The sequence below is a fragment of the Odocoileus virginianus genome, chromosome 14 (genome assembly GCF_023699985.2).
Source record: "Odocoileus virginianus isolate 20LAN1187 ecotype Illinois chromosome 14, Ovbor_1.2, whole genome shotgun sequence".
Taxonomy (NCBI): Eukaryota; Metazoa; Chordata; class Mammalia; order Artiodactyla; family Cervidae; genus Odocoileus; species Odocoileus virginianus.
Genome location: NC_069687.1, coordinates 60,581,118 through 60,725,296, shown reverse-complemented (window position 1 = coordinate 60,725,296; position 144,179 = coordinate 60,581,118). Strand labels below are relative to the sequence as shown.

The 144,179-nt window shown below is 44.2% G+C and overlaps 1 long non-coding RNA gene across 2 annotated transcripts; it reads left to right on the top strand.

Moving 5' to 3' along the window:
* Window positions 1–27,626: 27,626 nt before the first annotated feature.
* LOC139038204 (uncharacterized) lies at window positions 27,627–128,204 on the top strand. 2 transcript variants are annotated; one of them, XR_011491132.1, is made up of 4 exons: window positions 27,627–28,001; window positions 28,445–28,633; window positions 126,153–126,298; window positions 127,930–128,204. It is a non-coding gene; the product is annotated as an uncharacterized lncRNA (long non-coding RNA). The 2 variants fall into 2 exon arrangements; XR_011491131.1 differs by having other exon boundaries at window positions 126,153–126,312.
* The last annotated feature ends 15,975 nt before the right edge of the window (window positions 128,205–144,179 follow it).

Here is a 144,179-nt window from a genome sequence, read left to right as displayed (position 1 = left end):
GACATTTTTTTTCTTTATCGTTTTAAAAATCATTAACTGTAGCATGCACACAGAAAAGTGCACAAAATACAAATGTGCAGTGAATCAAAGAATAAACACCAAGTTACCAGGATCAATTTCAAGGAACGGAGCATCATCTGTACCCTAGAAGCCCTCACATGCTCCCCCAACCCAGACAACCTCTCATCTTCCTTGACTTTTATGGTGATCACAGCTGTCATTTTTCTTTATAGTTTGACAACCTATATATCCCTAGACATTATGGTTTAGTTGTGCCAGCTTTGGAAATTTATATGAAGAAAATCATAGAATAGATATAATTTTTCATCTTTGCTTCTTTCATGCTGCATTCATGAATGCAAGCGTCATTAATGTTCAGTACATCACTACTTTGTGGCAGTATCCTGTTGTATGAACACACCACAATTTACCTATTACTCCTGGCTATTTACCCAGTGCTGTAAATGTTTGGGTTTGTTTGTTTCCTGGTGTATAAGTTTCTCTAGGGTTTTTATCTAGAGGTGAGTTATGACTTAATGATAATATAATATTTAATCTTGAAGGATCAGGAGGAATTTATAAGTCTCCTGCGAGACAAAGGACATTCCAGGCAGAGGGAACAGGGTACATAAAAACGAGCTTTGTGTGTTATCATGAGACCAACCACATTTCCTGTAGATGAAATCGAACAATTTTTACTTTGAGTCTCTTTTTTAAACCAAAGTGATTTCAAGATTCTATCCCACAAGCTGAAATGGCACAGTGTGTCTGCCGCAAGCTGGGATGAGTCACTATTCTGGAAGTATCAATTTCCCTGGTATTAAAAAGAAAAGCCCTTGCTTTAATACAAGCAAGGCTTTGCCTCAGGTAGCCTAGGTTATGGGACACATATATATCAAATCATGTGACCAGGAAGAAACAGCTCTGTGTGTTAATATTATCAATGGATTATTTGTGTACCTATGGAAGAACAAAGGTGAGTTACCTTGTTAAACAGCCATCCTTTGCGTCTTGCCGAGCAGAGGCAGCCAGACCATGTGGACAAACTACAGTCACGTGCAACGTACACAGTAAACCTCCAGGACCTTTGACTTAATAGAGACAAGAAACTAGACATTTCTAATGCGATATGAGTACATGCAAGATTAGTGCCTGTTTGTGGTGGAAAAAAGACCACAAAGCACTTTAACACCGACATGGAGGCCTTAAATCCCTATAGACATCATTTTGTGTGTGTGTGTGTGTGTGTGAACTTGGATGGGTTCTTCACTGTCCTTAAGTCTCAGTTTTCTTATCTGTAAAATGAGAAAAGAACCTCACAGCATTGTTTAATGGGATCTCATCAAGGGAGATTACGTATGTGAAAGTGGTCTTTAAATTGTGTAGCAGTCTACAAAGATTAGGTGTTTTTATTATTATTCCCTCATAAGGCTATTGCAAGGTTCAAAAGAGATCATGTGTGCGAAATCACTTGGAAAAGTGCCTGGAAAAATCGGTCTGGAAAAGTACATATATAAGGTGGCAATTGAAGTAATAGTGCCAGAGCTTTTAGCTTTGGGTGGCCAGAGAGAGTATAAGAAGTATATGAAAGAGGGTATAAGAGCATTTATGGAAAAGCAAGGTTTAAAGCATTTTAAAAACAGGCAAGTGGTCAATTCAATAAAAATGGAAGATGAACCCTGGAATTTTCTGGAACAGAAGCATCAATGTCAGTGGAGCTGTGAACAGGAAATTATTGTTCAGACAAGTCCATGTGGCCTTTTACATTTAATAGGCATTTTTGATGATAAGAAAGAGAGACTGACTCATGTTACAATGAGAAAATGGAGATTCATTGATGGGTAGATGTAGGCAGAAATCTGTACCATTCCTTATGGGAAATTACAAAGACCTAAGTCTTATGGAGAAGGCAATGGCACCCTACTCTAGCGCTCTTGCCTGGAAAATCCCATGGACGGAGGAGCCTGGAAGGCTACAGTCCAAGGGGTCGCTAAGAGTCGGACACGACTGAGCGACTTCACTTTCACTTTTCACGTTCATGCATTGGAGAAGGAAATGGCAACCCACCCCAGTGTACTTGCCTGGAGAATCCCAGGGACGGGGGAGCCTGGTGGGCTGCCGTCTCTGGGGTCACACAGAGTAGGACACGACTGAAGTGACTTAGCAACAGCAGCAGCAGCATGTCTTATGGAAAATGGAAGAACCAGCAGAAACTGGAGGGTTATACAAAATCAAAAGCAACTTTAGGACCTCGATTATCTCGTTGCCCTAGAGCAACAAGGGTGTCTAATTTCCTACTGTTCAAGCCATTCCACAACCAATTAGCTCAGCCTCTCTCATGTGCATCACGTGGTCGCTAGTATCCCAGGCTCCTGTTACCCATGCTGCCCCTTGCCCTCAGCTCCTGCCCCTCTAGGTTTCCAATCTCTCTTTCTCTTTCTCTCCGATTTTCCATTCAGACTCTTCAGGAGAGAGGATCCAAGTGGTTCCATTTATCCTCATTGTCTTTGCCGGATTTGATGTTTGTGTCAGGCCAACTCAGAGACTGGCTGCTCATAGGTTAGGCTTCTACACCCTAACCAGATCCCTGGGACGAAGGGTTACATTACATGGACCTGGCAGTTTATGCATCAAGACCCTTAGTTGGGGCTGCGGGTGGGACCCTCTGGGAGCGGCATGGGGAGAGAGGGGTCTGTGGGTGGGTGTTCTTCAGCTTTGGTCCTGTGTGAGGACTGGGAGTTTCGTGGCTTAGTTCCTGTTCCTCAGTGAGGAGGAGCAGTGGCTTGAGCAAGGCACCCTCTGCGGAGGATGATGGTAAAGGAGATGAAGAAGGAAGAGGAGGAGAAGGAGAGAAAGAACCATGTAGGGATTTTGAAATACCTTCTCAAGCCACCATGAAAAGAGACATAAAATGCAAGCCTCAAAGGGTCAGGAACAGGGACTTCCCTGGTGGTCCAGTGCTTAAGATTCTGTATTTTCAATTCCAGGGGGTGGGTTTGATCCTTGGTTGGTAAACTAAGATCCCACATGCCACATGGCCAAAAATTGGAAAATTAATTAAAAAATTAGACTGTACAAATGGACAGGAATGTAATGCTTGGCCCAAAATGAGCACGGTTTTGGGTTCTGGTTATTAAAGTAAGTTGGAGAAGGGAATGGCAGCCTACTCAAGTATTTTTGCCTGAAGAATCCCATGGACAGAGGAGCCTGGAGGGCTACAGTCACAAAGAGTTGGACACAACTGAGCAACTATCACTACTACTAAGCTCAACTGCAGCCATGCAATTAAAAGATGCTTGCTTCTTGGAAGAAAAGCTATGACCAACCTAGACAGCATCTTAAAAAGCAGAGACATCACTTTGCTGACAACGGTCTGTCTAGTCAGAGCTATGGTTTTTCCAGCAGTCACATATGGATGTGAGAGTTGGACCATAAGAGAGGCTGAGTGCCGAAGAATTCATGCTTTTAAATTGTGTTATTGGAGAAGATGCCTAAGAGTCTTCTCTTGAGAAATTTTCCCTTGGACTGCAGGGAGATCAAGCCAGTCAATCCTAAAGGAAATTAGCCCTGAATATTCAATGGAAGGACTGATGCTGAAGGTGAAGCTCCAATATTTTGGCCACCTGATGCGAAAAACTGACTCATCGGAAAAGGCTCTGATGCTGGGAAAGATTGAGGGCAGGAGGAGAAGGGGCCGACAGAGAATGAGATGATTAGATAGCATCACTGACTCAATGGACATGAATTTGAGCAGTCCATGGGGTTACAAAGAGTCAGATACAGCAGAGTGACTGAACAGCAACAAAAGTTCAAAATAGCTTCTTCAACATGGTTAAGAATATCTGGATTTTGACATAGAAAGACACCTTGAAGTCACCCCCTCTTCACTTTGCATGGCCCAGCCCCTTCTTCTCAGAGAGGTAGGAGCAGGGCTCTCACAGGCAGTGAGTCCTCTGCCCTGTGATGTGGGATCGGGAGTGATCATGACAGAGCAGACACCCTGCCACGAAGCTGCTTGTTATGGTCAGTTGGCATCTGCTTGGGCACATGTGCAGGTGGAAACATGGTTGGCTTGAAGAGCTGCCCCTTCCATTTGGGGCAGCTGGAATTCTTGTCAGTCTTACCTTTATATGACTTTTCTATAGGGAGTGATGTATTTTCTAAGATTTGTCTTCAGCCCTCTAAGTTTTTACACTTTATCTCTCTGTGTCCCATTCAAACCCCCACTTGGCTCAGCCACAGGCTTGTGGCCCAAAGGCCGCCACAGGCTTGTGGCCCATAGGCCTCAAACTGCAAAAACCAAACAACAACATCAAAAGGCCCCATGCATCAAGGTCGATTCAGTCGTGTCCTACACTTTGCAACCCCATGGACTGTAGCCCACCAGGCTCCTCTGTCCATGGGATTCTCCAGGCAAGAATGCTGGAGTGGGTTGCCATTCCCTCCTCCAGGGGACCTTCCTGACTCAGGGATCAAACTCACATCTCTTAATTCTCCTTGATTGGGAGGCAGGTTCTTTACCAAGGCTTCCCATCAACTTAATCAACCTCCCAACCTGATCACACAACAGTGGCTGTCCTGGGAAAACCTTTGTACAAGTTTTGCATTCTGCCAACAAACAACCAAAAATATAGCCACTGAAGTTTTTTTTCTTTAAAAAAAAATTGCATGTATTGTGGAAGCACCTGAGATTCTCCTGGTTCTAAATTGACAAATAACAAACCCAAATATGAGTTGGATATCCGCTGTGTGATCTGGGGCAAATTACTCTGTCTCTGGGCTTCACTTTGCTTCTCCTCCATTTATTTTTCTTAGCCCTGTGCCTGGCTTTCAGGAAGTGTTTTAATAAGCATTACCTATTATTATAATATTATATACCATTTTATTTAGTCATCAGAAGAACTTTATGAAGCTCAGAGAAATCAAGTAATTTGCTCAAGTTCCAGGAAGCAGTAAGTGATGGAGTTTGAATAGGGAACCAATCTTCTGACTTGAGTGAGATGGTCTTTGTGCTCCAACAGACCTACTGACGACAGCTCTTGTAGCCAGGAGGATGTTTTGGAGAAGGTCTCAGTGATAGAAACTTTCTTCCTGATTCTCTTTCCTTCCCAAAGTGGGCTGGGAAAAGGGAACCCCAGTGCATATTCTGGATCTGAGTCTCCTCACTGCAGATTCAGGAACTCCCTGAAGCCCCTGTCTCCAGGGTCCTTTCCTTCTGGGCGGTCTCGTGAGGGTCAGCAGGATCCTAGACTCTGGAGGTGTTTGAGGAACATGCCCCTACTCCGCCCCTGCCCCAGGTTTGGACATTTGCCAATGCCTACAGGGCCTCAAGCTCAGACTCTAGGCTCCTTACCTTGGCAGGCAACCTCACGCTCATCAACTCTCACTTTCTTCATGCTAGGGTGGCTAATGTGCACACAATTACTCAGTAAGATTTATGGAAGGCCCTGCGTGAAACCTGACAGGTTTTATTTCATAGGTGATGAGAAAGGTGGCCCTTCCCAGTGAAAGGCCACCATTCCTGAACCAGTCTCACCGACTTGAGTTCTGGAGGGCCCAAGGGATGGCGCGGGCAGGATTTTATTGGCCTAGAAATAAGCAGCTTGGCGGTGCCTCGTTCTCTCCTTCACTCACAGACGTGATGGTGGAGCCTGTGCTCAGATGTCTGTCAGAGACCCATCTGACCACAGTGGGTACCCCAGGAGAGAGACGTCAAAACCTGGGGGAAAGAAATAGAATTCACTGAAACTAGGAAGAGCTGTGGAAAAAAAGACATTGGTGTAGGTTCATCTGGGACATGTGTTGCCTTAGGAAGTGTGCAGAGCAATGGCCTCAAGAAGAGAGTGAGGTGGGGTGGGGCAGGGAAGGGTCTGTGGGCCCAGAAATCCACCCCAGTGCGTACATGGCCAGATGCAAACACCTACCACAGATGTCTCCTTAGAGGCCCCCGTGAGTTTATTATTCAATCACTCAATTTGTTGGCTTGCTGGTGTTATTCAAGAAAAGATTTAGATGGTTTCCACCATCCTTCCATAGACCACGGCTAAATGACCACATGGGAAATAGTCTACTGCCTGAACTAACTGCCAAGCAGGCCATGAACCTTCCAGACAGAGCAGGATTTGTAGCAAAAGAGTTAGTATTATTCGCCTCCTCCACGCACCGCCCGCCGCCCCCCCAACAGAGAAGCAAAGACCTTTACCCTTCTTGACCTTGGCATTCCCTTGTTACGTGCTCCTCTTCCGCCACACCTAGGCTTGATATTATTTATCTTGGGTCTTCTAGTGAATATTAGTTGGATTTTAATTTGTATGAAGTACAACTCAGGAGACCCAGGCTTTGCAAGTTTCAGACCTCCTGAGGTGAGGCTAAGTGTGTGTTAAGGTAAAGCTCTTGGCTTGTCTCATGGCCGAAAGTTCTCTAGAAACCTCTGAGCTTAATCTGAGGAATTGAGTAGATTAGCCCCTATCTGATGGGTTTTTATCAAAATGTGATAAAACGGGGTCATGAAAAATGGTAGGCTGAGTCTGTTACGGTTCTGTGCTGGGGTCTGTACAGGTAAACCAGGCCATAACTCACTGCCTGTGACAGTTTTTATTAGTCTTTTTTCGTGCTGTTCTGAGGAGTGGGGGGAATTGCCCCAGACAACAGATGTGAGAGACTTTTTTTCTTCCTCCCTGTTCTGTGGACAGGCCTAAAGCTCCAGGCTGGTGACTCATTGTTGTGGTATTATATGCCTCAAGATTAAGTGTGTGCTGTGGGAAGTGTGGGGCAGGATTTATCAGGGAGAGTTCTTCCTTTGAAGTATCAGGGCAGGCTACTTTGCTGATGGTTTCTGGAACTTGGCCAAACCCCAATATGCTGTGAAAATCTCCGTCTTAGGTTTTCTTGGCACACGAGCACATGTGCACTTGATTCTCAGACCTCCACGGCTTTCTGATGTTTCTGAGGTGAGCGTTCTTGGGAACCAGGGCCCAGGGCCAGATTGTAACCCTGCCGGTGTGTGCCCCTTCACACGCCCCATCCAAACACGGTTTTGATGGCTCCAGATACGGCTGGGGACACCAACTTGAGTAGGCGTATCCTGGAGTTCCAGCATGCAGGCTGGCTTCGAATGGCTTTTAAGTGTTTATGTAAGAATTTCTCTAACCTGCATTTCCTGCTGCCCTACCTCCACTCGCATAATGTTGGTGCTCAAGGCTTTTCACGGCAGCAGTGCCTTCCACAACAATGCGTCTTTCCTTTCCAGCTTGAAGCTATCATTACATGTGTGGAGAAAAATCTCAGTGATGCCGTTATAACTCTACCAATAAACAAATTAAAAAAAAAACTATCTCTCTCTAGTGAAAAATCCATCATCAATTTGCCCGCACCTCCCTCCTCTCATGTCATAACAGTTATTAATTTTGAGAACAAAGGACATAAAATGCTAATTATGTTAAGTTCCCAGACACTCTTCCAGAGGTTAGTCTATCAGCCACACTTCTCATCACCCAGCTATGTGTCAGAAAGAGCTCCCTCGTAAATGCAGATTTCCCAATCCACTCCCCATTTCAGGTTTCCCTCCAGCCTGGGAACCAGACTCTGCCCTTCATGATTTAAATCTTGGCAACCTGTGTTGGAGAATCTGGATGTAACCTGACTGAGCATCTCTCTTTCTTTCAGCTTTCTGAGTGGGCAGACCCTTTAAAAAAAAAAGGCAACTTGGTATGACTGGACTTGAATCTTCGAGAAGGCTCAGGAAGCTGTCAGGCCCATGTTCACTGACCTCTTGGCGGAAAACATAGTTGAATACAGTTGCAGCTTGTGTGCTGTTAGGTACTGAATTGTGTCTCCTCCTCCATTTATATGTTTAAGTCTTTATGCTCAGGCCCCTAGAATGCAACCTTATCTGCAGATGGGGTCTCTGCAGAAGTTATCAAGAGAAAATGGGGCCACTAGGGTGGGCCCTAAACCAAGATGACTGTCCTTGTGAAAACGGGCAATTTGGAGACAGACCCACACACAGGAAGAATGTCATATGAACGTGAAATGGGCATCTGCAAGTCATAGAGGGAAGCATGGAACAGATCCTTCCCTCGCAACCCTCAGAAGGAACCAACCTTGCCATCACCTTGATTCTGGAATGTCTAGCCTCTAGAATCAAGAAAATAAATTTCTGTTTTTTAAGGTGCTCAGGCTGTGGTCTTTTATTACAGTAGCTCTAGAAAACTAATACAGGGACCTTGGGCAGAGATGAACATGAAGGAAGTCTGTAAGGGAGCACTCTTGGGGTAGGCGCCTGTGGAAGAGAAGAGAAAGAACCAGCCCAGGGAAGAGGGGGTTATGGAGAGCTGATGGCATCCCAGTGAAGGTCTCTGCTAACTCACTCCATGGGATGCACTGGATCTGGGATGGCCCTTCATGGCTGGGACATGGCTCTAACCCTCTGTATGCCCCTGTCAGTCCATCACTAGGTGAAGAGGTGTGACCTCGGGAGAGGCAGTTTTCTTCAGCCAAGGCAATTCCTGAAGAGGGCCAACAGTTAGAGATGATTTTCCATCCTTTACCCCCTTCTTGTGGCAGACCTGTGACACCTTCTCAGCTGGCCTTCTTCATCCATTGGCTTTTTTCAGGAAATACTTATTGGGCACCAGCCATGGACGAAGCCTCCCTGCTGAGAGAGTCCTCCTGCAATGCAGGAGACCCAGCTTCTATCCCTGGGTCTGGAAGATCCCCCAGAGAAGGGAATGGCAACCCCTTTCAGTATTCTTGCTTGGAGAATCTCATGGACAAGGAGGAGCCTTGTGGGCTACAGTCAATGGGGATGCAAGAGTCAGACACGACTGAGCGACTAATGCTTCACTTCAACCGTGGACAAGAGTTTGTAAAACATATTGTGGAGGGAATGTGCATGCATGCCCAGTCACTTCAGTCATGTCTGACTCTGCGACCCCATGCACTGTAGCCCACCAAGCTCCTCTATCCATGGGATTCTCCAGGCAAGACTACTTGAATGGGTTGTTATGCCCTTCTACAGGGAATCTTGCTGACCAGGGAACGAACCCACATCTCTTAGATCTCTTGCATTGGCAGGCATATTCTTTACCACTAGTGCCACCTAGAAAGCCCGGGGGAGGGAATACTGTGAAGCAAAAGAAACATCACTGCTGAGAATAAGTTTATCTCTACTAAGGACTCCACTTTTACAAATAGAAGTGAAGTGAAAGTCTCTCAGTCTTGTCCAATTCTTTGCGACCCCATGGAATCCTCCAAGCCAGAATACTGGAGTGGGCAGCTGTTCCCTTCTTCAGGGGATCTTCCCAACCCAGGGATCGAACCCAGGTCTCCCACATTGCAGGCAGATTCTTTACCAGCTGACCTACCAGGGAAGCCCACTTTTACAAATAAAGTAACTACATTGCAGGAAAAAAAAAATCTATCAAGACTTCAGATTGCAAACCTAAGCCATTTCGATAAACAGTCCCCTTCTTCTTGAATCCTGAGGTGACCCACTTGGTAGCATTCAACTCTAAGATTCAAGTTAAAGTCTTATTATTTGGAACATCATCTGACTCTAGGTTGAGAAGTGATTGGTGTAAGGTCGCTTGGAAGCAGCTGCATGTGTCCTCATGGGAGGTGACTGAACAGGCTTGGTGTCTTCCACATGGCTTGGCTTTTCAAATACAAAACAAGCAGTATGTTGCAGTCCTTCTGCTGAAGCATGTGGTTGGTATAATTTCTCCACAGACAGCTGAAGTCAACAGCCCATGCGTGGTGGTTCAGCACGGGCGAGGACAAAGCTGTGTTCAATAAAAGTTGTCATGAAAGACATCTAGGACTTCTCTCAGCTCTGCTCCTGGAGCCAGATCCTCAGATTACAGGGCAAACTCCAAGTTGTGGTCAAGTCTAAAATGCCAAATTCTTCTCACCTGGAAACTTTACCCACTGACCAGAACCCGTCAACTTAAGAGAACTTGTGAGAATCTTATCAAACCAAGACTGCAGTTAAGTGACTTGTAACAACCATCTTGCATATTATTCTAGCCATCTAATGATTTCTTCAAGTCATGGGCTCTTTAGGAATATTTCCCCAAATCATACTTCTGATTTCAAACTGTAAGCTGAACCCATTCCTTTTTCTTTTGCGCCATCACTTAGTTCCACAGAAGCACAAATGCTACCATGTTTTCCTTAGTGATGCATCTATTACAAAGGGGAGAGGGTGGTTGGAACAGGAGAAGAAGAAGGGGTCTGGGTCCTCTCCATCCCTAGAGGGCCAGCTAGACTCTACTGCTTTGCATCTGGGCTATCTTCCACCTGTGAGAGGGTGCCCTGGGGCCATAACAGCTTCCTTTGGCTCACTTCAAAATCTTGAAGGGTGTTCTATGCATTGGGCCTGTTCCCTTTTTAATTCTTAGAAAAGACAGCTAATTTTTTCCCCCAATACATCTGGAGAGTTTCCCTGAGAGAGCAAAAAAGAGAAGGCAGTTATGTGGTGCTGCAGTCATATATGGGCTTAATTTGAAACTATTAGTTTCATTAGCCTTGATATTCTAATTATATCTCTGCATTTCACCCCACTGCACTATTGCTCAAACAAGTTGGCTCAGAAAATAATTGCCATGTTCTTGCATAAAGAGTATGCAAAACAAAGGGTTATTGTGCCAGGGCTGGAAGGAGTGTTTCTGATTGTTTCTCATTCCCCGATGTGTTTTCAATAGAAGCCAACCCTGACTGTTCGGGAAGGCCTCCAAGGAATTGGGAGCCATCGAGGGTAGCCCTGCCAGGGTGTAGTCTTATCCGACAGGTTTCTGACTAGTCATGGCTCTGTCAGGACTTTAGGACAATGCATATTAAAATTCTCTTAGGCTGCTAGACAATCTGTTGTCTATTTCTCAGAGGTCCTTTCCTGGGCAGAGGTACCTCAATGTTGCCAAAAACTCCATGGACTGTGAAAGCCACCAGGAGATTTGACTTTCACTTTATATGTCAGAATAATGGGGCAACAAGGCAACACTTTATATTTGCAAGTTGATGGGATTTGACAGGGTAGTTAATCCCTGGGCTGCCAGGGAACCTCCATCAATTCCACTTTGAAATGAGAAAAATAGGATATGAAAAAGGAAGGTAAATTTCTTGGAATTTTCCCATCCAAGATTCCACGTTGACATAGAATTCCAGAATGATGCATTATTCCAGCGCATGTCAGGAATGTCTCAACACTGAGAAGAAAGATCCTAGAGGGGTACATGCCAATAAAGGCGCACTCTCTGCCTCGTGGGAGACCCCTGTGCTCTCGGAGGGTCAGCCTAGGGCGTCACTTTCCACAGTCATCAGATACACTCTTTAGATATATTAGGGTTCTGTAATCTCTCTAGTTTTGGACTTAGTGATGTTATGAAATCAAGAGACATAGAAGTCACGGTACCTAATCTTTCCATCCATCTCATTGGACAAGTAAGGATCATACAAATGGGTAAATTAAGGCATAATATCAGATAGAATATAAGCCTGTGCCAAGTGTCTAGGGATCAGAGTTTCTTCTCTTGTCACCAGAACAGAGAAAGGGCAGAGAACCCCAAGCCTCAGAGTAACCAGGGGAGGCTTCTTAAAGGAGGAAAGAATGAACCTATTGAGAAGAGAAGGAAGATCTAATAGATCCTTGATTTTTGTGAGCTCCCAGTTTCACCAGTTCCATGATGATATTTCATTTCTTTCATAAGCTACAGCCAAACACAAGGATTTTTTGCCTCTGCAGTGACAAGCAGGGAACCACGGGTCTGTGTTGAGATGCAGATGAGAACAGGCTCCCTTCTAACTGAGTGGCTCACATGTCTTCCCCTGGGTGCAGGGCTCAGATGGATGTCAGACATGCATAGGCCATGGACCTTCCAGGCTGCTCTCAGAATCAGGGTTCTACTGTATTTAAAGATGGGGAGATTTAGTGTGAGGCACAGAAGGGTGACTGATGGAGCACCTGGCTGGACTAAAGGTGAAAGCTTGTGTAAGAAAGCTACAGAGAACCAGGTTTGCCAGAAGGGTGGTAGTTTAGTGCTAAAGAGCATTGAGGTCAGGCACGATGCAATAATTCAGGGGTAATTATTAGGGCTTCCCAGGTGGCTCAGTGATAAAGAGTTTGCCCTCAATGCAGGAGACACAGGTTCAATCCCTGGGTCAGGAAGATCCCCTAGAGAAAGAAATGGCAACCCACTCCAGTATTCTTGCCTGGGAAACCCCATGGACAGAGGAGCCTGGAGGGCTACAATCCATGGAGTTGCAAAAGAGTCAGTTACAACTAAGCAACTCAACAACCACAAAATTATTTTTACTGGGTAGGCTAGTGACATGCACAAAGAGGTCTTGTAGAAATACTTGAATGGAAGTGGTACACTGCAAGAATTGGAGGGAAGAGAAAACTGGAGTCAGGTAGATGAGTTAGGATGCAGGTTGTATGAGAGGACAGAGGCAACAGAGATAGAAAAGAATGGGCAAATCAGCAAGATTTTGCAGATAATAGGCTTGGTGGCAAAAGGACCAAGACTGAAGAAGATGATGAAAATGAAGGAGGAGGAGAGAGGGTGATGGTTTGAGTAGGACCCTTCAGCTTCCCATTACTGAAAAATGGCTTTCCACCTTCACATGTGCTGGGTAATGTTTCATGGGCAACATACTCCATGATCTCATAAAAAATTTTTAATTTAAAAAATCGTGGTGAAATGCTCATAAAATTCAACTTACCATCTTAACTATCCCTTGAGTGTTCAGTTCAGTAGTGTTGAGGACATTCACATTAGTGTGCAAGTAATCTCCAGAATTCTTTTCATCTTGCAAATCTGAAACCCATTAAACAACTCCCCGTCTCTCTCTCACCAGCTCCTGTCAACCACTCTTCTACTTTCCATCTCTCTGAGTTTAACTATTCTCATACAGTATTTGCTTTTGTGATTGGCTTATTTCACTTAGCATAATGTCCCCAATGTTTATTCATTCATAGTCGGTGTCAGAATTCCCTTCCTTTTTAAGGCTGAATATAACATTCTATTGTATGTATATACCACATTTTCTTTACCCATTCATCTGTCTACCAATGGACAGTAGGGGTAAGCTTCTACCCTTTGACTATGGTAAATAATGCTGCTACTAACTTAGTGTGCAAAATATCTCTTCAAGACCCTGCTTTCTATTCTTTTGAATATACCAAGGAGTGAAATTATTGCATCATATGGTAATTCTACATTCAACTTTTGAGGCATCTCCATACTATTTTCCATAACAGTTGTACCATTTACATTTCCTCCAACAGCACAAAGGATTCCAATTTCTCCACATTCTTGCCAACACTTATTTCTTTAATTCTTTGTTTTTATTTATTTTTAATAGTAGCCATCTCAATTGGCAGGGATTGGCCCATGGTTGGATATTAAGGATGTGCTATTTCACTAGCTATAATTCTCTCTGCCATTTGGGAAAGCATTTTGGACTACATGGGCTTACGAGTGACTCTTGAAAGGGTGAGAGCTTTGGAAAAAGAAAGTGAAAATGTTAGTCACTTAGTCACGTCTGACTCATTGTGACCCCATGGATAGTGTTGAGTAGGCTCTAATTTGTAAAGGAACTCATTCCCACACTTTAGTATCCACTTACGAGCATCAGCTTATTTGTGACACTCATAAGTTATTGCAACATAGCAGTTTGAATTTAGTTTTCAATTCATAATGGATTTGTCTTACGCACCCAATGCAAACACACTCTCCCTTGAATTGGCATTGCAAAAAGGAAAGAAAAAAGCAAAAAGACAACAGAAAGCCCATCACGGAACAATATTTTATATTGTCCCAAGTGGTTCAATCAGTGACACTTATTAGAAACAATGTCCCTCTTCATCTACAGAAACTCTGCAGCCCAAGGTTTGGAAACCAGGCCAGAGCATCTATCATTCCTCTCTTATGTAGGTACTTAATGTTTATATCTTGAGAGTGATTCCGACTTGTCCAAGTTGGTCACACAGTAGCATCCAGGGAAGAAAAGTTATAGCCATGAAAATTTTTAATTTTTTCTGAGATTTCATTTACGTAAATAGGTTTGCTTGTTTTAAAGAAAATGTGTGTGTATTTTCCAGCAAGGAATTGATGTCTGAAGAACTGCTGTAGACCACTTAAATAGTATTCCAAGTGCTCAGTGGATCTTCAGGCCCCCAAGGACCATGGAAAGCTGAGGATGGATGCCAAATGCTGGACTCCTTGATGACGGAAGAGTAGCAGAAAGACAGGTCTTTGACCAGGGCATCTAGGGACAACTTTCTCCCAGCAATTTCTCTTCAAGACCAAGGGGAAGAAGACAAGGTTTTTAGGTAAGATGATGTCAAAAAGGCCAAGAATACTCCAGCGCAGTGGTCTCCAACCTTTTTTGAACCAGAGAGTGGTTTCTTGAAAGACAATTTCTCCATGGACTCAGGGGAGGGTGATGGTTTCAGAATGTTTCGAGGACGTTACATTTATTGTGCACTTTATTTCTAGTATTATTACACTGGATCCACCTCAGATCATCACTCTAGTTCCCTGGTGGCTCAGACGGTAAAGTGTCTGCCTACAATGCGGGAGACCCAGGTTCGATCCCTGGGTCAGGAAGATCCTCTGGAGAAGGCAATGGCAACCCACTGCAGTACTGTTGCCTGGAAAATCCCACGGACGGAGGAGCGTGGTAGGCTATAGTCCATGGGGTCGCAAAGAGTCGGACACGTCTGAGCGACTTCACTGTCCCTTTTTTCACTTTTCTCCACTCTACACGCCCTCGGGCCTGTGAGGGACCCTGTTGAGCCAGCACCACCTCACTCAACGTGCACAGCCCACGGGCAGGGTGCCATGGCAACTGTCCTCGCAAGCGGACACAGGTGGCCAGGTAAGGTGGTGACAACAGCCCTCAGACAGCCAGGCTCGCATACCCTGGTGCCCACTCCATCCGGGGGGCCCAGTCGGGGGAAGACCTGGACTGTTGAGCTGGGTCAGCTGAGACGCAGCCCCAGGGAACCACAGTGCTGGGAAGCAGAGGAGGACGGCAAAGCTCTCTGGGGGTTTCCAGGCTGGGTCAGTGCAGAAGCGTCTGGATGACTCAGACTTCTTGCTACAAACCAGGAGCAATGCTGGGGAAATCAGCCCTTGAGCAACCCTACGACAATCACGCCTTTCTGCAAGGTGGTGGCGGTGTTGCCAGCACAGCTGGGACACAAAGCTCGCGCTCACTTGCACAGTCTTGTTTGAAGGAGGGCTGGCTGGGGTTTGTTCTCCTTCTTGGTCTCTAATAAATTTAACTCTGCCCTCCATTTGGCCAGACAGCTTCTCTTTTTCCATTACTCCTCGCCCCTCCCCTTTGCCCTGCATTTAAGAATCAAGGAGATTGGATTCCTTGTTTGCACCCTGAGAATGCAAGCTGGCACCTGAAATACTGGATAGATATGATACATCTTCCTGAAGCTTCAGTTCAAGTTGCTGTTGTTGCTGTGTCTGACTCTTCGCGAGCCCATGGACTGCAGCACACCAGGCTTCCCTGTCCTTCACCATCTCCCATAGTTTGCTCAGGCTCATGTCTGTTGAGTCAATAATGCTATCAGTTCTAAGTACATAAGTGATAAAATATTATCTCTATGTTAAAATATGTGGACTTACTACAGCAAAGTGGGAGAGTTCCACAAGCTTTCAGGTGAAACTTTAGACTGAGGAAGCTATTCACCTGCTGAAGGCCTTTGGGCTGGACCCCTGGGTGATGTGTGACTCAACCTGTCCTTGGGAGATTTTGGTGAGAAAATCTGAGAGGTGCCCCTTGTGACTTGGTGATCCCTGATCTTGGCTGTCTCTACACCTGTTCTTCAAAGAGCAGGGATTTCTCGTGGACCACATGCCCAGCAAAATTGAGAGACGAGGATTTGGAGAAAAGCTGAACAGATCCCAGCCTGATACAACTTTGGATACGTAATTATGTCGTCATATTATTCTCACCACTGTGGTCAGTGTTGATTTGATTTAATGAAAGAAATACAGGTGGCACAGAGACAGCGGTGACATCAGCTTGTCTTTACTTTAAGAACCAGTCATCTTCAGTACGGTTCTATTGAATCACATAATTTTAATCTTCTGCACTTTCAGAGCATATAAACTCACAAGTGTGTGGATTTACATTTCAAAAATGTGTGTTCGTTTATGATTATATTCTGTCTGAATGTAGCTATACTGTACCAAGAACTTTCTAACATGTGGGAAAATTACCAAGAGGGCAAGTAAGAAGGTTGGCCCAGGGTACCAGGGAGCTGATAACTCTGGGAGGTTCACATACCACTGGAACGTTTTTTTGTTTTAGCAAGCTCTAGACACTTGTTTTGGCTATGCCTACTAGGCAGTTATGGGCTCCCCTGGTGGCTCAATGGTGAAGAACATGCCTGCCAGTGCAGGAAACATGGTTTTGATCCCTGTGTCAGGAAGCTCGTCTAGAGAAGGAAACAGCAACCTGCTGCAGTATTCTTGCCTGGGAAATCCCATGGATAGAGGAGCCTGGTGGACTACAGTCCACGGGATCGCAAAGAGTTGGACACGACTTCATAACTAAACAACAGCAACAGCAACTAGCCAGTTACGCCTTGAGGTTCGGTTGCAGATTTTCACTGAAGAGGAGGACACCATGCTGTCCCTCAGTTCTCAGTGACCAGGAGGACTGGCAGGCACTCCATTGATGAGCTGCACAAACACTGACTCGTTCACCTTCTGAAGACCTGGGGATTCTGCAGACTGGCTGCTGCTGCTACGGACCCTGCGCACAGAGGGGTCTCCTTCCTGGTTCTTGCCCCCCTCCCTGGCAAAGCTCTAGTCTTGGGGACGTGGCTCTTGGAGAGTGAAAGGATACATATTGAGCTTCCAACTTTTCAGTCATTTACCATTTAACTTGATCTAGGGAAGAAATTTAATTTTTTGGAGTATTATTTTGTTTATAGATACCATATATCTTAACAGACAATGATTTTCTTTTCGTTTTTTTCTTTAAATTGGGGTATAGTTGCTTTACAGTGTTAGTTTCTGCTGTACAATGAAGAGAATTGGCTCTAAGTACACACATACCCCCTCCCTCTTGAGCCTCTGCCCCACCACCTGTGATTGCCTTTAAATGAGATAATGCATATGTATCACCTGAGCACAGAGCCTTGTGCATATGTGCCTTAGCTGGTAAAGAATCCGCCTGCAATGCGGGAGACCTGGGTTTGATCCCTGGGTTGGGAAGATCCCCTGGAGAAGGGAAAGGCTGCCCACTCCAGTATTCTGGCCTGGAGAATTCCATAGACTGTATAGTCCATGGGGTGGCAAAGAATCGGACATGACTGAGTGGCTTTCACTTCACTTCACTTCACTTCAAACAATAGGTGAGCCAAAATCCTCTACCTAAAACTCCAGTCAACTAGCAGACTGAATTCCTGCATATTCTGAAGGCAGGAGAGAGCGTGTCATCTACAGACACCCTGGGCCTGGTCACCGCTCTTGTGCTTTATTAGTGAGACCCAGGGATGAGGCATTAGAGTAATCTCGTTCTAAAACTTCTGCTCAGCAAAAGTATAGCCATCTTTAAGTTGGTAAATAAGCTCAAAGGAATTTAATTTACCCTGTGAAGTGTGGATTGCACCAGTTTATCTTTTAGAGAAGGCATGCTGCCACCTCCATAGCATCAGTAACGAGGCCCTTACCGTCTGAGAGCGGCTCCCTCCTGATCGCAGGTGGAGCTGCGGGCCACACAGCCGTGATTCATCCTCCATTTAGTTATCTCAGCGGCTCCCTTGGTTGTTCATTGCTGTCTCAGAGAAGAGCAGCGGCAGAGAATAAGGGGTCGGAGGGGAGGGTAATAGGACGCTGGGCTCACTGCTGTGTTTTGTAAAAACCATTACTCTCTATTACCCCCATTTCTGCATAATATTTTCTACTCAATTAATTCCTGGAGACATCACCAGAAATTGATGTGTGCATACTGAATAAGCTTGGGATTTTTTTTTAATGTTGTTATTTGTCTAGATAACATTTTTTCAGACAGCAGTAATATGTTAATTGTTCATTTGGGACATAGAATAGCTGTCCTGAAGCTATCCTTTTCCGATTTGGTTCATCTGTTCTTATCACAAATGCCATAGGCAATGAGGATCAAGAGCTGAGGATCCCACTCCAACATATTTTTCTGCATTGAGTTTGGAGAGATTCACTCATCTTCTGGCTTCCAGTACTTTATATAAAACATAGGGATGAGAAGTGATCACTGGAGAAGACAAACTTTTGAGACCCCCGACGTGGTGTCACTATGGCAGATAAAACACAGTGGTGGGCACCCAAGACCTCGGCCTTGACTGGTTCAGATGGCATCGGGGCATTGATGTCTTTCCTTGGTTTCACTGCCCAGTGATGTAGGCTTCTGTAGGTTTGATAAGAATAAACTGTTGATTGCTGATATGAAATCCATTCTGCAGGTGTCGGAGGGGCAGACCAGGCACAGCTGGGCATCCCCATTCTCTCTGGAAAGTCAGAGGTGCAGACGGGTCATTCATTCACCCCCAGCCCCTGGGCGCAGTCCTTGGAGGTCTTCCCAATGGATCTCTGCGACAGCTGTTTGGAGGATCGAGCCACAGACATCAAAGCTGACACAAAGACCACCAACCTCCTCGCCAGTCATTCCTCAGTGATAGATTTTTGCTCTTTTGTCTCTTGCTCAGTTGCTAAAGTCAAGTCTTTCTTCCAGTTCTTGAAGGTTTCATCAGAGCCTGAGAAGTCCAGGGCAGTGTATTCACCCACGTCACCCTCTCCTTACGGGGCAGACTTCTCCTTTGAGTCAGGAAAGCAAGTAGGTTTTCTCTCAGAGATCCTCTCAGTGTCCTTCTGGGCTCTGTTAAGGTACTGGCTTAGATTTCAGAAGAATTGTTTCATCCTCTGAGCAGTTAGTACCTTTTAAAAATTCAGACATCTTTCAGACCCTGGCCTGCATAGCCCTCTGAAGTGCTTTTGTCAGGACAGTTTATCAGTCTTAGATCATGTTTTGCCAGCTGCTCAGGCCAGCAGCACAGAGAAAACACGGAGGCATCTGGTTCAGAGGCTCGCATTTTTATCTGAGTAAAATCTCTCTGAAAAGACCTCAGAATATAAAAAGCCAATCAGTGCATATGATGTCAGAATGTTTACTGTTTCTCTCTCCTGGGGACATTTTCTTGGCATCCCGGTCTGATCTTCTAGGTGTGTCTAATTGTTCTCAAGGCCCAGCTGTGTGAATTTGACTTGCCTGCAGAAAAAAACAAAAAACCATATCTTCCAATGTCAGGGAACAATCAAACTTTTCCTCTTAGTTCTCACCATTGAATTTTGTCGAGGCCCTCTGACTTTAAAACCTTTTAGCAACTAATAGGAAGCCACATTTTATCCTAGCCTCAGAGGCTGGCTTTTGCTATCTTTGAACTTGTCCTGAAGAACAAGGACCAAGCAGAACAGGCCTCATCACTTAGACTTTTAAGCACATTCCATTCATATCTCAGAGCTAAAAGGGAGGGGAAAAAAGAGAAGTAAAGAAATCTTTTCTGACTCTTCTCTTTGTGGATGCTCATGTGACCCGTTCCTGCAGACTTTCATAGTGGCGTTGTAGCCAAAGATAATTTCACCTCAGACAGCAATTTTGTTGAGACACAACAGACTCATTTTCCTGGAGCTGAAATAATTATTTCAGCATTGATGTTCAAGACGTCCTCTGAGACCAATCTCAGAGAGGGAGGAAGCTGCTATTTTTAGTTATGAAAAACATCAACATAAGATGAAGAGACTCAGATTGTGGCTAAGACTCTACTTTTTCTTCCAGATATTCAAGATCGGTAATGTCAAAGATACTCACTAAGCAACAGGAACAGCTCTCTGGGCAATGTTCTGACACCATCCAGTACTCAAGTGATGCAAGGATGCTTCCAAAGCCCAGCCAGGGTAGATGCTTTTATCAAGACCCTTCCTCCTGAGAGCTACCTTCCTGAGTCAGCAGACTACAGTCCCTCCCCCGCCCCTCATTCCCCGTGGAAAGCATTCAAGGTGTGTGAGGCAGGGGGACTCTGCTCCGAGCCTTGAGACTGCCTCCAGCTGGCAACTTTACCCCTCGATGCCTGCCCCATTCCTACTGCTTCCAGAGATGGCCTCTCCTCTGGCTTTGGAGATCATCAGCTCCAACACTGTTCGGACAGTGATTCAGACACCAATCTTCCCTTACCGACCTGATGAAACTGCTGGTAAAGCACTTACGAAGTATTGAGTTGGCCAAACAGTTTGTTTAGGTTTTTCCATTCCTCAGACACAAATAGCCCATTCTCAATCATCAGGACTTACACAAGGAAGCAAGGGCATAGGACAAAACTAGCAGCCAGCCAACTAGCAATCAATCCCCAAACCTTTTGCTTTTGAATAGCTGTTTTTTTTTTCATTGGCAGAGTAAGATCCTTTCTAACATCAGTGTGCATACATGCAACCCAACCTGTCCTTTCTCAGACTTTCCACTGGATATCATTTTCATTTTGGCAGTTGTTAAGAGTCAAAGAAGGCCCTTGGAAACATTTATCTCAGGAGTGCTGTGTCAGTTACAAGTAACAGAAAACTCAAAAAGGCTCAAGCAGGAGACGGAATCTCTTGATGAGAAGTAGTTAGGCCTTCAGGAATGATGGACTTTGAGGCTCTGATGATGTAATCGTGACTACTACTGTCGTCATCACATTTTGACTTCATCTTTCTGTTAATTTAAAACACTCAGTTCGTGTAATTGCTTGGAGTTAGCTTCGAATTTGATAAGCAAGAAGAGTGACTATCCCCCTGACAGACACCTCAGAAAAAATCTCCAAGTATCTCATTGGCCCTGATAGGCTCACATGCTCATCATCCTAAGCCAGTTAGTGAGGAAAGCAGTGATTTCTTTGGGTGGCCTGGGTCACATGTCACAATGAGCTTGGGGTAGAATCATCTCTCCTGTAACCACATGGACTGAAAATAGGAAGTGAATGAATTTCCAAATGAAAACGGGGACTGTTTCCACAGGCAGGGAAAGTGGAAACTGAGTGTGACAAAGGGCACGTGCATCCATCAGAGGCACAGATACCCCTAAGCAGCCATGCCTTCTCAAATGGTGCTGACTTCGTGGCAGACACTGGACTGAGTCTGGGTGTAAGGAGAGGAGAGGGGAGGAAGCGAGGCACGGAGGTGCGCACAGCAGAGTCTTTGCCACCAAGAAACTCGATGTCTGACGTTTTGCTTAGGCTGACACGTGTGTGTCCATGGCAGATGTCAAGATGTTATTAATGGGTCCTTCTTGTTGAGCCTGGAGATAGAGGCAGAATTCTTCCCATTACTGTACTCCGGGCAGCTGCTACAAATGAACAGTGACCACTATATGAGACTGATCGGTATTTGGTGATTTGGACCAAATAAACAATGTCTTTCAAGTGGGTTTAGGTAAATGGGCTGGATGTAAGTTGGAGGCTGAGATGACTGATCAGCAGGTGACCACCAGCCATTAGTCTGGAAACCCCTGAAGCTGGGAAACAGTAACTAGTTGGCTGTACTTCACAGCTTACAGACATTTGGCTTCTACTAAGTAGGTCAATGAGCACGTGACAATAATCTCTTTTCAAAGGATCTAAAATAATACTAGATGAGAATAACAGTGGGTAACTAGGTTTACTTTTGTGTTTTTGAAGTTTTGTTGGGTAATCTCTTTGTGCATATATATGCCAAGTCATTTCAATTGTGCCCAACTCTTTGTGACCCTGTGGACTGTAGCCAGCCAGGCTCCTTTGTCCATGGATATCTATGTGGGATGGGTCACAGAAAATTCTTATTTTTACACAACTGAAGCAGAAGTCATCTAGCTCTCTACTCTCAATGTTTAGAAATCATACTCAGTTCATTACTGGCAGAGTAAAACGCCCAATCTGCCACATACAGTGGTACATGAGGCCAGGAAGAAGGACATAGGGTACAAATCATGACAAGATGCACAAATATTTTGGAGACCTTTTCTCAAAACTCTGGGGCCAACCCTGAAGACATGTTAACTGAAAGAATATGATGGGATGAACTAAAATGGTCTTAAATGTTAGAAGTAACCACTTTTTACTCATCTAGTTAACAAATTCAATCAACAAACATTTACTGAGCTTCTATCATGTGTAAAATCTTCTTAAATATCTTGTGAGATATAAAGAGGATAAACTTGCCCCCTTTCAAAGAAGAGGTAAACAACCAAGTTGAAGATACAAGATTTACACAAATGAAAACTTAAATAACAATAAAGCACTTAACAATAGAAACCAATAATTATTGAGAGATGAGTAGTCAGTAAGTGGTTTATTGCCAATTGGAGCATATGAAGAATAATATGGGAGATTTTTTAGGAAGGTTCAATCAATTCAGACTGGAGGATGAAGAACCTCATCACTAAGGAAGGGGGAACTGACTTTTCAGGATTGGTTTTGGAAGCCAGTTTTGGTGGGGAAAGCAGCCTACAAAAAAAGCAAGATGAATGGAAGGAGCAAACTGTATTTGAACTGGAATGAGTAAATAAATTTGTCTAGAGTTGGCATTTTGTGTAGAGAAGTGGAGGGTAGAGGAGGTTTTAAAAATATTGAGTTGGTGTAAGACATTGTAGAAAAACCTGAATGAACATTTTAGCCAACCTGATATATTGAGGTCAGTGATGGCTAACAGGCTGAAAGTTTTAGATGTAACCCAGTAAGCAATGGGGAATTATGGAAGGTCTCTGAGTGGCAGGGTGGCATGGGTGAACTGTCTTGGGAATGGCTAATTTGACACAGGGGCGAGGATACAATGGAAGCAACAGATATTGGAACTAAGGAAACCATTAGGGGGCCTTCTCCAGTAATACTATGGAAGGTTAAAGGGCTCAGTTTAGCTTTTTGGCAGAACTATAATCTCTACAGAGAACTAGAAACAAGAGGTAATCACTAATGAGACATTTTTCAGAGAGGAGGAGGGAGACCTCAGTTTGAGATGTTAGTTCCAGGAGATTAGAATACTGGAGGGAACTGGAGAGGAGACAGTGTTCAGCTCCGATGGGAAATTTAGGCCTGGAAGTTGAGGTTTCGGTGAAGGCCCAGTGACTAGTGCAACATCCAGTTCCTCCCTGTGTTGATGGCTGGAGAAGTTTCAGCTCAAAGTTCAGGCATCCTCCATGTGGAAGAGATGTTCGAATTAATACTTACCACCCAGCTCAATAGTGATCAACACCTGACCCACCTCATTTCAATTGCTGCATCACTTCTGTCCTCTCCAGCACACATCGTCTTGGGCGGGGAAGTGTGCAGGCTGACTTTTCCTGTGTCTCACTGAGAGTCAGCACTTGTCCACCTAGCAAAGAGCATCTTGTTTGTGATAAAATTGATGGAGTGAGGTTTGAGGAAATAAGAAGCAATGTTTCTCTTTGGAATTTTCAGACCACTTGTTTATGACTACAACAAAATTAATTGGCCAATAGATCCTATTATTGGGCCTTAAGGCAGTATATGCATTTGTTGTAAGTGCTTTTTGAGAATCCCTCTGCTGAGTTCAGAGAGTCATCCAGCTTTCTCCATTAGCCCAGGCACAAAGCTATGACAGGTGTCTTTGAGCCCACTGTCACTCAGATCAGAACCCACTGCGGAAAATGAGTAGAAACACAGCTTTGGTCTCATGAGAGGTAGGAGGCAATGTTAACTGACCTCTGCTCTTCCCTCTTTCCCCTTTCTTAATCTGAGGTATCCAGAATCACCAAGGGAGAGATCTGTTCACAGGAAGTCACCAAGTACCCTCATCCCTTCCAATGATTATCCAACTTTCTATCTCAATACTTCCACCTTTTCTAGAATTCCACATGAATGACATCATCTGACACATAGACTTTATGTCTTTTTTTCTTTTAGCATAATTCTTTTGAGATTCACCCATGTTGTTGCAGGGATCAGTAGTTCATTCCTTTTTATTCTTGAGTGGTGTTCCATCGTAACCCAATTTGTTTATCCATTCCCCAGTTGAATGGTTTCCACTTTTTGACTATTATGAATAATGCTGCTAAGAACATTCATGTAAAACTTTTTGCATAGATCTGTATGTTCCTTTCATGAGAATAAATACCCAGGCATAAGAATGTCATTTGTATAATAAGTGTATGTTTAACTGTTGATGAAACTGTCCATCTGTTTTCCAAAGTGGCTGAATCATTTTACACTCCCAACAGCAAAGGATGAGGGTTCTAGTTCCCCATCTCACCAATACTTTATGTGGTTACTCTTCCTTATTTCAGACATCCTAGTGGGTTTGAGTAGTCTATTGTTGTGTTATTTTCATTTCCCTGATGAGCATGATGTTGAGCATCATTTCAGGTGCTCTTAGGCCATTTGCACATCTTCTATTGGTGAACTGTCTCTTAAATCTTTTGCCTGTTTATTTTTATCATTGTTTGTCTTATTATATAGTAAGAGTTCTTTTCATGTTATTGATGTGTTTTAGCAGACATATGTTCTGCAGTTATTTTTTCCAGTCTGTGACTCATCTTTTCATTTTCTTAACAGTCTTTCAAAGAGCAGAAATTTAAAATTTTCATGAAGTTCAGTTTATCAGTTTTTTTTAAATGGTTTGAAGTTTTTGTGTTCTAAGAATTTGCTTATGCCAAAGTCATATTTTCCATCATGCTTTCTTAAAGAATTTTATGTTGTTTTAGCTCTTACATCTAGGATTTATTTTGAGATAAAGATTTTATAGTATAAGGTGAAGGTTGAGGTTGCATTTATTTGCACATGGATACCCAGTTTTTTCCAGTGCCACTGGCTGAAGACTATCCTTGAATTACCTTGACATACTTGATACTTTTAAGGGTTGAAGGTTTTCTTTTTCTTTTTTTCAGTTATGCCAAAATGTCTCTTTCAAAAAGATGTAACAAAGTTCTGTGTACCATTTTTTAAAATTAGAAAATTGTTGAAAAGGTACCCAAAGATACAAGGAAGATTATACAAAATTATTTACAATAATAGGAAACAATCTAAATATATAGCAATAGGAAGCAAGTGAAATAAATTATAGCACATTCATGTAGTATAATATTGCATTCCCTAAGAGTCTGAATGTTGATCTACAAACACGGACAGGGGAAGATATTCATTGTAAGCATTAAGGGAACATGCAAAGGTCACAAATAGAATGTCAGATGATACATTTTTGCAGAAACAAAAGCAACAATGAAAATTACAATCACTTATGCATATAGAGATGGACTTCCCCGGTGGCTCAGACAGCAAAGAATCTGCCTGCAATGCAGGAGCCATGGGTTTGATTCTCGGGTCAGGAAGATCCCCTGGAGAAGGGAATGGCAATCCACTCCAGTATTTTTGCCTGGAGAATTCTATGGACAGAGGAGCCTGGTGGGCTGCAGTCCGTAGGGTCACAGAGAGTTGGACACAACTGAGTGATGAACACACATGCATACAGAGAAAAGAAGGATATAAAATCATATAGTGTTTATTTTTGGATGCTGAGATTCCAGACAATTAGTTTTTATATTTCTCTTCCAAAGAGTGTGGATTACCTTTAACACCAAGGAAAAACATTTCTTTGCTAAAAAGAGACAGGTACTCAGCATCAGTGTTTAAGGATTCCTTATATATATGTGGCTTAATGTAACACTATGTAATATTCTCACCTTAAATGCTCTTAGTGGTGTGAACTTTCTGGAGAATCAGATTCCAGCAGAAATCTGGTATGCTCAAGCTAGAGAGACCCACAAAAGACTTACTGAAGAGAATGAGGCATTTGAATCTTCATTTCCATTAAAATGCAAATTAGAATTAAAGTTTTCCATATGGTGATGCATCTAATTTTCTACCATGCTCCTTCTAACCCAAATAAGCGATAATTTCTGTTTCTAAATTCTTTAATGATGTAATTCCTCACAATTATAAGTCTATGTAATCTGCTCTATTTTTCCATCAATAGTGCAGATAGATGCCTCTGATCTCTCATGCAGCCATATGGTGTGATGAGCCACGAATCTACTTTTAAAAGTTTTATTTTCCCAGAATATATTCTGCCTCCAGCTACATTACATGCACCTCATTGCTCTGCTTTTCAGAGGTGGCTCTCGGAACTGTTACTAAATCCAGGACAGAGTTAGACTGGAATGTTCCAGGAAGGCAAGGATCTGTAGCCCCCGGCCCAGTGCCCTGGTCCCAGCAGACCCCCAGAAAGTGCCCGTGGAGAAAATGGGTTGAGAAGAACGTGGCTGCTCATTTAAGAACAAGGGTCATTTCATATTCGGATGATCAAAGAAAATGTTAGTCGCTCAGTCCTGTCCAACGCTTTTCTACTCCCGAACTGTAGCCTGCCAGGCACCTCTGACCATGTCATTCTCCGGGCAAGAATACCGGAGTGGGTTGCCAGAAGATTCCCTTCTCCAGGGGATCTTCCTGACCCAGGAATCAAACCTGCATCTCCTGCACTGCAGGCAGATTCTTTACCATCTGAGCCACCAGGGAAACCTGATCAAAGAAAAGATGTTTCTAACTTCAGCGGTCCTGGCTTACATCTTTTATAATGTGGAAATATTAGAATCCTTAGCATTGTCTTGTTTACCACATAACAAACTTTACTACTCTTGTTTTTTTCATGTGAGGAAATTGATACCCGGGTAGAATGTATCAGAGTCTGGATTCATCCCAGGTCTTCTGTTTAAAGACTTGTGCACACAGTTTCCTCCTCCTCCTCTTCCTTTCTGATAGCCCCAGGCATTCCTCACCTCCAAAAAACCAGCCAAGAAGGCTCTAAAGGAACAGAGGAGAAACTATGTGCGGACCAGCACCATGTAACTGAAACATTTCAATCCACCGTGGTTTGTCCATTTTTCTTTATGAAAGGTATAGGAAGACCACTGAACTAAGGGAAGTGATTCTGGCCACTGTGTATCTAAGGGCATGCTAGACAAAACTTAAAGTACTAATCAATTAACTAATTTAATGAATATTTATTGCATACATACTATGTAGCAGGCACATGGTAAAATATATGACATTATCATTTACACTAATACAACACAGAAATTTGGTTGTGGGAAACTATTTGGCGTAAACACATATTGAGTTATTTGATGACAAGAAACTTTTACGTGTAGATGAAAAAGCTTAAAGTTATTCATATAAAAATATATGTAAAAAAGTAATGTATTTATGTGATGCTTTATAATTTTCAAATAATTTATTTATCTGATTGGATCTACAAAAATACCTAGGATGAGAGAAACAGGTGTTACCCCATTTTCCAGAGAAGGAAAGTGAGGCTCAGTGGGCCAAAGACCGTCTCTAACTAGTAAGTATATGATCTTACATTTTCTGTAAGTCTTGGGTGTTCCTGAAATTTATTTTAATGCTTTGTTGGGACAAGCTCATTTTCTTAACTTAAGAGAGGTGGGACCATATCTGTTTGCCAAAACACACAGCCAGATTAATAACTAGCTTGGCAGAATCCCCCCTGCCAGACTACACGTAGCAAGCTGTAACACATGGTAGTCGAGGGGCCACAAGAAGACGGCTATCTTGTGATTGCCCCGGTCAGCACTGCTGGGGGAGAGGCAGACACTGGCACAGCACAGGGAATGCATTTTCTTAATTTAAACGCTGCATAAAGCAACCTAAGGAACTGTGTCCAATCTGATCTGTGCAAATGCATGCTCTGCTCCTGAGTAGAAAGAGAACCCAGATGCACCCACCCCTTCTGAGAACGCCTTTGGGAAAGTATCAGGGTGCCGTCATCCTTCAAGCCCGAGCAGCGGCTGCCAGAAGCGACCTGTCAGAACAGGTTCCGTGGCACTGACCTAACTCCACGGTACTGTGTTCAGTGCTGGAGGTCACAGTGGAGGGGGAAAGCCGAGTGAGGACATCGTTTGGGAGCCAGAAAGCTCAGAGCTGATGGCACCAGGTGGAAGTGCTTCTCAGACTCTGAGCCGTCTGGGTGAGTATGAGAATAGCTCGCTGGGGGTTGTTAAAAAAGATGGATATTGTTCCTGGAAAAGTGTTAACGTCAAGATATGATGGCTGGGAGTTAATGACATCACAACTGGAACCTCTGCCTCCCGCTAGTATTTTTTTTTAACTTTTTATTTTATTTTGGGGTACAGCCAGTTAGCAATGATGTGTTACTTTCAGGCGGACAGCCAAGGGACACAGCCACATCTGACATGTATCCTTTCTCCCCCCGACTCCCCTCGCATAACACGCCACACTGGGCAGAGTACCCTGTGCGCTACGGCAGGCCCTCACGGTTATCATCTTAAATACAGCAGAGTGTACATGTTGATCCCAAATTCTCCATCCCTTCCCTGCATTCTTCCCCCCTCGGCTGCTGTTTTCTTAATTTTTTTACTTTTATTTTTTTGCTATTTTCCTCCTCTCTAGAGCTTAAATATATTCTAGACTAGTGATTGACCGTGGCCAGTTGAAAGACCAACCCAGGTTTTCTAGAGTGAAATCAGGAGAAGCAGCTCTTCTGTGAGAATGGTTAATTCGGGGTATCAAGGCCTGCTTGTCTTCATGACTTCACTTGCAGTGTTCTGCATTTGCTCACCGACCTACACTGCGGGACAGGTACGTGCCAGGGGCTGTGCTGGGCACCAGGCGGGTAAAAGGCGAAGGAGAGCCAGCGGGGTGGCCCTCGGCGTGCCCACGCTGAGCAGGAGAGACGTGAGGACACGCACGTGACATGGCCCGTCGCGATGGGTCGGGGCTGAGCCCAGTGCCAAGGCTCCCCCTACAGCGAAGGAGGCAAGAAGGCTTGGCCGTGTGGCCCTTGAACTGAAATTTAGAGACAGGAAAATACAGAACAGTCTGAGGAATGGGGAGGCATTTTATTTCAGGGAGTGGTCAGAGGGGTGGGGCCTTTTCCCAGGAGCAGTAAGTTTTCCTGTTTGAATAGAGCAAAGGTCTAAGGAAGGAAAAAGCAGGACACAAGAGATTGGTAAGCTGGAGCCAAATTATTGATGGTTTCAGGTGTCAGGCTGAGGAACTTTCACCAGACAGTGGGGAGTTGATGAAGGACTTTTTGCTGAAGTCAGAGGCAGACAAGCCTGCATGCTAGAGTGATACATCTAACTGGTGTACTTGATGGATGAAAATAAAGAAATGCTATGATGGGAGATTTGGGGCTTCCCTGGTGGCTCAGAGGGTAAAGCAACTGCCTGCAATGTGGGACACCTGGGTTCAATCCCTGGGTCGGGAAGATCCCCTGGAGAAGGGAATGGCAACCCACTCCAGTATTCTTGCCTGGAGAATCCCATGAATGGAGGAGCCTGGTAGGCCATAGCCCATGGGGTCGCAAAGAGTCAGACACGACTGAGCAACTTTGCTTCGCTATGATGGGAGAGACCAATTGAGTGGGAGGCTATTGCCTTAAGACTGGATGAAATATCACGTGGGCCTGGGCTAAGCAAGGTGATGCCTAGGTCATGAGCTATTCAGAAATTAGAATCAGCAGCCTTGGAGACAGACTGGGTGGGTGATGAGGCAGAGGGTCAGTGGGAAGGGGATAAAATAGGAGGAGGTGCATGTTTCAGGAAAGACACAGCAATTAGAGCCTGGGACATGTATTAGTTTGCTAGGCTGCAAAATACCACCGACTGGATGGCTTAAACAACAGAGATGTATTTGCTAACAGTTCTGGAGGTTAGAAGTCAAAGATCAGGGTGTTGGGCAGGTTGGGTTTCTCCTGAGACCTTTCCCCACGGGCTGCCTGCCTGCTCCCTGATCCTCCCATGGTCTTGGTCCTGTGCAAGCATTCCTGGTATTTCTCTGTGTGTCCCAATTTCCTCAGCTTATAAGGACACTGGTCAGGTTGGATGGGGGCTCACCCTAACTGCCTCATTTAACTTAATCACCTCTAAAAGGCCTCTCTCCAAATACAGTCACGTTCTGAGGTAGGGCTTCAACATATGAATTTGGCGGTGGGTGGGAAAGAAATAGCTTTTAATAGGACACAGAATTTGAGATGCCTGTGGACATCCCAGAGAAGGTCTAGTAGGTGGTTTGCAGTGTAAGTTGGAGCTCAGGGGAGAGGTCAGGGCTGGGCATGGGGAACTGAGTGGCTGGAATCAAGTGCATGAGCTGAAGTCAGGAAAGAAGAGAAAAGGATGAGCTCACTCTAGAGGTTGTGATGATAAAGGTAATCATAAAATCATAAGAGCTTCCATGTATTGAGAACGTTTCTATGGTATTTGCACTGGTATGCTTGAAACAACTTGGAAAGAATGATTATTATTTTTATTACTGTTGTTATCATTTGATTTTGTTTTATAGAAGAGAAAGCTAAAGTCTAGAAAGGTTAAGCAATTTTCTAAGGTCTGAGTTTAAGGTCTGATAGCTCCCAAGTACCAGAACCAGAATGTAAAACTTAAGTCTGTCTGAACTGAAAGATTCATGCCTCTGCCCAGCACTGCACTAACCCACTGCAGTATTCTTGCCTGGAGAATCCCATGGACAGAGGAGTCTGGAGGGCTACAGTCCATCAGGTTGCAAAGAGCTGAAGTGACTTGGCACACACTGCACTGCACTGTCTCTAGGAGCAGCAAGTAGAAGAAAAAAGAGAAGAGGGGAAGGGGCAGGATCAAAAGAGGAGGGGGGAAGATGAGGAGGAGGAGCAGGGCAGAGGGACAGTGAAAAAATGGTCAGATGACAGAAGAACCAAGCAGAAATGGTGAGCTGGGAGCCAAAGGCATTGCCAGGGCATAGCTGAGAAGGTCAAACACGACAGCAAGATGAGAAATAAAAATACACCGGTGGGCTGGGGGAAAGGGAGGCTGCTGGCACCCTTTGGGCGAGCTGGTTTTCTGGAGGGTTGGAGGCAGATGACAGATGGTGTGTGTTGGGCAGAGGATGGGAAGTGGGAAGAGGAGGTGGCGAGCCTCGTCATCACCGGAAGAAGCAGGAGGGAGAGAGCTCTGGTGGAAGGGGAAGCAGAATCCAGGGAACTTATTTTTAGAATGAGCCAGAAAGATTGAAAAATGTTGGTAGGCAGATAGGGGAGACACAACTTCCAAAGACAGGAAAGGGGAAGTCATCGAAAGAGAAGTGGGGGTGGCAGGATGGGTCTTCAGCTGGAAGATGGCTTTAGAAAGGAACAGGAACTCTTCTTTTGACACAAGAGGGAGCAATTAAGGATGGGTGATGTCATGGACGAGCCAGGAGGTTGGCTGGCTTGGAACAGAGGAGAGTAGGCTTCCAACAAGAATAGAAGTGTCTGAAGAAAAGTTACCAGCCAGAATGTTGAGTTCCTGGCCCACAAGCTATCTCAATTCAGACATGGTCCATTTTTCTTGGGCTAAAGCTTGGGCTCGTCCTGAAATGGGAAGGCAAAGCAGAATCTGAGAATGGACCCAGATGGGTTCAATTGAAGAAATTATTGGGCTGTTTAGGGTCAATAAATATTTGTACACAGTGAGAAACATCCCCAATCAACTAATACTTACGGAAGGATCTTGAGGTGAAAAACATGGTAAATTCTTGGGTGACAGATTTTACAAAGGTTTCCCAACTCATCTTCACAGGTAAATGAATTCCATCTTTAGCCCCTGACATTAGGAGGAACCAATGTAGAAACTGGATGGGGAGTGGCTCTATGCTGGTCTCTGGCCTTCTCAACTTTGTCTATAGCTGTTTATGATTTGTTCAACTTGGCCTGAGTAACAAGCAAATCATCCAATAAAGAGACTCAGCTTCTAGCAATCTGACTTGGCAACAGGAGAGCCAATTAATTAGAAGGTAATTTAATAGCACTGCTTTTAAGTCATCCACATGCTGTAGCAGAGTATTCAGGGCTTTTTTAAGTGAAGGGTATTGTTTGCGATAATGCAGATGTGAGTATAGTTCACAGTGTGGGTGTGAGAAGGAGGCAGAACTCAGCTGTCATGTAAACCTCCCCCAAGTTCTCATGAGACTGGTCACTGCGGTCAGTCACTTGGGGATGCTTGCTCTGTGGGCAGTGGAATGGCTGGTTTCTTCCAGGGAGTCTCCTGTTGGTGGACAAAGAACCCAGATTACGTGCTCGGACCCAGCATGAAGTGGCCATGGAGGTGGTGGAAGCAGAAGGAGGTTTCTGCAGATGTTGCAAAGCCACATGGGCCACATCAAACCCAAAGAGAGCATGGCCAAGCTTGGCACCGTCTTTCCCATGGGCTGACAGTAGTTCACACCGGTGTGTGCCTCCTTGCAGACATCTGAGACTTGGCTTCTTGGGTATTCACGTGCAAATTAGTGCTGTAGAACTTGGCTACAGATCCCGGGGGCTGGAGTCCTAGCCTGGACCATGAGTTACATAGGGAAGCCTTCACAGCCAAAACCTAAGCTTCAGAGGCAGCAATACCCTCCCCTCCCCTTCAGTTCCACACATCTTGGGCATTTTAAAGTAGGAGTTTCCTTAAAGATGGCAAATGACACAGCAGGAATTTCAACAAAATTCAGCATGGATCCTCTGGGAGGCAGGGTGGGGAGTGCAGGTGTCTGGATAAACAGGCTCCAAAATCAGACCCTGCAACACTGGTTATGGAATAAAGCCTCCATAGTTTGGGGATTTTTTTTTAAGGGAAAAACCATATAGACAGAGGAGCTATTTTGAGGCCATTTAGTCTCTCCCCAGTGAAAAAGAAGAAGAAATCCATTGCACACTCCTATTACCCTTCATTCTAGCCCAGCCCTGGGCTGGGTTTGCTGAATGAATGAATGAAAAAATCTCTCATGGAGTTGCTTGTTTTGACTCCTTGGCAAACATCCTTGAAATGGCTTACCTTAAGAAACACAGTTTCGATATACTCTAAAGACATTTAAATGAAAAATAAAGCCCTGACATAAATAAATAAATAAATAAATAAATAAATAATAAAGTGTGGAATGGGGTGGTGGCATCAGAGGAATGATTATACCAGAAACTTAGACTAAAGGTTTCCCTGGTGGCTCAGATGGTAAAGAATCACCTGCAATGCAGGAGACCTGGATTCAATTCCTGGGTTGGGAAGATCCCCTGGAGGAGGGCATGGCAACCCACTCCAGTATTCTTGCCTGGAGAATCCCCATAGACAGAGTCTAGTGGGCTACAGTCCATGGGGTTGCAAAGAGTCAGACACTACTGAATGACTAAGCACAGCACAGCAGTAATAACTGAATGCCAAACACATCTCTGAGTTTCCCTTCAGTCAAAGCAAAAAAAGAAAGAAGACAGATTCATGAGCTCTTATTTTTAAAAAGCATGCAAAATAACAAAGAGAAATTTCTCAAGTTCAGAGAGGAGTTTGTTGTATGGGTTATTATATAACCACCAGCTATAAATATTGCTGTTTCTTACATTAATTCTTTCTTTTCCTAATGTTTTAATTAAAAAAAAATTTTTTTCCTAACATTTTTAATTTCCAATAATAAAGAAACCCCAATCAATCTGAGAGCTCCAAGATGGTGAGTGGTAAGTTTTTTCCATGCTGATTCTTAATAAAAATGCTGAACCTGATCTGAAGTCACAATGAGGTGAAGGAATTCTGCAGGGAACTTGGTGGGACTGTCTGGCTCTAGGAGTCTTTGGGGGACTGACTTGAAGGGATGACTGGCTGCCTTTCATTGGCATTTCTTCCTTCCTTCCCAGGATGCAGGGAGAACCCAAAGCCCTGTGATAAACAGAGCACAGTCAAGGATGCTCATTTCATTTCATGTGGGGGCAGGATGGGGCAGATGGTTGAGTAGTTCAACTGGTATCTTAAAATCCTCCATATTAAAACAAACATGGACATGTTATGGCATATAACTGAAAAGCCACAGCAAGGATTTTATGATGAAGTCTCTTTGAAGAAGTTTCTTTTCCTAGCAGGTCACTTCAGTCTGTACCCCCAGACCTTGAGATAAATTCATCCTTTCTCAGTGCTGACACTGGGAATGATTTGATAGAAAAATCTGAAAACCCTCTTGAATATGTTATTTCACCTGAGCTTTTAATAGGAGCTATGTGGTTGATAATTCTAAATTGGGGTCCCCAATAAGTATTTGAGGACAGATATTGTGGATTGAGATAGAATCTGTGCCCTTGTCCCAAGCAGACAGGCAGGGAAAATGAGATCTCATTGTTAAGTAGATGTGCCATTACTGCTTCTGAGCAAAGAAGCTTTTCCAGCCAACACGCAAATGCTGGCACACCTAGACAGGCCTTGACTGAGAAATACTTAAGCTGTGAGTTAGATTAGTCTAGTTAGAGTTTAAAATTGATGAGATTTGGTGAAGAGTTCCGCCTTTGCCTACAAAACTCTTTGCTGTCAACTTAATCTTCACATTAAAACTGAGCCTTTACAAATATCATATAATATCATTTATATGTGGAATCTAAAATATGGTACAAATGAACTTATTTACAAAGGAGAAATAGACTCACAAAGAAAATAAAGGGGAAAAAGGGGGAGGGATAAATTGGGAATTCAGGATTACCAGATACAAAATATAGGAAAATATATACAAAATAGGTGAAAAATAGGATCTGACTGTATAGCACAGGGAAATATATTCAATATCTTGTAATAACCTATAATGGAAAAGAATTTGAAAAGGAATTATATATAGAATATAATATATATAGAATGTAATATATAGGGAATGTAATATATATAGCATATATATATATAAATAACTGAATCATTTTGCTGTATACCTGAAACATTGTAAATCAACTACACCTAAAAGAAATGAAGTTACCCAACAAGGCCCTACTGATAGGACAGGGAACTATATTTTCTAATAATCTATAATGGAAGAGAATCTGAAGAATATGTGTATAACTGAATCACTATGCTCTACACTTGAAATTAACATGGTATTATAAGTCAACTGTACTTCAATCAATGTATTAAAAATCAATGAAATCACTTGGCCGACAAAGGCCTGTATTGTCAAAGATATGGTTTTTCTAGTACTCACGTACAGGTGTGAGTGTTGGACCATAAAGAAGACTGAGAGCCAAAGAATTGATGCTTTCAAATTGCAGAGGTAGAGAAGACTCCAGGTTTCCTTGGACAGCAAGGAGATCAAACCAGTCAATCCTAAAGGAAATCAACCCTGAATATTCATTGGAGGGACTGATGCTAAAGCTCAGGCTCCAATATTTTTTGGGTATCTGATGTTGAAGAGTCGATTTGTTGGAAAAGACCCTGATGCTGGGAATGATTGAAGGCAAAAGGAGAAAAGGGTGGTAGAAAATGAGATAGTTAGATAGCATCACTGACTCAATGGACATGAACTTGAGCAAACTTCGGGAGATAGTGGAGGACATGGAAGCCTGGTGTGCTGCAGTCCATGAGGTGGCATAGTTGGACAGATCTTAGTGACTAAATAGCAACAAACTTCAATCAAAAATATGTATGTATGTACAGACACACACATACACACTATATATATATATGTATAGTGCTCAGTTGCTCAGTCATGTCTGACTCTTTGCAGTCCCGTGGACTGTAGCTACTCTGTCCATGGAATTTTCTAGGCAGGAACACTGGAGTGGGTGGCCACTTCCTATTTCAGGAGATCTTCCTGACCCAGGGATTGAACCTGCATCTCTTGTGTCTCCTGCATTGGCAGGCAGATTCTTTACCACTAGCACCACCTAGGAAGCCATATGTATATATATACATGAACTTAAGGATAACTAAAGAAAAAAGCAGAGTCTGTCCATTTAATCCCTCTGAGCTGTTGCCGAGGTGGAAGAGCAGCACCGGGTGTCCAGCAGGCCAGAGGCTCCCTCTGTCAAGCTGGGGGAAACCTTCACGCACATCCAGGGATGTGAGGGAAAGCAGGCTCCGCTGCTTCATGCCTGCGGCCGCCCCGCAGTACCGCGTGGTCCAGAATCCCACTAGAGTGCCTGCCCGAGGCTTCCTGTCGGAGCGATGACGTTTGGAAAGTGTCCCTTCCGAATTCGCAGCTCTCCAATGGCTTCCCCTCACACGCCTGGACTAAATCCAGTCTTGAGCGCGGCTCGCAGGGCCCCTCGGTGTCTGGCTGGCAGCCACCTCCCCGCTCCCTCTGCCACCCACTTCTAGATGGCGCCCCTCCAGGCACGGTGCCAGCGGGCCCTCTGTGTGCCAAGCACACTGCCCCTCTGGCTCCCCTCTCCTGGGGCGCTCCTCCCCATCCATCAGCTCGTCTCAGCTCCTCACCCTCTAGGATCTACTCAATTTTCCTCTTCACTGCGCCTTGGGCTGACTGCCTTATCTCTCCAAACTCACCAAGCCTTTTTCCTTCTTCAAGGCACTTACCACTAACATATCATCTGTTGGATGGCTTGGTTTGTTGTCTCTTTTCCCACTTGAATGTAAACGCAGGGATTTATTTTTTCTTCTGTTCACTGTTATGTTCCCACCGTTTAGAACAGTATGTGCTCAATAATTGTTTTGGAAACAGTAAGTCAATACTTCATATCTTTGTTCATCTGTGGATGATAAAAGGTCCCAAAGAGGTCATTATATAAAGATGGGTTGTCAGTGGCTAATGCTATGTGACTAGGAAACTTGTGTGCTGAGGAGAGGCAAAGGAGAATGCTTTACTTTCCTCCTATGGGAGAAAATTCTGGAGAATCAGGAAGGAGGACAATAGAAATGTAAGGTGGCAGCATTAAAATTTCCTTAGGAAAAACTTTCTGGACTCTTCATTAACAAAGATCTCTTTTTAAATTTATTTCAGGACTTCCCTGGCAGTCCAGTGGTTAAGACTCTGTGCTTCTAATGCAGGGGATATGAGTTGAATTCCTGGTTGGGGGGAACTAAGATCCCACTTGCTATGCAGTGAGACAAAAATAAATGAGTAACAAATAAATAAAAAAATTTTCATGTATTTTGTTGGATGTTCCCACCAAAACCTTGTATGTTTCCAATTAATGACCCATTGATTTTCTCAGTTATATTAACTAAAGAGATATGTAATATCCATTAGAGCATCAGATTAAAATGAAAGTAACCAAGGGTCATTGTGTGACTCTGAGATAATTCCTTCTAGAAGCAAAGGCAGCAACTGTGCAAGCTCAGCTCCAACAATTAGATGATCTCCACTGGACTCTGAATTTTTGAAAATAGCTCAAGGGCCCCCACTAGCATCTAGAATACTGTGACTCACCCAAGATCATAGCAAGTTGTTGGCGACATCATTGGTGTCATGACTCCTGAATACTGTAGGTGCTCTGTTTATCTCCAAGTCATGCACGAACAATTTCCCATGGAGTCAAGTCACATGTTAGCTCTGCTCCGATTTTACTGAGAGCCCAAGAGTAACAATAGCTACTATTCATTAAACATAAACTATGTCTGTTTGGCTTATGGTTTTCCTAAATTTTTGGAAAAATTTAGAGTGGTTTTCCTAAATTTTCTATGACTCCAAATAGCCTTTATACCAAGTACCATTACTCTCAAGTTAGGAAAGAAAAAGTGTAGGGAGAGGTTATTAACTCACTCAAGAGCTCACAGCTAGTTGGGGCAGAGTCAGGATTTGAACCAGGTTTTCTGCCTCAAAGCCCAGGTTCTTTGTTACCCCTCGCTGCCACTACACCCAGCGCTGGGTTCTTACACATAATTCATCCTTTGTGAGATTCTGCCCTGGAGAGGCAATCCTATAAAATTATTTCAATGATGGAACACTTCCCCCCGAGTAGATTGGTCACAAAAAGCACCGCCTTTTTAATTCACTGTGTGCTGAACCCTAGAGAGGGCAGAAGACAATTATAGGAAAACCGTCTGGGAAAGTGGGTGGAGGTCCTTTAGAAGTGGATGACCTCTTCAACTCAAGTTGTTTCTATAATCACCCAAGTCTCTTAATTTTCCACAGCTTCTCTACCTACTTCCTTAGTTCTTCCTTATCTTATACACACACACACAAAATAAATTATTTGTGTCTTCATGACCTGGGAGTCTTTCTAACTGAGAATCCCTTTTCCTGGCTATTTTTGAGGACTGACTGGATAATCCTCCAATAGAAGATCGCCTCTCTGAGCATTGGCAGATGGAGAGCTTCTCAAGCAGTGGTCACAAATGTTTAGAAGCTCTAAAGGTCATGTCTCTTGCCTAATGGATATTTGATTTCTGATAATGGACTTGTGACAAACACCTATCATTTGAATACTAATTACTATGATTTATTCTGAATTCTCATTGGCTGCCTTAGAAGTTGATATTCCAGAAAGTCCCTGCTGGGTGAAAGACATGGAATCATGTCTGGCATTGAGACACTAAAAGGAAAACAGTACACTTTGTTCTTTTGGCACGCTCCCATTTAGCTGACAAATCTGTTGAGCTGGAGAAGCTTTGTTTAAGTAAGGAATAAGAAATGATTTAATTCATGTGACAGTCTAACTATGATATTTCCAAGATGGGCTAGGAGAGAGATGTCTGACCTTTTTTTCCTATAAAGAAGGGAAAATTGTAGCTTGGTGGGAAAACCATGAACTTTATAAGTAGAAAGACCTGGATTTTTAATTCCACTGTCACTGTTTGTTATTATTATTGCTATTGTAAGTAATAATAACAAAAAGAGTCTACTTGACTTTGTACATATAGGCAGTATCTTAGTTGCTTGCCTGGATTATCTTATTTAATCACTACAAAAAATCCTCTGAAGTTTTGTCATGAGGTATTACTAGTCATCTTTATTTTATAAATGAGAAGGTTGAGGCTTAGAGAATGAATCATTTAGGGTTCTGGCAACAAATAGAATTGAATGCAGATGGTTCCAATGTGCAGCCTTTCCTAACAGAGGTGGGGCAGGGATAAGGGACCCCACAAAGGATGCTGAGGCACTGAAGACTGCAGTCTTAAAGATTTACTACCAGCCTTAGTGCTGAAGGAACAAGAGAAGGAAGCAGATGCTAGCCTGTGGAGGACTGCTTGCCTGGTGGGAACCAGTGTCATGGAGTGGTGTGGGGTCAGGGTGGGGGGAGACTGCAACAGCCAGAAATGTGCCATCAGGTCAGGGAGGAAGTGGGAAGATCACCTCAACCTCTTTCTCTTCTCCTCTCAGATCTCCTGTTTATGCCTCTCATGATAGGGTTGAACACTCTGAAGAAACACATTGGATTCCACCCAGAATTCCATTTGGGTGTTGAGACTGGTGATGCCCCACATATACCAAAAGTGTATGAAGAGATTGAGCTCACATAATGAGGATTTCAGTGAGAGCATGGTGGCCCCCAAGCAGGTCCAAAAGCAGCTTGAGAGAGCAGAGAAAAGAGACTGAGTTGGTATGTTTATGGAGGTCAGAGGCTGGGATCAGAGTGAAGGTTTAAACTTCTGGCCAGCACCAAAGGAGAGAGTGCCCTGGTTTTCCAATTAGCTTGCCTAGTTGAGGGGCAGAAAGAAGAGGGAGGGGCAAGTCTTAAAAGCTCAGATCATTTATAATAAGATGTCAAATAGCGATGCTCCAGGAGAGAGGGTTCAGTGCTTTATTAAGTGATGGACTGGGTTTTCAACCCAAGTCAGCCTCTTAACCCAAGCTCATACTTTTTAAAAAAGCATTTTAATTGCAATATAGTTAGTTGATTTACAATGTTACATTAGTTTCCTTTGTACAGCAAAGTGACTTAGTTTTATACATGCATATGTATATATCTATATCTATATCTATATCTGTATATTCTTTACCATTATGGTTGGTTGTTCATGCATGCATGTGTTTGCTCAGTTGTGTTCAACTCTTTGTGACCCTTTGGACTGTAGCCTGCCAGGCTCTTCTGTTCATGGGATTTCTCCAGGCAAGAATACTGGAGTGGGTTGCCATTTCTTCCTCCAGGAGACCTTCCTGATCCAGGGGTTGAACCTGCACTTCCTGCAAAGGCAGGTTCTTTATCACTGAATCATTTGGGAAGCCCTATGGTTGGTCACAGAAAACTGAATATCAGTTCCCAGTGCTGTACAGTATGACCTTGTTGTTTATCCATCCTACTTATAATAGTTTGCTTCTGCTAATCCCAAACTTCCACTCAAACTCATGCTTTTAATTACCACATTAACTGGTTTTGTGACCTTGAATGAATTACTTAACCTTTTTGAGTTAAAACCTCAGTCTTCTCATCCGTAACATGGAAATCATGTCTCCCTGCCTGGCACATAGCAGGTGTTGTTTAATAGGGTTTATAATCATTGCCTTTTTGTTCCTGTTGGGGTTGTTATTGTTGGCATTAATTTCCTTCCCCATCTTGCCTGACTCCATCAGGGCTTCTGGATACCCTAGTGTTGTTCTAGTGTGTCTTAAAAAAGTCTTAAAAAATGGCATAGACTTTATTCCCATTTTCCCAAGGAACATATCCTTGAATACCATACTATTACCACTTTCTTGAGATAAGGTTGAAAAGACTCATCTTGCCAACTGAATTACCAATCTTACCATGTGTCTCCTTGGAGTGCTTCAGAAAGGAAGTCACAAGGCTTTCCATCAAGCAGACACCAGAGCCATGTGACCCAGGAGGTCAGAAGTGAAAGGGTGTCTCCCACTCTCCTTGGTTATCAGTTGTGGAAAATCTATCACCTTTTTAAGGTGCTCGGTTAGAAGAGGGGCGAGATGGGTATTTTTACCCCCAGTGATTCTTGAAGGTCATGTGGTTCCAGAATCTTCTATTTCTCCAATACTACTCCGTCTTACCCACTCTACAAGCTAAGAGGTGCTTTGTACGCAGTTTCTCCTTACCCCATCTTTGTTGAATTCAAGCTATCACATTCAAGACTGATTTTTGAGCCAGTGCGACACCAACTAAGTTACCAATACTTCATGAGTTTTTCTTTAAAAATGAGGCCAAAAAGATTAAGTATAAAAATAAGTACTGTTTCAGAACAAATTTTGCTAGTAGCCATCTTTGCACATGTGGGAACTGAAATCACTCCTGAAAAATTCTAGGGCCCCAGACAGCATGCATGTGAACTATGGATCCATCAGGTGATGATACCGACTCACAGCCTGGACCTGGGTAGGTCCTGAGCTTGCAAACGTCAGTTCTTTCAGCCAAGAAGCTGAGGATATAAAGGAACGATATGACTCAAATAGGAACTTTCCTGGGCATTTCAAGAATCATTATTGGAAAGAGAATCCTGGTGTGTGTCCTTCAGCTGGCTATCCTGTTGGGGATGGGAACAGATGCTACCCTGGCTACAGAGAAAGCATAACGTGAGTCTTTTTCTTTCTGCTTTTTAAACCAGAAAACACCATCTACTGCAGGCCATGGCAGAACAGGTGGCATCCATTCAAATTGGAAATGAGGTCCCCAGATGATAGACAGCGGGATCTGCCATGTCCGGCCCCGGGGACAGGCTCCCGGTCAGAGGCTCATTGTTCCTTTCCTTTAATGAGCAGACGCCCAGCACCCCATGGCACTTTGATTCCCTTAAGTTTATTAATTATCCTTTTGTGTGCTCCCCTTTGCACAATTTGCTTTTGATGAACCCCCAGCGTTCCTCGTGACCAGACAGGGTTGCCTCTTGAGACGTGGGCTTTGTGTGAAGCTGCGTGGGAAGACGTGGTTCGGGGTGGGATGTTTCCACAGAGCCTGTGTCCCCTCCTTGGCCCAGCCCCTAGGGTGTAGGAACCTTTAGAACCTGGGTGAGGTGGGATGGGGTAGAGAGTGGGGAGCAGAGTTAGAGCTCATAGATAAAGACAGCAGGAGACACTGTCCCCCAACTGGAAAAGGCAGGATTGAGGGGGTGGATAAGAGGGCCGAGGGGCAGTGGCTTTCTGACCCCTCCAGTGGTGTCCAACCTCCCCTCCCCTCCCCAGCACGGCATGACACCCGCAGCAGCCACCTGCTTCATGCAAGGTGGGGTGGGGGGAGTTGGAGGCTGGGGAACAAGACCCAGGTTTCAGATGTCCCGCCTTTCACACCATTTCTCATCTTTTCTCCCTGGTGGTTCAGATGGTAAAGAACCTGCCTGAAATGCATGAGACACGGGTTTGATCCCTGGGTAGGGACGTTCCCCTGGAGAAGGGCATGGCAACCCACTCTAGTATTCCTGCCTGGAGAATTCCATGGACAGAGGAGCCTGGCGAGCTACAGTCCATGGGGTGGCAAAGAGTCGGACATGACTGAGTGACTAACACTTCCACTTTTCATCTGTATATACACACTCCTCAACAACAATAAAATCCAAACTTAAGGGAACTCTGGGCTCAGAGAAGCCTCGCTCTGTTGGAGGGAAACTCTGAGTCTCAGCATTAATGCCTCCCAATGTTGTGGCCCATTTTCTTGCTAAATAAATACTGTGTTTGCTAGTTCCCCCAAATCTGTGTGCATGCGCTCAGTCACTTCAGTCATGTCTAACTCCATGGATGATAGCCCACCAGGCTCCTTGGTCCATGGGATTTCTCAGACAAGAGTACTGGAATGAGTTGCCATGCCCTCCTCCAGGGGATCTTCCCTACCCCGGGATCAAAGTCGCATCTCCTGCATTGCAGATAGATTCTTTACTACTGAGCCACTACTTTCCCCAAATCTGTGCATATAAGCAAAGCAGGGTGCAGTGGATTTCAGTTATCATGAAAGAGCTTGTTTTGAAACTACCTGGGAGCAGGGAGTGTCTTTCTATTTTTCAGAGCCTTTCAAAGGAAGCCTCAAGGATAGGCAGTGAGGCCCCGAGGAAGAATAAGGGGAGCTGATATGTACCGAGAGTCCCAGAGTTTTCATGCCTTTGGATGTAGACATCTATCCTAATGAGGACATACTCAGAAATGCAGACAAAGCCTTATGTGCAAAAATATTGATTATACTAGTGTTTCCCTAGCTGAGAGAATAATCTAAGAACTGGCAAATAATTCGTTTAAGAAAGAAAGCTATCTTGGGTTAGAGTCACAATTTATGGAGGTAGTTACGGTCAAGAAGATGAACAAGGCTCTCTAGTGAGGAATGGGAGCTGGATGCGGAGATAAGCAAACTGCTCACCTGTAATGCTTCTGGGAACGTGAGGGTTAGGAAGAGCTGACGACAGAAGAGTGGGAGAACGAACAGAGCACGTAAGAGGGAGAGCAGAGGAGCTGTATAGAAATGTCTGGGCTTACGGGTGAGTTGAAGGAGTGGGTAGTCTGCAGGAATCCGTCTGTTTCAGTTTATTTGAATGGGGGAAAAAGAAAAGGAAAGGAGGCAAGCTGGATAAGGGAGACAGAGTGGCACCCCCTGGTCCATGGGAAGAGTTCTGATGCCCAAGCAGAGACATTATTTTCACAGAGGAGCTCTGTTGTGGTTCAGTCACTAAGTTGTGTTTGACTCTTCATGACCCCAAGGACTGCAGCATGCCAGCCTTCCCTGTCATTCACCATCTCCCAGAGTTTGCTCAAACTCATGTCCAATGAGTCAGTGATGCTATCTAACCATCTCATCCTCTGCCACCCTCTTCTCCTCCTGCCTTCAATCTTTCCCAGTATCAGGGTCTTTTCCAATGTGTTAGCTCTTCGCATCAATACTAAAAACTGGGTGCTAGGACCAGTACCAAGGGAACATTTCATGCAAAGATGGGCTCAATAAAGGACAGAAATGGTATGGACCTAACAGAAGCAGAAGATATTAAGAAGAAGTGGCAAGAATACACAGAAGAACAAACAAAAAAGATCTTCACGATCCAGATAATCACAATGGTGTGATCACTCACCAAGAGCCAGACATCCTGTAATGTGAAGTCAATAGTGGAGGTGATGGAATTCCAGTTGAGCTATTTCAAATCCTAAAACATGAAGCTGTGAAAGTGCTGCACTCAATATGCCATCAAATTTGAAAAACTCAGTAGTCGCCACAGGACTGGAAAAGGTCAGTTTTCATTCCAATCCCAAAGAAAGGCAATGCCAAAGAATGTTCAAACTGTCGCACAATTGCACTCATCTCACACACTAGTAATGTTCAAAATTCTCCAAGTCAGGCTTCAACAGTACGTGAACCATGAACTTCCAGATGTCCAAGCTGGTTTTAGAAAAGGCAGAGGAACCAGATACCAAATTGCCAACATCCACTGGATCATCAAAAAAGCAAGAGAGTTCCAGAAAAACATCTATTTCTGCTTTATTGATTATGCCAAAGTTTTTGACTGTGTGGATCACAACAAACTGTGGAAAATTCTGAAAGAGATGGGAATACTAGACCACCTGACCTGCCTTTTGAGAAATCTGTATGCAGGTCAGGAAGCAACAGTTAGAATTGGATATGGAACAACTGACTGGTTCCAAATAGGAAAAGGAGTACATCAAGGCTGTATGTTGTCACCCTGCTTATTTAACTTATATGCAGAGTACATCGTGAGAAATGCTAGGCGGGAGGAAGCACAGGCTGGAATCAATATTGCCAGGAGAAATATCAATAACCTCAGATATGCAGATGACACTACCCTTATGGCAGAAAATGAAGAGGAACTAAAAAGCCTCTTGATGAAAGTGAAAGAGGAGAGTGAAAAAGTTGGCTTAAAGCTCAACATTCAGAAAACTAAGATCATGGCATCTGGAACCATCACTTCATGGCAAATAGATGGGGAAACAGTGGAAACAAGGGCTGACTTTATTTTTTTGGGGCTCACTGCAGATGGTGATTGCAGCCATGAAATTAAAAGATGCCTACTCTTTGGAAGGAAAGTTATGACCAACCTAGATAGCATATTAAAAAGCAGAGACATTACTTTGCCAACAAAGGTCCATCTAGTCAAGACTATGGCTTTTCCAGTAGTCATGTGTGGATGAGAGTTGGACTATAAAGAAAACTGAGTGCTGAAGAATTGATGCTTTTGAACTGTGGTGTTGGAGAAGACTCTTGAGAGTCCCTTGGACTGCAAGGAAATCCAACCAGTCCATCCTAAAAGAGATCAGCCTGGGTGTTCATTGGAAGGACTGATGCTGAAGCTGAAACTCCAATACTTTGGCCACCTGATATGAAGACCTAACACATTGGAAAAGACCCTGATGCTGGGAAAGGTTGAAGGCAGGAGGAGAAGGGAATGACAGAGGATGAGATGGTTGGATGGCATCATCAACTCAATGGACATGAGTTTGGGTAAACTCTGGGATTTGGTGATGGACAGGGCGGCCTGGTGTGCAGCAGTCCATGGGGTCACAAAGAGTCAGACATGACTGAGCAACTGAACTTAACTGAACTAGTACCAGCAGCATCAGCATCACCTGGGAGCATTTAGACCTCCCACCCTCTCCAGGACCTCATGAATCAAGCTCTGCATCGTCACAAGATGCCGGATGTGCACGTTTGTGTGCACACAGAAGCTTGGGAAGTGCCACCCTGGGAGAGCCAGCACATCCAAGTACATCTCAGAGAGTGAGGTGAGCAGCATCTGCCCACCTCTGCCTAGAGAGCTGCCCAGGGTAGGGACACAGCATACAGAAGGGAATCGAGTAGGGCTTTGAATTCTCATGGAAGAAGTGGCAGTTAGAGCATGATCCTCAAGTGATTTTTTTTCAGATGGTGGGAACCAGTGAAAAGGACTGAGAGAGAAAGGTGTGCTGGGATTATTTGGAGAACAAGCATAAGTTATATTTGAAGTTTCAAAACTAATACAGGTTTGAAGAAAGGGGAAAGGAGTCTTGTGTTACCCACAAACCCTCTTTGGGTTAGTATTATCAACAGGACCTTTTTGTAGCCAGAGGCTGGAAAGGCCTTGGGAAGACTTGATGGTGTGAGCAGCCAGCAGGATCTTTACTAGAAGCAAATATATCAAAAAGGGCATAGTGTATAGCTGGGCTTCCCAGGTGGTGCTAGTGGTGAAGAACCTGCCGGCCAATGGAGGAGACGCAAGAGGTGTGGATTTTATTCCTGGGTTGGGAAGAGGGCATGCCACCCCTGGACGAGGGCATGGCGACCCACTCCAATACTCTTGCCTGGAGAATCCCATGGATAGAGTAGCCTGGACTACTACAGTCCATAGAGTTGCAGAGATGGACATGACCGAAGCAACTCAGCACACATGCATAGTCAATAACGTTTTTTCTAATACACTTAGGAAAATAGATTAGAAAGAAATGGACCTCAGTTTATCTCTGTGTAATTTGGGGTTTTACTTTCATACATTTTTGTACTCTGCAAGTTTTCTGCAGGGATTGTAGGTAAATATAAGCAGAAAAATGCAGTGAGATGGAAATTATGCTCGTCTCCTTCACATTCTCCTGTATTTTCTAAAATTTCTCTGTAAACCAGATATTTACTTGTACTCAGGAGGGAAATAAGAAGATGCAGGGGATGTGGCCTCAGAAGAACTGTGTTCCAGAGGACCCCTGCCTGTCCTAGCTGTGTCTGCCATGGTGACCTGCCCTTATCTCACTCCTATGTGAAGGGTGATGGTGTCAGCCATCCCGGGGTGCAGGGAGACGGTGTGGGGGACCTGGGACCTACTTGCCACATGAGTTGGGGAGCTGAGGTGACCTCACAGGGCCAGGCAGAGTCCTTCCCCGGAGCTCATCCGTTGCTCCCCTTGGCCTGTCCAAGAGGTGGTCCCTGGAGAGTGTCTGCCTCAGGCTCCTTCCAGGGAAAGCTTCGAGTCTCTGAACAGGACTTTCCTCTCCACAAAAGAGAGGCTGTACTGGCCCAGAGTTCTTCTTCCCCTTTGGCCAATGTGACAGAGAGAATTCCTGAACTTCTCTTAACAGAGGCAGTCTGTCAGGCAAGAGCAGCATCTCTCATTTATGCAACTAGGCTCAGGCCATGCTGTTTTCTATTGAGTCCTCATCTCCCAGAATGACAGTGGCATCCTTGAGACAAGTTCTTTACGTTTCTATATGAAGAATGATGATCTGAGTTTCAGACAACGATAAAACCCGAAAGGATAGATTTCCGAGATCTGGAGTAGGTCTGACTAATGAATAAATCAGGTGGTCTAGAAGGCCAATAGATGGGAGACCCTTCTTTTTGCACTGACTGAAATGTTTTGCTGGAGAGCTTCATGTATGAAGCCCCTTGGTCCTGCAAGCTTGGTGCATAAGGCATAGCGGTGGCTGTGACCAGGAGCCACAGACTGGGGTGTGGCAAGCCGCTTTTTGACTTGCAGACTGGGGTGCCGTGATTCAAGACAGTCAGTGGACTGACCAGAGTCCCTGGCTTCTCCTATTACCAGTGCAGATGTGAGGTGGAAACCTGAAGGGTGCTGGCTGAGATGGGACTTTGCACATTGATCCCTCATCTGGAGATCTAATGTCTGATGACATAATGACAATGCAAGCAACCTTGTGAGATCAAAGCCCCACATTTACATTTTGCAGGGGAAAAAAAAATTGGAGAGCGAGAGACTCTAAGGCAGGATCGGATCTTCCAGGTTTAGGAAAATATCTCATTTTGCAGATATGGAATGTCAGGCCTTCTGTTGAGCTAGGACTATAAGCCTAGATCTCTGATTTATTTTCTAATAGCCTTGACCTTTATCAAATGCAAGCCAGGCCATTAGTTGGCTTCTCTGCCCTTGTTTGTGTCTTCGGTTTTGACAGACAGTAGTCAATGTGGTGGCCAACAAACAATGGCTGGGCCAGCTGTCCCTGGGGTCTGGCCAGGCGGTCCTCTTCCCTCTCTGTCTCCATGACTGTTCGTGGGGCTCAGCTGGGCAGAGATTCAGAGAGGCAGCTGGGGTGGAGGGGTCTGCTGGTTGGTGGGAAAGAAACCAGAGACCCTTGCTGGCACACAGACAGACTATAACTCCCTGCCTGTCCAAGCGAGGAGGGCAAGCCAGCCCTTCCCGCCTTCCCATGTCCTTGCCCATCAGGCTGCATGCCGCCCTGTCACCGCTGAGTCTCTCCTTCCAGGATGTAGTTCACTAGTTTGTGCTTGGTTAAAAAAAAAAAGGTAGTAGCTTCATGGTCAAGGGGGCACAGTGTATTTTGCCATGGACAGGGCTTGAAGGCTAAACTCTAGCCTTCTACAACTTGGGGAGAAAATTCTGGTGCACAAGAGAAGATCACACAAAAAAATATTCCTAGCTATATTTTAGCGACTTATTACTTTCTAAGGATTGATATGGGTGCTCTATATGTAAATATTTGAGAATCTAATGTAGCAGGGTATGCAAATATGACTACATTATTTATTTCCACTGCTTAGAAGAAGCAAGCTCTTCATTTCTGGGGGAAGGAAAGCCACTATGGCTCTTCTGATGACTGAGCCTTCCATCCCTGAGGAAAGATAAACCAGCTCTTTGATGGGCTATTGGCTTCATAAAGCATCCAGAGCTTCTCCCCTAGAGCCACTAAGCCTCTTTGTGAAACCAAAGCATAGTAAGATATGCTTTTTTCTTTTTAAGGGTTGGGAAACAGAGGCTGAAGGCAGAGAAGAATGGAGTGCTGCAGGAGTCAGGATAAGGAAGGAGGGGATAGTTAGTGCATTCGATGGTGACAAAATCTGAGCCCATATGTTCCCAGCACTCTAGAAGGTGCTGGAGTTTGGAGGGAGATGGCTCAGGGCTTCATGTGAGTTCTGGAATTCAAAAGCAATGAGCCCCCCAAGGTCAGCTAGGCCCAGAGGTAGTGCAGACACTGGTGGGACCGTCTGCCTTTGACAAAGCTGTGTGAGTGTGGCCAGACGCATCTTCAGAGGCCATCCCAGTAGGCTGGCAAGCTGAGACCTCCCCCTCCCCTTCCCTGATCTCCTTGATTGGGTTCCTGGATTACCAGGTCAAGGGGTCGGAAGCCATAACATGACAGATACCAGACTGCTCATGACATGGGTGAGTGGTGAGTGGAGCTTGGATTTGACGTGATTTAGGAAAAAAGGAAAACCACCACCACCATGGCAGTCCAAAACAGGCAAAAACAAGCTACATTTTGGAATCAACACACATATGGTAACATTATAGAGAAAAACAAAGGGATAATAATGAAATTCATATGGGGGGAGGTAGGGTAATGTGATGGGGAGTAGGTGTCTAAGTAGAATTGCAAGATAAAATACAGGACATTCAGTTGCATTTCAATTTCAGATAAGCAATAAAAGATATCTTAGTGAAAGTATTTCCAAATATTGCATGGGACAAACTTATGATTTAAAAGTCACTTATTTTTTATCTAAAATTCAATTCTTGTATTTTTATTTGGCAAATCTGATGTTCTGTTTCTTGACCATGGCTATTCTATTTTTTTACTGTGAAATGTATATATGTTTTATATATTCTTGTGTATGTTATTTTTCGTAATGAATTTTTGTGTAAGGATGCTCATGACTGTTGAGTAGCACCTGAGTTTGTCAGACCCCGAAGTCTGTAAAATGCCTGTGTTATGCAGCAAAAAACAATGTAGGTCAAAATCTTCTGGGGCTCATAGGAAACTTGTGAGGGATGGTCAAGTCAGCCTGACAGTGAGGTAATGAGTAAAAAGTTTTCTAGAAAAGACTAGAAGGAATCAACAGACACCATCCCTGGGATGTCACATCTGTTGCAATATCTGACAAGGATTTTAAAGCAGCCATTATATAAGTGCTATGACAAGCAATTATGCACGTTTGAAAGAAAGAAAAAAAAATTAAAAATCTCAGAAAAAAGAAGAAACAAGTGAAAATTTGAGCAGCCAAAAATACAGTAATAAAATAAAAAACTTAATGGGGCCCAACAGCAGAATGGAGAGGTCAAAGAAAGGGATCCATGAACTCGGGGGGAAAATAATAGAAATGATGAATCTGAACAATGGAGAAAAGAGAGACCATAAAAGAAAAAACGAGCAGAACTTTTCAGGGACCCATGAGATTATAACAAAGGATCTGACATTCTTGTCATCAGAATCTCAGAGAGGAGAAGATAGAAGGCTCTGAAAAAGTACTCAAAGAAATGATTGCTGAAAACTTCCCAAATTTGGCAAAAATTGGGAAACACACAGATTCAAGAAGCTGAGAGAATTTCAAATAGGCTATATCAAAAGAAATCTACACCATGACTCATTATGATCAAGCATCAGAAAACTAACGATAAATAATTTTGAAAACAATGAGAGAGAAATGCCACTTTTCCAAAGAGGAAAAACAGTTTCAAAGACAGTGGATCCTTCTCAGAAATCATGGAGGCCAGAATGAAGTAGCACATTTTTCAGGAGCTGAAAGAAAATAACTGTGCATTCTCCATCCTGTGAAGTAATCTTTCAGGAAGGGAAATTAAGACATTCTTAGATAAAGGAAAACTAAGAGATTTATCACCAGCAGACCTACCCGCACAAGAATGGCTCTCAGAAGTTCTTGAAACAGAAAGGAAATGATAAAAGAAGGAATCTTGGAACATTTGGAGGGAAAAAAGAACAATGAAAGGAGTAAAACATGAGTGAATATAATAGATTTTCTTTTTCTTAAGTTTTCTGAGTTACATTTGTCAATCCAAGCAAAAAGCATAACATTGTCTGATGTGGACTTCAATGTTTGTAGAGGAAATAACTGAAAACATTATAAATAATGGCTGGGGTGAGGATAACAAAGAGACTTAAAGGGAGATAAAGTTTCTACACTTCACTCAAACTGGTAAAATGTTGGCACTAGTAGATCCTTGTGCTGATCTGTACTTTGATTGTGATGGTGGTTACAGAAGTCTAAGCATGTGATATAATATAATAGAGTTATACATATACATTGTACTGATGTCAATTTCCTGGTTTTAATATTGTGTTATAGTTATGCAAGATGCAACCACTGGGGGAATTAGGTGAAGGGTACATGGGAACTCTGTCACATCATTGCAATTTCCTGTAAATCTGTAATTATTTCAAAATAAAAAGTTTAGAGATAGAGAATGAGCAGAGGATTATGGCTCTTGGTTTTTTTCTGGTGTAGTTTGACTTTAGGATGTGTAGAAAAATCCCAAGCGATTATAAGATGCCTGAATTAAGTTCTGGCTGGATAAAGACTCCACTGATTGAACGGAGGTGTCTGTGGGTCAGCCTGCAACAAGATGATTCTGTGTCTGAAACACATGCTGGTTTCCTGTGCCTTTCAAGGGAATCAATATATTGACTTTCATTTACCTAGCCATATGTGGTCAGGACAGTTTATATAGTCTCTATGCATCAAAAGACACTGCATTGAGGGGGCTAATTGAGAGGTCACAAATCCAGTTTTCCTAGGGAAGAACAGGTCACAAAATAGAATGTCTCTTTCTTTGGAATTACCTTCTCTTCCGTCTGACCTTCACCTTCTGTTTACATGGTTTGGTTTGTCCTGATAATGTACATACCATGGGCATCAGGCCCTCTGCGAGTCCTCTCAGCTCTACCTCCAAATCCTCTTTCAAAATTTCCAGCTCTTTTCTTGTCTATTGCCATTTTCCTTGTCTGAGCGCCCTCAAGGCCCACGTGTGTTGCTTCAATATCTTCTTGGTCTCCTTCTCCTGCCTTGCACCCTTCAAATGCGTTCTCCACCCGTCAGTCTGAGTGACATTCTAACAGTGTACCACAGCTCACGTGACATCCTCACCCAGCACCTCTGACAGCTCCCCTTGCATTTGGAATAAAATCTGCACCTGTTACCAGGGCCTTCAAGATCCTGCGTGACCTGGCCCCTGCCAATTTCTCTAACCTCATCTCAGCGATTCTTCTGGTCTTAGAGACATGGGCTGCTTTTCTGTTGCTTCCCCAGCCAAGCTGTTTCCCCCCCGAAGCTTCACCCCACTTCTTGGAACAAGCCTCTTGCTGCTCTCTGTGCATCTGGTTCTTGCTTGTCCTGATTACGACTGCAATGCCCCACATCCGAGGGGCCTTCTTTAACTCCCACCTCAGCAGCTCACATGTCATTGGCTGACTCCCCGTTACATCAGACTGTTGGTTTTCTCCGTAGTATATACACATTCTAATGACTCTAGTTGCTTTCTTGGTTATTGTTGGTCATGCTGCTAGAAATTAAGCTGTATGAGGGCAGGAACTTAGCATTCCTATTCACTGTGGCAGCCTCAACTCAATAAATATCCGTTGACCTCCTACACTATTGTGAGAATGTAAATTGGTGCAGTCACAATGGAGAAGAGTGTAGAGTTTCCTCGGAAAACTAAAGTTACTCTATGATCTTGCAATCCCACTCCTGGGCATACACCTGGAGGAAACTGCAAGTTGAAAACATACATGCATCCCAGCATTCGTGGCAGCACTATTCACAATAACCAAATACAGAAACAGCCTAGATGCCCATTGACAGATAAAGAAGATGTGGTGTTTATGTGTGTGAACACACACAGTAGAATATTACTCAGGCATAAAAAGAACGAAATAACGCCATTTGCAGCAACATGAAACAAACTAGAAATTTTCTACATCCTTGGAGTTTACAGAGCCTTTTGAATTGTGTGCCTCCTGGAAGAGATGAGAAGCAGCAAGCTCCTTCAGGGTCACCCTGCTGGCAGCAGGCAGGCTCTGGATGTCAGATCCAGGAGCCTGCAATCCAGACGGGACAGTTCAGCCTCTCAGCACACCAGCCTCTGGCAGAGCGCTTTGGAGCAGGTGTCACCATCTTCGCCTGCAGCTGGGTAGCTCTCACCGTTTAGCCAGAGGCAGGGGCTGCTGCCATTCTGTACCGGCTCTGCCACCTGAACTTCAAGAAGCAAAGGAGGGACTTCCCTGGTGGTCCAGCAGCTTATATTCTGCATTCCCAATGCAGGGGCCCAGGGTTGATCCTTGGTCAGAAAACTAGATCCCACGTGCCACAATTAAGATTTCCCGTGCCACCACTGACGCTTCGGCGTGCTGCGACTAAGACCCGGTGCTGCCAAATAAATAAATGATGTTTAAAAGTTCACCATTAAAATAGAACAAAAGAAGCAATGCAGACAGGACAATTCAAGGCAACGGAAGAGAAACAGGAGGCAGCAATGTAGATCGAAAGTGAATAAATGGAAGCGTCTTTTAGCAGAGTTGGCATCCTGGAGATGTCAGTTTGCCAAACTCCATCATGTTCCACTCCAGAGAGCGACCAGGCAGGGCCTGGCCCCTGCTTCCTGGAGAGTCTTTGGGCCTCTGTGGTCCCTCTGGGCGCTGTGTGCTCCGAAACCTGTCTGCCGCCTTGCTGGGCTGTATTTTCCAGTGCTGTTCTCTGTTTTGTCAGTCGTTTGGAAAAGGTTGAGATAATGATGGGAGAATTTCAAAGGCCACTCTTGGTAGTCACTCTCCTCTTGTTTCAAAAGAGTCGTGGTATTCAAGTGACTAACAATCTCAGTTTCCCAAAGCATCCATCGGAGTGAGAATGTTACCATAGAAATTCCACTTTCATCTACATTTAATCACGTGGCAAATTACCTTATTAACCACCAGGGAGTCTTGTCTTATTACTGAATTAAGCCATCTCTTTCTTTTCTTATTATTAAAACCACATGGGTTTTAACTTCTGTGTGGTTGTAGATTCTTTCCCCCTTCTTTGGGTGTCTGCAGAATAATAGCCGCATGAAAGAATTTCTGTTATTTTGTGTTGACGCGTAAGGGTTAGCAACATTAAATACAAGGGGTGGGAGGGAGCCTTGGTGGAGTCTGTCTGGACAGGCTCACTCTGGCCAGTGATGTAACGGCCACTTGGGTGGTATGGAACTCTGAGATGTGTACCCGTCACTTACTGCTTTCTCTCACCCAAACATCTGGAATACCAAATCCTGTCATTAGACAGCCCACATGTTAGAAAAACAAAAGGACAGAAAAAAAAAGAAAGAAAGAAAACCCAGTGCCCTCCAAATGGCTGGAGAAAGCCTCATTATTGCTGGTAGGAAATTAGACATGTAAGGTTATACTTCAAAGCAACTATTTTTATTACAAGAGGCTCAATGTTTTGATTTATTGGGCTTCAGAGCAAGATTGCAACAAATATTTCCACCTCAAAGAAAAGACGAATCAGGCCTCTGAGCAGTCTACTAAGTATGGACTGAGCAGCCTAGGAAGTAGCTGAAAAATCAAGTTTGTTGCACCAGGAGTTGGAATGATGAAAATTGCATGCATCTTCTCAAAGTCCCTGAAAAAGGGGCAGCTTCAGTACACATGCCTCAAAGAAATAATGTAATCATGTGGGAATTTTCTTCTCATCAAAGGTCAGTAGGAAAACTTTGTAAAATGAAAGAGCTGAAATTGTTAGAAAGTCTGTGTTACCTTTCTTAAAAGGTCAGCCTTAAGCAGGGCCTGAGTATAAACCTACATTTCAGTCTGAGGCACCATTCAAGAGGGATGCTAAGAATGTAGGGTGGGTTCTGAGGAATCTATAAAGATAATTACAGAATGAAACGTAGGGTCTGGAGACAAAGTTGAAAGAATTTAGAATATTCAGACATGTTGGGAAAAAAAAAAACAACAACTTAAGAGGGTTTAAGCTGACTCATTGGAAAGGACCCTGATGCTGGGAAAGATTGAGGGCAAGTGGAGAAGGGGGTGACAGAGAATAAGATGGTTGGATGGTATTACTGACTCGATGGATATGAATTTGAGCAAGCTCCGGAAGACAGTGATGGATAAAGAAGCCTGGCATGCTGCAGTCCATGGGATTAAAAAGAGTTGGAGACCACTTAGCAACTGAACAAGAGCATTAGGTTATCCTTGAGAGTTAGACTATTAACCATATTAGGGAGAAGAAGCATTAGGTTGCATTAAACGGTGACTCATCTTGACTCATCTCCATCTAGACATGAACTTTTTTTCTCTAATATGGACCATTCTGATTACAGTAAGTCAGAGGGAGGTTTCTGGGAGAATGTGCATTACTGAATTTGGAAATTGATTTTCTCAGATAGGTTGTAGTGTTGTCTTCTCTGCAGGTCTCCGAGTAAAGAAAAACTTATCCTCCCAGATGTGGGAACAGAAGTTAGTGGGAAGAGCAGAGGCTGTGATATGAGGCTCAGAGCTTGGGATGGAGTCTCAGCTCTGCTGCTCTGTGACTTTGGTCAAATCACTTGTTTGGGCCCCAGTTTCTCATCTATACAAAGAGATTGGACAAGATGATTGAAAAGAACTCATGCAGTGTATTTTGACTTAAAATGGAAAGCAGAATAACCCTAGGGGAGCAATGAGGTCCTTCTTATTTTTTTCTTATGACTGTACTGCTCAGGAGGAAAGTTTGAGTGTATGTGTGTAGGAATGTGTGTGCATGTGTGTTGGAGGGAGGGTAAGGGGACTCTACATGTACCATTGTTGTTGGTCAGTCACTAAGTCTTGTCCTACTCTTTGCAACCCCCTGGACTGCAGCATGCCAGGCTTCCCTGTCCTTTACTGTCTCCCAGAGCTTGCTCAAATTCACATCCACTGACTTGGTGATGCCATCCAACCATCCCACCTTCTGTCGCCCCCTTCTCCTCCTGCCCTCAATCTTTCCCGTCATCAGAGTCTTTTCCAATGAGTCAGCTCTAAGAATGTTCATAAGACTATAGGTGTAATTTGAAATTATATAAATGACTTTAGTCTTTAATTGCCATGCAAAGGAATTCTAAAGGTGAATGCTTTGTAAACTGAATAATTACTGCCACATGTATCTGTCTTGTAAGCACTCATTATCACTTGTTGGGGGCTTGCTGCAGTGCTGAATGCCATGCTGAGCTTCATAAATGTGTGCATGAATTCACAGCTAGAATCATGCAGCGTCGAGTGTCTCCACAGTTTAAACTAAGAACAGAGATAAGGAAGCTTCCACAAAAGGAGCCTGAAATGCTGCCGAACTCTGATAGGCTTTTTGCACCATGGAAGACAGGTAAACCTTGCCCAGGTAAATTTTTAAAATGTTCATAAAGATGCTTTACTGAGCATTAAATTTTTGAACAGTTAGGAAGCCCTCAATAAACTTCAATTGGGTGGTTGGACAGGATGGGGGAAAATCTCTCTGAACTAGAAACTTGGACTTAATAGAACATCCCAATCTCGAAAACTTCATGCCGCTGGCCCACTCTCTTATGTAACTGAGGGAAGCAGGAGAGTGCGTAGGAGAGAGCTCTGGAAACCACTGGACTGATGGCCAGGCAAGCAGCGCACATTGACCAAGCAGGCCCATGTCGTGGAGAAGCTTCTAGAGACATGGTCCTGGTGAGTGGGGAGAGAAGAGGAAAGCCAGGGTGTGCTATTGTGCCCTCCAATGCCCACCTCCCCAAACTCAGCAACTGACAGTCACTGGGGCTTCCAGTTCTGGACTTCAAAGCATTTGGAAAATGTTCATAAACATGTTCAGGATCCCATGGTGTTAGTAAAACATTTTTATAAGATTATAAAATAAAGAAAACTGGCACAGGTTTTGTTTGAACAAGTGTGCCGGTCATTCCTTTTCCTAACGTGAGAGACTCTTAAACAAGTCTTAGTAATTGCTCTGTGGGAATTTGGCCTCTTAATTTTTGAAAACACAATAAAATCAAAGCAAATCTCTAAACCCTGTAGATGAGAGACCCTAAACCTCAGACAAACGGGGAGAGAGTTTTGGATGAAAGACGGCTCTGCTCAGGCTATGGTGTGAGAAACAGAACTAAAAAGGAGATAATGGGATTCTCGCTTTGATCCTTGGTTATACCAGAAGATGAGCGTTTTGGAGGGTTTCTTCATCTAAAGAGCCCCTGCTGCTTCTCTAGACAGTCAGTAGACCTAACCATTCATAAACTAGTTGTTTCCACAGAAGCAAGGCATCAAACATCCTGGTTGAGGGGAATTCATTTACTCGCCTCTTTTAAAAACACTTCTTTTGTTTGAGTTTGGGCGCTGTTTGTTTGAGTGCGGCCTTCTCTCTGGTTGTGGTGAGTGGGGGCTCCTCTCTAGCTCTGCACGCAGGCTTCTCGTTGCCGAGCTCTGCCTCCAGGGTGCTTGGGCTTCGGTAGTTACAGCACTCGGGCTCAGTAGTTGCGGCTCCTGGGCCCTAGAGCACAGGCTCAGTAGTTGAGGCACATGGGCTTAGTTGTTCTGCAGCCTATGGGTCTTCCCAGATCAGGGATTGAACCCATGTCTCCTGTATTTCCAGGTGAATTTTTTTTTTTTTCCCAAACTTTGAGCCCCCAGAGCCACCCTAATTGTCACTTTTAATAGCTAAAAACTTAAGGGAAAGACAGGGTGGAAACACAATTACTTTTTTCATGACAAAATACAATATGCATTATACACAATTTCTTCCTCCTGGCCTTTAGGTAATTTTCTAAAGTCCCAGAAATCTCTGCCCTGCATCTGTTAGGATTTAAGCATGGATGGGGGATGCCAGGATGGAATTATTGCTTTAGGAAGTTGTGGCCAGAGACCCTCATCTTCCTGGCCGTTTTTTTTACTAGTTTCAAAGGCATGCCTCCCAATGGGCGTGTGTGTGGTCAGTCGTGTCCAACTCTTTGTGACCCAGTGGACTGTAGCCCACCAAGCTCCTCTGTCCATGGGGATTCTCCAGGCAAGAATATTGGAGTGGGTTGCCATTTCCTCCTCCAGGAGATCTTCTCAACTCAGGGATCAAACCTGTGTCTCTTGCGTCTCTTGCATTGGGGGGTGGGGGTGGGGGATTCTTTACTACTGAGCCACCTCGGAAGCCCTTAAAGAGGGTATCGGCTGAAGTAAATAGTCTTAAAATGAGCAGCTGAAGCTCCTCTCAGGGAAGTTGGAAGGACTGTGTTCTTCCTTCCAGGAAAAGAGAACAATGGGAGGAGATTTATTCAAGCAGTCAGTAAGTGGCTCTCTGATAAGAGGCAGCCATAGAGTCGGGTCCCTATGTTTCTAGTTAATGACCAGGCGCAAGGAGGGGCAACAAGATCAAAGTTTCTTTAGGGCAAAATTGCTGACATTCCTGAAAGAGCCCCAGATTCCTCACATCCCAGTAAACCAGAATCAAGTTCACTGGCCTGTGAAGAGGACCCATTACAGCCTCCAGTTCTTTTGTTACCTTGACTTTTAGCTCATTGTCCTGTCTGACCTCCTCTTAAACTGAAGAGTAATGACTGCTGATCTGACCATTGTTCTTTGCAACCCAAGATGGCAGGGGTCAAGATCTGCGGCTACAGAGAATCTGATTCTCAAGGAAGTCTTAATGAAGGCTCCATTCGTGTGGTTAAACATTTAGACACATAAAGACAGCTCGCATGTAAAAGTAATCTCTAAGGAAAATCAAAGGAAGTGAGACTCATAATTGTCCCATTAATGTTTTCAGGGGTTCCAGAGATGATAACACACATACAAACTTTAAAAACCAAGAACCTTCTCAGGGTCCTGGGTGTAGTATGTGCTACCTAGCAATAGTACCATTTGCCCTGCTGGGGCCACATATCCAGGCCCAGGGTCTTTTGATATGCTACCTTCCTATCTTTACTGTTGCTACCAGTTTTCGAGGTGTCAGAGGGAGTCAGGTTCCATGTTGCAATGAAGAGACTAATTTTCCTCTCCACTCAAGGACTCACGGCCTAAAACAGCAAGGTTGCTGCCCAGAGTCTCACAAAGTCCTTCAGTCGCTGTTCTAACCCACTCCCCTGGGAGCTTAGTTAACACCAGCCTAAGAGAAGGGCTGGAAATACAAGACAGGCTCTCCTCCTAGCGAGGGGTCTCTTGTGCTCTGTCAGGAATGGGAACTTTGAAAAACAAACACCAATGTACAACCTCTCAACTTTCTTTTCTGCATTTAGCCCCTAAAACAAAATTTTCCATGCCTATCAACTCAAGACACATATATGCTAGAAATAACAATAATCATTATTAATATTATTGAATGTTAATAATAGATGGGACTTCCCTGTTGGCTCAGATGGTAAAGAATCTGCCTGCAGTGCAGGAGACTCAGATTCCATCCCTGGGTTGGGAAGATTCCCTGGAGAAGGAAATGGCAACCCACTCCAGTATTCTTGCCTGGAGAATCCCATGGACAGAGGAGATGGCGGGCTACAGTTCATGGGGTTGCAAAGAGTTGGAAACGACTTAGAGAATAACATTTTCACTTTTTTTACTTTTAATAATAGATAGCCCAGCCTTTCAGTTCTGAATATTGATTGGCCATTTTGGAGCACAAATGGAATCCTGTGCTTATCATCTTACAGTAGTGAAAACCAAGACAGGAAGTGATTTTATCTGTGGTCATGTAACAACTAAGAGGAGGCTGGCTCAGATACCAAGCTCTTGAGGTCATCACGATACAAGCTCCCATAAATTGCTGATTCAGTGTTCATTCAGTTGAGGGAGGTAATCATCAGTCCATTCTAGTATTTGAAAAAAGCAAATAATAAACTCCATCTGAATTGTAATACTGGTGGCCCTCCATAGGCTGTATTAGAGGAGAAACACCACAAGGTTTCCAGACAGTATTTCTTACTAGTAATTTTATGGTTTCCAGTTAAGATTTTTTAGCAGGAGAGGCTGTCATGGAACACTGGGAGACTTCTCAAAAGGTATTTCAGGGTTGTGCCTGGGAAGGTTAATGAAAGTATGTGTCCAAAGGATTCTGCTGTGTGCAGTGAGGGGGTATGCAATCCATCAAACCAAAGCATAATCAAAGGCGTAATAGGAGGAAATATAATTATAACTTATACTTACTCTTAGAGTCCAGACCTCACGCTTGCAACCTCCCACTTTAAACTCAAATGAAAATGAAAGCAAATCTGCTGTATTTCAGACAAAAGAGCATTGGATTTATGAGTGAGAAAGTTGATGAGGGGGGTGGGTCTATGGGGAAGACTTAATTGTAGGACTGAAAGAATCCACTGAGTAAACCACTCCAAGCATTATAGAATCCAGACCCAGCCCTGTTAGCATAATGGTCCCACCAATTTCCAGAAACATAATAACCCATCAGGCGAGAGAAGTTTGTTCTGTTCACTAAAGGCTCTACTTCGTATTGACTCCAGTTCAATAACATTCCCACATATCTGGAAATAGACAGTACATTCATTCTCTCTCCTTTAATATGCTCTTAAGAGAGTAAACCTCCAGCGATGGAACCTCAGGCGGCCACTTTTAGCCCAGATCATCTTTCTATTCCAGTAGATGCTAGGGCTGCAAGAGGTATGATCTTTCACAGCCCCAAGAGCCAGATACAAAAACCCTAAAGTCTCAGAAACAAGCCACAGGGACAAGGGAAGGCTGTGGGCAGTAAGAGGAGGGGAATGTGCCTCGCTGGCATCACAGGTCAGCGTCACTCAGAGGACAGGCCTGCTGTGTTCCACCCAGGGCTGTCTTAACTCACGCTGCCCTGGCGCCTTCTGGGCCCGGCATTCTTCCTCTGCTAGTCCAGTGGGCCCCAGGCCTTCCATCTCAGAAAAGGTCAAGGTGGTTTTTGTACCATAAGACCCATCTCCTGTGTCGTGTGATGGTAAAGGGCCACTGCAGTGTCCCTAGAGTATCTGGGGTGGAGAACTGTCTCCTGCGAACTCTGAGATCTGGGAAGCCTGGGATCTGGGGCAGAAAAGAGCAGAGAAGTGCCCTGGACCCACTAGCTGCTATTCTGTCCTCACCGCTAGACGTCTGGAACACAGGCCTTTGGCCAAGCAGTCTGTCAATGAGTAGGTGGACAGGCAACCATATTTTCATGGAGTGTCTATGGAGGTCATGGACACATAGTAGAGCAGAGACAGCTTCTGGCTAGTACTGTCCACTCCACACTGGCTTAGAAAGAAAAGCTACTGACCCCACGGTCCCTTCCTGGTGGCCTCCAGCTAAGACTGACTGCAATCCCTGTGGCTTCCCCGCCAGTGACTTTTCCTTCCTTGCCTCGTAGAGATTTCCACTATGACTTTTCCAGAAATAGCCCAGCAGACCTTAGAGAGGCTGTGATTACTAAGAGAACTTTAAAAGAGGGTTTTTTAAGTCAATCTCCACTCCCTGTCCAGACACCCCCACCCCTACCCACTCCAATACACACACACACACACACACATACACACACACACACACCCCAACAACCCATTCACAGAATTTACCAGTTAATAAAGGCAGGGAAAACCTTCCTGAGGCTGAACCTATTTGGGGAGATTGTCACCTATATTCCTTATATCCAAGTTTTTTCCTTTGCCAAAAGTTGCTTGAAATGAAGTAAAATTCTCTCAGTCATGTCCAACTCTTTGCGACCCCAAGGACTGTAGCCCACCAGGCTCCTCTGTCCATGGGGATTCTCCAGGCAAGAATACTGGGGTGGGGAGCCATTTCCTTCTCCAGGGGAACTTCCCGACCCAGGGATCGAACCTGGGTCTGCTGCATTATAGGCAGATTCTTTACCATCTGAGCCACCAGGAATTTTAAATATGCATTAGGATAGCATCTCAGAACTTTGAAGGGACCAGATTATTTGAACAGGGGTTAAGAAAAAAAAAAAAAGGAAAGAGAAGGATCAAACAGGGAGCTAAGGAAATCCCTGATCCATGCAGTCAGAGCGGGCTGGGCTGCAATTTTCTCCTCAAAGGTATGCAACACTAATTGCCTCCACCCAGAGTAATGTTCTAAGCAGCAAATTAAAAAGCTTAAAAAGAAACAACCCTCAGTCACTGTGGATTAGTGGATGAGCAGCTTGGTAGTGTAAGAGCCTGATTGATGTGATACAAGGCTGGATGTGAGAGCTGGAGGCAGAGCCCATGCTGCCTCTGAAATGATGAGCAGCCCCTAAGTCAGAACTGGAAAGGAGCAGCTTGGGGGTTTTCTGGAAGCTTCACTAAGGAGATTTATGTAAGCAGACGTTTTTCTAGACAGCCCAGTCAGCCACTTGGAGAGCACCAGGGGCTGTTCCTAAAGATGTTGCAGTGGATTTAGGTCAACTACACTTAGACGGAAAATTTGAGGCTTTGCCATTGTTCTTAAAGGAGTTGAACAAGTTCTCATAAAATCATTCTTCTTCACCCAGATGCGGTGCAATAGAGCAGGGACAGAGAAATCCTGCAAGGACTAGCTCCCTGGGCGAATTCCTTTGAGACTTTGGATCTTCCTTTCCTGGTGCTTCCTTGTTCTACAGTTTTCAATAAATGTGGTCCTAATAATAAAGGCTAACACTTAATTGAATGCTCATTTTCTGGTAGATTCTGTTTGGGCCTCACATTTACTTTTTTTAATCTTTAAAGTGCTCCATGTAGTGAGTACTATGGTTACACCTATTTTACAGATGGGAAAACAAAGGAATGGAGACATTGTGTAACCCACCAAAGGTCTCATAGCTACTAAAAGAGACGGGGAAGAGATTCAACCAGAGCTTGAGGTCTTGACCATAATGTGTGTTTTTATATTTATATTGGGGAACTTCCAGCGTTGTCATCTGGTCCCGCGGAATCAAGTTGCTTTCTCCATGAACACACATCTGCATCTACATGCACTTATGTCTCCGGTACTTCCCTGGGCCTTTCTGAGTCTCCATTCTCAGGGTTCTGTCTGCTGCCCAGAGTGAACTGAAATTTGCCCACCTAAAGCCAGCCTCTGGGGGAATGACTGCTTTCCATCTTGAGGGGCTCTGGGTGACACCCCCCCCCCCCCACACACACACACAGCATCCACTCTTGGTGCTCGCCTCTCAGGAACCAGGAAGGGGGCAGCTTCTAGGACACTGGCGGTGTTCTCTTTAGATGGTCATTATGAGGGCGTTTTCACTTGTAAACATTATAGTCATGTTTTTCGTACTTTATTATGTTCTATGTCAGTAAAAAAGCTTATTTAAGAATGAAAGGGGGCAGTGAGCCCGAGCATCAAAGTCAGAACAAGTCAGAAGCATGAGGAGGGTGACGTGTTCCCTGAGTTCCCCAGAACGGAGGTACCAGTAACCCTACTGATAGCTGTTTTCCTGGCAGCAGCCAGGTTGGAAGAAGGTAAGCGGGGGAAAGAGGAAGGAATGGAGAATGAGTGTGGGTCATTCTTTGGAGGTGCTAGCCTGAAAATGGTGCTCACTGGAGGGGCAAGAAGGAGCCCAGAAAAGATTTTGTTTTAAATGGAAAACACTCGAGCCTCTTGAAGATCTAATGGAAAGCATCCAGGGAGAGGAACTGATTTTATATAACGGGAAGATACCTGGTTTTATATAACTGGTTGATAGGGTGTGGTGTCTAAGAATGTGACAGGAAATGGAGTTCAGACACAGGGTATTGGCTTTATATTTGAGGAGGGCACTTCTGACCTCCGGTCCCACCAACTGTTTGGGCCACTCATCTGATCTGTGCGTGTGACACCCCATGTTGCGGTGTCTCTATTTACACATATGATTTTTATCTTTCAGTGAAATCCTGTTGCGTACCACGACTATGAGGCCTGGTATCCCCACTGATTACTTAGCACAATGCTTTGTATGCTGTAGGTGCTCAGTAAGTGTGCTATGGTAAGAGATGATGGCAATGGTGTAAGAAGAGCAAAAAGGGAGTACATTGATTTGTTAGGACCTGATATGAAGCTTAAAGTGAGATAAAAGAGAATTCCCTTCAGATAGACTGACATTTGTTTTTATTTCTGTAGTGCTTGCATCTGAAAAATGGGATGAAAGGGTCAGGGCAGTGACCACATGGGCCACCCCAAGTTATGCAATCAGGAGATGTAATTCTCTGCTCTGATCCCTTTTCAGACTATGATATCACCCTTTCTTAGTCTTCAAAGTGCTTTTCACAATTCAGACAAAACATGTTCAGAGAACTTGAGCAACCTGTCCAAGGTCACACAGCTATAGACAGAAGAGTGCCAAGTATCCAGTTCTCTTTCCCCAGCAGCTCCTAACCCATCTGCCTGCACTGACCATGTGTTCCAGATGGACTGCATATGCTGCGGTGTGAACGTGCCAATCGGGAAATCTGAAATGTGTGTTTGATCAACGAAGGCAAGGACTCGGTCCTTGGTGAAAACCCACTTTTCCCTTTGACTTGTCTCTCCAGACATACTTGTATTATGATGACAATTAGTAATTACACGGAGTCTTTCAACCTCAAAGCCCTCAAACTCCTTTCAGATGAGTGCCTTCTGTTTGGCTCCGTGAGTCACACTGCAGGCTCCGGCCTCATGGAGATGGGCTAGCTGTGGGACCTCCACTGTTGGAGCATGGGTAGAAAATCCAAAAGAGAGAGAAAAGTGTGTAGGCAAAAACTTTACGCCACGCATGTCTGGGTTTATTGTCACAGACGTTTGGATCATAACATTTCAAGCAACAGTGCACCGTACAGTTTGATTACAGATTGCAGTTAATTTTTTCCTTGCCTTTTCTTTATGTCAGTGATATGACAATTAAGTGAAAAATGAGAAGGGCCTGTTTTGTACTTTCTCTGGGTCTGACTTTCACAGCATCTTTCTGTGTTAACCTTTTCTTTCCTACTAACGTGGCTTTTTTCTTTTTTTCATTTGAAATCTAGTGGGGATGATTTATGGGGAAGGTACAGCAGCCCCAGACACCATGGCACTTTCTGTAGCAGGTGCTGTGATGCTCTGCCCAGCAGTCCCCAACCTTTTTGGAGCCAGGGACCAGTTCTGTGGAAGATATTTTCCCATGGATGGGGTACAGGGGGTGGCTTCAGGATGATTCATGTGCATTACATTTATTGTGACTTCATTTCTATTATCATTGTATCAGCTCCACCTCCCAGCAGCAGGCATGAGACCTGGAGGTCGGGGACCTGGCTCTACTCCATGTCCCCTCCCTCTGCTCCCCTCCGAGTTCACTGCAACCCACGTCGAGCAGCCAGCCCTCTGCTTTCCTTGGCTTCCACCTGCCTGAGTCCTCTTTGTGGCACCAAGGATACATCTTGGCGCTCCCAGAACCATGCGAAGTTCTACAAGGTGAGCACTCCTGGGGAAATCTTCAACCATGGATAAGTGACCTTGGCTCCCCCTCTCTGCTGAGATAGTCCTGGGATGCATTCTAAATGCTCCTCAGAGCATCCTAGTGGGATCAGTCCCCCTTTGCCAAAGGAAGAGACCGACAGCTCTCATCCCTTCCGTTCACCTCCCCACCCACACAGGGTGCTTCCTGGACTTATCTCCCAAGTCATTACCTTCACACAAGTCCTCATTTCAGTCTCTGCTTTTGCGTGGTTCTCACACAGAGACCCTTCTTAAGTCAATGATCTTCAACTTGTCTGTCAGTACTGAACTGAATTTGGGCTTTCCTTGTGGCTCAGCTGGTAAAGAATCCGCCTGCAATGTGGGAGACCTGGGCTCGATCCCTGGGCTGGGAAGATTCCCTGGAGAAGAAAAGGTTACCCACTCTGGTATTCTGGCCTGGAGAATTTCATGGACTGTATAGTCCATGGGGTCCAAAGACTCGGATATGACTGAGAGACTTTCACTCACTCGCTGAACTGGAGTTCAGGGCTGGACACAACCAGCATTTCAAACAATAGGAAATTCCATCGTGTGTCCCAGTTTGTAAGAACTGTATCATAGACACTTTGGTTCAGTTCCATATATGAATGTATACTTAGTCATGATAAGAATTTATCTCTTCCTGTGGGTGGTGGTCAACAGAGTTTCTAAGTGCTTTTGACATTCTACTTGTGAAAAGCCAACATAATTTCAATAAGGGAAGTGAGATCAGAGAGAAGACGAAAACAACAGCATCTGAATTTGGAAGTGGCATTTCCCACGGGATGAAGACATGCAAAAAGCCTGACTGCAGGCCTTAGCTCTGTGGCAAAAGTGCTGTGTGCTGTGCTTCAGATCCTGTAATCCCCACGCTTCCTTTCCCACATTTCTAAATTGAGGGGCTTCTAGGGGAGGAAAGACGCTTCTTTTTTTCTTTTTCTCTTCCCATCTTGGGTTTATTGTCTGGGGCTTTGCAAATTAGACTGTTGAAGGACAGACTAACAAGAAAAACAATCAGAAGTTTATTAATGTGTGCATCGGAGTGAACTCATGGGAGACCTCGAGGTGGGTAAAGGGCTGGTTAGAACTTGGGCTTACATAGCATCTTAACAGAACAGTGAGTTTACAGAGAAATGACAAAGAGAAAGGGTGTTAGGCCTCTCGGAGCAGCGGCCTCTGGGAAGGTACATGTACAGCGGAAACTAATGGAAGAAAAGGGTTGCTTTTCACAAGGTTTGTTGTCCAGCTGCCTGCGGTGTCCTCTCTGGGGTGACAGGATTCTGAAATTGTCTCTGGTGATTAAGAACTGTCCCGCCCTTCCTGGTAGAGAGGGGTGGGCTGAAAATTTTGCTTGTGTCTGTGTCTTTCAACTTCCTTCAGCTCAAATTACCCCATATGCCAGAGTGGCATCTTCTGGGGGGAATGATCCATACCCCTTCCTGCTCAGCCACGCAATCTGTGGAGTTCTCATTAGTTCTGAAACTCTGGGTGTCCAGGCCATTCGTATGCAAACCCACCTGGGCTGCTGTCCCCAGCCTCAGCTTCACAAGTGGGTCAGAGGGCAGGGGCCCTCCCCCGGGGGCACGGAGGGAGAGCAGACGAGAGGCCCCTCTCGGGAGTGCTCATCCTGCTGCAGGAGGGGAGGGCACGCAACCGCAGATGAGCAGGGTCACAGCGAGGCTGCAGGGCAGAACGGGGCAGGGGGCTCAGCTAGGGAGCAGCGCCTGGAGGGCATGGGTGGGAGGGCGGGCAGGCTCAGGGGAGCAGCGGGTGTCACCGAGAGGGGGCTGATGGGCAGTGCAGGGCCTCAGGGCTGTCCTCTGCTCCCCTTGATAAAAAGAGAGCTGCCTTGGAAGGAACTGGGCAGGGTGGAGGACAGTACCTGGAGGAACACAGGCCACGTGGTTGCTTGGACGCCAAAGGAGAGCCCCCTGCCCCCTGCGCTGAGTCACAGTGCTCTCTGAGCTTAGAGTTTAGTCCAACATTTTCCCACCATTGCCCCAAACCCACACTCTGTTTCCAGCCCAGGGTTTAGCACACATTAAGCTCAGCACATACATGTTTTATGAATATTGCAAAGAATACATGCTATAAACACACACACACCTCTCTGTTTGGCTCCCTCCTTCCCACATGTCACCCGGCAGCCTGGGCTACCCTGGGGTCTTTCCTCCTCTCTATTTCATGTGCTTCTCTTCTTACAGACTCTGCTCAGTACTCAACTTCTGTGATGTTTCCTTCACTTTCCCATCTCTGCACCAGGCTACATAACTTGGCACAGTACTGTAGGGATTCACATTCATGGATCTGTCTTTCATTATTCATGCGCTTAACAGCCAATCCTTCTTTGCTACTAGGTGATTTTTAAGGAAGGAAAAAAAAGAACAGGGCCCCCAATCCTTCCTTATCGATCAGATGATATAATTCAAAGAAGAAGAAAGAAAGAAAAAAAATCCCACAAAAATGAGTGTGCCACTGAAGAGCATCAGGATGATTCTGTGAGAAATCAAGTATGGTCAGGAGGGTGAAGAATTTAACACTCATTAAGTGACCACTGTATGTGAGGCATTCTTGTAAGAACTTCACATGTATTGATACATTTAATTAAAGCTATGAAGTAGATCATCAAAAAAGCGAGAGAGTGCCAGAAAAACATCTACTTCTGCTTTATCGACTATGCCAAAGCTTTTGACTGTGTGGATCACAACAAACTGTGGGAAATTCTTAAAGAGATGAGAATAGCAGACCACCTGACCTGCCCCCTGAGAAATATGTGTGCAAGTCAGGAAGCTACAGTTAGAACTGGACATGGAACAGACTGGTTCCAAATCGGGAAAGGAGTGTGTCAAGGCTGTATATTGTCACCCTGCTTATTTAACTTATATGCAGAGTACATCATGCAAAATGCTGGGCTGGATGAAGCACAAGTTGGAATCAAGATTGCCGGGAGAAATATTGCTAACCTCAGATACACAGATGACACCACACTTCTGGCAGAAAGTGAAGAAAAACTAAAGAGCCTCTTGTTGAAAGTGAAAGAGGAGAGTGAAAAGTTGGCTTAAAGCTCAACATTCAGAAAACTAAGGTCATGGCATCTGGTCCTATCACTTCATGGCAAATTGATGGGGAAACTGCAAACAGTGAGAGATTTTATTTTTGGGGGGGGCTCCAAAATCACTGCAGATGGTGACTGCAGCCATGAAATTAAAAGATGCTTGCTCCTTGGAAGAAAAGTTATGACAAACCTAGCTAGACAGCATATTAAAAAGCAGAGACATTACTTTGCCAACAAAGGTCCATCTAGTCAAAGCTTTAATTTTTCCAGTAGTCATGTATGGATGTGAGAGTTGGACTATAAAGAAAGCTGAGTGCTGAAGAATTGATGCCTTTGAACTGTGGTGTTGGAGAAGACTCTTGAGAGTCCCTTGGACTGCAAGGAGATCCAACCAGTCCATCCTAAAGGAAATCAGTCCTGGGTGTTCATTGGAAGGACTGATGCTGAAGCTGAAACTCCAACATTTTTGGGCACCTGATGTGAAGAGCTGACTCATTTGAAAATACCCTGAGGCTGGGAAAGCTTGAAGGTGGGAGGAGAAAGGGATGGCAGAGGATGAGATGGTTGGATGGCATCACCGATTCGATGGACATGAGTTTGAGTAAACGCCGGGAGTTGGTGATGGACAGGGAAGCCTGGAGTGCTGCAGTCCATGGGGTCACAAAGAGTCGGTCATGACTGAGCAACTGAACTGAACTGATGAAGCAGATGCCATTTGTATCCCTGTTTTGTAGGTGAGGAGACTGAGGCACAGACAGGTTGAACAACTTGCCCAGGGCTGCACAGATGCCAGGTGGCATTTGAGATGTGAACACAGGGCATCTGACTCCAAACTGTGCTTTTACTCATGACACTGTGAGATCTCTCATGCCTGTAGGAGTGGAAGAGCAGGAAAAGCTTCATGGAGGATGGGGCATTGACTGTGAAACAACAGGCAGGAGTTGGAAACAGCAGGGCAGACACTTCAGCTGAAGAGTAGGAGTGTTTTCTGAACGCCAGCACATCCACAACAGTCCTAAGGTCTGGGACCAGGTGGTCTGTTTCTTTTGTAAGGCTTAATGTTGCCAAGTGAACGATTCAATCCCCACTTGCGAAAGGGTCAATTTATTATGTTTTACATTTGAGGTTCTTAGTTTTTTTCTTTTTTCCCTTTTCTTCATGAGGCTCAGCTGCAAGATGTAAGAGTTTGGGAAGCTCTGACTGCAGGGCAAGAGAGAGGAATGTATTCTGGGAATGTAGGATTTCTTCCTTTGGACCCGCTTCCAGTGGAAATCCCCGTGTACGTCATGTCTCCCATCTGTCTGCTGAAACACGAAGATAAATACCACGACAAGCGAGATAGGGAGAGGTTTTTAAAACACCCAAGGTTCTTGAAAGCAGAGAATTTCGTAGAGCTTAAGAAAGGCTTTTTTTCCTCTCAGATTCATTTCTCCAGGGACTGTTAACTGCCTCCAGACTTCAGAACACCTTTGAGGGACCAGGATGTAGCAACTGGTAAAACCATGTTCAGTCTATGAAGCATCCCAGAAGCACTGAGAGGCCAATTCCTCAAAAGAAGACATGCAAAGGGCGGTTATGAAGTGCAGGGCAGGGAAAAGACAGCAAACATTCGCCTGCAAAGAGCTGTGTGAGGATCACAGGTGTAACACACAAGCTTTGGGCTGGCGCCTAAGAAAGGCAAAGTCTGAATGCTTCTCAAATACAGAAGCCATGTCCGTGCAGCCTGGCCCTAAAGCATCTCCGTGTTATCAGGTCCTGCGCTGGGCTCACCGACTGCCTAATTACTCTTGTACGGCTCCTCCTACTTTCTCCCTTCCATTTGCTGCAGCCAGGAATTATGACCCTGATTGTTCCAGGCTGTTTCTTGAACATTCATGTGTTTCCCCTAACTGGAAATATTACTTGGTGCAGCCGCCTCCCTTCTGGGACTGGAAAAGAAGATATTTTGTAAGCGCATCTCATCCTCTGAAATACACAGGGGCCACTTTCCCCTGACCCTTCCCACACACTCTGTCCTCCTCCTCTGAATGCACAAGCACTTCCTTCCAGTGCTACACTCACCCCCAGAGTGATAAAGAATGGAAACCTAGCTAGAGATGAGTTTCCCCACTGAGATGAGTCTGTTGAATATTAAATACAGGACATATTTATTCAGTATTCAAGCTTAGGAGCAGGGACTGGCCCCTGCCTCTGAAAGCATCTGAATCCAAAGGCAGTAGAAATGTATATTTCAACTGACCAAGAGTCGAGATCTGAGTTGCTACAAGGTAACTCCTTCAGCAGAGCACAGTGTGGGCGAGAGCGGGGCACAGCCAGCTTGGCTGTTCCAGTAGCCAGGTGGCTGGTGGCCAAGCCTTCCGCTAAAGCTCCGGGGAGCCGGCCCAGAGCAGGGGGCCCAGCCTGGGAGGGGTCCGGCGCTGCTTTCTGGGAGTTCTTCACAGAGCTCCCTGGCATCCTCCTAGCAGCTGCCGGAGCGTCCTCATACACCCAGACACTGGGGGCTTCATTCTGGGTTTGGTTGACATTCATCTCTGCGACAAGCTCATGTCACCCAGGTCCAGTGGAGTAAACTCAGGCAGAGCCTCACCCTGGGGACTGCCAGTCCATGATTTCAGTGTCTCTACCAGCCAACAAGAAGCCGGTGGAAAGCTCTGCTCATTTCCAAGACGCCAATCATTGTTCTTCTTTCTTGAGGGATGAGAAGTGGTGAAAATGAACTTCTCTCCACAAGTGTCGCTTCATGTGGCTGCATCCTGGGGACCTTTGAAGGATGTTTGGCTCAGACACCATATCATCTGTTTTTCTCTTCTGCCCCTCCCCTGCTTTTTAAACCAATATTCATTACTTTCCTTCTCCATTTCCTTTAATTTTTGAGGATGCATTACACAAACATTACACAAGCATTAAAGGAATTCTAAGTTAAAGGCAAAAAAACCCACCCCCGGTCCCACCACCACCAACAGCCAAGCTGTCTTCAGTTTTTCATCACCCCCTTCTCCTCAGAGCCACACGAATATGTAACTTTACCAGCATAATTATAGCAGAGAGACCTTTTGCATCCATTTTTAAAAACTGAACACTCTATGGTAAGATTTTTTCCATGTCATCGCATAGCATTTGCGTTTATCTTTCTACTCTTTGCTTGCTCATCCCACTGGGTGAATATAATGTACATAATTGATGTAACCATTTTCCTACACTTAATCAATAGGAATGGCTTCCAGCTTCTTGCTGCTTTAAGAAAGCACTGTGCTTTTTCCCTTTGGGATTATTTCCTTGTGATAACTTCCTGAGTTTCCTTTCTATTTTTGCTTTGGATCCAGAGGTAAATGCTATCTTCCTGTTTGCAAGGTCTTCCGTGGCCCGGGCGTCTGGGTGGGAACCTCCTCCCCAGATGTCCTGGGTCGTGGGAGACGGATGGGGTGGGAGAGGGGGCACAGGCCTTTATAAGGAAGTGGAGAAAACTCAGGGCGCAACTAATTAGAAAGTGCCGTGAAGCAAGTCAGAGTTTTATGACTCTCCTAGAATTGATGATGGTTTCTGAGCAGGCCTGTTCCCTCGCAGGTGTGTGCAGCCTTCAAGACCATATGGTTTTCGGCTGCACTGGGCCCCATGCTTTGTTCAGCCCATGATCCTGTAACTGAATATCAGTTAATAACTTTTCATAATAATGTAGCTTGGATCAGCTTCGAGGCTCAGAGCTCTGTCTTTTCCAGACTTCTGCTGCCTTTCTGGCACACCTGGAGGGACAGGCAGGCCCCTGGGACGCCCCCAAAGCAAGAGTAACAGCCCAGCGCACAGAGGGCCAGCTGCAAGCGGAGAGGCCAGGGCACAGAGCTCACCTTCGGCAGTAACTGGTCTCCCTCGGGATCGGCCAGGAGGGTAGGGGTCCTGAGACTTAAAAACACAGGCGGGGCAGGGTGGGGGGCAGAACTGTTGACTGAAAAATATTTTAGGGCAGTTTCCCATACACAGGCTGTGTCTGGCTCTTGGGAGGTGATTTACAGGCAAGTTCTGAGAGGCCAGAGGTCAATGGGGATCTTGAGAACGGCTGGGGCAGCCCTGGAACCAAGGCATTCTCCACCACCACATCCCCCCTCAGCTGTGGCATTTCCTCCACTTTCATCCTCCCCACCCACCCTCACCTCCTGCTTAAAGGGGTCCTGCCACATTTCCTGCTGTCCCCTCCTCCTGGTGGCCATGACCAAAGCAATGAACGGATGGGAGAGAGCCGTGGCGGTTGGGGTCTTCCTGCCCCACCTGGCCGCTGAGCTTCACTCTCCGTCCACACCCACGGCAGAGACCAGTAGCCCAGGGAGCTGGTGTCCCGCTGACCCAACTAGAATCTGTCTGGTCATCAGAATCACCAGGGATCTTCTGAAAAATCCCTTTGCCTGGGCCTCATTGCAGACCCATGGCAGTTTGGCATAGTTGAGGGCAATAAAGAGAAGGCTTTCGTGAGCCTAGGAGTGTGCCCTTCCACTGTTACCAAGAAGGAAAATACCCCTTGAGAACTGCTTGCCAGAGACAAGGGCATGGAGGAGAAACAGAAAGCTCTATTTAATTTGGCAACCACCTGGGAAGGGAGAGGTGGGCCTGGACAAAGCCACACGGGAGATGAGCAGATGTACCCCAAAGCCCTGAGCGGGAGACAAAGTAATGGGGAGTCAGTCTGGGATGTGCTGGTGTCCAGGAGCTGGCCTGGCAGGAAGTCCTTAAATGCTCTCATCCATGAGGCTGGACCTGTGCCCACAGACATCCTGACACCCAAGGCCTGAACAGCAGCACAACAACAGGGTCTGGGTTTTTCATCTTCACTCGCGCTGTGTCCCAGCATCCAGCACAAGGTCTGGCCATGCTCAATCAATACTTGTTGAATAGTAAAATAAAAAGCATGAAGTATTTACAGTGATATAGAACCATGCTAACCATTTTACTTGTGTTATCTCATTCAGTCTGCACAATGACCTTAGGTGGTAGATGCTATTATTATCCCTCATTTTAGGCATGAAGTCAAGGCGGGGTGAAATCAGGTATTGGGACCAGGGTCTCACTGCTAACAGGAGGAGAGCTGGGGTTAGAACCCAGATCCTGCTTTCACTCTGTCCTGGCCCATGTGGCCAGCAGGTTTTGTTCTAAGAGTCAGCCTCCAAGCTGAAAAGCATCACAAATTACACAGGCTTTTGTGTGTCCTTGAAGCCTGACCCTGACATATGACAGCATCCCTAAGGGAAAATGTCCTCATCATTCCAAACAAGAGGCTTAGGGAAATCCAAGTGGAGCCTGGCCAAATGGAAGAAGGGCAGAGCGCAATTTGGGGTTCTCTGTATTCCTAAATGCTATGGTCTTGGATGATAATCCCAAGAAATAAAGCAAAAAAAAAAAAAAAAAAAATCTTTGATTAAATACTGTGCTCATTCTTAGAACATCTGCCCTCCATCCCTCCCCGCCTGCCCCCCTTTTCTCTCCTTGAGATAATTCTCTTCTTAAAAAAAAAAAATCTTTATTGAATTTGTTACAATATTGCTTCTATTTTATGCTTTGTTTTCTTGGCCTGGAGGCCTGTGGGAGCCTAGCTCCCCAACCAGGAATTGAACCCTCATCCCTCTGCATCAGAAGGCAATGTGACCCAGTGACCCACCAGGGAAGTCTCATCCTTGAGATAATTCTGGGAGCGACTCAGAGGTGGGATTGGTCCTGGCTAAGAAATGGGACAGAGGTTGAAGGGAGTCTGTCCCCTGGCAGCCCTGTCAGTTTCCTGGATGATTTAGCCAACTTGGGGGCTGAGTTCCCTCCCACTAGCCTCTTAGACGCTTCCAGTGGGGACCTAAATCCTCGTGGAGGTGATGGGTCCAGCCAGCACCATTGCCTTGGGGCCCTTTCAATAGGGACACAGGAACAGCTTACACGATTCTTGTGGACCTGAGGAAAGTTCACAGGCAAGGGCCATAGTGAGAAGACTGTATGCCGTGCTCCTTCCAACCCATCCATCTTCTTCAGTCTCCTCCAAGCCAGTGGGAGGGAGACACCCTGCAGAAACCACCGCTCTTAAGCAAGCTGACTTGACAGACACCTTGTAAGGGAGGGATGGCTCAGCCTTCAGAAATATTTTACAGCAGGATGTGAGAGGGAGTGAATCCAAACGTGTGTGCAGTGTGGGGGAGGAGAGATTCAGGAAGGCGCCGGACCATTTTCGCAGGCGGCAGGGGCGGCCTTTTGCTCCCTAAGCAACATAACACAAGCTGAAGCAACAGTGACTCCCTGGCAACACACTTTTCCTCTTATATTCGCCTAAAACCCTTTCTCCATTCCAGTTAATAACTGTGAGTGAATGTTAATTGGTCCCAGGGCCACACACTAGCTTAAAAATGTTGGGAGCATCATTGGGCTCGTGATGGAGACAAACAGAATCTTCAAATGAGAAGCACATGTGTGTGTGCACAGCATGTGTAGGGCGGTGTGTATGGTGTGGTATGTGTGTAGGGAAGGGGTGGTGGTGATGGGGGTGCACGTGTGTGTGGTACTTGTGTGAACGCGGTGTGATGGTGGGTACTGTGAGCTCCATGGAGGGCAGACTTCTGGCTCCTTGTCGGTGAACAGCAAGCAGGCGAGCATGACTCCTGACTCACACTCCCCATCCTAAGCTGAGGAGAGAATAAGCTAGATGGCATAGGTTCTTGAGGCCGACCTCCTGACAGACCAGGAAGAGCATTAGAACAGCAGGCCGGCTCAACCAAGAGCCGAACCCTTTCGAGGGTTAGTAGCCAATTTTTATGGCCTCAAGACAAGGAAAATTCCTGCTGAAAGGGTGGCATTAGGTGATTGGTTAGGGTGCTGTAGGGCGAGTGTTAGGATTAGGTCAGGGAGCTGGCCAGTTAAATGATGCTCATGGCAACAGTTGCTATGAGGCTCAGTCAGTTCTGGAGACGTCCTTCATATAGGGCTCCACAATCCTCGATTTTCCTCTCCTTTCCCAGCATTTTTTAGAACTGAGTTTATTTGCCACGTTTTCCAAAACAGGAAAAGATGTTTACTTTTGATTATTCATTTTGTAACCAGCCACACTATCAAATTACAGTATTTGTTCTAATTATTTGTCAGGATTCAGAGCCATTCTATAACTCTCTCACCTTTGTGATTTAGTACTACAGGAAACCTTGATAGTCTAATTTATGTCATTTTGAATGTAATTTATTTTATATACCTGCACATAGGCACTTGTAGATGTCGATGGTCTTTAAATTCAAGGTTTGAGTGTTTACAACACCACCAGGGTAAGCCTGTGTGTGGATCTTTCTTCCAAATAGTTTGTATCCTTTTGATTAGAAATCTCAAGTCTTTCTGCAGGGACATTACTACTGTCCTCTCCTGAGAAAGACTGTCTTCCTACATTTGTCCTCTGTCTCTTATAGGTTGGCTCAGGGTGTCATTTACTTTGTCATTTACCTGTGAATAGTGGACATATTTCTCTTAATTCTCATTTATTAACCTCTATTGCCTCCATTGTGTCCTGAATTTGCCAATTTTTGAAAATCTAAAAGTAGTTCTTAATAATCTCAGATTATGTCTTCACAGGATTTTTTCTAAGTGCTTCTCTGTTTCTTGGGGGTTGGGGTTATCTTTGCTCTGAATCTAAGAACAGCCGTTAGTTGAACAGCTTTATCTTTTGCTATGTCCAGTGAGCTTTCTTCTTCCCTCCCTTTCTTACTTTCTTTTCAGCCTCACAGGGAAGTCTGTGCATATCTAATATTAGATGTTGAGACAGATTTATCTGAGTGTTAGAAGGCACTTGTCCAAATAGTCTCAGTTCACTTCAGTCGCTCAGTCGTGTTTGACTCTTTGCGACACCATGAACCACAACACACCAGGCCTCCTTGTCCATGACCAACTCCCGGAGTTTACCCAAACCAATGTCCATTGAGTCGGTGATGCCATCCAACCATCTCATCCTCTGTCATCCCCTTCTTCTCCTGCCTTCAATCTTTCCCAATATCAGGGTCTTTTCAAATGAATCAGCTCTTCGCATCAGGTGGCCAAAGTATTGGAGTTTCAGCTTCAACATCAGTCCTGCCAGTGAACACCCAGGACTGACTTCCTTTAGGATGGACTGGTTGGATCTCCAAATAGTCTAGTCCCAGACTAAACAGGAACATTGAAAGTTTACATTTTCTCTAGTCTAATTGTTTAAGAAGTACAGGAAGAAAACATGATCAGAGGAAGCCATGGGCAGGTGCATCACAACTCTGAGAGGTGTTTCCTGAGCATACCTGCTGCGACACGCTGAGGCTTTAGTGTGTGCTAAGTCACTTCAGTCACGTCTGACTCTGTGTGACCCTTTGAACTGCAGCCTGCCAGGCTCCTCTGTCCATGGGATTCTCCAAGCAAGAATACTGAGTGGGTTGCCATGACCTCTTTCAGGGGGTCTTCCCCACCCAGGGATCAAATCTGTATCTCTTATCTCTCCTGCATTTGCAGGAGGTTTCTTTATCACTACAGCCACCACTACAGCCCCTTGGTGGTGGTTTAGTTGCTACGTCGTGTCCAACTCTTGCAACCCCATGGACTGTAGTGGGGTTGCAATACTGGAGTGGGTTGCCATTTCCTTCTCCAGAGGATCTTCCTGATCCAGGAGTTGAACCAGGGTCTCCTGCATTGCAGGCAGATTCTTCATAACTGAACTATGAGGAAAGTGGCTCTTATTTCTAACTGAGGTGGATGCCCTCTTACAATGCCCCGTTTTACCTGACCCTCCTGTTCACATCAGGCGACATTCTGGTGTGGTCCCCAGGCTGAGCTGCTTCGGGTGTGGGTTTGAGTTTTCCCAGACCTCTTTGCCCCTGGGCTCACCCCCTCTTCTTGCCCTGTCCCCCTGACCTTGAAGGTATAGACTTACTTTGTTAGTGATCACAGTCTCTCCTACCAGCTGTATTTTTCTGTCACATATTTGAAAGATTGTATTTTCAAAATGGTCACGTGCCATCCTCCTTTAGAATTTTACAGCCCTTTCTATCACAAAAGGACGAATAGCTCCCTTCCCCTTGGAAGCTAAGTGGCCTTTATGAATAGAATGGAGTTTGAAGTGTCCTGGTGCGGCTTCCGATGCTAGAACATAAAAGGCAGTGGAGCCTGGTTTTCTGTCTCTCCATCTTGGGCGCCTGGAGCACCTGGTAAGTTTGCTGCCCCAAAGCCACAGTGCTGGAGAGGGAGAAGATGTGGAGAGAGCACACAGGGGCAGAGGCGTCCCAGGACCCGCGGCCCCCGCCCCGCCCTGCCGCCATCTTCCCGGCATGCACCTCGAGACCCGTGACTGAGCCTCGGGTGGCCTCCGCGCCTCAGCCTTTAGAGTCCCCGAGAGCTGACACTTCTGAAGCAGAGACGAGCAGATCCTGCCAAACCTTGCCCCAAATGCAAATCCAGGAGCAAAATAAATGCTGTTGTTTTAAGTCCTGAATCTCAGGGTGCCTAGTCACACAGCAGCAGATGAGTGGAACTCATGTTAATTGACAGGTCAGGACTTCTTCAACCCCACTCCATTTCCTTATATAGCAAACGTTTTCCAAAATGTGTGGCCTTTCACGTTACCCTTCCCTATTTCATATTGATAAAGACATTATTTTACTTACTTTATCTTTTATTTATATAAAAAGAATTAACAAATTAAAAAATTTATTCTCATTGGTCATTTCATTAGAATTGGAGGTGAAGGGAAGATAAAAAGGTGGCCTCAATTTGCCACCTCAAACAGAAAATAGTGGTTTAGTTTTCAATGCAGATACTGTGTTATATGCTTAAATCCCCATCCGTTGTTCACATGGCAGTGTGAATGAGTTTATCAGATTAGCTCTTGTTATTAGGCCAGCTCTGTTATACTCTTTGGCCTAGCTTGTGTATATACATGACAATTTATAATTTAGTGGGATTTATATATGTTGATCTGCTCGATCAGTAGGATAAATTACTTATAAATGTTGTCAATCCATCAAGGCAGCTCGACACAAAATACCCAGAGCAGACTGTTAGCTAAGGATGTATAAAAATAATCATGCCCTCCTAATTTCATGTGAAACCAACAATTCCAAAATCACCAGAATATGAAAGTGGAATGTCAAAAAACCAAAAGCTTAAAATTCCTAAAATATTACAGTTTTGTTAAGTGGGGAAAAAATAGTTGATCATCTTCCATCTGGGTTGACAGATGATTTTATGTGTTTAAAATATTCCTGAGCATGCCGTATTACAGAGGATTTTCTTTGTCCTCTTCTCCTGGTTGGCTTCCAGATGTTGAGCCCTGAAACATTCGTTTCTTTATCCTGATCAGCACTGCTTTCTTGCATTCCTTCTTTGAATAAGAACATCACGAGAGTCTTTGGGGGAAATAAGCTTTTGGGTGAGGGTGGATGAGGAAAAGAATCACCTGGCAGAATGGGAAAAACACAGCCACAGCGGCTGGACACGGGACTGGATCTTAGCACTGCCACATCCTGGCTTGAGAACTTGGGCAAGCTACCTTCTTGGTAGGGCAGTTTATTTAGCTGAGAAGTAGGCATAATCACATGCATTAGTTTCTCCAGTTGTCATAACAAAGTACCATAGACTTGGTGGATTCAACAACTGAAACTTATTTTCTCACAGAGCTGGAGGTTAGAAGTCCAAGATTAAGGTGTCATCAGGATTGATTTCTTCTGAGGCCTCCCACCTTGGCTTGTAGATGGCTGTCTCCTCCCTGTGTCTTCGCCATCTTCCCCCTGAGCATGTCTGTGTCCTAATCTCCTTATAAGGATGCCAATCATATTGGGTTATGATTTCATTATAAGTTAACCATGTCTTTAAAGACCCCCATTTCCAAATGCCATCACACTCTGAGGTACTACAGGTTAGATCTTCACCATGTGAAGCTAAGACACGGTTCAGCCTATGACACATGCCTAAGCTAAAAAGGTGTTTGGAGATACTGTCAATATCCTTGGTCATAAAAAAGGAATGTAGTTCCTTTACTCTCAATTTAACTTTTCCTCTTTTTCTTCCCAAGAAATTATTTGTGAGAAATCATGCGAAGATGAGCTATCTTAATATTTTTCTTTTTCAAAGATACTACTTCATTAGTCTCAAAAGGAATTCCAACAATTTTCTTCCTCTCTTCTGGAATGTCAGCATGATGACCGGAATGCAACAGACGCCCTGAGATTAAGAGCTGACCTTGATGTTAAAAACCCCATGTAAGGTAAAGGCATGAGAAACAGACGCTGCCCAGGCTGTGGATGCCACTGGGTAGATGCCCATCAGCTTTGGACTGCCTACCTTAAGACTTCATATTACATGAGAGGGAAAAAAACCTGTATTATTTATGCTACTGTCATTTCAGCCCCAAATAATTCCTAACTGGTGTGGAATTTGGGATCAGCTGCAAAATTTAACGTGCATGTTAATAAATGAATGAGTTTCAAAATAAATTGGCTTCATGTCTTTCAAAGCTTGTGTTTCATGTCTTACCTTTGAACACAGTTGAAAACACTGCTCTGTGAGCACATGCACATAAATCTGCTCCAGGAAGTAGAAAGGGAGGAGTGGACAGGATTGGAGTGAGCAAGGAGGCAGGTGCTATGACAGTCAAATGACTGGGGGGGAGCTGGATCTTACTCAGTTTAGCAATTCACTGTAAGAATTGGAAATAATTCTGAGTCAAATAGAGAGCCATGATCTTATTTGCATTTTTAAAACCCTGGTATTGCTTAAGGATTGAAGGGGTGGCAGCAAGTGTAGAGAAAGAGAGACCATTTAGGAGATACTGATACAGTAAAGGAAGTAGTGATTGGGACAAAGACAGTGGCAGTGGTTGGTGTAGAGGCAAGAAAGACATATTTTGGAAGTAGCACCAACCAAAGCAGTTGCTTGTTTAGATGTACAGGTTGAGGGGTGGAAGGAGTCAGGGGCAGCATGCTATCATCTGGCAGGTTGAGGGTTGGGAGGGGTCAGGGGCAACATGCTATCATCTGGTTTTAATAACTGAGCAGATGAGTGGTGGTAATTAAAGAGATGGGGATGGCAGAGAGAGATCTGGATATTTTGGAGAGGGGACATGGGATTAAGAGGCTTGTTTTTGATATGTCAAGTCTGAGATGGCTGAGATACATAAGTGTTAATATCAATTAAGAGGTTCACTATCTGAATCTAGACTTCAGGGGAAAAATTCAAGTCAGAAACATAAATTTTGGAGGCATTACTGTAAAACAGCATCTGAAGCCATGAGTTTACATGAGAACACCTAAGGAAATAAATATGGATGGAGGAGATGTTCTGAACTGAGCACCGAGGAGCTCTATTGTTTAAAAGGCAGGTGGAATTCGGGAAAACAGCCTGGTAAGGAGTGGCCAGTGAGATAAGAGGATAAAGAGGAAAGTGGCATCCAGAAAGCCAAGGAAAGACACAAAAGAGAGTGGCTAACCATGTACTTAAATTGAAGAAAGTAGGGAAAACCACTAGACCATTCAGGTATGACCTAAATTAAATCCCTTATGAATATACAGTGGAAGTGAGAAATAGATTTAAGGGACTAGATCTGATAGAGTGCCTGATGAACTAAGGACAGAGGTTCGTGACATTGTACAGGAGATAGGGATCAAGACCATCCCCATGGATAAGAAATGCAAAAAGGCAAAATGGTTGTCTGAGGAGGCCTTACAAATAGCTGTGAAAAGAAGAGAAGTGAAAAACAAAGGAGAAAGGGAAAGATATTCCCGTTTGAACGCAGAGTTCCAAAGAATAGCAAGAGAGATAAGAAAGCCTTCCTCAGCTATTAATGCAAAGAAATAGAAGAAAACAACAGAATGGGAAAGACTAGAGATCTCTTCAAGAAAATTAGAAATACCAAGGAAACATTTCATGCAAAGATGAGTTCAATAAAGGACAGAAATCGTATGGACCTAACAGAAGCAGAAGATATTAAGAAGATGTAGCAAGAATACACAGAAGAACTGTACAAAAAAGATCTTCATGACCCAGATAATCACAATGGTGTGATCACTCACCTAGAGCCAGACATCCTGGAATTGTGAAGTCAAGTGGGCCTTAGAAAGCATTACTATGAAGAAAGTTAGTAGAGGTGATGGAATTCCAGTTGAGCTATTTCAAATCCTAAAAGATGATGCTGTGAAATGCTGCATTCAATATGCCAGCAAATTTGGAAAACTCAGCAGTGGCCACAGGACTGGAAAAGATCTGTTTTCATTCCAATCCCTAAGAAAGGCAATCCCAAAGAATGCTCAAACTACCGCACAATTGCACTCATCTCACATGCTAGCTAAGTAATGCTCAAAATTCTCCAAGCCAGGCTTCAGCAATATGTGAACTGTGAACTTCCAGATGTTCAAGCTGGTTTTAGGAAAGGCAGAGGAACCAGAGATCAAATTGCCAATATCTGCTGGATCATTGAAAAAGCAAGAGAGTTCCAGAAAAACATCTGTTTCTGCTTTATTGACTATACCAAAGCCTTTGACTGTGTGGATCACAAAAAACTGTGAAAAATTCTGAAAGAGATGGGAATACTAGACCACCTGACCTGCCTCTTGAGAAACCTGTATGCAGGTCAGGAAGCAACAGTTAGAACTGGACATGAAACAACAGATTGTTTCCAAATAGGAAAAGGATTACATCAAGGCTATATATTGTCACCCTGCTCATTTAACTTATGTGCAGAGTACATCATGAGAAACACTGGACTGGAACAAGCACAAGCTGGAATCAAGATTGCCAGGAGAAATATCAATAACCTCAGATATGCAGATGACACTACCGTTATGGCAGAAAATGAAGAGGAACTAAAAAGCCTCTTGATGAAAGTGAAAGAGGAGAGTGAAAAAGTTGGCTTAAAGCTCAACATTCAGAAAACTAAGATCATGGCATCTGTTCCCATCACTTCATAGGAAATGGAGAAACAGTGGTCCAAAATCACTGCAGATGGTGATTGCAGCCATGAAATTAAAAGATGCTTACTCCTTGGAAGGATTGGGGGCACGAGGAGAAGGGGACGACATAGGATGAGATGGCTGGATGGCATCACCGACTCATGGACATGAGTTTGAGTAAACTCCGGGAGTTGGTGATGGACAGGGAGACCTGGTGTGCTGCGATTCATGGGGTCGCAAAGAGTCAGACATGACTGAGCAACTGAACTGAACTGAACTGAACCATGTGCAATGCTGTTGAGAGTTTAAAAGCAGGACTGTAAAGAGCTCATTGGACTTGACAAGATTGTGGTCATGTTGACAACAGAGAACAAGCCCGTGAGTGTATGGAAGGTAAGGAAATGAAGGGAATGGGTGGAATAATTCTTTTGAGCTTCCCTCTGAAGGGAAGCAAAGAAATGGAGTTGTAGCAGATGAAGATGTGGGATCAAAAAAGGATTTAAAAATTCGGGAGACAATGAGCATATTTGTATGCTGATGAGAGGTATCCACTAGAGAGAGAGATTGATGATAAATGAGAGAGAGAGATGGAAGGACTGAAAGCCCCATGGTGTTGGGCCAGAGTAAATTCTAGAGCATATAAACACTGATGAGAGAAGAGACAGGGTCTTGTTTTTTTGTTTTTTTAATTCTACTGCAGATACTATTGCACAGATCACCAATTTATATCAATATTTTCCCACATCTCTACTATATTCTTAGGAAAAAATTGCTAAAGTCAAGACCATGGACATTTTTTAAGGCTCTTGACACATTTGTAAAGCTGTATACAGGAAAGTTATTATCAGTTAACATATGTCATTTTTATCTTGCATTCCTTTGAATATTTTAAAATATTTTTTAGTTATTATAATTTTTTTCTTATTTTTAAATTGGAGGATAATTGCTTAATAATGTGGTGGTGGTGTCTGCCATACATCATGCATACCAGTCATAATTATATGTATATATATGTATATATACCCCCTCCCTCGCGTGCCTCCCTCCCTCTCTCTCCCCCAATTCCGCCCCTCTAGGTTGTGACAGAGTGCCAGGCTGGCTCCCTGGGTTACACAGCAGCTTCCTGCTAATGGTCTGTTTCATTCATGATGGTGTATATATGTCAATGCTATTTTCTCAATTTGTCCTACCCTCTCCTTCTCTTGCTGTGTCCACCAGATCATTCTCTATGTTTCTTTTGCAAATGTTCTACCTCTCTTTTAAAACTGGAATGCTGATGATTTTTAAAATACGTGTGTTTAATATATTAATAACTATTCCTTTTGCCATATTTGCCACATACCTATTATTTCCCAGTTTGCTCTTTGCCTTTTAAATATTTTGCATGATACTTTTGTATCCATTTTTCTTTTGTGACACTTTCTGTTGATTTTATCCTTAAAAGGTATTTTTATTTCTTCCCCAAAACCAGGATTTTAGTTTTGGAATGGTTTGGATAGATGAGAATATTGTGATCAAGGTTGCCCTGGTCCTCAGTACTGTGAATACATGGCTTAAAAATGGAGCAGTTACTCTAACCCCACTACATTTCCAGTCCCAGGAAATGAGACATTCCCAAAGAAACGAATCATATTTCATGTCTGCTAAACAACAGAACTCAAGTAATCTGCATCAAAATAGTTGGCCATAGAAACCTTCACAAATGAAAATTTAGCAAAATCAGAAGTTAAGCCAAGTAACAACCAACCCACATCACAAAGCCCAAAATGCCATATCAAGTTACCAATTTTCTGTGTAATCCTGCTTTTCAGTTGTTTGTCTAATGAAATACTTCTTTGTTTCACCCAGAGAAACTTATGGTCTCAATCACAACTTCCTCCCTCCCCCGCCCCCTTCCTTCCTCCTCCACTTCCTTCCTGCCAGTGTGCAGCATAGGAATTTATTATGGACCTACAGTTGTTATCACAGGAAAATTAGGTATCCTTGGACTCTGAGAAGTAATGTCGGTGGAGGAATAAAACATGATTCAGGCATGGACACTCACTTTTCTCCATGGTGTGGGTAATTCATCCAATCTAGAGGAAGAATCACAGCTTGATACCCAGAAGAATATCTGGTCCCTGATGTATGGGTAATGGTAAAAGTCACTTTTTAAAGGACCTCTTCAAGGTCTTTATTACTGCTATTTCCTCCTTTCTCCCTCCTCTTTTCTCTCTGTCACATCCTTAGCTTGGAGCAAAATGGCCCCTGTCCCGGACCCATGCTTCTAGGGACCTGCTCTTGTTTTCCTACTCTCTCCCCATGGGATGAAGAATTCATAAGCCAAGAGGGTGCACACACCTAGAGCCTTCCCCTCTTCAAGACCGTGTTCCAGGAAATCAGGCAGAAGTCTCTTCCCTGAAGACCTCAGGGCCATTTTCAGAGCCTCTATGGGCTTCTTGCCTGGGTCCCGTCTGTGCGATGGTGCTCCTCTTGGGTCTGAGTGGTGGTTGTGCAGGACTGCTTACAAGGGGTGTGGATGCAGCCAGGACTCACTGGCAGCTTATTTGTGTGTGTGAATGAAGCCCCTGGTGTGTGGGGACTGAGCCAGGATAGGAGGAGAAAGGGAGTGGGGTTGTGAACCAGAGGCCAGGATGGGCACTGATTCTCCTTGCATGGTTGCCTTCTGGAACTCTGAGGAGTCCAAGAATACTGAATTTTACCAACCCTGAACTTTCAGTTTGCTATGAAGACCTATCTGCTAAGATAGGAGGATATTGCATGTTTCACTTTAATAGTCTGTTCACTTGATATGCAATTAACTTACAACTATAAAAAATCCAGACATACAGTTTATGTATCTCTATTTGCCCTTTGGTTCCTGGCCCTGCAATGTTGGGGTGTGATTGTTCGCATCCATTCCTCCTTCTATTTTCTTTCTCTGCCTCTCTTCTCTTTTCAGCCCATCACCGCCCCTTTGCTTCTCTGAGCCATGTCCCTGGGACTTGCTGACTTCTGGTACCGACCTCAGAGCTGGTGGTGCTGTGGTTCTGTCTGTACCCTTGCCTGCCCTGGATGATTTCCCCACCTTACTAGTTTGAGAATCCTGTGCATAATGATAGTTATTTCTGAAGGATTAACAGAAACCTCTTGATACCACTAACAACATTAATTAATAAGTGAGCAACTGAAGACCCTAACCACCACTCATATAAGCTCAGGGTTGCCCCCTCATCTGTTTGCTCTGTTCCAACCATTGCCGACCTCCATGGGCCACTCCTTTCGTATATCATGGGGGAAATGTAGGTGGGAATTAGCACAGGCATACCTTTCTGGCCACACTTTGATTTTCACAAGACTCTAGCATGGTTTTCTTTATTCCCACTGCCAGGGTTTCCAGAAGTTGGTGGTTCTTAACTTTAACATGAATTAGAATCATCTGGAGGGCTTTCTAAACCATGTCCGGGGCCCAATCCTCAGGGTTTCTGAATCAGTAGGCAGGAATGGGGTGGGCTAACCACGTGGCCCAAGAACTGTCTAACAGTTTCCCAGGTAATGCAGGTGCTACCCATCCAGGTTGGACTCTGAGTACCTCGGCTACAGGTCATCAAGTTTTATTGGATTTTCCCTCTTTGGATCTCTGTTGCTAATGTGAAATACTTCCAACTTGGGGTTCATGAGCAGACTGTAGCTGAGCTCAGACCCTTGCACAGAGGCCTGGAAAGTGACTTGGGGCACCAGCTCCCTAACGCACACCCCCTGCCCTGCGGACAGACAGCTGCTTGGTTAGCGATGGAAGTAGAGTCCTCCCACAGAGGCAACTTGAGCCTCAACTTGGCAGAATATGAAACAGCCTTGGCCATCCCTTTCTCTGCAAGCTTCTCTTTAATTGCAGAAATCTGGGTGGCCTTCACACGAGTTGTTTGTACAGCCACGGAAAAGAGATAAGTCTGGTAACCTTGGAAAACCCAATCTCTTTTTTCCCAGCCTCCTGAGAAGCAAGGCCCAGAGGAACAAACACTGTGCGTGGGAAACCAGAGAGGGGCTGGAGGAGGGGACGGAAGAGGCCAGAGACAGGGTGGCTTTTCTTAAGAGTAAATGTCTCCCCATCTGTCTAAACTGTGTCCTGCCGGGTGAGAGTTCGTTAGCTCTGGAATTCCATGAATGACAGCAGTCTCCATCTCCCCAGTGAGACTCCAGGCAGTGTTGCTTCTTCCTAAGCTCTCATCACACAGAAAAGCAATCTTGGCTCTAAATGCTGTGGTCGAGCAGCCAGTCCAAAGAGGGCCCTTAAAGGGCACCTCTTGGGGATTTGCAGCTTGTAGGGACAAGGAATTCTCTTCTCTGTCAATACCAAACCACGTGGGTGTCAGGGCACTGACTCAAGCTGCTCAGTTACCAGCTGGAGCGCCCGGGTCTAGTCGTTACTTGCCCACTTTCTCTTGCACAAACCAATCCTTGCCTTGGTTTGCCAACTCGACCTTCTCCAGGTGACTATTGTTATGGGTTGCTCCGAGTCTATCCCTGATTGTCATGCTGGGAGAGCCTCCTAGGCAGTGACACAGTTTCAGTTTCATAATAACAACAGTAATAATAGATGGTACTTAGTGAGCATCAATTCTATATCAGGATCCCTGCCAAACATTTTGTATCCAGGACCTCACATAATCCCCACAATAATCCTAGGAAATAGGGCTTACCATCCCAATCTATGGGGCTTCTCTGGTGGTTCAGAAGGTAAAGGATCTGCCTACAATGCAGGAGACCAAGGTTTGATCCCCAGGTAGAGACGATCCACACCACCTCCCCCCCCGCCCCCGCCACCCCGCCCTGAAAAGGGAATGGCTATCCCAATCTACAGGTGAGGAAACTGAGGCTCAGGAGTTAAGTGACTTCCTGAAGACCATATGATCAACAAGATGTTTCAATACAATCCAGATGGAAGCCCAAACTTGTGCCAGTGACAAAGCTTTTATATTTTGTACTTGATAAGTGTTTAAGTCAGTTTATGTGTCTACATGGGCTTCCCAGATGGCACTAGTGGTAAAGAACCCACCTGCCAACGCAGGAGACGTAAGAGATGTGGGTTCAATCCATGGGCTGGGAAGATACCCTAGAGGAGGAAATGGCAACCCATTCCAGTATTCTTACCTGGAGAAGCTGATGTGCAGAGGAGTCTGCCAGGCTACGGTCATCGGGTCGTAGAGTTGAATGCAACTGAAATGACTTCACACTCTTGTGCATATCTACATATGCAAAGAAGAAACTCACTTAATCAAGAGCTCCATTTCCTAGCCAGATCAATTAACTGAATTCTTATGGTGCAGTCAATATTCAGTCACTACTCAGTTACTTTCATAAAAGGAGGTACAATGAGTGGAAATGGAAACTATGGATAACCCGGCTGTGTCTGTGATGAGATTTTGCTGCCAGATACATGGAAATTTGGTGTAACGAACATGGTGGCTGACCCGAGGGTCATAGCAGATAAAGTCAAGCTCTCCTTTTTCTTGGAGTGCTTGCAGCTCCTATTTTTTTCTGCAAACCTGTCTCTGCCAGCATTCCAGGTTGCACAACAAGCTTCACTTCTTCCCCAAGCAAATCTCATGCTCTTAACATTGTCTTGTTGGCTTATCCCCAGGAGTGTATGTGTTTATGGTCACCGGCAGATGGAAGGCGATGACCCATATATGAGAATCAGCACCTGCGAGTGATGACTCCTTCTTGCTCTGGCCAGAAAGGACATGTGGATTATGAGCCTGGACTAGACCCCTGTTAGCACAGCTGTCTCCAACACCAAGTTCATGAGGTCAGAATCAGCCTCAAGAATATCTTATCGACTGGAGAGTTTCATTCTGTGCAGTTTCCTAAAATCTTCTCACATGTATGCTTCTATGGGCATAATAATTCCGTGAGCTAGAGGTAACTCTAGTCTTCTTTTGTTAAAATTCACTTCAGCTAAGTCTTCCAACCTTGTTGAGATGCCCTGGAAGAAATGTGTTAAACTGAAATTTTTTCCTGGTTTCAGATGCAGAACACCTAGGTTTGAAACCCAGCTCTGTCGCTTATTAGATGAAAAGTGCTTTCAACCAAGTTGGTGCACTGTTTATGACCTCCACCCCAGTCTGAATGCACACAAGTGCTATTAAAATTAAAGGGCTTAAAATACCTGGTTGAATTCAAAAGCAAGAGAAGGAAGTTTCAAGAAGCACTGATAAACAGAGAATCATAGTGGAGAAAGAGCCAAGGCCACATGGCCTGTGGCGACACACAGCAGATGTGTGGCTTAGAGGAAAAGGCTTATAACTGACATGGGAAGGGCCGTTGACTGATGCCATGAGTCAGAGGGAGACAGGACTGGCTTCTCAGGACAAAGCTGAGAACCAAAGATTTTCTCTTGAATAGGGACAAGAAAGTCTCCCCCTCATCCCTAGGGCGGCACAGACATGGGCTCCTTGCCCTGGACCATGAGTGGAAACCGTTAACTGAGAGAGAGTCAAACCCCAATTATATGGCACATGATGAGCCCTGGGGCCTGAATGCTTATGTTAATGCAGACTGTGGAAATTTCTGCCAGTCTTCCTCTTAGAATCAAGGAATGGAGCCAGGTCACAGGGACTCCTTTAGTTCTTATTCCAAATGTTAAGGAAACAGCCAAATAACTACCCAAGGCAGCTGGGAAAAGACAACTTGCATTTCAAAGGCAGCTGCAGTGCCCTACCTTCTTGTTTAGGGCCAGACAGAACTTTGATCTTCTCTTCAGTGCTACTTACTGTTTACTTCTCATGAGTTTCTGTGTCTGCCTCTTTCCTGTTTCTCATCAATAACCAGCACATCTTCTACCACTTGTGCACTCCCTAAGGTCGAAGTGATTGATGGCTCTGGGAGACTAGGGCAGGGAGATGCTTAGTTCAAAATAACCTTCCAGAGTGGCTAGAGAATGTTTTAGCTAGGGTGCTTTTGATTTTTGGGAATTGAAATCTTTTCAAGAAAGCTCAAGTGAATATGAGTGGTGTTGGAGAAGACTCTTGAGTGTCCCTTGGACTGCAAGGAGATCCAACCAGTCCATCCTAAAGAAAATCAGTCCTGAATATTCATTGGAAGGACTGATGCTGAAGCTGAAGCTCCAGTACTTTGGCCACCTGATGCAAAGAACTGACTCATTTGAAAAGACCCTGATGCTGGGAAAGATTGAAGGTGGGAGGAGAAGGGGATGACAGAGGATGAGATGGTTGGATGGCATCACCGACTCGATGGACATGAGTTTGAGTAAGCTCTGGGAGATGGTGATGGACAGGGAGGCCTGGAGTGCTGCTGCCCGTGGGGTTGCAAAGAGTCGGACATGACTAAGGGACTGAACTGAACTACAGGATGCAAAGGAATCCTACAGAAACACACATATAAGAAGGACATTGGGCCTTCTACGAATTGGAAAAATCACTGGAAGATTGCATCTTATTTTCCTTGTCTTCTCATGTTCATTTCATCTTTCTTTGTCTGCAGACCCTTTTTCTGATTCATCCATCAACTTATAGAGGTGGTTAACATGGTCACCTGCAATAGCCATTCCATTCTCTGAATTGATGTGATCTTCTACTTCCTGTTCCTAGTTAATTGTCCCAGTCTCTAGGTCCCAATTCGAAGTCCCTGGAAGAGTAGATCTGATCTCCTTACTTGGATCAGGTGCAATCCCAGTCTAATAATGTGGCCACAGTTGGCAGCTGGGAAGATGTGAGAGGGGAGGAGAAATTTCTGAGAGATATATGTGTTGGACAATCTCTTTAAAAAGATGTAGATGGGAGAAAATTTTGAGTATATGTGGAAAGATATAAGGCCAGAAAGCACTCTGGACCAGTCTGAATATGGATCAAAGTCATGCCTCCATTCGAACCCAGTATGACCAGCCTTTCAATGATCCTGACTGGCCGAGGAGTCCACTTTTCAGTTCAGTTTCTTTGTTGAGTAATGAGCCACTGGAAACAGGCTGAGAAGGAGGGCATGTTTGAAATGACCCTATCAGCTTCCTCTTAAAGATGGTCACTACATCAAGGGTCTTTGCCTTGCAAGAAAGCAATTTATTCTTGTGAGAGATCACAGATCCTCCACTTGGGAATGTTTTGAATTACAGTTTCTTACTGAATTTAGACTTAAGAAAACATTTTGCATTTCTGAGCATCCTCACTTTCAAAGCATGTCTCTTGAGGTTTAACAATTAATCTCTTAGTTTTTAGGGACTAGTAACAGGAGAGAGAAATTGAGAACTTTTGACCATACAACATATAAGAAAGAAAGTGTTAACAGCATTTGTGTTTTCCTGACTGGCTTTCTGGACCGTGGTCCCTTTTAGAGTGACACTACTCTCTTGCCCTGTGACATCCTCCCAAAGAACCTGAATCACTGCGTGCGCCGTACTGATGGGTGGATTAGGTGACTGAATGAAAGCTGTGAGGTAATTAAAACAGATGGAGAAATAGTAATAACAATAGCCATCACAGTCATCAGTGGCTACTTATAAGAATTCCCTAGCGTCTTCTATCGATTACATTATTTAATCCTCTCTACAAAACTCTGCATATGGCATCATCTTATTACATAAAGGAAAGCTTAAATTATTTGATTATCTTTGTTCTTGCATCCTAACAAGGCAACTTAGGTTGTATCTATACAATGCCCAATAGCTAGTTAAATCAAGGCAATTTGGGAATCTTATATATGCAAAGTTGTTTGTAAAACTAGTTTTTATTTGCATTAGAATGTCTTTGCTTAAATACTCCAGTGGTTATTTTTCACTATTGTTATTTACAAATTATCACCTTCCTATCTCTGCACAAAATAGAGGCTTTACTACAGACTTGTGGAGGAGGTACCCTACCAGTTAATTCAAAGCAATACATAACATTTAGTCCATTAAACTACAGGCATGATCAGTGTCCCATAAAAGCAACTAAAGAGAGAAGGAGTTTGTGGCTAGTTATATGTAAAAATCAATGTGTAAGTTCCAATGAGTTGTATAAAAATAGTAATAGTGTGGCCGTTTGTTCCCCTACACAGTGTAACACAGACAGATCTTTAAGACCCGAGTTCCAAAGTGCCCAAGTCATTCTTTAATCAATTTAAGTAATAAAAGGAGTTTCTCAATACTAATAAAAATATTATTTATGATTGTCCATTCAACGCTGCATCATTGATCACTGTGTTCTAGTAAATACTTTACATTTCATTAATGTTCTTTGGGTTGACCAAAAAGTTCACTTTGGTTTAGCCATAAGATTTTACAGGAAAACTCAAATGAACTTTTTGGGCAACCCAATAAAATGGCACTAATGATGTTCTCCACTTGAGACTTAACAGTACTTTCATCAAGCATTACACTCACCTTATTTTTAAATTTTCCAAGTTTATTGTTCACATCAGACCTCTGTAAAGTATCTACATCAGGGTGATTTACTGGACAAAAAGAAAGCTGGGAACTTAAGAGTTTCGAGTTGTTATTGATGTTACCTGGGATTTCTAATGGAACCTTAATCTTCTGCCCTTTGGGGGTCTATAGATTTGAAATGGGACTAAAGCTTGTTTTCTAAATAATTTATTTTTCTTCCCTCATAATGCAAGTATTACACTAATGTCATTGTGCAGGAGATATTTCTTCCCGTACTTCACCAGAGTAAGAGATGCTACAGAGAACAAAGACTTTAGGGTCAGATAGAGCAGGCTTTAAATCTGGGGTCCAACATTTACTAGTTTGTGACTTTGGTCAAAACAAAATCTCTGTGAGCTTCAATTTCCTCATCTATAAATTAGAGATAACAAGTGATAAGACAGGAATAAAATAATCTAGCAATATGCCTGACATAAAAGGAAATAATTTTACCCACCTATTTATATTAGGTAAAATGTTGTTATCAACAGTTTCAAATGGGCTGGAGAAAAAAACATCTCTCCTTGAAATATTTCCATGAAACAGCATATGAAATATTACTGCTTTCTTTGTTCAGGGATAGTGAATAAAGCAATTCTTCTTGGTTTTCCTATGCTTCTTCTATTCACTCTTTTGCTCATTTCTTCACTGGACATAAATTGATTGCCCATTAAGTTTTAGGAATAGTTGAGAAAAACTAATGCAGGGAGGTGTGTAGAGATGGGAGTATCTCTCAATGATATAATAACATCAGAGAATTTAGCTTTTCCTTTTATTAAATAAATACTATAGTAAATATAAATTTTAAATGACACTTGGCACAAATCCAGGCAGGTGACCTGGGACTGGGTGGTGGGGTGGGGTGGTGGTTGGTGCATTAGTTTAAATCCTCCACTTTCAAGAATGAGTTTTGTTATCTTTAGTCAGCCATCAGTGTGCTTTGACTTCCTGGTCAGTAGATTTTTGGTGCTGAGTGTCAAATTTTTAAAAGTGGTTAGAGCAAAGGGTAGGGATGCAGAGTCTGTTATTTTCAATGAAGCAGCTGCTAGTGTTAGTTATCAGGACAGTAACTTCATATAATTCCTATGTCTTTGTTGGAATAAACACGATCCTTCCAGATACAGAGTCATGTCATTTAACTTATTCATTAGTACTTTAGAGTGCTGTTGAGCCATTTTGCAGATGACCCTGCTGAAACTGATCAAGGCTTGTTTTTGGAGAAGGGCTGAAAGGGCAATGGAAAATGAAAGTCACCACTGTGCACAGATAAAGCGTGTCCTCAGCTGCTGTTCCTGAGTTTTGGGAATGATCTCATATTAGAACAAATCCTCCGGAATAGAAGGGAGTAGGAGGACTTTATTCATTGTTCATTGCTGTCTGCTGTCCTCTCAAACCAAGCTCTTGTTTTTCAAGTTTCTAGGTCATAGAAGGGGCAGCAGTGCCTGGCCTTTACGCCCTCCCTCCTTTGTACTCTGAAGGAACAGCTTCAAGGCATCCATGTTTGGAGGACACATCAGTTCTTCCACAACTGAGAACATGTTTAGGACCACTCAAGTCACAGGGCCTGTTCTGGCTGAGATGTGAGACAAAACAGTCCCCTCTGTGGGAACCAGTTATGTCGTCCTCCTTGCCTTTTAGAGTCATTAATAGCACACTAAGCAATTTGGAATGTCCTGCCAGTGACTCAGCTAGCTTTTATTGTTTTGTTTACTTGGCTTCTCAACTTTAGCCTCTTCAAATCGGATTATTTTAAATGCTTCTTCCTAAAAATTTACACACTTCAGTTCGGGGAAGAAAAAAAAAAAACAATCTAGAAAAATTTTCCTTAATTTGGACAAGGTCCATCTGACTGTTTGTCAGTATACTTGCCTATCCGTATTTCCTTTGCATTGAGTCACACACACACACACACACTCCACTGAACCTGGAGGTCAATCACTCCCAAAGCAGACATACATTGTATTAGAAATGGTAGGAGATATGGAAACATGACTACAACTTTTCAAGTTTATTTTCTTATAGTATGTTTTAGTAGGCAGTTTCATATCCTTTTCAAAAAATATTTTTATTGTGGTAAAAGTCACACAGTATAGAACATACTATTTTAACCATATTTAACTGTACAATTCAATGTCACTAATTACATTCACATTGTTGTACAACTTTCACCATCATCCATCTCCTGCATTTTTCACTTTCTAAGCTGAAAGTTTGTCCCCATTAAACACTCAGTCCCCATTCCCCCTCCCTCCCTTTCTTCCCTCCTCACCAGCACCCCCCCACCCATTGGGTCCTTGTATCTACCAGTGTACCTTCTGACTCTATGAATTTGACTATTCTAGGTACCTCATATAAGTGGAATCAAACAGTATTTGTCTGCACCTACTAGGTATTAGAATGCATTTTTAAGGTTTACTTAAAATATGTCCTACAAACAAATTGTACCCTTTTTTCTCCCCACTGTGCTATACAGTAGGTTCTCATGAGTTATCTATTTTATACAAGGGAAAAAGAGGGGTGCAATAAATTGGGAGATTGGAATTGACATATATACACTTTTAAAGTTTGATATCTGTTTTTGGTGCCTGAGTATTAAGACCTACCAAACGGTTAGGATGGGACAAACCCATTGGACATGAGTGACGCTGAGGAATAGAAGTCAAAATGGAAAAAGCAGGACTTACATCTTAAGGACCAGCTGGCCAGGAGGCCCAGGCCCTCAGCCCAGGTATGCCATGAATTAGCAGGGTACAGTGATGCATCATCTCTGGGGTTCATTGTTCTCCTCTGTATGAGAGAGTTGGTCTACACTGGATGCTGACCCACTGGGGTCTGTGACCCAGCTTTCCACCTATTGTTGCTGTTCAGTCACTCAGTCGTGTCCAGCTCTTTGTGACCCCATGGACTACAGTGCGCCAGGCTTCCCTGTCCTTCACTATCGCCCTGAGATTGCCCAAACTCTTGTCCACTGAGTCAGTGATGCCATCCAACCACCTCATCCTCTGTCACCCCCTTCTCCTCATGCCCTCAATCTTTCCTAGCATCAGGTCTTTTCCAATGAGGTGGCTCTTCGTATCAGGTGGCCAGAGTATTGGAATTTCAGCTTCAGCATCAGTCCTTCCAGTGAATATTCAGGGTTTCTTTCCTTTAGAGTGGACTAGTTTGATCTCCTTACAGTCCAGTAAGTCCAGTTGTGTTGGCACACAGCCACAGCCATTTTTATAGGTATTGTCTGTATCTACTTCCCACTACAAAGTCAGAGGTGAGTAGCTGCAAAATAGACCTTATGGCCTGCAAAGCTCAGGATGTTTACCATCTCATCCCTTACTGGAAAAATTTATTAATCAGGCCTAAAAGATTTCTATATCAAACTTTAAACCCTATAATTCCTCTATATCTTGAACTAATCTTTTTTTTTTTTTTTCTGAGTATTTCTCTGTATCTTGTGGATTGGATAAGTACTTTGTTCCCTCTGAAGGCCAAGACAAATCCATGTGCCAGTAAATAGGACTTGAAAGCAAAGAATCAGACCCTCATGAATAAGGAAGGTAAGATGGAAAATGGTAGGAAAACTGGGTTTGGTGAGATGGGAGAGGAGTGCTCAGAACACATTGGGCTGCATTACGGTTGTGTAATGGGGATGTTCCCACTCAACAACGTTCATGGAATGAGGCTGGACCAGCTGGTTGGCAGAGGGGGTTTCCCCTTTGGGAGGTGCTACTGATGATTCACACACGTGTGGGTTGACTGCAAAGAGCGGGAGGAGGGTTCAAAGGGAGAAAGAGAGAGGGAGGACGGAAAGGGATGGGCAAGTTAAGACACCAAGATGCCTAAGCATTTATCTGGGTTTTGTGCTAGGCCCTCTGGGTCTACAGAGAACAAAAGGACGTGTTCCCCACACCAAGAAGCTAGCTTTAATCCAGAGTTTAAGGACAAGGACATAGCTTCAGGTAGAATGAGAAAAATGGACCATAAGGAAGAGAAGAGCAAGATGGATGGAATTAGTTTTTGAGAAAAATATATAGAAAAATGCTTAGACTATCCAAGTCCTACATTTTATACCTAAATCCTAACAAGGTTGGGAATGTTAATGTTAAAAATTTCTGCTGAAAATAGGCACATTTTCCATACTTCTCAGTCTAGTAAACAAGATCCTTTGTGATCTATTTATTTCTTACTTCTCTAGCTTTATCTCTCATCTCTGTACCATTCCTGGTCCATGTCTCAGTCACACTGAAACTTTCCTTTTTCTTTCTTTCTTTTTTTTTTTTTAATACAACACAACTGCTCTTGGCTCTAGGTCTTGGCCATGCTGATCCTTCTGACTAGAATTCCCTCCAGGTTGAGTCTCTTCCTCCTATTTCAAAGGAATTCCTACTTGCTCTGCAGACCTTCACTCCATCTCTGCATGATCTCAGAACCCCAGTTCTAGGTCATGTTCCCATCTATGTTATTTCAATATCGGATATTTTCCCTATCATACTGCATGATAATTTCCTGTCACTTAAAAAAAAATTAGTCTGGGGCCCCTCAGAAGCAGACTCTGGGACAAAGAAGTGTAGTTTAGTTGGGGTATGATTTTGTATGTGCTGTGTTAAGTTACTTCAGCTGTGTCTGACTCTTTGCATTGCTACAGACTGTAGCCTGCCAGGCTCCTCTGTCCGTGGGATTCTGCAGGCAAGAATACTGGAGTGGGTTGCCATTTCCTCCTCCAGGGATCTTCCCAACCCGGGGATCAAACTCGCATCTCCTGCAGCTCCTGCATTGTCAGGCGGCTTCTTTACCACTGGCACCACCTGGGAAGCCGCATATTCCACCTCTAAGATATATCATAAAATAAGCATTCTCAGTCAATAGGTAGCAAAGGTCCTTGATGGTAGACACCATAAAGAAAAAGACTAGCATTTCTGACGAAGGCAAAATTAAAACTCCAGCACAACAGAAATACTATAAGCTAAATTAGGAAAAGTTAAAACAGAAATTTTTACAGTGTTATGAGAGAAAAATAATCGGTATTAATACATAAAGAACTTACAACTAAATTAGAAGGATTGGGGGAACTGGGATTATAAATAGTTAATCCCCAAAGGAGAAAAACAAGCTATCAAAAATAAAATAAAGTTTAGTTTGTCTAATAATATGTAATGACTTACCATTCTATATTTGCCTATTAAATAGGAACAATGAGACATCATTTATTTTGCCTATCGAATTGGTGAAGTCTAAAAAGAATGATGATGAAGCTTCACCGATGGCTCAGATAGTAAACAACCCGCCTGCGATGCAGGAGACCCAGGTTCGATCCCTGGGTTGGGAAGATCCCCTGGAGGAGGGCATGGCTACCCACTCCAGTATTCTTGCCTGGAGAATTCCATGGACAGAGGAGCCTGGCGGGCCACAGTCCATACAGTCACAAAGAATCAGACACAACTGAGCACCTAACCTGCACATATACAAGGACTTATGACACCACACTGGTCAGCATGGGGGAAACATGCTCTCACCCTGCTGGACGGAAGATCGATTGGGACAATTTTTCTGGGGTGCAGTTTGGCAACAGGCATGGAAAGCCTTTGAAAGAATGACTTTTGATTTAACAGTTCCTTATCTGGGGAATTTTACTATGAAAATGCATGGGCATCTATCTCAAGTATTATTTATATTCGAAAACCTTGGAATTGACAGTGGTGGTTAACAATATAATACTATGTCATCTCAAAAATTATTTTTTATGTAACTCCATAAGTAGAAAGAGGCTCATAGTATATTTTTTCAGTAAAAAGGCGTATGGCAGTTCAAAACAGCAAATGTAATGTGATTTTATATGGACATTTAGTAATCTCTTCTTATTCATGGGGGATAAGTCCAAAGACGCTCAATGGATGCCTATACTGCAGATAGTACTGAGCTCCACATGTACTCTTTCTTCTTATATATATACCTGTGATAAAGTGTAATCTACAAGTTAAGCACTGTAAGAGATTAACAACAGTAACTAATAATAAAATAGAACCATTATAACAATATACTGTAATAAAAATTACATCAATGTGGTCTCTCCCTCTCCCCGAAAATACCTTATAGTAAAAATTTAATACATTTTCCATTTATCAGTCTTTGTGTTAATAACTTTTGCAATTTGAGGAGCACCAGCAAATCTAGCACAATTTTCTTTTTCTTCCTTCACAATGTCACTGATAGAAGATTCATTTTCACTATTTATCTTAGCAGTCTCAGCATATGATTGATTGATTGTCTTTCTTTATCAAGCTAGGAGCTTTCACCTTTTCACTTAAAGGAAGTGTTTTCTCTTCAGCATATTTGAATTAACAGTATCACTACTTTTGTGCGTTGGGGCCATTAGCTAGTAAAATAAGGGTGATTTGAACACATGAATTGCCATCTCACAATAGTCAATCTGATAACCCAGGAAGCTGCCGAGTGACTAGGGGGCAGAGTATGCTGGACAAAGGGACGATTAACAACCCTGGGAGGGGCAGAGTGGGACCGCACAAGATCTCATCACCCTTCCAGAATGGTGCACAATTGAAAACTTATCATTTATTTCTGAAATTTTCCATTAGTATGTTCAGATCCCAGCTGACCACAAGTAACTGGAACCTTGGGAAGCATGACCATGGATAAAGCAAGACTACTGTATTTCCGTGTAGTACATATAGTCCAGGGAGGGGGAAAAAAAAGATGAAATGCTATACATTCAAGTATTATCAGATGTTACCTCAAAAAATATGATTATGGATTTTCTGAATTAGACTCTTTTCATCAGTGTATGCTAAAGTTTCTTTAATGAATGTATTCATACTATTTTTTTTTTTAATTCTGAAGGTAAATGTGACATTCAAGCTTTTAAAAATGCATTATTTAAAAAATGATATTTTATTTATTTGGCTGCACTGGGTCTTAGTGGCAGCGTGCAGGATCTTCAGTCTTTGTAGTGGCATGCAGGATCTTTAGTTGCAGCATGTAGATTCTAGTTCCCTGGCCAGAGATTGAACCTGGGCCCCTGCATTGAGAGTGTGGAGTCTTAGCCACTGGACCACCAGGGGAGTCCCTAAAAATGCATTTTTAAATGACAAAAGACTACATGGATATATTCTAATTGTGAAATTTCTAGTGATGCAGTAATTATAAATAGTATAAACACAAATATATAGTATATATAACTATATATGTTATGTAATATGAATATAAATATCTAAAGTAAAATCCTCCTTCACCACTAAATTATTTTCCAAAGACGAAAAAAATAAGGCAAGGTTTCCTCACCTTTCAAAAACTCAATCCAGATATGTTAAACACACACCAATGGATTTAGTACCTGAACACAGTGTAAAAATTGCTCATTATCTTAGTTGACTGGGCCTGTCATAGAAGAAGCAGCAGGCCTGGTTCACTCTGATCAGAGTTTCTGTCTACAAGTGTAGCTGGTCACATGTGAACCTGGAACCTTGTAGTTCCACCAGAAAAGCACATTTGTTGACAGATTGGAAGGAAGATAGTGTGAGGTAGAGAGAGTTTGAACATAAGACTCAATCCTGGAATTGAAAGGCCAGCCCTGCTTCTGAAGGCCCCACCAAGAGGTACTACTTAGATGGAAGCCTTAGCACTGACAATCTGCTCCCAGAAGGCTGACAGGTGCAGGATTCAAGTAAAATTTCACATCACATTCAACCCGAGCTGTTTCTATAGAGCTCTAACAAAATCAGCACTTTTTCCCACAGTGAGTGAAGCTGTAAGAAAGCTTTTCTTGTCTCTCACTCATCTCCCTGCCTTTGCATTTATAGAGCTCACCAGCAAAAAAACGTCTGCTTGCATACGAATGTCTCTGAGGGTTTTGATTATTGTGTGAAAACCAATGTTATTTTAGTTCTGCTGATAAGGATCTATTTGTGTATATAATCTCTTCCTACGAAACCTGGAGTTGTTTTTGCCTCCTCATACAAAGGGATGACTTGACTCTCAGGACAAAAGTGTTTTTTTTTGGCTACTTCAAGTGGCATGTGGGATTTTGGGGTTTTTTTTTTAATTTTTAATTGAGGGCTAATTGCTTTACAATATTGTCCGGGTTTCTGCCATACATCAACATGAATCTGTCATAGATGTATATATATCCCTTCCTCTTGAAACTCCCACCCACCTGCCACCGCATCCCACCCTCTACATTGTCACAGAGCACTCACAGAGCTTCCTGAGCCACACAGCAAATTCCCACTATCCATTTTACATATAGTAGTGTATATGTTTCCATGCTACTCTCTCCATTCATTCCACCTTCTCCTCCTGGCTCCTGTGGCCCTAAGTCTGTTCTCTATGTCTGTGTCTCCATTGCTGCCCTGCAAATAGGTTCATCAGTACCATCTTTCTAGAGTCCATATATATGAGTTAATATATATATTTTTCCTCTTTCTGACTTAATTCACTCTGTGTAATAGGTTCATCCACCTCATTAGAACTGACTCAAATGCCTTCCTTTTTATGGCTGCGTAGTATTCCATTGTATATATGTACCATAGGTTCTTTATCCATTCATCTGTTGATAGACATTCTAGGTTGCTTCCATGTCCTAGCTATTGTAAACAGTGTTCAGCTACAAAGAACACTGGGGTACATGTTTCTTTTTCAGTTATGGTTTCCTGATTGCTGGGTCATATGTTAGATTTATTCCTAGTTTTTAAAGAAATCTCCATACTGTTCTCCACAGTGGCTGTATCAATTCACATTCCCACCGACAGTGCAAAAGGGGTCCCTTCTCTCCACACCCTCTCCAGCATTTACTGTTTGTAGATATCTTGATGATGGTCATTCTGATCAGTGGGAGATGATATCTCATTGTAGTTTTGATTTGCATTTTTCTAATAATGAGCAAAGGTGAGCCTCTTTTCATGTGTTTATTAGCCATTTGTATGTCTTCTTTGGAGAAATGTCTGTTTAGATCTAAGAAGACACAATTTTGACCATCAGAATCCTCACCTGCTTCTGTCTCCTAGTCCCTTAGTGCACATTCAGGACACACTCAATTTCTCTGTGCTTTATTCTCCTTGAATATAAAGTGAATACAGAAGGACGGAAGACTCTAATAATAATATTGGGGGAAAAAAAGAACAATTTTCTAGATGTTTTTGTTACAAGCTACTGAGAAACTTCAGGGCAGTTCAAAAGAACAAAGACGTACAAGGGGTGTAAAGTGTTCTAGGAAATAGTAGCAATTGGGCAGAAAGGGCTGTGAAACCAGTGGAACCAATGAACATTTTTATTGCGTTCTGCTGCTCCTAGGAGAAAGGGCTTCCCAGGTGCTGCCTAGTGATAAAGAACCTGCCTGCCAATGCAAGAGACATAAGAAACATAGGTTCGATCCCTGGGTCGGGAAGATCCCCTGGAGGAGGGCATGGTAACCCCCTCCAGTATTCTTGCCTAGAAAATCATGGACAGGGAGCCTGGCGGGCTACAGCTCATAGGGTCATAAAGTGCTGAACATGACTGAAGCGACTTAGTACTCACACATGCAGTCCCAAGAGAAAAGTCTTTTTTTGCTGATGCAATTAGTTTATATCTTCTGACACTATCTGCCAGACTGTAATATTGGCCTTTGAGAATCAATTACCTTTTGGCATTTTAAGCATGTCTATGATAGATACATGTCAGCTTTCCCACAGTCCTCCAGTCCTGCACACTGGTCTGTGTCTCCATGGAACACAGAACGTTTTCAAATGCTGGCCTGACATCTGGCCTCTCCTCTGCATCGGAAAGCAGCCTGGTGTGAATACAGAGAGCATGGGCTTTGGCGCAGGCTGGTGTTTGAGTGCCAGCTCTGATGCTTTTGAGGTATTTCCTTTCTGAAGGCTCCCTGGCCTCTCTGTTTTCTCAGGTATAAAATGTTGTTTAGTCGCTGTCATGTTCGACACTTTTGTGACTCCATGGACTGTAGCCCCCCAGGCTTCTCTGTCCATGAGACTCTCCAGGCAAGAATGCTAGAGTGGGTGGCCATTTCCTCTCCCATGAGATCTTCCTGACCCAGGATTGAACCCGTGTCTCCTGCATTGGCAGGCAGATTCTTTACCACTGAGCCACCAGGGAAGCCCTGCATAAAATGGGGTGATGATAATAACACATTTCACAGAACTGTGTGATGATTAAACAAAAGCCTGCATGTAAAGTTCTCAGTCTGGAGCCAGGTAAGTGGACAACATTCTATAAATGTTAGGTCCTGAAACCTCTTTTCTAGGCCGTACGACCGTGACGTCCCTCCCAGAGGTCTGCAGTGCTGCTTCCCATTCATCTCGGCTTCTGGCCACTCTATGGAATATTCCTTCAGAACATGACCACTTGAGTCCATCTCCCCTCTTCAGTTTTGCCAATGGAAACCAGGGCCAGAGAAGGATAACCTTCCTTGCAGGCACAGGTTATCCTCCTTTTGCTGAGGCTGGAACACATGTTCCTCTGTGGGGCAGCGGGATCTCATTTTACCTCTCTTGGCCTTTCCTCAGCTGCCTTCTCTGACCCCCAAGCTCTTCCTCACTCACCCAGTCCACTTGCTGGTTAGTATGTCCATGTATTTGCACTCACCCTTGCTTTGGTGTCCATAGGAAGGGACCCCCTCCTATTCCAGGACCCCAACAAAATGATTCTGGCTGGTCATTTGGTGCCTGAAGACTTCTTAGGTGATGCTAACTAATGGCACAAGCAGTCAGATGTGCAGCATGTTCTGTGTCCAAGTTCCCCAGACGTGTACATTCTGGGACACGGAAAACCCTTGGCAAATGTTTGGCTTGGTCCGCAGCTTGATGCCACACTGCTGCTGTGTTTTGTTTGCCAGTGTCCTGAATAAAGAAAGCTGCAGGACAGCTTCTGAAATTGCCAGTTAGGCCTTGAACTTTCCATCCTGTGTGAGCGAGTCTTGGTCTCACAGCTCCCTTTTAAATTAAAATAGTCAAGTGGTTAAATATTCAGGCTTTGCTTATTTCAGTATATTTAATTTATTACATATCACTTTTCCAGAGTTTTATATAAACTTGCCCGAGGACTTTATTTTTTTCAGTTTAAATTCTGGCAGAACGTTCCATTTTCCTTGGCAGAGTGTTGATTAGTTAAAGAAAATAAAAAAGTCTACCTAGCTAAGAAGATAGTATCTTTTTTAATATAACAGAGTCCTCTTGTACTTAAAAAAATAATATTCTAGTCATTATCACCATCATTAATTAATTTTCAGTGATTATTAATGTGGTGCTCCATATACAGTGTCTTAAAACATCTGCTTCATTTTATTCCCAAGGCTGGAAACCACTGCCTCAGTGTGTCTGCCTAGCACTGTCTTCCTTTAGGATGCTGGAAATGAAGGTGTTTCATTTCTCTCACTGATAAAAATGGAATCCTATCTTCCCCTCTCTCTTTTTGCAGAGCAAGTCTTCACCAAATTCTGTCTTACAATGTCTTGGTCTGGAAGAGGTGATTGGAGGTTATTTCTCAGATCTGAATAGTAGGTTAACTCTTCTCTTTCAAAAGCCTTCCTAATCCTCATACCCAAGGTTTGGGAAAGCCAAAGTGTTATACAAACACAAACATAATTGAGGCTGGATTAAGGCTCAGAACTCATATGTTGCACATCTAAAACAAAAGACTGACAACAATCAATTGGAACTGAAAATCTTTATAGGAGAGCTTCAAACTATGGCACTCGGAAGCATGTTTTTCTTTTTAAAAATGTCAGATGGCCCTGTTGTACCTGATTGTGAAATGTGTGAATAATGATTCCTTGACTATCGGGAGCTAATTAAAAGTTACCATGTGTTGTCCCCTGCACAGTGCCCCCCATCCCCGCCCCAACATACACACACACCGTCACTTGCACTGCCTCTTACCACCACCCACGCAGCATCTGTTAGAACCTAAAAATGAGTTTCAGTATTAGCCTAAGAAAATAACAAAACAAAGTTAGACGTTTAAATTAACTGCCAAAGAAGAAATCATATGTCACCTCTCTGTTTCAGAACATTATGTAAGCAGCAACAGAAGAAAGAAAAAAAAGGAATGAAGAAGGCAAGGAGGGATAGAGAGGGGGTGTGAGGGGGAGGAGGGTGGGAAGGAAGGGAGGAAGGAAAGGCAGAAAAACTAAGTAGAAACTTTAGAAATGTGCAAGAACTATAGGAAGGAAATTTCAGGAGTTACTGTAGAACATACAAGAATTTTAATAACAAGAGAATGAGGGTGGGAACAAGTAATATTTTAAGAAGGCAACTTCCAAACTAATCTATAATCATTTAATTTTATATGATTTTTTTTACAAAACTTGAAAATCTATTATTTATTCTGTATCTAGAAGACTAATTTGTTAAGAATAATAAATATATTCTTTAAAAAAATTAATAAAGGGGATTTTGTATCGCCTGATATGAAATTTAAAAGATGTGATAGTGAAAACAGTGTTTACTAATACAAGAATAGACTAATGAATAAGAAGAAACTCAGAAACATATATATAGATACAAATATTTTGTATGTGATAGAGATGACATTTCAGACAAGTAAGAAAATAATGGATATTTGTTGTTTTAGGAAAACAGTTTGGTGGGGTGTTGTGTTGGTTTCCTGTGACTGTGGTAATGAATTAACCGCAAAGTTGGTGACTTAAAATGACAGAAATTTATTCTCTCGGATTTGGAGACCAGAAGTTGGCAATCAGTTTTAATGAGTCAAAACCAAGGTGTTGGGTTTCCCTAGTGGCTCAGTGGTAAAGAATCTGCCTGTCAATGCAGGGGACACAGGTTTGATCCTTGTTCCGGGAAGATCCCGCCTGCCTTGAAGCACCTATGCCCATATGCCACAACTATTGAGCCTTTGCTCTAGAGCCCGGGAGCTGCAACTCCTGAAGCCTGCACATCCGAGAGCCTGTGCTCCACAGCAAGAGAAGTCAGTGCAATGAGAAACCCACGCACTGCAACTAGAGAGCAGCCCCCCTCTTACTGCAAACAGAGAAAAGCCCAAGCAGCAATGAAGACCCAGCACAGCCAAAAACAAATCAATGAATAAAATTATATTTTAAAAAGACCAAAGTGTCAGCAGGCCTCATTTTCTCTGGAGGTGATGGAGGAGAACCTGCTCCCTGCCTCTTCAAGGTTTTGGTAGCTGCAGGCGTTCCTTGGCTTGTGGCTGCTTCACTCCGAACCCTGCCTTCATGTGCCATTATCTTATTCGATTCTATGTGTGTCAAATCTCCCTCTGTTTCTCTCTCACAAGGACACTTGTGGTTGGACTTAGGGACCACGCAGATAATCTAGAACAATCTCCCCATGTCAAGATCCTTAAAGTGAAAGTGAAATGTTAGTCGCTCAGTCTTGTCTGACTCTACCAGGCTACTCTGTCCAGGGAATTCTCCAGGCAAGAAAATAGTGGAGTGGGTAGCCATTCCCTTTTTCAAGGGATCTTTCCAACCCAGGATGGAACCCGAGCCTCCTGCATTGCAGGAAGATTCTTTACTCTCTGAGCCACCAGGGAAGCCAATTAAGATCCTTAAATTAATCTCAGTCATCAAGATCCATTTATCAGGTAATGCAGATTCCAGGGATTAGGATCTCATATCTTTGGGTGGCCATTATTCAGCCTGAATTACATTCCCATCTCATCTTATACATTAAATAAATTGATAATGTGTTAAACTCTTAAATAAAAGAATATGAAGACAAATAGTCATCTGATTTTAGAAAAGGAATGGCCCTTTTAAGCATAAAAGAAAAAATTAGTGATTCTGCTTAATGTAGAAATGTAAAAGATTGTTTAGGTATAAAATTACCATAAACAAAATTACAAAGAATAGACAAATTAGAAAAAGCATTTGCAACAGACAAAAAGTTTTTATCATTAATGTACATGTGAGCCTTTTATAAATCAGGAAAAGAAATTTCCTAATAGAAAAAAAGTCCAAGAACAGGAATAGACATTTTACAAAAGAAGAAAAGTCAAAAGATCAATAAACACAAAAAAGTGTACCCTTGTAGTAATCAAAAGCAAGTTAAATACTGATGATGTGTTTGGGCCAATAAATTGGCAAAAATTATAAAAATTGCAAGAACACATAATAGCAAGAAAATAAGGAAATTTTCCTCACATAATTCCTCAGTAAACATCAAGTATTTATTTGTGCAGACTTTCTCAAGAATATTTTGCAATAAATACAGAAGGCTTTAAAGATGTATATTTTCTTTGAGTCAGAAATTATGATTTTAAATTATGACAATAAATGAGCAACCACAGAAGCAGAATTGTACATGCATGCTCTTTATAGCTTCATTAAAACATAGTGAAATTACAAATGGTCTAATATCCCATAATAGAAAGTGAAAAATGTTTACAATATGTGGTTAAATAAAGAGCAAGTTACAAGACCATCTGTACATCTGGTCCTTTGAGTGTGTGTGTATCTGAAATACTGAGTGAAAATGTTAACTCTTGTCCTCATTGGTGGTAGAACTATGGATAATTTCTTCCCACCACTTAAAAATTCTTCAATTTTTACAATGAGTATGTATTACTTTTATAAAGAAAAGATAAATGTATATGTTTTAAAATTATCCACACAGAATAAAATCATGTTTTCTAAATGGGCAAATACTGTCTATCTTCATCTGCCTTTCCATTTTTCACCCATCTTAAATACTCCTTACCTGCCCAGTGCCCTAGCTCACAGCATTTCAACCTTCTGAGCTGCATCCTGTGTTCTCATAAGCCTATGTCTTTATAATCCCCAGAGAATCCTACCACTCATACAAAACCCAGTCAACTAAGGAGGGCAGAGAATCTTCACCATGCCTTCAGGGAGAATAAATTTCTTCCTCATCTTTGCTATCACAGCTCAGCACACTTCAACATGCTGGGACTCTATTTCTATTCTGTTTCGATGTCATGGTTCTGTTTCCCTCCCGAATTGTGAGCTTAATGCAGGCAAGTCAGAATCACATGAGAACCTCTATCTCCCAACATAAAGGATAGAGGATTAGATTGGTCCATGTAGAATTTAAAGAGAAAAAGGCTACTCCAAGCCTACAACTAGGAGCCCAAAGATGAGAGCCTAAACCTGATCTTTTTAGATTAGTCAAATGGGCATTTTTTTAAAATTTATTTTTGTTTCTTTTCGGCTGTGCTGGGTCTTGTTGCCGCACACTGGCTTTCTCTAGTTGTGAGAAGGGGCTACTCTCTAGTTGCGGTGTGTGAGCTTCTCATTGTGGTGGCTTCTCTTGTTGCAGAGCATGGGCTCCTGGGCGAGCCGGCTTAGTTGCCGAGGGATCTTAGTGCCCGAACCAGGGATTGAACCATTTCCCGCATTGGCAGGTGGATCCTTAACCACTGGACCACCGGGCAGGGAAGTCCCAAATGGGCATTTTTAAATTGGAGCATAATTCTTTCAACCTACTGATTGATGTTGGTTGAAACTAAATCAATACACTTCTGACTTGGTTTGAGTTGCCTGCTTGTTTTGGACCTTTTTAGTGTGAAGAAAGCTGATTTGTGGTTGCGGTTCCTTAACTTTAATTAGTGTGTTAAATGCCACAGTTTCGTTTAGCATAGGCTGGTTGTGTTTCCAAACAGTCTCACCTTTTTGCAAAATCAGATTCCTGTGTCGTGCTGAATCATCAGCTCTGAATGAGTCTTTGAAGATAATCAGAAATAGTTGGGGAGCAGAGCCACCTCAGCACAAGCCTTTCCAGAAAAAGCAGAGAACGGGTGAGATACAGGAGCCAGAGAAGCATAAACCTGGGGCTGGTCAGGCTGCCTCTCAGAGTCCCAGCTGTCTATTTTTATTTAATAAGGAAAGGTTGTTGCTGCTGTTCAGTTGCTAAGTCGTATCTGAGTCTCTGTGACCCCACGGACTGCAGCATGCCAGGCCTCCCTTTCCCTCACCGTCTCCCAGAGCTTGCCCTAGTTCGTGTCCATGAAGTCGGTGATGCTATCCACCATTTCATATTCTGTCACCTGCTCCTCCTTTTGCCTTCAATCTTGTCCAGCATCAGGGTCTTTTCCAATGAGTCAGCTGTTTGCAACAGGTGGCCAAAGTATTGGAGCTTCAAAGTCGGTATCAGTCCTTCCAATGAATATTCAGGGTTGATTTCCTTTAGGATTGACGGCCTTGATCTCCTTGCTGTCCAAGGGACTCTCAAGAGTCATCTCCAGCACCACAATTTAAAAGCAACAATTCTTTAGTGTTCAGCCTTCTTTATGGTCCAACTCTTACATTTGTACATGACTACTGGAAAAGTCATAGCTTTGATTATATGGATCTTTGTCAGCAGTGTTATCTTGGCTTTTTACTACGCTGTCTAGGTTCATCATAACCTTCCTTCCAAAAAGCAAGAATCTTCTAATTTCATGGTTGCAGTCACCATCTGCAGTGATTTTTGGAGCCCAAGAAGAGAAAATTTGTCACTGCTTCCACTTTTTCCCCTTACGTTTACCATGAAGTGATGGCACCAGATGCCATGATCTTGGTTTTTTTTTAATGTTGAATTTAAAGAAAGGCACCTCCGTGAAGTCAGGTTGATAGCAGTTGCTCTGAGACATTAGAAAGTAGACTAAGGTATCTTTGAGGAGCTTCGGGGGCTGGTGGGAATGCTGAGCTCTCAGCCAGGGAGTCAAAGAAGATACCATTTCCTTCCAGGGTGTCTCTGGACTAGGCATGGAACTGTTTGAAGAAGATCTTGGTGGAGTTGAGAATTAAGTAAACAAATACATAAACTTTATTGTTCTGGGAGTACAAGCAAGGTGCTGGGTATCATCAGTGCCCTTTTTCTTAGCTGGTGTAGCTGGTGTTCTATTTGGTGTGGTGGCATTTGTATATACTAGATGTAGTAGTTGTGGAATAGTTTCTCCCTAGGCTTTACATTTTTTCTGTCACATTTCCACTGAAAGCCTAAATTGCCCGCTCCTAGGTAGGGAGCAGAGCACAGGATGGATTGGAAATATTTGTGTGTCCAGAGGCAGAAACCTATATGGAGAGGCAGATGTACCTTGGGGTTGGTGCTAGCTCAAGAACCAAGAGACTGGACTTGGGCAAGTCACAAACTCTAGGGCTCAGTTTATCTCTCGATAGGATAAGGGACATGGACTAAATTAATTGTTAACGATGAAATAATTCTCTTTTTTTCAGTGGAGCATAGTAATTCTGGCTGAGATAGAGGAGGACCCCGGCTCTGTCTGCCAGCCTTGCCCTACTCCCTCTCTATCTGGACGCCCAAGGAAGCCCAGGGAGTTTGAAATGGAATGAAACCCTAAAAAAATTCCCTTGTGACTTATCTGAACTCACTCCCTCATTTGAAAACATCAACCCAGTGTGAAAATTAATTGAAAAACGGCTTAAATGTTTACTGAGGGTTTTTTTTTTTTAATGAAACAAATCATTCAAACAAACAAAAACTATGAGAAGGATATTCAGTTCATCACCAAAGCATCCTCCTGACCGCTGCAGCACCTCCTTATCAGACTCGTCCGTTTCTCCTTCAGTCCTGTCCAAGGGGAAACTCAGCTTCTCATTCTGGTTTTATCTCATGCTGTTCCCTTAAAACTCCATTAACTCTGTTAACAGCCTCAGGCAGGTAGCAGCAGCCAAGTGCAAGATTCAAGAACTTCTTTCCTTTTGAGTGGGGAGGGGGAGTGGGTGGAAGATCAAAATTGTTTATAGCTAAGTATATTCTTTACCACACCTCTCCTCTCTAGTGATCTTACTGCTCAGGTCCTAGAACTCCCACCCAGCCTCCTGTTTAAACTCAAATCACTAAAAACAGTGTGTGACTGGCACACCTGGGTCAGAATCACTCTTCAAGATTTGTATTTTGTGTGTGCGTGTTGGCAGGGGTGGGGGGTGTTTTTATGCTCATTTCTTCTTCCTTGTGTGTCTCTCTTGTTCTTTTTTCCTTACCACTAGCCATTCCTGGGACCACTTCCTACTGCCCCAGCATTTCTGGGCTGGAAAGGACGGTCCAGGATGGAAGGCGTCCCTGGATCTTTAAGGAAGCCCTGGGATCTTTCCAAGTGAGGTGCCCAATAGGCTTCATCAGGCTTCCTGTGGACAGAGGGACACTTGAGGGAGTCTGAGGGGCGGGCCTCAGGTGAGGTCCTTCGATTACTACCTGTGCATAGACACACTAGAGCACCTCCGGCTGCAGTCACACTCAGCTGTGTCCCTGTGACTGGGGCTTTCTCAGACACAATCAATACAGGCTTAAGTTCCTTTTGGCGCCACATGAAAGAGAAACGTGAGCTCTGTCCCCACGTCAGAATTACTGTGTGTTCCTAATCATGTTGCCTTTATTTCTCACCTTTGATATGTGTGGTCCATTTCCTTATGTGTTATTAACACTCACTTCTCTGGTGCCATAGTCCCTGTTGTGACCCCCGCACACACAAATCCACCCTCATACCCCTCTGGAGAAAACATGTTGCCTGGCTTTGGACAATGCCAGGATCCCACAGAGCGTGCCCTCTATTCACTGCTTGCCAACAAACCCGTCCCTTTGATAGCTGCAAACCAACCAGATCTACAGATCTTTGCTTTTTTCCCCTCCTCTTCACTGGCAGGGCCACTTGTAAAACTGGGTGATGGTGGAAATTGTAACATGCAGCAGGTGGGCGTGAGTATGTGTTGTGAGAGAGAGAAAATGAGAGAGAGGGCACACACCAGTCTCCCAGGCATCAGTCAGCAGGGACTGTTTGTGTAACTCATGAGTGGCCTAAAGAGTCACTGGGCTGGGGAACTAGTTCCGCCTCCTTGGAGAGCCACGCACCGCGCTGCAGGTTGCATTCACCCAACATACTTTCTCCTCCCTTTGTGCACTTGTCTCCCTGGGCTGGAACCTGGGCTTTGCATTGACCAAAAGAGACACGAGGGAGCCCAGGACTTAGAATCAGACGATCTCGTTCAAATCTGGCACTGGTGGGAGAGGCAGAGAGAGGATCATGGCTGAATGGCTAATGGCAAATGGTTGGTGGATCCTGGTTTTCTGTCTGGATGTTCATCCTTAACCTGTCTCCTACCAACAACATGATCTAGAATGAGTTGCTTCATATTACTGTGTCTCGGTCTCCTCGTGTGTAAAATGGGGATGATAATACTAGCACCTTGCTTATGGGGCTGCTGTGAGGGTTTTCCTGGTGCCTCAGATGGTAAAGAATCTGCCTGCAATCCAGGAGACCTGGGTTAAATTCCTGGGTTGGGAAGATCCCCTGGAGAAGGGAATGGCTACCCACTCCAGTGTTCTTGCCTGGAGGATTCCATGGACAGAGGGGTCTGGTGGGCTACTGTCGTGTTGCGAAGAGTCGGACACGACTGAAGCAACTTAGCACACAAAGTAAGCTCTAGATAAGCATGCTGGCTGTTTGTTACTCATAGAAACAATGGGAATAATTGTATTGCTATTGCACAAAGCAAAAGCCCTGCTATTATTACTAGTTTGTGAGTCTAGGGTGAATTAACCTCTCTGAACCCCACTCATAAAATGGGAATGAAATCAGAACTGCCCCCTCCCCCTGCAGACTGCACCTTATTAATAAGCACAACTCTGTTTGATGGAAATGGAAATCCTTAGTTGATCATGTCTTTGCTGCTGAAGATTGTGCCAGCCCCCACGCGCCCTGCTCTAGGAACTTTGAAGGGGCATGGACCTCATTTGTAGACCAAAACATCTCAAATATTTAAAATCCAAGAAGGACCAAAAAAATAATAGTAATAAAGGTAAGTCATGATTCATTCTTTGGGATCATATCTCTCATATCCCAAAGGCTTCGGGGGAGACTTGACTTTTCTGAATCCACATGATTGTTCCAGAGGGACCTCCTTTGACTACATCAGGAGAGCTAAGGGCTGATGGCTTCTGAGGAGCAGAGGAATGTTGTACAGATCTGAGCTGCATGGGGGGGCCAAGCTGCTGATTTTATCGCTCCTGATTCTGCTGACTCTTTGTTGTGTGACCTTTGGCATGTGAGTTAACCTCTCCAAGCCTGAGCTTTCTTCTTAAAAGAAAGGTTAATAAAATATCATAAAAGAGTATGGCACAGGGTAGGCAATCTGTAAATGTTTGTTCCTTTCTCTTGGAAAAGAAATTAGCATCTGGGTTTATCAGGCCAACATTTGGATCTGAGTTGGTGCTTGGGACATGGCTTATGAACTATAAAAAGTGAAAATGCTGTGTGATTTTAAAATTCCAGAAGTACTTTTTATAAAATAATATGTGTGTTTTAAAACCCACTTGAGTTGGTATGGGGCTTTCTGGATCTGGACTTTAACAGCTCTCCCACAGTTAGACAGTTTGCTATTCAATTTAGGAGGAGTCCAGCATCTTACATCATGAAGAAAATTACTATGTGTAATAATCTCTTTATTGTTGCAGATACGATGACCACGTAAAGGATAGAGTAAACTTAGGACAGGTGCTTGTCTCTGCGTAGCTTGGACAGATCAGAGGAAGAGAAACCCGAAAGGCCCATAATGAACAGCCTGGGCGTAAAGATGGCCTCTCCCGGTGTCCTCTGGGAATGACACAGGACGCTGGCGGGAGTCACTGGCAGCCAAGGCTTCTCAAACTCCCACCTCCCAAGTTCTGAAAGACTCTTCCCTGGAGGCATTCCTTCAAAAAACGATCTACTTTCTCCATCTTCTCGGGTTTCTACAACGCATTGGGCTTTACCTTCAAAACTGTTCTGAAATCTCATCACTTCTTCCCACTTCCACCTTCAGTCTCTGATCCAAGTCTCATTATCTCCCAACTGATGTATTGTATACAGTCTGACTGACATCCTTCTTTCCGCCCTTGATGTCCACTGAAGCCAGAGCAGGTCTCTCTGTTTGGAACCATCTGGTGACTCTCTATCTCACTCAGAGTGGAAAAAAAAAAAAAGACATTATATTGGTCTAAAAGCCCTAATTAGTCTATAAAGTTCTCTCTCTGTCTTCTAATCTCCCTCGGTTCCTCTCTCTGCCCTGCCGCAACTGCTTTCTTTTTATTCCCCCAACAGATGCCTGTGCCCAGAATTCCAGATCATTTTCTCTTCAAACTTTACTCAGTGGTTTTTATTTTTACTGGACACAAAGGCTCTAAAACTTGAAGATCATGATTTTAATAATCTCCCAAAGGACAGAGCTCAAATTTTGCTCCTCCAGCCTGCATGAACTACTCCTTTCTGGGAATTTCAAGAGCATTTTTATTCCAGGAATTTAATATTTTGGTGACTTATTTGTACTTTTCCTGGACTGATCTTTACTCATAACCAATTTCAAAATTGGTCAATTGTATTTTTATTATTGAATTATAAGGGTTTTTAAATATATTCTAGACACAGACTGGCAGGCTGCAGTCCATAGGGTCACACAGAATCAGACAAAACTGAAGTGACTTAGCACACACATGCACCCAGACACAAGCCCATTATCGAATGTATGATTTGCAAGTATTTTCTCCCATTCAGTGGAGTTCTCTTAATTTTCATGAATGGTATCATTTGAAGCATAAAAGTCTTAGATTTTGATATTGGTACAATTTATCTAATTTTTTCTTTTGTAACTGGTGCTTTTAATGTCATATCTAAGAACACTTTTCCTAACCCAAGGTCACAAAAATTTTCTTCAATATTTCTAAGAGTTTTATAGTTTTAGTTTTTAAATGTAGGTCAACAATCTATTTTGAGTTAATTTTTTGTGTATGGCATGAGGAAAGGGAGTTAACACCATTCTTTTGCATATGACTTTCCAGTTTTTCCAGCACTATTTGGTTGAAAAGACTATTCTTTGCCTGTTGAGTTATTCTGGCACTACCATCAAAAAGTAAATGATCGCAAGTGTGTGTATTATTTCTTGTCTCTCAGTTCTGTTCCATTGATGAGTATGTCAGTGAGGATAACCACACTGCTTTGATTATTGTAACTTTCCAGCAAGCTTCAAAATCAGAAAGTATGAGTCTTCCTAATTTGTTCTTCTCTTTCAAGACTGCTTTGGCTATTCTGGGTCCCTTGAATTTTAAGACTATCATGTGTCCCTGTTGACAAAACTTAAAGTTAAGTTTTAACTTTTTTGATTTTTAAGACTATCTTGTCAATTTCCACACAGAAGCCAACTGAGATTTTGATAGAGACTGAATTGAATTTATAGGTCAATTCGGGGAGTATTGTCATTTTAATGATACTAAGTCTTCAGGTCCCTAAACATGATGTGTCTTTTCATTTGTTTAATTCTTCTTTAATATCTTTCAATAATGTTTCATAGTTTTCAGAGTATAAGTTTTGGACCTTTGTTAAATGTATTGTTAAGTGTTTTATTTTCTTTTTGATGCTATATAACTGGGTTAAGAATTTTATTTAAAAGCAATAGAAGTCATTGAAGGGTTTTGGCAGGAATGGGCATGACCATGATTGAATTTTTAAAGATCTTTCTGGTGTCTGTGTTGAGAGTTCATTTAAGGGGGTAAGAGTAGCTGAAGGAAGACCAGTTAAGAAGCTGCTGCACTGGTCCAAGTGAGAGATGGTAGTGGCTAGACAGGATGATGAATCAGACATGGTAAAAAGTAGACAGACTCAAGATGCCTTTAAAGGAAACTCAATAGGATTTAGTGATGGACTGGATTTGGGGGCATGAGAAAGGGAAGTATCAAGGCTTTTATCCTGTGTAACAGAATAGGTGGTGTGGCTATTCATGATGATAAGGAAAACAGGAAAAGAAACTTTATATGGTCTTTAAATACCACTTTACCTTAGAGATAATTTAATCCAACCCACACATTATCTCAGTTGACTTTTCCAAGACTTTTATGAGGTAGCTAGGATAAGCATTAATGTCCCCATGTACTGAATAACCGAGGCCCCCAGGAGGAAGAGCGCAGGTTAGAAGCCAAAGAGCATGGTACTTGGCCCCGGCTGTGTGAAGTACTGCTGGGCTCCATAAGGGCCATGTCAGTCACCTTCTGGAGCGCTCAGCTTCTTCATCCGTCAAACGTGGACTTGGTGAAGTTATCCCCAAACTCCCTTCTGATCTGCCTCCTTTCATTGTTAGCATTCATTAAGAAACACAACAGATGATAGAGTTGGGATATTAACTCATCTCCCAATTTCTAGTCTATTGTACCCTATGTCTTCTCACTCTTTTTTCCCCCCACTCATATTTTATGAGAAAAATGGATGTCTTCACCTTGCTCACAGATATTGGGCAGTGTGGCCTATCCTTGGGCCAATACATCTAACTTTAAGTTTTGTCAACAGGGACACAGAAATTAAAAATCCCTTGAAGCTATGACTGTGTTTTTTATTATATTTTAGATATTTGTAAATTCTTGTGCTTCAGGCATGAACACACTAATAATGTGACTTTAGGTCCTTGCCAAATTTCAAAATACTCTATTTGATCTCCTGTGGTGGCCACTCAGAAATTTTCTCCACCACGAATGACTCATGGGTTGCTTCCCACAAAGCAGACCTTAGGTACGCACTCCGGAGTATGTCAGGGGTAGTTCTTCGTCTCCTGTGAAGACAGGTACACAGGAGCAGAAGTCCACCAATGGGGTGGGAAAAGTAAATACCAAAAAAGTGTTTCTGTACTTGAAAAACTGATGTGAGAGTTGGACCATAAAGAAAGTTGAAAGCCAAAGAATTGATGCTTTTGAACTGTGGTGTTGGACAAGACATTTGAGAGTCCCTTGGACTGCAAGGAGGTCAAACCAATCCATCCTAAAGGTCCTGAATATTCATTGGAAGGACTGATGCTAAAGCTGAAGCTCCAATACTTTGGCCACCTGATGCAAAGAACTGATTCATTGGAAAAGACCCTGATGCTGGGAAAGACTGAAGGCAGGAAAAGGGGATGACAGAGGATGAGATGGTTGGATGGCATCACTGACTCAATGGACATGAGTTTGAGCAAGCTCCAGGAGTTGGTGATGGACAGGGAAGCCTGGTGTGCTGTAGTCCATGGGGTCGCAAAGAGTTGGACACGACTAAGAGACTGAACTGACTAACTGTACTTGAAAAAAGATCAGTGAGTTCTCCCAGGAGATGGAGAGGGAGATTATTGCCCTGAAGTTCAGGCCCTCACCACCAAGTAGGACTCTGAGAGGGTGAGGAGGCGGCTCACTCTGTGCTCAGCTGGTTCCAGGCTCCAGCTTCCTTCTCGGTAACCTGAATAAGGAAGAGGGAGGAGGAATTCTCTGCAGGTCCAGCCTTTGAGCTGGCCGCTGGCTGAAGGCCCAGGACACACCTGATCTCATCAGCTTCCAGCAGCTTCTTTCAAACAACAAACAAGCCCGGCATTTACCTAGTGTATATACATTTCCATCACAATAGTTGCCCTGCTTTTATGGAACCAGGAACAATTTGATAGTGCAGATAAACGGGGAACCCTTTGAAAGCGGAGACCCACTGAAATAATATCTCTGTCAAAGGGGCACGTTTCTTCCACACACGATCCCTTTGGACGAGTGTCACGTTGCAGACAACTAGGACAGCGACGCCAAATGGTCATCTCCACACATTTTATGATGACTTCAGAGCTGTCGGGCAGCCAGAACTTGCCCACCAGCTGGGCGAGGAGCCCCATGCTTGGCTGAGAACAGGACTGGGGAGGCAGAATGTGTGCAGCCAAGCGGGGGAGACATCTCAATATGTCACTCCCTTTGGAGGGAAAACAAGGCTTTCAGGGAGTCTGAGTGTCCAAAGTTTTAAGAAAACCAGCTCATTTCTGAATTGAGAAGAAAAGCTATTTCTCCCTGGAGCAATGAGTCCCCAGATTGACTACAGATCAGAATCACCAGGAACACTTGGAGAAACACAAATTCCAGAGTACCAGCCTGGACTTACTGAGTCAGAATCGCCCTTCTTCCCCTACTCTCCCCCAGGAGAGGCTGGGAGAACAGGAATCCGAATAGTTCACAACCCCTAGTCATTCTGATGAGATGACTGACAAAACTCCACTATAAGAGTGGAGACGAACTCCATTCGTCTACAGGGTGACCTTGAAACACAGCTCTGTCCACAGTCAGAGAAGGGCCGTAATCAGCATTTCACTTTCTGTGGGGCAAACATCTTAACAGGACCACAGAGGTCAGCATTTCAGTTGAATTGAGAGGACAGTCTGCATGAGAGAGGATTTTGAAATGAGTCAAGGAACTGCTTCCTTTGTTTAGCCATTTTTAACCTGGAGCTACTTGTCAGCTCTTCATCGCTGAGCAAGGCTAAGTCTGCCCAGGTGAGTCACTAACATCTGAGGTCCTATGTTCCCAGGGGAGAAGCGATGAGACTGACAAAGGCGGCCACTAGGACACAGCAGAAGCGTTCTCCCCTCACCTGGCGAGGCTTCTGCCATCTTTGCCTCTGCTGCTGTTTCTGTTTGTCTGCTTCCTTGTTGGGCAGGAAGCGGGGAGGAGGCTGAGATGGGTGCGGGCAGAGGACTCCACGCTTTGGGTGAGGCGAATGGAGACAGTGGCAGGAAGGAGGTAGAAGGACAAAGAAGCCCTACAGGAGATGAGTTCCCTGAGAAGGGGAGATAGCTGGTCCTTACTCTGTTCTGAAGGTAGAACTCACACACGAGGGGTGGGGTGCACACTGGCCCCCCCTTCCTGCCTCCCAGCCTTCTGAGCTTTAACAGCAGATTTCAGCCAATGGAGACTAGGGTTCAGAGCTGGCCTCCATGGGGTCTGTTTCTTCCAAAAAGGTCTCTCACCTTTGAGTTCCCACCCAGAGCTCCTCGCCTTGGGTCTAAATGCACAATCCTATTGTTCCTTAGAAGAATGTCTATATTTTATACTTAGAAACTTCCATTTTTCTCAGTACAGCAGTCCCCAACCTTTCCGGCACCAGGGACCAGTTTTGTGGAGGACAATTTTTCCACAGCCCAGAGTGTGGAGAATGGTTTGGGGATGAGTCAAGTGCATTTCATTCACGGTGCACTTTATTTGTAATCTAATGCCACTGCTCATCTGACAGTGATAGCTTACGATGAACAGTGTCGGATTCATCATCTCCGAAGAAGAAGATTTAACTTTGGGACCAGGGACCAGGCTTGATCACCCAAGAGCTTTTGTGTAGCAGAGTTTTATTAAAATGAAAAGGGACAGAGAAACCTGTGACACAGACATCAGAAGGGGGACGGAGAGTGTGCCCCTCGCTAGTCAAAGCAACGGAGTTATACACTTTTTAATTAGCTGTTACAGTAAATCGAAAGAATGTCTCAAGGTTGTAAAGATCTTACTAGACCCACTCCCATAATTTACATTTTTAAGATAACAGGGTTAGCCAGAAAGTTTTCAGGAAGGAGAAACTGTCCGAAAGCAGGATACATTGTTGTTATATAACCCTTGAAAGTGAAAATGAAGTCGCTCAGTCATGTCCTACTCTTTGTGACCCCGTGGACTGCAGCCTACCAGGTTCCTCCGTCCATGGAATTTCCCAGCAAGAGTACTGGAGTGGGTTGCCATTTCCTTCTCCAGAGGATCTTTCCGACCCAGGGATCGAACCTGGGTCTCCCGCATTGTTGGCAAACTCTTTAACCATCTGTCACCAGGGAAGTATATAATCCTTAGTATACAGTTTAAACTGAGCTGTTTGTCATGTAATCATCAGTTCTGGTCTTAAAAAAAAAATGTTTTATATGACTAGGACTTTTATAAGACTAAGGAATGTAGATTAAAAAAATAAAAAGTTTGTCTTTTCCTCCTCCTTGAGAATGCCAGACCCTTATCTCCACTTAAAGAGTCCCAGACCCTTCTCTCCTCCTTGGGGACCCCAGAGTTCCTATCAACTTGCCTAGGAATTGACTCTCTCAACAGGAGGTACCGGTCTGTGGCCTGGAGGTTGGTAACAATATACAGCTGAGTCAATTGGGATGATAATTCTACATCTCTTTAAAACTGGCCAAATGGAGCTTCCCTCTAGGCTGATGGGCCTCTGTGACCCATTGTTAATCTCTAGGTTTATCCCTCTGCCCCCTCACTTCTAACTCATATGTATGGACTATTTACCCCACTGGACCATACACTTCTGGAAGGCAGGGAATAGGGTTTTTTCATCTTTAGATACCAGCACTCAGCATGCTGCTTGGCATTCAGTCAGGGCCCAGTGGCTCACACCAGATAAAATTGAAATTAAGTGAATCTGATAATGTGCTATGAGGCCCATAACACGTACATCACCTTGTCAGCCAATGACAGAAAGATCTAGGTCAAAATTTTGTTCTGCAGATATTAAGGATGTGTTAAAAAAAAATTATTTTTTTGACAATACGGATATTGAGCAAAAGCCTGCAGATCATTTCCATAAGTAATGTCAAACGCACCCTTGCCTTTTGCTCTGAGGCAGCGCCCCCTGAAGTGGGTGTGAGAGTGAGTCAGCCTTGGCCAGGCTGCTGAGGATGGGTGGGGTGTCCTGTGCTGGAGGCTCCTCAGCTGCAGCAAAACAGGCTCCGAGCTGGCTTCCAACCTCTGGCAGCTCAGCTCGCTGGCTCAGCCCCTGCAGATTCAAAGACCTTTTACCTCGCCTGGAACCGTTCCCCATAGCCCATGCGTCTTTAGGATCCTTTCTCATTTCACTTACTGAGCATGCAGCACCTTCCTGCACTGCTGGTCTGGCTCCTGAAGAGTGAATGGTTGGTGGTGGTTTGCATACCTGAGGGCCGTCCTGAGCCTGACATCTTGGTTGCTCTTTTCCTCTGCCCAGCAGGGTGGCTGCCCCATCGCCGTGTGTCAGCCCAGCTTCACCGCTGCTTCCTCGGCAGTTTTCTCAGGATTCGAGAGGCTCAGCCTTCTTCTCATACCAAGGTTTCCAGTGCTCTGTTGCTCAGTTGTGTCTGACTCCTTGCAATCCCCATGGACTTGTAGCCCACTGGGCTCCTCTATCCATGGAAATTTCCAGGCAAGAATACTGGAATGGGTTGCCATTTCCTCCTCCAGGGGATCTTCCTCCCCCAGGGACTGAACCCGCATCTCCTGCACTGGCAGGCAGATTCTTTACCACTGTGCCACTTGGGAAGCCACGTCGTGGTTTCCAATATGTTAAATAAAGATGCCAAAACAAATTAACAAGAATTGTGACACATTGTTTTTATAGTTATATTTAAGAAAATGATGCTTTTACTATGAAATGTCACACTTTATTAATTTTTATACATGACAAAATATGACTTAAAAACATGTGACCAATGTGAAATATCAAAAATTTTATAGCAAATAATGTAACTTTAAACATTGATAATCATGACTAGTATGAGGATGTCATGACTTATGAGAATGTCATGACTGATGATTTAAATTATTGTTACACTCTATTCATAATCTATTGATGACATTCTAAAAATAGACAAAAAGTCCCATCACAGAAGAAAGTGTCACACAATATAAATTTGCTAATTACAAGATAATCATAGAAAATAAAAAATAGTGCATTAGAGACAAGCTGGGTCTGAGAAATTAAAGTTAAATGAAGACATCTTTCCATTCTCTCACTTTATCTTTGCTAGAAGCAAAGGTTTAAAACTGAGGCTTTTTATGACTGTGTAGCATTGATAAACTGACTCTTCTATCCTCCCCTCTGCCAGCACCCAGTCTGGACCCCAACAGTGCTGCAGTCAAAGCCTGACAAGGCAGTCCCCGGATGCAGAAGGTCTGTGGCTCCAAAACTGTGTCTGGGAGAGGGGTATGTCCCAGTAGAAAAGCCAAGGTCCCCACCATTTGCAAGCACCTGGCTCTCAGCCTGCCTTCTTCCCAGAAGCCAACCCCTGATTTTTGCACCTTCCCTCACACTCGAGCAATATGCCAGCAGATCAGGGAAGTATCTGAGAATTTATAATTCATGAGGACGCAGACCTTAGCCCAGAACCGACTGGTTCAGGGGTTTAAATACCCCAGATCTCTTTCCCTGATTGGATCAACTCTGTGACCAATTTCGTCTTTAGAGCTTACTTTTGAGACTTTCCTGCCCTAGTTTCCTTTCTGGTCCCGCTTCTCTACTCCACTACCAGTTTTCCTAGGAATTTCTTCTGATTACTTTCACATCCATCTTCTTCTCACTCTCCGCTTCTGGAGAACTCACCCTATGACAGGAACTTAACCTTGTTACTTACTGTGTGACTTTGAACAAGTTGTTTGTCTTATTTGAATCTGTTTTCTATCTGCAAAATTGAGATAGACACATCATTTTTACAGGGCCATTGGAAGCATTAGAGACCACATATATGAAGTACCTGGCACAGAGTCAGTTGCAGTAGACGCCATCATTATTAGCTATTTCCTCAAGTCCATTGGGCTCACTCACCCCTGCCACTGACAATATTCTCTGTGGCTGGAGCAAGCTGGGACATTAAGAAGCAAGTCCAGTTATTTGTTGTCCTAGGGCTGAGCCCATGTCCCTTTCAACTTAAATGGATCTGAGCAATTTAGCTGTGTGCTTTGAAAACCCTTAGAGCAAGATTAGGACATAAGAACCTGGTTCGGGGTGTGGGTGCTGGGAGGGGAATCAGGATTTGATCTTAGTCCATCTCAGGGTTGTATCCTGACCATGGAAATCTTGAGGTTTTTCTGATAGTAAGTTTATTCTGGTAAGAGAGCTGTGCTGTGCTTAGTCGCTTAGTCATGTCTGACTCTTTGTGACCCCATGGACTGTAACCCACCATGCTCCTTTGTCCGTGGGGATTCTCTGGACAAGAATACTGGAGTGGGTTGCCATGCCCTCCTCCAGGGGATCTTCCCATCCCAGGGATTGAGCCCAGGTCTCCTGCATTGCAGGCAGATTCTTTACCATCTGAGCCACCAGGGAAGTCCTAATAAGAGAGACTCTACCTCATTAGGTCTATTGCTGTGTTTTGGAGCCTGATTGCGGATGGGGGGTGGGGTGGTGACAGGCTGTTGGGGCAGGGTTCCCTTGGGGGAGGCTAGGCCAGAATGAGAATTAGATGGTCCCATACACAGCAAGTTAGCAGCGTCTCTCATGTGATCTGTACTACCAGGCAGGCAAATCCAACCAAGTCATTTCCTTTCCCAAGCCAGAGCGTTGTAGGGACCTAATGCTGCAGGAGTCACTCTCCTGCTTCCTTTCTGCATCCGTTTCACTTTCTCTACTTCATTTCCCACACTTCATTCTTCCCAAACATGGACCATAGTTCTCTCAAACAGCCCGAAGCGTCTATTCCTGGTGGTTTTACTTATCTGGTTTAAGTTGTCGCCTCCACTCCCAAGGAATTCCCCTTAGTTGTTATTGGTAAATGCAGATGATGTAAATAACAATTTAAAATGAGTCAGAGTTTGGGACTTCCCTGGCGGTCCAGTGGTTAAGACTCCAAGCTCCCACTGCAGGGGGCGCCATTTCCACCCCTGGTTGGGGAATTGAAATCCTGAATGCAACGTGGGGTGGTCAAAAAATGAAGTTAGTCAGAAATGACCTGATAAAATTACATGTTCTGGGCCAAGGAGATGTTCAGAAAGGAGGCTGGCTGAGCAGGCGGTGGAGACGGTTCCCTGGGCTGGAGAGGTGAGGACGCCAGGGCATGGGGCCCCAGCGTAGAACTATGCCTCCACGACAGTCCAGGCTGGATTGGGATGGGGGTCAGGGGTGGGGAGTCTGGAGAGCGCATGCGCACTTCGTGGCCTTCAGTGCAAAGCTTAAGGGAGATGGTGAGCAGGGAGAAGGGTGGAGGGACTGACTCTAAGACTGTCGCACGACTTCCTCTTGGGAACAAAGCTCCATGTTTTCACAGCAGAAGTCTCCTGGGAGGAGAAAGAGAGAAAGTGAAAGTCGCTCAGTCGTGTCCGACACTTGGCGACCCCTTGGACTGTACAGTCCATGGAATTCTCCAGGCCAGAATACTGGAGTGGGTAGCCTCTCCCTTCAGGGATCTTCCCAACCCAGGGATCGAAGCCAGGTCTCCCGCATTGCAGGCGGATTCTTTACCAGCTGAGCCACAAGGCTTCCAGCTAAACAGGAGTCTGGGTAGATTGGTTCAGCGAACTCCTCGCTTGGAGAATTTTCCTTTCAGGAAGTGCTCTCTGAGAAATCTGTAATGTCCGTATTCCTCTCACCCGAGTAAGGTAGGTTTGTCCTCAGAGAAGGGGCGTGCTGGGTGAGACCTTGTGGCAAAGGGAACCAGCAGAGCGGTGTAGGGATGAAGCTTATTCCCAAGTCTAAAGCAAAGCATGCTGAAGACCAATGCACCCGGAGCCCTTTGTTCAGAGCATTGGGGCCGTGCCTCCGTCCCCCAGCCCTTGACATCTGACATTTGAGGTTCAGCCTCTTGAGATAGGTTACAGCCCACAGCATGAGGCTCCTTCCTCTGCTGCATGAAGATTAACCGTTCAGTTTCAGGTCTCAACCGTGAAAGTGTACCCGGGATACACGTCCCAGTGCCTTGACCGGCCCAGGGGCCGAGGGTCAACAAAAGCAGTCAGAACCGGGTGAGGGTTCCTATTTCTTCTGTTAGTAAAGGGAGTGCTGTTGCCAAAGGATATAATAACGAAGGTTAGTCAGTCCTGGAAGCACATCTAAAGTTACTAAGCCTGATGCTGATGGAGGCCATCGCAGCCCCCGTCCACTGCTGTGTGTACACAACATGCGCCTCACCTGTCCGGTCGCCCTGTTTGCCCAAAACACCAACTGGCTCTTCCTTGGTTTCTCCTCCTCATCCCTAATCCCAGGCATTGCCCCTATAGGGCCAGCCCCACTCTGCTTTATCTCTCGGGGCACCTGTTTGTTGTTACTGAATCATGTTTTTCATGAAAACATGGGCAGGCTCGGATTACTTCCTGTTTCCTGGACTTCCATGCATCCACCCAGCAGTGCTGGTACTGCTCTTGTGCCTGTTTTTTTCTCATTCCCATGAAGCCACCATATTGGTTAATAGGCCAATTACCATATTAACCAATATGGTTAATAAACCATACTGCCATATTGGTTTGCCCATTTCTGGGCAAACCATTCTCATCCATTAACAGAGCATTTTCAGACACACCCTGTGTTGTCCTCAGACTGAGAGAGACTGGTTGCTTTTAGGAGGGATGCTGCTGAACAACAAGGTTGGTATAAAGAGACCCTGTTGTTTTAAGTCCAGACCCACAGTGAGCAAGAAGTTGGCACAGTACAGTTTTGTGAAATCAGTGTCTCCGTTAGTTACTCGGGCTTTCCTGGTAGCTCAGATGGTAAAGAATCTGCCTGCAATGCAGGAGATCCATGTTCTATCCCTGTGTCAGGAAGATCTCCTGGAGAAGAAAATGGCAACCTACTCCAGTATTCTTGTCTGAAGAATTCCACAGACAGGGGAACCTGGCAGGCTACAGTCCATGGGGTTGCAAAGAGTCGGACATGACTGAGTGACTTGCACTTTCAACATTACTCTGGAGTGGAGGCTGCTAATGCATGGAGTTTCTTCCTGTGGTGTCCTCAGGAAGAGGTCTGGGCCCTCTCCAAGCTCACCTGCATGTGGTCCTCAGGACAGGAAGTGGACAGCCCTGTTCCAGCCTCGGATCCTTGAGCTGTCATCTTACAGCTGCTGCTGGAGACCAAGGCTATAGTATGGGTTACCTGGGAAGCTGCTCAGTCAGACTCTTTGGAGATGAGCTGCTCTGTATTCTGAGGTATCAGCATGAATTCAGTTCAGGGCCTCGATAGTCTCAAAATGACTCGGTGTCCCTTCTAAAGCCTGTCCATGGTGGACTCCCCCGGTGGTGCTGTGTCGGATTGACTAGCTGTGGCGTTTTCCTCAATCTGTTCTGGCTGCCGCCCTGCCTGAGAGACGGGTTTGAGTTGTCCAGGGGCCGCCACGGCTCTTTTTGGCCGCTTTGTGACAGTCCTCTGCTGGGTTTACAGCAACCTGACGGAAGGATGGAGGAGTCTGCTGTGTGAGCATCTCTCAGACCAGGACTTTGTGGTGACTGATGCTTCCTCAGAGCTTGCAGCTCTGTGGGAATTCTGCTCTGGCAAAAGTGTCAACAAGAGGGGGGCTCAGCCCGTATCAAACCCATGCAAGATTCTATCATGTCCCTTTACGAAGTGGGAAAAAAATGGATGGGAAAGATATATAGTGTGTGCTTTATATCTAGACAGTCTCTTAGACATGGTATCATAAGACACCCTGGCACCAACTGATGGAATGAAAATTCACTTCCCATGAGAACAGTGTTATATTCAAGGGGTATGTTCATGTTCCTGAGTAAAGACTTGGATAAAATGCTGCTCTAGTGACCGCTGCGTCTTGCACCCCCCTATGTAATCAGCACTCACTGATTCCTAGCACCATTTTCCACCTTTGCTCCCCTGTTTCTGACACTGGCACCTGACCTGGCTCCCCTTTATTTTCTTACAGATTCTGCTGACTCATGACTTTTGTCCACTCTGGTGTCCCTTTCAGATGATTCATACCATCTCAGAACTTCTATGTATCATTTTCTCTGTGTGTCTTTACATATTGACCTTCTACTGGCAACTCCCAAATGTTCTCTTTCTGTCTCTTGAACCTACATGTTCCCAGAGAAGCTCACTGGACCAGTTAACCATCGTCTTTCTTCTTAGCATGTCTAGCTTAGAGACTGTCAGCCAATTTAAAATTTGCTGTTAGCTCTTCTTTGGTCAGGTTCCTGATTTAATTTTTATTGGTTAAAATAGCAGGGCTCGTTTAGGGTGATCTTTGCTGATGTAACCCATTAGAAGGGTATGGTGGGCATGCCGGGCTTTCTGAGGTTTGATGTGACCAATGTACCAATTCCTCCTTTCAAAATGCTGACTCAAAACCTTATTAACTTGCTCTTAGTACAGTACACAATTCACTGGACATTGATGCTATTAAATTGCCCTTCAGAAAGATTGTTACATAAGACAATGGCCAAGACAGGCACAGCTGACTCTGACTGGAATGAGTTAATGGGGCAGAGAATGAAAAACTTGGGAGACTAGACGTTGGCAGGTAGTTAAATCATGTATGTAACCCACCTTTTCTGGTTATCTATGGCTACTACACAAATCATCCCAAATGTCAGTGTCATCAACAAATTTTATGATACTTAAGTTTTCGGTCAGTTCAGTTGCTCAGTTGTGTCTGACTCTTTGCGACCCCGTGGACTGCAGCATGTCAGGCTTCCCTGTCCATCACCAACTCCTGTAGCTTACTCAAACTCCTGTCCATATGATACAGCAAATTTTATGATACAGTTTCTTTGGGTCAGGAATTTGGATAGGAGACAGTGGGCATGGCTTATCTACTCGGTAATATCTAGGGCCTCATCTGAGATTGATTAGAACAGCTGGGGACAGGAATCATCCAGAAATTTCTTATAAATGACTGGTATCTGGGCTGGGAGGACTGGAAGGACGGGCTCAGCTGGAACTGTCAACCAGCACACTTACAATAGCCTCTCTACGTGGCTCAGGATTCCAAGAGTAAACCAGCAAGCAGGGCAGAATCCCATGACCTTGCATGACCGAACCTTGGAAGTCATGTAACATCCCTTCCACCGTACTTCATTGGTCAACATGGCACAAGCCCACTCAGATTCATGGTGAGAGGACATAAACCCCACTTCTCAATGGGAAGAATGTCAAGGAATTGGTGGTCTTGTCTTAAAATGGCCACACCAAGGATCAATTTTTTCTTTCCCTAAAGGATGACCTCCCTCTGGTATTCTTGAGAAAGGGAGGTTCTCTCAAGTCAGCTCCAAAACAGCCAGCTGCTCCTCCATAAAGTGTGTCTTTTCCAGCTCCTCTGAAGGTCATGCTCCCCTTGCCAAGGCTCTTGGTGTCCAGTAATGGATTGTGGTTTCAGTGTTGTATTTCTGCTATCTCCACAAGGGCCTGCATGAAGAAGACAGGTCGTGTTTCTCACACCCTTTGGCAAAAGCATATCCATACTCGTGTGGATTCATCATACTTTGTGAAAGACTGAGTATCGAAAGGAACAACATTATGTGAAGAAAGTAATTTAAAACTGCATTATGGGCATGACTCAGCCCAGATTACAGGGGAAAAGTCTCCAAAGTCTCCACAGGGAATGGATCACACATATCTGTCCTTATGTCTGTCCTCATCTCTTTGAGAACCTCCTTTATAAAGTCTGCATGATAGTCTTCTCTTGCTTTTTGAGAAATTCCAACTCTATCAATGAAGTTGTTTTTGGCCCCAAGATTGAGTTATTTTTCTCTAATGGTATATTTCCTTAAGCTGGAGTTATTTGGCCATGGTGAAACCCAAGAGGACTTCAGAGGGACGGTCTAACACTATCAGTGAACTGGGGCTCTCCTGATCTCACAGCGGCGTTCTGAGTCTCAGATATTCATCCAGGGATCATTCATCCAGTCCACATGGAGGTATGCCCATCAATGTAAGTTAGAGATATATCGTCTTATTTTTCTTATTGTCTTGCTGGTAACTGTCTGAACACACACATAGCCCTTTTAAGAATAAATATTTGTTCTTAAAGGCATTCAAGGCTAAAAGTATAAGAAAAGGAAATATTGTCCTAATTGTCCCAGAATTTGCATGACCTGAGTATAGGCATTAGATTTCATTTCCTGTCCTTTTCTCACTCTCCTTTCCAAACTGTACTTTTGAGCCTGCAGGAAATTAGAAATTGACCTGTTGCAGACCATGTACAGTTTTATACACAGGACCTGCCTGAAACTTTGAAATTATGCTTTTAAGGTCTCAGTTAAACCCTTAGAGAAGGGCAGCTTCTTTATCAGTCTCTGTTAGGGAGCAAGGAGGGCTGTAGGTTCGAGGCAGGGGCAGCTTCATTCCTTCTGTCGAAAGAGTGAGTTGGCAGTAGTGCCAGAGGCCTGGTGGCTCAGCTCTGTAGCAGGAAGCCAGTTGGTGGCAATAGATTTCTGCCCAGGTTCATAGCCTGACCTGCTGAAAAGTCAGTTCTACTCTAGGCAAGAAGGCCATCCATGAACAGATTCAACAGTGCTGTTCTTCCAGAAATATTGACTTTATATGTCACCAAACCAGGAGCCCAGCCCTCCAGAGACCAGTGTTTAGGACAGTAGCACAGGTCCTCCTAACCCTGCTCTTTTCTCTTCTTGGGCACAGCAGACCCCAGCCTCCCCAGGGAGCAGTCCTCTCCTCTCCTGTCTCTGCGGTTTCACTTCTGTCTGTCCTCCTGGAGACAGTCTCTGGCCAAAGCAGCTGGGTGTCCACCTCTCCATTCCCATGTCCTTCCACGTCACCTCCCACATGCTCTTATCAGTTCAGTTCTGACTTCCATTTGTTTCTTCCCTTTCCACTTTCTAAGACATAACTTCTGTATTCACTGTTTGCTTCAATTCTCTTCTTCCAGTACTTAAGCCAAGACTTGAGTTCCTTTCCAATGTTACAAGCTCCTCTCATTCCATCCAAGTCTTCAGAGTCACACGTCCTCTGGCTTTTAGTATGTTTTTAGCACATAATCAGTGTTGTCATTCATTTATCAGACTTTGAAGTTTCTAGTTGGCTATTGAACCAGTATGAGCTTGAACGGTTGAAAGTAACTGAAGTAACTGTACAGTTACTGAATTTCCCATTATGGCCCGAGCAAGATGTCCTAAGTTGTTAGGTTGTAAGAACTGCACTAACTTTGTAATGAATCTTTGTAATGAATTGAATATATTACAATATGTTCAAGGTAAACCTCCTGGGATTAATTTACTCATTAACTTATTTTCATTTCATGCTTAAAACATAAATAATGTCAGTCTTAGAGAACCACATTTTTATAGTTAGAGTTTTTGTTGGAAATGAAATAGCTTTCATCTTCAGTAAATGGGATAGACTTCCATGTGAATGTAAAATGTGATAATCATATGTGTGTATTTTTTGACATAACACTCTCAATCATCTTTATAACATAGTTTAGGGGTAGTAAAAAAAGCAAACAAACATCCCCAAAATGCGCTTGAAGAAGCACTCTTCAGAATCTCTCTTCTGAAATCTGAATCATGCCGCTCTCCTGCTTTCTCTCCAGCTTCCGGGAGAGTCTGCTTCCCTCTGGAGATTGCTCCTTCTCTTTCTCTTTGCCGGCCAACTCCTGGTGATCTCCTGGGACTCAAGACACCTGACCTTCTCAAGCACCTCTCCTAAGGCTTGATTTCATAACACCTTGTACTGTATAGCAATGATTACGGTTGTGATTTAACACGAGGGCAAGGGCTGTGCCCACTGCTGCTGCTCACCCCCGCGTGCCCAGTGTTAGACCAGCACTTGGCAAAAGGCACAAATAAATTTATGTTGAATGATTTAGATGAATGATTAAATGATCAAGTTATTTGAATGAATGACTCCATAGATGGGAACTGTGTAAGAAATGATAAGAAATGTCATGACTTAAACCAATTCTTATTGAAAACATGCATCTCTCATTTGCTGCACATAATCATTATAATGAACATGACTTGATGTTTTGAAATAAGATATTTGGCTTATACTTACATAACTTTGATTCGTGACCATGAAATTGGGTCTTCAATAACAGCATCCCATACAACAGCACAGAAATAGTACTGAACTTCCCCATTGGCCTTTAAAAGTCCAGATTCTACTTATATTTCTACCTATGTGGGTGTAAATGTCTGTCTCCCATGGGGGAGTAGCTGAAGTCCTAGGTGAGTTCCAGGCCTTCTTGCCTAGAGCTGCTCTTCCTTGGGTCAATGGCATTTCTGTTAATGGATTCCCTGTGGTTGGCAATGACCCAACCTCATTGCCAAGACCCTTCTCTCCCATTCACCTCCATGCCAAACAATGGGTACAAGTCACTCAGTTGTGTCCAACTCTTTGTGACCCCATGGACTGTAGCCCACCAGGCTCCTCTGTCCGTGGGATTTTCCAGACCAGAATACTAGAGTGGATTGCCATTCCTTCTCCAGGGGATCTTCTGGACCCTGGGATTGAACCAGGGTCTCCCACATTGCAGGCAGATTCTTTACCAGCTGGAAAAGCTATATACTTGCTTCCTCCACCTCCCTCAAAGGTAGGCTTTGCCTTGAAGCTGAACTGGGGAGAATAAGATACAAGAAAACCTTTAGTTGGGCTTCCCTGGTGGCTCAGTGGTAAAGAATCCGCATACCAATGCCTAAGACACGGGTTCGATCACTGATTGGGGAAAATCCCGCATGCTGCTGCGCAACTAAGCCCATGTGCCACAACTACTGAGACTGCTCTCTAGAGCCCAAGAACTGCAACTATTGAGCCCTCTGACTACAACTACTGAAGTCCATGTGCCTACAGCCTGTGCTTTATAACACAAGAAGGACCACAATGAGAGGCCCATCCATGCACCACAACTAGAGAGTAACCCCTTCTTGCCTTTGCCACAACTAGAGAAAAGCCCAAGAAGCAACAAAGACCCAGTACAGCCAAAACAAATACATAAATAAATATTTTTTAAAAAGAAAACCTTTTGTTCATTGTTAGCCTTCTTGATAAAAGGGACCAATGTTTCTAATGTCAGCATCTCTTTTTTTCTCTTTTTGCCTTGAATATGGACATGATGGGTAGAGATGCAGCAATCAACTTGCTATTGTGGGTCAACAGCTGATGCTATTGAGTAAATGGTAAAAAGAGCCTGGGTTCTTAACATAGTGACCAGCTCTGGACATTACTCACATAGTAAGAAATCCTAAGGTAGGCAAAGCAAATCCCTGTGTGTTTAAGCCTGCGTTATTTGGACTTGCTATAATTGCAGCCCAAAGCATTCCTTGCTGATAGAGTTAAATATTTATAAAAAATTAAAAATAAAGCTATTTTTAGTCTGCTTCTTAATCTAAATCTAACTGTACCCTTAATCTAAACTTAATCTTAGTCTAAATCTAAACTTAATATAAATGTAAGTGCCTTAAGAAGGGGCCCAAACTTAATGGGTAACAGTCTATCCTGTTCGCACATCTTATTTTTCTGATGAGATCACAAACAGTCATTTACAAAGACCTCTTCAAGATATTTATAAATCTAAGGATGACTTGGCCCTTTCATCTTACTTCATGGCAAAAAAATAAGCCTCCTGCTGTGTCTCTCAGATTTTATCACATAAAAAGCTTTCAGGAATGTAACTCATTTTTCAGAAAAGGAGAAATATCTCTTTTCCCAACCTCTAGTTGGTCTAAAACCTAGACACTACCCCCACTCTAATGTCAAAGTCATTTTGGAATTAACTAATTAATAACATACTATATCAGCAAACAATAGTTAACGTTCAGGCTCCTAGGCTGTGTGATTATATGTCTTTAACACATGAGATGAGTAGAACAACAAATCTTTTGGCCCATCATCCAACTTTGAATGAAATTGTTTAGACTATGGTTATTAAATACTATATGAAAATGCAGAAATACTTCCAAATTCACATTATGCAAAGCCTCCAAGACGCTTAGCTCTTTTCATCTCTAGGAATTAGGGGAGCCTAAAGCTAAGACTCAAACCACAGAGCAAGCCCTTCTGCCTCAGGCTCTCCTTTCTCCTTGCCTCTTCCCTCAAAGCCGAACGTTAATAGGTTGCACATGCTGTTAACTGAACCTCTGTTCCTACGCAGTCAACAGCGCCAAGGCGCCCTGACTTTCAGCCTGTCTCCCCAGTTCCTGGCTTTGCTTTCAGGCTCTCTGCTCTGAAGCACTCTCACATGAGACCAGGAGGATCTGTAGGGCAGTACTGTGGAAAATGTGAAACATCAGGCATATGATGGATTTTTCAAATCTGGACTCTGATCGAAACTTGGCTTGTTTGCTGTCTGGCTGATAAGGATGAATGAGAGATGAAGACTTTGCTTTGCTGTCTCTATGGCAGAACCTGAACATTGATCTTAAAAGGGACATTTCAGATGAAAGAGGTAATTAAGCTGGACAGCCTTTAGTTTTCTACCCTGCTGGGAATCACTGCTAATGCTGGAGCTGCCTGGAGGTTTAGATGGGCAGGGGCTGGAGACGGAGAGGTGGTAGGCATAGAGTGTCCGGTCTCCGGACTCCAAACCCGTCAAGGCTTTAGCAAAGTCCCGACTGCATTCTGTCTATGGCAGGAAGACGTGCCTGTCGGTGGTGGCTGCCTCCCTTGAGAAGGAAGAGAACGCTTCAGCTAAAAACTGGCCTTATCTGTCTTTAGGAAGCCTACTGGTTTTAGCCACTCACAGCTGGCTTGTCAAAAAGATTCTCGCATTTGACCTTTCAAGATGTGTAGAATTGTGCAGGGTATTTTCATGAGTTTGTGGTGTGTCTGCTTTACCTCTGCCGAGGCAAGATGTCATATCTGTCATGTCTGTTCAGGCTTTTGTGGGCTCTTACTGATTGCTCTTTACAGACCCCATGAGGGGGCTGAGGCCTGTAAGCATGAACTGGCAAGTGCATGCTTCTCTAGCTCCCCTGAGTGCATTGGGGCTTTTTTTGTCTGGTTCTGACATTCTTCCCTTTGTACAGTTTGGAGGTGGCTGTTTTCACCAAATTATGTTTTGGTGGCTCATTCACATTTAATAGTATTATGAAAATCACTAATTTTGTACATGACCCTTAAAAAGAGATATGATTTATATCACAACCTAGTACCTCTTCTGAATCTTTATACATGCAATGTACTCTGATAGTACTGGCTTGATTCCATTTTATTTTTTTTAGACGCTGGTCATGACTACTAAACTTATTTCATGACTCACTAAGGAGTTGCAACTTGCAGTTTTATTTATTAACTTACTTTTATATATGTTATATTTTATATTATTTTATATAGTTGAATTAGGATGTTGTGTTAGTTTCAGGTGTACTGCAAAGTGAGTCAGTTATACATATATTTATACATATATCCATTCTTTTTAAAATTCCTTTCCCATATAGGTCACTACAGAGTACTGTGCAGAGTTCCCCATGCTACACAGTAGATCCTTATTAGTCATCTATAACTAACTTCAGAGGACAAACAGTACTTTTGAAAGTGCTTCTATTGTACTGGAAGTAATGGTGTAAATCTAAATTCATTGGTGTTAAGAATTATCCATGCTATCTGTGGGAGACAGACCCACAGGGATTCCTGCCTCCTGGTGTTCACATCCTCATCTGAATACAGACTGGGCCCACTGACTTGAGACTGATTAGTAGAATACAGTGAAAGTGACAGGATGCCTTTTTTGTGGTTGGCTTACCAAAGATTGTGATTGCCTTCTTGCTCACTTATTCTCTCGCTATTTCTCTCTCTCTGGCTCTTCTCACAGGCTTTTCCTAACCAATTAGGCTGGAGAGGCCCATGTAGCATGGAACTGAGGTGGCTTCTGATCAATTGCAGATCAGCCCCAGTTGAGCCTTTAGATGAGACCACAGTCCCAACCCACCCCTTGATTATAGTCTTGTGTGAGAGAGACCTAGCTAAAAGTACCTGAATTCCTGGCCTACAGGAACTGTGAGATAATGAATCATTGTTGTAAGCAACTAAATTGGGCGGGGGCAATTTTTTAGGCAGATAAAGATAACTAACGCACTATCTCAGTGAAACACGACTGGAGTTCACCCTCCTGGTCTTGAGACAGTGTCCTCTTGCCTTCACGTACACAGTGAAAAAGATACTTCTATCTCTGTCTTCGATAGGCAGTGCTAACCTAGTCATTGACAAAGAAGCTTTTGCAACTTGCTTCTGAAAGCCAGTGACTAAATACTCCTTCAGCACCAAGACAGAAAACTTTAGAGTTATTGTCATTTAATGTTAAGCACTATTTTATTATAGAAGCACTTCAGTTGAGAACATTTGGAGAAAGACCATGTTAAATTACTTGATTTGACAAAACAGGGTTTTCTAAACTGTGAACGACTAGACATTTGTGAATAGAACAGTTGTCCAGAGTTGCGTCATGTACATACTTCCAAATGTTAAAAAGTGCGTCAGGGCTCAGGCCTTCATCTCTTTTCCACCTACATTCACTACCTGAGTGATCTCAGCCAGTCTCATGGGTCTAAATATCATCCAAATGCTCATAAAATCCTAAAAATATGTCTCAAGCTTGGACTTTTCTGTTGAATCCCAGATCTGTCTCTCCAACTGCCTACTCAACATCTCTACTTGGATGTCTAATAGGCATCTCACACTTAACACATCCATCTTCAAATTCTCACCCCCTTCCCACTTTCTCTCCTCTCAAAAAATGACAGTTCTGTCCTTTGGTTCTTATACCAAAATATCTTAGATTTATTCTAGTCTCTTGTCTTTCTCACAACCTACCTCTTATCCTTTTAGCAAGTTCCATTAGTTCTTCCTTTAAAATAATCCAGGATCCAGCTACTTCTTAGATCTCTGGTCCAAGTCTATAAGAGCCTTCCAAGGTGGTCTCTCTGCTTCTGCCTTTGCCCCTGTAAAGCCCACTCTTAACACCAAATCCAAAGGGATCTTTATTAAAACAGAAGCTGGGTTCTATCACTCAGGCTCACAACATGGCGATGGCTCTGTCCCACTTGGAGTAAAAGCCCAAGTCCTGACAAATGGTCCACGGTGCCTAAATTAAACTGTCCCTCCTTTCTCTCAGGCCTTAACTGCTGCCGCTCTGCCCCCTCCCTCACTGCAGTCATGCTGGTCTCTTCTTTGTAGGTGTCCATGGCTGCTGCAAGAGGTTTTTTCTTCAAATATCCACAGGGATCATTCTTTCAGTTCTTCCAGGACTTAGTTCAAATACCAATAGGACTACCTTGACCACTCTTTACAAACTATAGTCACCTGTCCTGTGCTCCCACAAACATCACCCTCTTCCTCGTTGTATTTTTTTCCATATCACTTCCACCTGCCATAACAAACCCTTTACCTTGAAATGCCATACACCCCTACATTATTGACTGTCTCCCAACACTACAAACTGAGCTCCATATGGGCAAGCATTCTCTGTATCCTCAGCACCTAGAAGAGTACTTCGTTCAGACTAGGCATCACTAACTGTTCTCTGGATGGATGGATGAAGCTCTTTTCTCCCCAGCCACTCATTGCTTCTTCATTCACACTATAGGTATTCATCTGGTATGCTCTGAACACTAAAAGCTCAAGAGAATCCAGCATAGAGACTGGTTATGGAGAGAACAGTTATACATTTCATCATTAATTACAAATAACACTTGTGTGAAGTCTGATTTCCTATAGGCATGGCTTTATTTCTCTCAGCTTCTGCCTTATAAGCTAGTGATAATTTAAGCAACAATAAGGGGGAAAAAACATCTGGGGTCACAATGGTCTGAAAAACTAGGATATTGAATTCAATGAAGATCTAGTCCATGATTATTAAGAGTAATATTTCTGCATGCAGGAGGCATGAATATACATGTTAGAAGCAAGTTAGTCAAAATAAGGAATAATAAATCTTTGAGAACTGGGTTTTAGACTCTTTTTCATTTCTGACTCTTCCTTACACTTTGAAAAAAATCTCATGACACTTTATCATTAGCACATAGTGATTGTCTTAAAATATGTATCTGTCTTTTTCCCTAGACAGAACTGTTTATAAATACTAGAATTGATTAATATCAGAAGACCTGCCCAAATAATGGAAAAGAATGCTATAGAGAGAAGCCAGAAGCCATAGACACTTCAGCTTGCATTCTTTTCTGAAGGCATCATGCTTTAGGGGAGGAACAAAGGCCCGCTTGCTGCAATTAGAGATGGGGTGGCAATCAGAACTTTGAATTTCTTGGCATTTGCTAGTTTGAGGCTTAACCTTCTGAATACTTGAACATAATTACATGTGGTTTCTTAAAAGAGCCTCAAACAAAGCAAATAATTTAAGGAATGTCCTAAAAGACATATCATTTAGACAAACTATGCTTTAGCCCCTCCAGACCTGAATATACCTTTAAAGAGAATTTTTCATGAATTGCTGGAATTTTCAACAACATAAAAGACAATAATCCTATGAACTCAAATTTCTCCTGACTCATGGTACCCAAACTACCCAAAATGTCCCTTACCAATAATTCTGTTAAATACATAATATCAAAGCAATAACTGACTTTGAAAACATGCAACCAGACCTCATATACCAGGCAGCCTAAAAGAAAGCATGCGAGGACCAGTGGGCAGGCACGGGAAGCACATTTTAAGAGATTTTAATAACAAAGTGTGTTTGCCTCTCAGTCGTGTCTGACTCTTTGAGACCCCATGGACTATAGCCCGCTAGACTTCTCTGTCTATGGAATTCTCCAGGCAAGAATACTGGAGTGGGTAACCATTCCCTTCTCCAGGGTTTAATAATAGAAGGAGATGCATAATAGTATAGTATTTCATTTATGTAATCACTTGGAAAAGGGCTAATTTGAATGTTTAGAAATATATAGATTTTTCTATATTAATATCTAATATTTATTCAGCACTTTAAACCCTAGGTTGGTAAGATCCCCTGCAGAAGGGAAGAGCAACCCACTCCAGTATTCTTGCCTGGAGAATTTCATGACCAGAGGAGCCTGGTGGGCTACAGTCCATGGGGCTGCAAAGAGTTGGGCACAACTGAGCCATTAACATACTTTCTTCTACGTCTAGGCAAAGTGCTTTACATGGATTACTTGACTAATTCCTATGGCAGCTCAATGAGAGAGACATTATAATTCCTACTTTTCATGAGGAAAATGGGGAGCAGAAGGTTAAATAATTGCCCAAGGTGGTTTACTTTATAATATGTGGGACCAGTCCATACTCTGATCTGTATAACGGATGCTCAAGTCCCAACAAGCCCCATTGGACCTACTGCCCTCCCTGTCATCCAAGATAATTGCATTGAGCTACTTAATGGCACTTTGGCAGCCCCCTCTCTCCCAGGAGGTTCTGGATGGAGTCAATTCTGTGAGGTTCTACGGTCAGGAAATTGTCAGTGGCCCGTCTCCAAGTGCATCTGTTTGCCTGTGCCTTTAACCTTATAATACTGAAGGTGAAGGCACAGAACCGGGTCATTCTTCCTTAAATGGCTGGTAGACGGCTTTAACAAGTGGGGGCAGAGCCAGCTCTGGTCAGAAGCCTGTATGGTTTGGGAATAGTGTATCTGAGGGTGAGATTAGATCCTTAAGGCTTTATTCTAATACTTTGCATTCCCAAAGTACAGTCCTGTGGTTTCATATTCCTTTCCACTTCCCCAAAGGTCGTTCCTTTTCTACTCTGTTTGTGGCCCAAATGGGCTACGGCCTGACTCGGGGATTCAGAATAGTAGTGGAAGGCCAAGTGGGTGGGGGCGGGCCAGCCTCCTGGCCCAGTGTCCCACTGGCCATGGCTTTATTTATGACCCATATTCAGCCACAGGGGAGAGATCAGTTCTTGTAAGCTTATAGTGTGTGTGCTTGTTGTGTCTGTGTTTGGGAAGGTGGGGGCAGCAATGTATATCATAGTTGTCAAACCTACAGTCCTTTCTAAGGGACAAAACCTCACGAAGTGTAGGCACGCACACAAACCTTACTGTAAGCAGTAAATGGGTTAAGTATTGAATACCTGCCGTGCATCAGACACCATGTAAGGTGATGGGGGTAGAGTGGAAAGCAGAAACAGACATAGATCTTGGCTCCTGGGGTTTCTGCTCTACTGAGGAGGCGAAACAGTAGAGGAAAGTGGCCGCTGTGACCCCAAAGGAGAGGTGCCTGGTGTGTTGAGTGTGAGTAGGGACACTGAACCTTGTCAGGGAAGTCAGGGCAGGTTTCTCGAGAACTCAAGGCTTGAGCTGAGACGTGAAGGAAGAGAAGACACGAACTAGACCAAGGCAAAGTGAATCTTTCCAGGCCAGATTCTGACGCCCGTCAGGGCCACGTGGCTAGACAGAGTGTGGCCTGAACCGCTCTGACCATGGCAAGGAGGAGTAGAGGGGAGAGAGGCTTCCTCCCTCCGGCCCCACCCTCCCAGTCCACACCCTCCCCAGAGTGGTCATTTCCACGGCTTTTCTCTCCCCTCTGGAGTTATGATCACTCTGATAGGTGTGATCACTCTGACAGGTAGTTAAGAGCAGCCAACATGAGCCCAAAAATCTAGTTTAGCCAAACCAATTCTGTCTCAGGGTTTCACTGGTGGCTCATCTGGTAAAGAACCCGCCTGCCAGTGCAAGAGATGTGGGTTCAGTCCCTGGTCAGAAAGATCCCCTGGAGAAGGAAATGGCAACCCACTCCAGTGATCTTGCCTGGAGAATTCCATGGACAGAGGAGCCCTGCAGTCTATAGTCCATGGGGTCACAAAGAGTCAGACACGACTGAGTGAGTACGTGTGTGCACACAAACACACTTCTGTCTCCTTCAGAAAATTAGCTGCTGGCAGTTTCAAAGCTGCGCCCCGGCTCTTATAGACTTTGATTTTTCTCCCGGGCGTCTCTTCCAACCAGCTACAGGACAGACGCCGCTCCAGTCATGGTCTGGAGGGAGAAGCTGCAGCTGCAGGGCCCCAGGGTTCCCTTGCCGGCTCGTTCTGGCCTTCAACCCCATTCCAGTTAGGACAGGGGCCAAGGGTGCCGTCTGGGAGAACTGGAGGGCTCTGGCGAGCTGACACGGGCTGCCAGGAGGCACCGACACGACTCTCTGGGGTGGTTCCATCTGAGATAGGATGCCTCAACAGGGCAAGTGCCAAAAGTATTCCTTCAAGAAATTTTTAATCCAGATAAGGTAGAAGGAATGAAGCCCAGAAGCAAAATGTAAACAGGTGAGAAGATGCAGTTCCTTCTCCCGATCTACCCCAGGTGGGTTCCTGCTTCTCTTGGGCTGCTTCTCTTGTGTTGCTAAGGGGTAGGGGACACTCTTGCCCTGTGTTCACAAGGCTTCAAGGTCACAAGGACTAAAATCCTGGCTGACAAAAGCAGCAGGGTTAGGTACTTGTTCTGGAATCCTTCTTTGAGCACTTAACGGCCAGTCTGGTTTTATTTTCCAATGACAGGGCTTCAGTGCAATATACAGGCAAGGGTGCAGTCCATGGACCTCCACCAATGGCTCCTGTCACACCTGAGGCATTCGTTGCTGTGCATTCACCTTAATCTCACATTGGCAGGAGAAATGTCTGAGGCAAGACCCAGACCCTCCACTGAATGACTGAGTCCCCCTACACCCATCAACGTCCCTTTATTTTCCTCGGCCTGGGTGACCACAGTTTGATCAGAGCCCACCTTGCAGACACCAGAGGGTGGGGAGCCTAAACCCAGCTGGGTGGAGCAGCCCCCAGGAAGGGCATTGCCAGTGACAAAGATATGCCACTCTCCTCAACTCCCAGCAGAGAAAAACAGCACAGTTTGCCACTGATATCCTAGTAGAACCATAGGCAAAAACATCAACCTCAAAGGAGAAATAACATCCTCTATTGGGTTGGCCCGGCTTCCCAGGTGGCACTCATGGTAAAGAACCTGCCTTTTGCCTGGAGATATGGGTTCGATCCCTGGGTTGGGAAGATCTCCTAGAGGAGGGCATGGCAACCCACTCCAGTATTCTTGCCTGGAAAATCCCAAGGACAGAGGAGCCTGGTGGGCTACGGTCCATAGAGTCACAAAAAGTCAGATATGACTAAAGCAACTTAGCATGCACACATGCATAGGGTTGGCCAAAGAGTTTATTTGGGTTTTCCATATGCTGGAATATGGGAAAACCCAAATGAACACTTTGGCCAACCCAGTATTTCTTCTCTGGATAAAAAGACAACCACCCTCACTGTACCTTTGTGACTATGACCTACCCTTCATGTAGCAGTGATGCTGGGACGTGAGGGAAGGTCCACAGCATGGCACCCTCTTGCTGCTGCACAGATTTCTGGCTTCAGGTTCAAACTCTGTAACACCCACCTCCACCTTCCTGTTTTTTGGCAGAAACCCTTGGGCCTCTCTTTTCTGGCATAACCAGTTTCACACTTCCCTGTACACCCCAACCCCTGCTCTTGGAGGCAGTCTCTCCAGACTTCCTGATTCCAGTGGTACCAGGAATGGGCTAAGGGACGCTCCCTTAGCAGCCTTAGGGTCTCCCTCAGCTGGGCTGGGTCCCTTCATTTTCTTGAAGCTTCTCCATCACTGAGGGCTGACTGGCTGGGGCTGCACCTGGGGGAGGAGAGCCAGTCTTTCTCTGCGTTGTTGCTTCATTTCCTGAGGTGAGGAACTCCTTCATGGTTCTGAAACTCAGGCTGCACCCTGGAGTAGCCTGGGGAACTTTTCAAAGCTACCAGTGCCTGAGTCCCAGCCGGCCCTTTTCCATCAAAATATCTGGAGCTCCAGCTGGGAAAGGTGGTTTTAAATGCTCTCCAGGTGATTCAAAAGCACAGACAGTGTTGAGAACCAGTGATTTACTCTCTCCTCATCCACACCCTCTGTTCTAAATCTGTTAGGACACAGAGGTTGATCTTACTCATCCACGCTCCAGCTTCAGACGATAAAATCAGTAATAAATTTACCAATGTGGAGGCCAGCCGAGGGACAGAGAAAGGTGGGAATGGAGGAAGAGTTATGCTCCCCAAGTTTCACACTCCCACGGCCAGACATACTTAACCGAGAGCATCTGCTCCTGTGGCATTTTCTTTTATCCTGGAAATATCCACCGTGTGCAGAATACCTTCCAATCTCATGCATTCAGTTCTTCCTGCACACCCATTGAAAATCAATCTTAAAAAGAAAAAAGCCAGACTTCCCTGGTGGTACAGTGGGTAAGAATCTACCTGCAAATGCAGAAGATGTAGGTTTGATCCCTGGGTTAGGAAGATCCCCTGGAGGAGGAAATAGCATCCCACTCCCATATTCTTGCCTGGGAAATCCCATGGACAGAGGAGCCTGGTGGGCTACAGTCTATGGAGTCAAAATGAGTCCGACTTGACTTAACAACTAAATAACAACAACAACCAGAAAGATTCCACATGCCTCAGGGCAACTGAGTCCACACGCCGTAACTACTAAGCCTGCGCTCTAGAGCCTGCAAGCCACAGCTACTGAGCCCACATGCGTAGAGCCTGTGCTCCACAACAGAGGAGGCCACAGCAAGGAGAAGCTTGTGTCCCTCACCAAAGAGTACCCCTCTCTCGCCACAGACCAGAGAAAGGCCCCCACACAGCACTGAAGACCCAGTGCAACCAAAAATAAAAACAAACAAGTTATTTACAAAAACAAAAAGCCTCATCACCCGGACCAGCTTCTTACCCCATGACACATCCAGGGTGACAGACCTTCATCAGTCCAAGAGACTGGGCAGGTAAAGTGATATCAGGGCCACCTACTCCTGCACTCAGAAGTTGCTGCAGTTGAATAGATTCTCCCAGGAGATGTCCAGTCCAGACACACAGAGGGGTGGGCCACAGTCCCCGGAGGTGGTTCTCGCCTTCACCTCTGCTGTGACGTCTCCAGGAGTGTCTCCAACCTAGCTACCAGAGGGGAGTAACACATCCTTTTTTAAACAGGATCAGAGGCACAGTGAGAAGCCGATTCCATTTAGATAATGGGAGGAATCCAACTGGTGGAAACTCAGATCAAAGCTCATTAAACTTGCTCCCACTCTCAGACAACCACAGAGAACATCAGAGAAATGTTACGTTTTCTCTTTTACTCTTTTTCCTCCCAAACTCCAAGTCTCTTTGCTGAGAGAACTGTTCACAAGAATTAAGATCTTATTGAATTTCAGATGGAGAAATTAGATTCTGGCTGGGTTTTAAAAGGGCCCCCAAATCTCTTGAATGAATCCAATTGATTTGGCCACATGTGTCTGGGCTGAGTTTCATGAAATCACAGCAAACAGCATACTGAGTTCTGTAATCTCATTCTGTGGAGCATCCGATTCCGATAAAGCTCAGCACTGTCATTCGCTAGCAATGCTGGTGCCAGGTCACAGCAATTATGGGAAAATGTCAATTTCCAAGTCTGCCAGTGTGGGTTAAATTGTGCACGGTCAAAATCACAGCAAGGCGCCTGCTCTGTCCCTCAGGGTGGGAACCCACATGCAGGGGCATGTGCAGCCGCAGAGAAGGGGTTGCTTCCTGATGGGCTCTGTCAGCGGGAATGTCCCTCAGCTCAAGATGCTGGGAGAGCAGCAATCCCTTTAAACCAGGACTTGACGCACCCGCTTCTGGCAGGTGCTGTCAGTCAAAACCATCAGAAAGGATCAGTTTCAGAATTTAAAAATGGACGATGGGTTATTTTACTAGGGCCGTCATAATTAAAAGATGCATTCTCCTTGGAAGAAAAGCTATGACAAACCTAGAGAGCATAGTAAAAAGCAGAGACATTACTTTTTATTGCACAATAGTCAAAGCTATGGTTTTTCCAGTAGTCATGTATGGATGTGTGAGTTGCACCATGAAAAAGGCTGAGTGCCAAATAATTGATGCTTTTGAACATCAGTGTTGTTGGAGAAGACTCTTGAGAATCCCTTGAACTGCAAGGAGATCAAACCAGTCCATCCAAAAGGAAATCAGTACTGAATATTCATTGGAAGGACTGATGCTGAAGCTGAAACTCCAATACTTTGGCCACCTGATGTGAAGAGTTGACTCATTAGAAAAGACCTGATGCTGGGAAAGATTGAAGGCAGGAGGAGAAGGGGATGACAGAGGATGAGATGGTTGGATGGCATCACTGACTCAGTGGACATGAGTTTGAGCAAACTCTGGGAGATAGTGAAGGACAGGGAAGCCTGGTGTGCTGCAGTCCATGGGGTCGCAAAGAGACAGACACAACTGAGCTACTAAACACAATCCATAACTAAGTACCACAGATTGCATAGCTTAAACAACAGAAACACTGTCTTGCAGTTCTGGAGGCCAGCAGTCCAGGATCTTGGCACCAACAGGCTTCTTTCCTCCTGACGGCTATGAGGGGGTCTGTTCCAGGTCATTCTCTGTGGCCTGTAGACGGTCATCTCTTCCCTGTGTCTCTTCACATCGCCTTTCCTCTATAAGTATCTGTCCCTGTGTCCAGATTTCCCCTTTTTATAAGGACACCAGTCATATTGACTGGGTCCAAAGGAGGGCCCACCCTCATAACCTCATTTTAATTTGATGACCTTGTAAGGACTATTTCCAAATAGGGTCACATCCTGAAGTGCTGGGACTAAGGCTCCAACCCATCCTTTTGATGGTGGTGGGCGGGGAACACAATCCAACCCATCACAGACAACAGCTCAGCTAGAGTCTAATAAGAAAAGCTAACATTCATTGAGCATTTCTGCTCTGAATGTGGTATTGCTCTCATTGCTTTACATCGATTCATTGTCAGTACGTTACAGGGCTGTGAGAATTCAGTTCAGTACCACTTAGAATCCAGATTTAGAACTGAAGAAACAGAGTCATGACAAAGTTAAGTAGCGAGCCCAAGGTCACGCTGCTGGTAAGACCAGAGCCAGAGTCAAAAACAGGTAGCCTGGCTTCAGACTGGATTCTGGTAACTGCCCTTATTTATTTTACCCATTTATTTATGGCTGTGCTGGGTCTCCGCTGCTCTGCTTGGGCTTCCTCTAGTTGTGATGAGCAGGGGCTACTCTTCCTTGCAGAGCAACAGCTTCTCATTGCAGCGGCTTCTCTTGTGGCAGAGCACAGGCGCTGGGGTGCGCAGGTTTCGGAAGCTGCAGCCCGCGGGCTCCGTGGGGGTGGCTCCCAGCTGGAGAGCTCAGGCTCGGCAGTTGTGGTGCATGGGCCTAGTTGCTCTCCGGCACGTGGGATCTTCTTCGACTGGGGACTGAGACTGTTCCCCCTGCACTGGCAGGCGGATCCTTGTCCACTGCACCGCCAGGGAAGTCCTGGCAGCTGCTCTTCTATGCCAGGAGTACATGCCTCACCGACTCCCTGCTGGAGGGAACGTAAGCCAGGGCCCGGCTGCTGCCCTCTGAGATCCCGCCCCCCATGGGCACTGAGGTCACGCTTCTTGCAGGCGCCCCCTGGGTGCCTGTTCCCTGGCGTCCTGACTCCTGTGGCAGGGGGTGCTGGGCTGTGGACTCGCTGGCCGCCCTGCCGGGGCTTCCTGGCACCACAGTGCAGCTGGAATGCTTGCACCCACCTCCGCACAAGCCCCCTCCCCTGCCTCAGGGTCAGGCCCGCATCCCAGTCTGACTGCGGGGTTCCCAGCAGTCGCCAGCTCCTCCTCATTTTCTTGCATTTCTCCTCATAAATCCTGGCATGTGTAGTTATGTCCTGGAGGTCCTGGGTGAGCACAATATTTCTAATTCAAAGGCTTCAGAAAGTGTAGAGGTCCAATTCTGATTCAAATTCAGTTAGCTTGTCTGTATTTTTAAAACAGTAACATTGAAAAAGAAACCACATGCACTGTGTTTTTCACTGGGTATTGTTAGTGATGCTGTCAGATGTATTTTTGTTTAAGATTCAGGAAAGTGATATAATTTATGCCAGTTTTAATGCGATTCCATTTTGTCCTTCCTCAAACGCAGCAGAACGCAGAGCCCAGCACGGAGTAGAGCCTCATCCAGGCGGACAGACAGACAGACTTCAGAAGGCCCTTCTGTCCCCTGATGTTCTCCACAATGAACTCGGCTGCTGGAGGCAGGCAGAGTCTCCAAAGTGGGAAGTGGGAAGAGAAGGCAGACCGAATTGTTTATGGTGAGGTCCTGGTTGTGAGTGTTACCTGCATACCTGCCCCTTCGTGAAAACAGAGCATTAACCCACGTGTCTGCTTGTGCTGCCCTTGGAGATGATAGAGGTTCTCATGGATTCCAAAGCAGAGCAGCTATGTCTTAGAGGCAGGAACACTGGTCCCTGGTAACCTTTTAGCCTGGGTAGTTATATCATTAAACAAAGAATCACATCCCTCTCCTCTTTTCCTATACCTGTCAAACCACTCACCTTGCTAATTCCCTCATGCTAGGTCAGGACCTTGGGTTAGCTAGTTAGCTGTCTAGTGGGCATTGAATTTCTTGAGGCCTTAGACTGCCCCATTTACAGTTAAACTGAACTGAATTCCAGGTGAGGGGGTTGGAATGAGTGAACTCTAGATCCTTCTCTGGGCTAACAGGCCCTGAAGTGCACATCTTGGCATGAATACTGAGCAGCCCAGATAAATCTGCAGGGACTTCATAGGATACAGCATGTCTTCCAAAAGTGCAACATTTCTGCTATTTTCTACCCCAGAAAAACAACACAGTGACCCCATTCCCACCACAGGTGGGGGGATATTTGACCAAGAGAGAAGAGGTAATATCCATTTCTTTCTGAGCTTTGTGGTAGATCTCACCTTACTGTTGGTTGCGCTAATCCAGGTATTTATCATAAATACTGTTGTTTTGCTTTAAATTTCAGAAGGGATAGCTTGACCAGAAGTAGATCTGAATCTCCCTATTAGTATATTGTTATCATGGTGTC